At 33.9% G+C, this 142,438-nt stretch overlaps 12 protein-coding genes, 1 long non-coding RNA gene and 1 pseudogene across 20 annotated transcripts; 4 read left to right on the top strand and 10 right to left on the bottom strand.

Moving 5' to 3' along the window:
* Window positions 1-11,965: 11,965 nt before the first annotated feature.
* On the bottom strand, window positions 11,966-14,247 carry LOC144573036 (BI1-like protein). The gene is made up of 4 exons (XM_078322714.1): window positions 13,889-14,247; window positions 13,140-13,253; window positions 12,866-13,023; window positions 11,966-12,394 (listed from the first exon to the last, which is right to left on the bottom strand). Exons 1-4 carry the CDS (start codon window positions 14,169-14,171, stop codon window positions 12,182-12,184), a joined length of 768 nt encoding a protein of 255 aa, XP_078178840.1. The 5' UTR covers window positions 14,172-14,247; the 3' UTR covers window positions 11,966-12,181.
* A 12,664-nt stretch (window positions 14,248-26,911) lies between these two features.
* Window positions 26,912-28,356, bottom strand: LOC144573240 (transcription elongation factor 1 homolog). The gene is made up of 4 exons (XM_078322967.1): window positions 28,229-28,356; window positions 27,646-27,716; window positions 27,319-27,340; window positions 26,912-27,124 (listed from the first exon to the last, which is right to left on the bottom strand). Exons 1-4 carry the CDS (start codon window positions 28,339-28,341, stop codon window positions 27,067-27,069), a joined length of 264 nt encoding a protein of 87 aa, XP_078179093.1. The 5' UTR covers window positions 28,342-28,356; the 3' UTR covers window positions 26,912-27,066.
* Window positions 28,357-31,717: 3,361 nt separating this feature from the next.
* LOC144573029 (peptide methionine sulfoxide reductase B5-like) lies at window positions 31,718-33,637 on the bottom strand. Its single transcript, XM_078322707.1, has 3 exons — window positions 33,237-33,637; window positions 32,480-32,636; window positions 31,718-32,021 (listed from the first exon to the last, which is right to left on the bottom strand). The coding sequence occupies exons 1-3, from the start codon at window positions 33,515-33,517 to the stop codon at window positions 31,860-31,862; spliced, it is 600 nt and encodes a 199-aa protein (XP_078178833.1). The 5' UTR covers window positions 33,518-33,637; the 3' UTR covers window positions 31,718-31,859.
* Window positions 33,638-39,285: 5,648 nt separating this feature from the next.
* Window positions 39,286-42,286, top strand: LOC144573390 (transcription elongation factor 1 homolog). The gene is made up of 5 exons (XM_078323172.1): window positions 39,286-39,416; window positions 40,665-40,805; window positions 41,327-41,397; window positions 41,695-41,716; window positions 42,042-42,286. The coding sequence occupies exons 2-5, from the start codon at window positions 40,693-40,695 to the stop codon at window positions 42,100-42,102; spliced, it is 267 nt and encodes an 88-aa protein (XP_078179298.1). The 5' UTR covers window positions 39,286-39,416; window positions 40,665-40,692; the 3' UTR covers window positions 42,103-42,286.
* Window positions 42,287-46,591: 4,305 nt separating this feature from the next.
* On the top strand, window positions 46,592-50,370 carry LOC144573189 (GDSL-like Lipase/Acylhydrolase superfamily protein). Its single transcript, XM_078322902.1, has 5 exons — window positions 46,592-46,951; window positions 48,091-48,291; window positions 48,637-48,803; window positions 49,270-49,540; window positions 49,988-50,370. The coding sequence occupies exons 1-5, from the start codon at window positions 46,726-46,728 to the stop codon at window positions 50,254-50,256; spliced, it is 1,134 nt and encodes a 377-aa protein (XP_078179028.1). The 5' UTR covers window positions 46,592-46,725; the 3' UTR covers window positions 50,257-50,370.
* Window positions 50,371-50,530: 160 nt separating this feature from the next.
* On the bottom strand, window positions 50,531-52,562 carry TLP18.3 (thylakoid lumen 18.3 kDa protein). The gene is made up of 3 exons (XM_078322903.1): window positions 51,821-52,562; window positions 51,185-51,377; window positions 50,531-50,945 (listed from the first exon to the last, which is right to left on the bottom strand). Exons 1-3 carry the CDS (start codon window positions 52,220-52,222, stop codon window positions 50,698-50,700), a joined length of 843 nt encoding a protein of 280 aa, XP_078179029.1. The 5' UTR covers window positions 52,223-52,562; the 3' UTR covers window positions 50,531-50,697.
* A 450-nt stretch (window positions 52,563-53,012) lies between these two features.
* LOC144573188 (tagatose-6-phosphate ketose/aldose isomerase, putative (Mog1/PsbP/DUF1795-like photosystem II reaction center PsbP family protein)) lies at window positions 53,013-55,226 on the top strand. 2 transcript variants are annotated; one of them, XM_078322901.1, is made up of 7 exons: window positions 53,013-53,421; window positions 53,867-53,946; window positions 54,111-54,171; window positions 54,276-54,333; window positions 54,470-54,527; window positions 54,639-54,711; window positions 54,848-55,226. In XM_078322901.1, exons 1-7 carry the CDS (start codon window positions 53,077-53,079, stop codon window positions 54,938-54,940), a joined length of 768 nt encoding a protein of 255 aa, XP_078179027.1. In that variant the 5' UTR covers window positions 53,013-53,076; the 3' UTR covers window positions 54,941-55,226. The 2 variants fall into 2 exon arrangements, with proteins under 2 accessions (XP_078179027.1, XP_078179026.1); XM_078322900.1 differs by having other exon boundaries at window positions 54,437-54,527.
* An 887-nt stretch (window positions 55,227-56,113) lies between these two features.
* LOC144573187 (uncharacterized) lies at window positions 56,114-57,166 on the bottom strand. The gene is made up of 2 exons (XR_013517898.1): window positions 57,031-57,166; window positions 56,114-56,203 (listed from the first exon to the last, which is right to left on the bottom strand). It is a non-coding gene; the product is annotated as an uncharacterized LOC144573187 (long non-coding RNA).
* Window positions 57,167-65,767: 8,601 nt separating this feature from the next.
* Window positions 65,768-68,222, bottom strand: LOC144573669 (mitogen-activated protein kinase kinase kinase 1-like; annotated as a pseudogene). The gene is made up of 9 exons (XR_013518056.1): window positions 68,167-68,222; window positions 67,997-68,071; window positions 67,637-67,727; window positions 67,469-67,531; window positions 67,222-67,379; window positions 66,927-67,002; window positions 66,743-66,802; window positions 66,291-66,398; window positions 65,768-66,153 (listed from the first exon to the last, which is right to left on the bottom strand). The product of XR_013518056.1 is annotated as a mitogen-activated protein kinase kinase kinase 1-like (transcript).
* Window positions 68,223-71,187: 2,965 nt separating this feature from the next.
* RPH1 (resistance to phytophthora 1) lies at window positions 71,188-74,752 on the bottom strand. The gene is made up of 4 exons (XM_078322899.1): window positions 74,426-74,752; window positions 72,296-72,506; window positions 71,550-71,719; window positions 71,188-71,444 (listed from the first exon to the last, which is right to left on the bottom strand). The coding sequence occupies exons 1-4, from the start codon at window positions 74,672-74,674 to the stop codon at window positions 71,418-71,420; spliced, it is 657 nt and encodes a 218-aa protein (XP_078179025.1). The 5' UTR covers window positions 74,675-74,752; the 3' UTR covers window positions 71,188-71,417.
* A 448-nt stretch (window positions 74,753-75,200) lies between these two features.
* LOC144573515 (methyl-CpG-binding domain-containing protein 4-like) lies at window positions 75,201-77,210 on the bottom strand. The gene is made up of 3 exons (XM_078323298.1): window positions 77,063-77,210; window positions 76,117-76,436; window positions 75,201-75,470 (listed from the first exon to the last, which is right to left on the bottom strand). The coding sequence occupies exons 1-3, from the start codon at window positions 77,150-77,152 to the stop codon at window positions 75,296-75,298; spliced, it is 585 nt and encodes a 194-aa protein (XP_078179424.1). The 5' UTR covers window positions 77,153-77,210; the 3' UTR covers window positions 75,201-75,295.
* A 2,925-nt stretch (window positions 77,211-80,135) lies between these two features.
* On the top strand, window positions 80,136-103,910 carry PPDK (pyruvate orthophosphate dikinase). 2 transcript variants are annotated; one of them, XM_078322897.1, is made up of 20 exons: window positions 80,136-80,485; window positions 80,922-81,205; window positions 95,556-95,612; window positions 96,612-96,845; window positions 96,931-97,068; window positions 99,370-99,532; window positions 99,628-99,992; window positions 100,087-100,266; window positions 100,394-100,531; window positions 100,625-100,789; window positions 101,651-101,812; window positions 101,918-102,007; window positions 102,098-102,236; window positions 102,349-102,526; window positions 102,617-102,746; window positions 102,835-102,963; window positions 103,056-103,193; window positions 103,282-103,359; window positions 103,444-103,535; window positions 103,625-103,910. In XM_078322897.1, the coding sequence occupies exons 2-20, from the start codon at window positions 80,960-80,962 to the stop codon at window positions 103,671-103,673; spliced, it is 2,871 nt and encodes a 956-aa protein (XP_078179023.1). In that variant the 5' UTR covers window positions 80,136-80,485; window positions 80,922-80,959; the 3' UTR covers window positions 103,674-103,910. The 2 variants fall into 2 exon arrangements, with proteins under 2 accessions (XP_078179023.1, XP_078179024.1); XM_078322898.1 differs by lacking the exon at window positions 96,612-96,845 and having other exon boundaries at window positions 80,290-80,485.
* A 14,135-nt stretch (window positions 103,911-118,045) lies between these two features.
* CYP721A1 (cytochrome P450, family 721, subfamily A, polypeptide 1) lies at window positions 118,046-121,999 on the bottom strand. The gene is made up of 4 exons (XM_078322896.1): window positions 121,424-121,999; window positions 119,757-120,001; window positions 118,904-119,258; window positions 118,046-118,693 (listed from the first exon to the last, which is right to left on the bottom strand). The coding sequence occupies exons 1-4, from the start codon at window positions 121,919-121,921 to the stop codon at window positions 118,277-118,279; spliced, it is 1,515 nt and encodes a 504-aa protein (XP_078179022.1). The 5' UTR covers window positions 121,922-121,999; the 3' UTR covers window positions 118,046-118,276.
* A 4,996-nt stretch (window positions 122,000-126,995) lies between these two features.
* LOC144573183 (cyclin-A2-1-like) lies at window positions 126,996-141,873 on the bottom strand. 5 transcript variants are annotated; one of them, XR_013517897.1, is made up of 10 exons: window positions 140,733-141,873; window positions 140,349-140,558; window positions 140,055-140,161; window positions 139,462-139,782; window positions 139,271-139,346; window positions 139,120-139,196; window positions 138,985-139,018; window positions 138,351-138,497; window positions 127,435-127,547; window positions 127,017-127,233 (listed from the first exon to the last, which is right to left on the bottom strand). XR_013517897.1 is itself a non-coding variant. In XM_078322894.1 (9 exons), exons 4-8 carry the CDS (start codon window positions 139,572-139,574, stop codon window positions 138,366-138,368), a joined length of 432 nt encoding a protein of 143 aa, XP_078179020.1. In that variant the 5' UTR covers window positions 139,575-139,782; window positions 140,055-140,161; window positions 140,349-140,558; window positions 140,733-141,873; the 3' UTR covers window positions 126,996-127,547; window positions 138,351-138,365. The 5 variants fall into 5 exon arrangements, 2 of the variants coding, with proteins under 2 accessions (XP_078179020.1, XP_078179019.1); XR_013517895.1 differs by lacking the exons at window positions 127,017-127,233; window positions 127,435-127,547 and adding exons at window positions 130,044-134,868; window positions 137,526-137,616; XR_013517896.1 differs by lacking the exons at window positions 127,017-127,233; window positions 127,435-127,547 and adding exons at window positions 130,066-130,563; window positions 137,526-137,616.
* Window positions 141,874-142,438: the final 565 nt, after the last annotated feature.

Below are 142,438 nucleotides of genomic sequence, written 5' to 3'. Positions count from 1 at the left end.
AAATTATTTCTGTTGAATTTGTTGTTTTCGTTGTATGCAGTAACAGATCTAGCATTTCAAATGAAATCTGGAGGAAAGAGATGATAGAGAGGCGATATGGAGTATTGATCTGTTAATTTTACTGTATTGCCCCGTTAATTTTACAGTATTCATCTTGCCATTTTACAGTATTCATTTTGTGGAAATCTGAAAGAAATATATGATAGAGAGGCGATATGGAGTATTAATTTGTTAATTTTACAGAATTGCCTTGTTAATTTTACAGTATTCATCTTGTCATTTTACAGTATTCATCTTGTGAAAATCTGGAAGAAAGATATGATAGAGAGGCGATATGGAGTATTGATCTGTTAATTTTATAGTATTGCCCCGTTAATTTTACAGTATTCATTTTGTCATTTTACAGTATTAATCTTGTGGAAATCTGGAGGAAAGAGATGATAGAAATGCGATATGGACTATTGATTTGTTAATTTTACAGTATTTATCTTGTAATTTTACAGTATTCATCTTGTAATTTTACAGTATTCATCTTGTGAAAATCTGGAAGAAAGAGATGATAGAGAGGCTTCTTACTCATGCGAACAATATTCAATTGAAAATTCTACTGTATACGAGATTCAATTTTATAGTTCTGCTGATTCAATTTTACAGTATACAAGATTCAACTGTAAATTTTACTGTGTAGAAGATTCAATTTTACAGTATACAAGATTCAATTGAAAATTGTACTGTATACAAGATTCAATTTTACATTATACAAGATTCAATTTTACAGTATACAAGATTCAATTTTACAGTATACAAGATTCAATTTTACAGTATACAAGATTCAACCCAGTGCGGACGCTAATAATTAACTCTAACTGCCAATAACCGCTAATAACTAACTCTAACTGCCAATAACTTCCTATAACTGTAATTTCCGAAAGTACAGTTTGAAAGTACATTTATTTTGTCCTGTTGTGCAAGTTGCAATCTTTTTCTAACTATCTTGGGACCACTTCAAATAGTTGCTGGATGTTGTATGATTAACTGATATATTTTATGGGATATATTGTATAAGTAATTTTACAGTATTCGCGCAAGTCAAAGCTGTGGACAAATGGTGGACAAAAGGCGGTGGACAATTAGACGCTTCCTTTATTTTATATGAAGTTTTCGAACTTTTTAGTCAGAAACATTCATACTAAATTTACCTACACATGCACTTTAGATTCAGAATCATCTGATTTGCATTAAGATTTGTACACACTTGATTAGTACGAGTCTTAAAGTTATACGCACGAGTCTTGATTTGCATTAAGATTCGTGAATCCCTTTTTGGAACGCTCACCAATGTGGCCCTTTGTAGGTGCCACTAGATGTACTTATAACTTCAGCACAACAAGGTAATTAATTTTGACTTTCATACATAAATCTCAACTGTTTCCAGTAAGTCATGGCCAGATTTATTGCCATTAATATGTACTTTAACTTCAGCACAACAAGGTACTTAATTTTGTCTTTCATACATAAATCTCAACTGTTTCAGTAAATCATGGCCAGATTTATTACCATTAATAATTTATATACATATTTATTGCAAGATGCATCTGATAGGTGCGGCAAACATGGGTCACCAAATCTATTTTTGATGTTGTGTACTGTTGCAATTAATTCAGATATATCTATTATCTACTTTATATCAAGATATCAATTTGAATGCTTGCTTTCTTGACGATGGATAACTAGGGTTTAAATGCCTCTCGTTACTTCATGTTTCAATCGTATTCCAACATCTTTATCTTTAATTTTAAAATCCAAACAAAAGATTCAAACTACTCAACATGATATTCATGCTAAAATTTGCTTAGAGATCAAATTTTTTGGATTTTTTTATTATTTTATAAGATAGGTACAAAATTAATATTTTTCAAGAAATTGTGGACCATCCAAAATCAGTGATTTTCTACCTATCTTAAAAAATAGTAAAAAAGTTTCAAAAAATATAAATTTTGATCTTGAAGCACATTTTAACGTGAATATCATGTTGAGCGGTTCGGATCTTTTGTTTGGACTTTGAAATCGAAGATAAAGATGCTGAAATACGATTGGAGCATGAAGTAATGAAACAATTTGAGCCCTCCTCAATTATCAATGATGACATAAAGTCACAAAAAAAAGTAAATTTAAAATATAATTATAAATTTGATAACATTTATATGTCATGCACTCATGTTATGTTACATTAAAAAACAAAAGCTACTCAATCAAAATCTGATCGCTTGAATTAAAATGCAACAGATTAACTATAAGATTTTGAATATATCTGCAAGGGAAACAAATAACTATTGCTAAGAGTAAGACGATAAAAATTATTATTCCAAGAGTATTACTATTACCGACAGACATATCAGTAAAGATATCGATACAATTAAGCATCTTTATCATCACTAATACTTACAAATTCTTTTAGTTAACAATAGTAACAGTAATGTGCTCATTTTAATCTAACATCTTTCCTTTTTATTTAAAAAAAAATAGAGGTTAACCTTTTAAATTTCAATATATTTATAAAGAATCTCTTATTCAAATTTCTAACCACCCAAAATCACCAAAATTAGAAGTTGGTTCTTCTTAACATCTTTCCTTGTGTGCCACATTAATTTGCATGCCACTTGCTTGCGATATTTTAACAACAAAGCAATTAAACTGATAAATAATAGAAGCCTAATTTTGTAACACGGTGTCTAACACAAATGACAAATATACCATTTATGAGATAAAACGAAATAATACATATTGTATTTTTTTTTTCCGTTATATAACAGATGACGACTCCATTAAAAATTAAGAATCAGAATTGAACAATCACACAAGCTTTGATGTCGTAGCTACACAAACAAAATAATAATAATAATAAACGGACACTAAAATAGTTCATTTGGTAGGTTATTAAAAAAGAATTGGAACCTCGGTTTATTTAGCCCAAGAGAAAAAAAAAATGCTCAAGTGCATGCCAAGTTTTCGAGGTAGATGCCACAAAATTTATCCCTCTAGAAATCTATTGGAGCTTGCATGTATATATATATATATATATATATATATTTTTTTTTTTTTTTTTTGCTTTTAACTGAATTGGATTCATTTGTTTTAAATAAAGTTCTTCGATATTTTCAATCAGAAACTGAAACCTATAAAATCAAAACATGTGGATATGATTTCATTCGTAGTTCCTCAACCATTTTTTTTTGGTTAAAGAGGCCAGAATGGATAATCCATAGAGGTTTATAACTGCCCCTTCTCTGCATCGTCATGCCACAATGACGCAATTGCATAGTTCATAGAGAGAATATTTTCTGTGGCACTCATCTATGTGGCCATTTGTAGGTGTCACTAGATAAAAGAGATTTGCAATTTGATTCCCTGTTTAACTAATAAATTTCAAACATCCGATTACAATTTATTATTTTTTTTTGTTGCAAGATACGTATAGTTAAAAAAAAAAAAAAAAAAAAAAACATTACACATATACAGAGTACATGATTTATGAAAAAAATTTCCTGTCTGGTAATTTGGATATACTTATTATTAAGATATCAAATTTGAATGTTTTCTCTTTTAATAATTATAAATTGTTAATGAAGACAACAAGTAAAAAAAAAATTGAAAAATCTCATCATCCAAAAACCGTTAAATTAAATTTGACTGCTTGGATCGAGATGCGGTAACTATAATAGATCTCTTTTTTGTTCTTGTGTTGCAGCTAACCGAAATTTTTAAATATACCATAAAAAAACTAAATAATCACGATTTAGCTAGAATTTCATTTTTGACAAGGCCGTAATGTGAAATTGCGGGCATAAATTGAGTGTCCGTAATTTCACGTTGGGGACAACAATTTTTTTTTCTACTCACATCCATTGTTTCTTAGATTTTGTGGGCCCCCAAATTTTGTAACCAATCAAAACACGTTGAAAACAAGATTTTGGTCAAAATTGTTGGAAAAAAAAAGAGTTGTTGAAGTTGCGGACACTCAATTTTCATCTGTAAATTCACGTTGCGGCTGTGTCAAATTAAAATTAAATTTCCCATATTTTATGGTTATTTAATTTTTTTTAATGGTAAAAATAAAAATTTAATTTCATCTTCATCTAATAATTATAAAAACATTATTTTTTACCACATCAGTAATTTCATTATTTATTCTGCAATAATTTGCGAACCCTCTTCATTTCGTTAATTTATTAACCTTCTAATTTTAACCAATTGATTTTATACTAAACTAATTCGAATATTTAAAAATTTCACATGTAGACGCATCACACGTAAAATAGGAGGGTTCCAACGGTTCGGATTTGTCATTTGAAACCGATTTAATGGGTTTTGGAGTTAAGCTCACCAAACACTTTGGTGAGCTTAAGAACACCCTAGTTCTACTCATAAAAAAAAATTTATCTAAGCACTGTTACATGAAACCGCACTTGAAATACAACTACAGCTTCAATTTTATTAGTCGAGAGATATGCAGATTTTTCAAAGAACAAAGAGGAGACTATGTGAGATTATATTGTTATTTACATAGTGCATTTTTTTAAGTCTATAATTTTATTTATAAACATTGGTAAACCAGATCCCTTAGTTTTGTATTTTGCTAGCACTGTTATATGAAACCGCACTTGAAATACAACTATAGTTTCAATTATGCTAGACGAGAGCTTTGTAAATTTTTCAAAGAACAAAGAGGAGACTATGCGAGATTATATAGTTCTTTACTTAGTACGCTTTTTAATTTATAATTTTATTTATTAACATTGGTAAACTAGATCCCTTGGTCTTGTATTTTGCTAGCACTGTTATATGAAACCGCACTTGAAATATAACTATAGTTTCAATTATGCTAGCTATGTGGATTTTCCAAAGAACAAAGAGGAGACTATACGAAATTATATAGTTCTTTACTTAGTACGCTTTTTAATTTATAATTTTATTTATTAACATTGGTAAACCATACCCTTTAGTCTTGTATTTTTTTTACTAATGCAATCTTTAGTGGGAAATCAGCCACTAATATAATCTTACAAAAAAAAAAAACAACACACTTTGCTCACAATATGCGAACCACACAGCAACAAGAGTATGATATATAAATACAGGAACCCAATTTGGGCACTTGCTAATGATTTGCAACTATATTGAGCAACCCCACAATACAACTGGGCTTATGTTGTCGCTCCTATCCACGTCACATATCCAATATGCGCATGAAAAAAAAAGAAGAAATTAATGGACCGGTATCACCTTCGACGATCATGCATGTAGTTATTGATTCCGTTCCGATACGGTGTTTATTGATGCCTTTGTATTATTGCATTCACACCATAGCAAAAAAAAAAAAAAATGAAAAATCAAATAATTTAAAGAGGCGTGGCTATCTTGGCCACTTTTTTTTTTTTTTATCTTAAGCTTTGGAGTTTGAAACAAACTGAATTTGTTGAAGTGGATCAGTTGGATTATGTGAGGAGGAAGGGCCCCACCTGCAGTACACGTGCATGACTTGGTACCCGCAAATTGTCTTTCAAAATTTTGACGAAATTGATTGCCAATTGTGTGTATAGTACTTTTTTTTTTGTCTAATCTGAATCTAGTTGTCTTATAAAATTCTACAAAATTTATGGTCAATTGTTTGTAGTTGTCTAATTTGAATCTGATTGTTCTACAAAAAATCTACGAAATTGATTGTTAATTGTGTATAGTACTACTCTCTTAAACCTTTTTCTTGTCTGATGTGAATCTAATTTACTTGCAAAAATCATACAAAATCGATTGTTAATTGTGTATAGTACTTTCTTAAACATTTTTTTGTCTGATCTGAATCTAATTTACCTACAATATTCCTATGTTAATTTTGCATAATATTATCTTAAACCTTTTTTTTTGTTTTAATTTGGATTTTACAAAAATGGCAGTAGTATTATTGTTTTCAGTAAATGTCAAATTAAAAATGTGAACGCACAATTGTGTTTGGACCAAACGAATCAATACAATAGTGAGGTTAGAAGCTAAGTCGAGATTCATAACAACCGCTAATCCAACATATCAATGGAATAACAAAATAACGAGTTAATCCGAACTAACCCAATAGTTTGGAACAACTACTTTTTTCATCCAAACACAGAATAACAATTTGCTTTTTGTTATTCCAGAGCTAATCCAATTTTTTTGTTATACCATAATTACTTTTTGCTACTCCGCTACATAATTTCAGATAATATCACTTAAATAAGTGTGATTAAATTTAAAGACAAATTTATAAATTACTTCTATCAAAACTGTGAGGTTGATGTACTTTTCTTGTAAAATCCGGTTTAGACAAAATAAAACTTTGTCGGTTAGATTTTTCTGCATGTGATTGCAATTTGCAACACAAAAGATGAATTTTCTAGAAGAGACTTTTTCTTGATATTAATTACACTATTAAAGATTTGATATTTTTTCCAGATTTGACAATTAAGAGGAGGAAAGAGACACTGGACACACTCCTCTTCTTGAGAAGATCAAAAAGGAGAAATAAATGTGACCCCCAGCCCAAGAATATTCTGTTGTTTTCATGCTATGAGTAAATAATATACCAATTGGGCTGCCTATGTTGCTGCCTATTGGCCCACATAAGCCGGGAGGACCCTACATGTTACCGGATTTTCTGTGACAGGTTCTCTATGACTCAAACTGTTGCAATTCATAGTAATTCTTTTCCAGGATTTTTTATTTTTTTTACAATTTTTGAAAAAAAAAAAGTTAAACATACAAGCCATTTTTTTTTGGAGAAATTCCAAAATTACCAAGTCTGCATATTATAGTTGTGCAACCAACATGTTGGTTTGTGCATCTATATTCTGCTAGACCAATGACCGAGCAATTAAATGCCAGTTGGTTCCTCGTATTATAGATGCGTCACCGGTCTATTGGTTGGGTAGGTATAATCCACGAACCTAGAAATTTTGGAATTTCTCCAAAAAGATTGGCATTTGGGTTTATCTTTTTTTTTTTCAAATATGGTAAAAAAAAAATCGGCACATGCGGCTCTAAGCTTAGTAATTATTTTTCAGCATCTTTCTTAATTCCGAATTTAATAAATCCTTTAAACACCACACTATTTATTTAATATATTAATATCAAGATTTATTTCCATTTACATTATAGATCAACGAACTATTCTCAAGTTTACAATATACACAGAATTATTTATGAATATGAACCTATATATCCATGACAACTTGAAGCACACAATCATGTACACAGAAATTGTTAACAGAGGATATGGATTATGGAATCAGTTCACGGTCTGTAACTGTTAAGTATAAGATCCTTACAAGTTTGTTTTATAATATTACAATATTTTCCTCCTAGTCCTAGATAATCTTGTGATTTCATTTGCAGTGAGCAGTTTGGTTGCACTTGAAGAACTTGGAGTATAATTGTACGGATGGACCGAAACTAAGAGCCAAAGCATCTTTAGAAGAGAAAAAAAAAATTATACCTTGTTGCATTTGGATGCTTTTGCATGTGTCATCTATGTTACATGACATCGGAGCTAAAAGAAAATGTTTAAGTTACAAACTTGCAATAAATAAATTGAAAGTGTCCTTGGGAAATAAGAAAAAGTGTCGAAAGCGATATCTACAAAGATTGAATTGCGAGTTGTAATAAAAAAAAAGTAGAATTTCTTTCTGGATTCCTGATTTTTCTTTCCTTCTTTCTTTCTAATGATGTAATAGAAGTTTGTAGATTTTTTGTTACATACTTTCTAGTAAAAAGTTCTGATTCAATTTTTGCTGACATTTAATTCCGATTATTTATTGTAGAAAATTATACTACCATTTAGTTTATTTTGATGAAATGATTGAGATCAGGTCTATTGATCTAATTACACATCTCTATAGTCAATTAGGTTACTATCTGGTAGGCAAAAATCTCGATCATCTAACCGACAATGGACGGTCTATATTTGTCCTAAAAAATCTTTCAAGATTTTCTTATTTATTGAAGCAGAGTCAAATCTCAAACAAAAACAGCATTATCCTCAGTATAGATAATTGTAAATTCAAAATGCGATTTATATATAAAAAAAAACAGAAGTATGAGCGGTTTCTTTACTAAAATAAAATTGAATTCATAAATCTGACTTTAAACCTGAGCTGACCACAACCTAAGACCAGAAGCAAATTGACTGAACCTGAGAAAATTGTAAGCAACCCATTTGTTTTTTTCTGTAAAATTACAATATCTAACGCACACAAGCCAAATTCAAAATCATTCTAGACACAAATTTACCCAATATAAGCTCAAATCAAATTAAATGGAATCTTGAACTAATAACCTGACATTAAAAAACAACCGAGTGTGATTTAACAGGTCACTTATGTAACATCTCTATTGATCCCTGTCTGGCACTGGTACATTATTTGTCCTTTATATGTTTTAAGTTCAACTATTTATTTCATAACAACAATCTTTAACCACCTTTTGCTTTAGAGCAAAGAAGAATAGATGCCTCTAAACCACCCATGGTTGTAGCCTCTCTTTTTGTGAACAGGCACACAACCATCATTGTACTACCCAAGATACAAATTGGCATTAAATGGCAACAAATTCAACCAAGCCTACATAGGGTAAAGATATTGACAGAGCAGTTTCTACTTCATGCAGCACACAGTCAAACCGAGTCTGAACAGTGCTGCATATGACTTGTGCGCTGTATGAAGCAAAATTTACGCTGTAAATATCGTTACCCCAATTGGTTCAAAATCATCAAAGAATTAGAGAGGGGATACGGTGTAGGGTAGATGGCAAGGACCATTCATGTATGGGGGTTGACAAGTACACAGCACAAATCTATGGCAAATCACCATTGGCTTTTGTAATGTGTGTGCTTTGCAGAAAGGTATTGGAATCGGATACTATTTCTCAGTATCAATCATTTGTAAAGAGCTTAAAGGAAAAAAGGGAAGGGAAGGAGTGCATTGAAATTTCTTAGTCCCCACAAAGCCTTACTTCACCTAGTGCTTTTTTGGGGCTCTTGCACGCTTTAGATTTCAAGAGGGGTAGAATTCTACCTTTTGCTATTGGGACAGTAGGGGCACTCCAAAATCAGCACAAGGAACCTTAGTTAATTATTGGTTTTTTTTTTTTAATTTCATATGGCCAATTTAAAATTTACAATTTGCAAGATAGATTACTATTTCTTTTGCTTGTTTATTTAAAGAGAATTTCTTTTGGTGTGGAGCTGCAGCCACTCAAATTATTTTGTGTTAATACGGTGCAAAATTTTGAGTCTCCCTTCCTGTGTTTTTTTCAAAATAAAAAAGGAAAATTGCAATATATTTTAGTGTCCAAACAATTGATAATGCAACAGTGGTCCTGAATTTGTAATATTTATCCTTGCAAAGAAAATTATTAGTTGCCATTTATGATTTATCCTTACAACAGGAAGTTGACTTAGAAATCACCAATCGCCAGTGCATTGCAGAAAAGATAAAAGTCACTTTCGGAGAAAAATAATTCAAACAAAGTAATAACCAGTAAAACAGAATTCTGAGCTAAGAGACCCAGATTTCTATGCTTCCATTTGGTAGTACAAAAACTAAAACAACTTCATTTAATGAACCTCTTTTTCCTACATTATTTCTTTTTGTAAGAAAAAGCCACAAACAGAATGAAAGGGGGTTCAAAAGAAATGAGGATAATATATAAAGTGAGCTTAGATGAGTGCTGAGTTGATGGCCCCACAAAAAAATAAAGATCCAATGGCAGACAAGAGATTGTCATCCATCCATTCATGCCAATTTCTCAAAAGCTAACACACAGGTATCACTCACTACTCAGTCCCTTGTTGTAGATAGTTGTACGCATCTGCTTTACTATGTTATCATCTTCAAAAGAAAATAATTACAATAAATAAATGAAGGAATGAATAAATAAGTATAATACTTTCTCTTGCTGATATTCCCTGCTGTGCTTTCAAGATATTTACAGTCCTTTAGGGTTCTTTGGAGATGTCACTTTTCCAATGGCTTTGGCCTCTAGTAAATTGTTTTTGCTTCCAAATTTCGTATGCTAATCAAATGGCATCTGTTTCAGTGTCAAAATTCCACAGCTGGAAAACTTCTTGTCCTTCTATTATTGAGACATTTAACAGTATTCATTCAGCATCTGGCATTGTTATATTCACTAGCATCTGATATTTGCCAAAAATCAAGGTAGAATATATTTCTATTCCTTAATTAACCGGAACACTAGATTCTTTAGCTCCCTATTGAAACTGCGAAGGATTAAAATGATGTTCTTCTTTCTTTCAACATCATACCTTGAATAGGCCTGGCCCACTGAACCAGGAATAAAGTATGGCCTGATATTTCCAATTTCATAAGAGCCCAGTTATACTATGGACCATCAGTTGTGCTACCAACGCTCCAACAATTTTAGCGGCTTCTTTTGTAATTATAACTCTGCTCCACTGGAGTAGCTAATGAGTAAATTTTGAACCAGCAGTTGTAATTATGGAAATCCATACACAGGAACAAGTCGAATAAAAAAAACACCAGACACTGGAGCGGGAATCACAATTTTTTGCTTTGATACGCAATGGATTTTTGATTTTTTTTCACATATGTTGAGTGTGCTCTAGATAAATTAAACAGTCGTCAATTCATCATGTTTTAGTTTTACACGCCAATACTTGAATCAAGTACCATGCGTTGCAATTTGCAAACAAGCTGATATTACCCCAATTGCAGTAACTGAAGTTTCTACCTGCCTCAGTTCTGTCATCCAAACACCAATTAAGGACAGTTTGTCAAGATGCATTTCTGTCATTGCTGATACCGCAGGAATAAAATAACTCCCAGTTGGACCAAAATCATTCCGATACCTATTTGAATTATAGAGAGTCTGCTTTGAGATTTGTGCCAGGATGCAAATCTCATTTTACATGGTAGGGTACCACACTGGATCCGTCTCCCCTCAGGCATTGGAGGAGTATAATATCTAAAGGACGATCTGGATTAATCTTAGCTGGACTAAACTCAATCCGGTGCCTATGAAAGATACAGGGAGATTTGTGCTTGGTTAAAAGCAGTGTTGTAAATAACAGTGTGCGTTCGTCGAACGGACAGGGTACCGTCAAACGATTAATCACTATACGGCTGAATAATCTGAATTATGCAGACAATTAATCATTTTCATTAAAATTATGTGTATATATTCATAATTTATTAAAAACAATTTATTTAACTCATCAAACTTATCAAATAAACTTAATTTAACTTAATTCTATTATTATAACATGACACTGCGCTTATTTCTTCTTAACAACACATGCAATTTACATGTGTAAGTAACATATTTATTTAAGAAAATAAATAAAGTTGATAATTTTTTTTTTCAAATACTATTAAATGGAAATAAACAGACGATTAAACGGAATAATGGAAATTATCGATCGATTAATCGAAAAAATTTGTTAACAGACCTCTAATTAGTGTATTCATAACGATTTGTTCACAGTTAATGATTAAACAACCGTTTTTACCGCACTCGTTAAAAGAATGATCCAGATTTACCTTGCAGGATGCAAATTCACCGCACTGGAACTTGATTGTTCCAGCCATCGATTAACAATTAGTTTTGCTTTACATAAAATTATAATTGCAGATAACATTTGAATATTATCCGTCTGAAGTCAATAACGCCCAGACTGCAATTCTGAGACGAAAGGGAAGAACCCATCTGAACATTCTTACAAGGAATATGTGAAATCTTCATCAGCTGCAAAACAGTAAAAGTGATAACTAATAAATAAAATTACAAAACATGCATTTGCTTTAAAGAGAAGTTCAGCATAAGAACAAATTAAAAGAGCAATGACAGACAAGCACTTAGCAGTGAAGCATTAATATAATGCCATAAAACCACAAGTCCATAATATATATCACAATTTCTCATGCTCAACACAAAACTAGACTCAGCAATATCTCCACATAAAATAAGATTCATACAGCAGTTAAACAAAAGGGACACATAAACACATATCCCCTCTCTAAAAACATTTTTACAAAAATATCAAACAAAGAAATATATAATGGACGAAATCACCCATGATTTGGTGACTCGTTTGACTAGATGAACTGAGTCAGTGTATCTAGTTATCAGACTGAACACTGCGCAGGATTTTGAGGATCTCGAGGAAAAGGTTGAGGATGTCGAGGTAAAGCACGACCGAAGCCCAGATGTACTCATCATACGTATAGCGCTTGATCAATGTCTCGGTGTCATAAACAATAAAGCCAGAGAAAATTACAGCCCCTGCTGCACCAGATATTGCCAGCATTGTCGACCCAAGCGGGAAGAACAACTGCACGGGAAACAAAATTACATGAGCAAGGCAAGAACGAGGGACTTTAAATTTGTCCAGGATTGTTCAGGTTTGAGCTATATATGGTTATCAAGTTAGTGCAGTACAAGTTGGCTCTGTTCGGAATTCAGACAGTGGTGCTAGAGTCTAGAATGGTATACCATTTTCATATCCCTTTCTGTGAGCTTATCTAAAGATTTGCAGATAAATTATAATTCCAAACACTATATAAACTATAAAGTCATGTAGAAAGCCAAGCAATATAACTGGTACAATTAGGTACCTGACAGTCTGGTAAGAACCAGCACAAAAGCTAACTGCCACAGTACTGAAGTTCAGGCCAATTCTACTATAGATCATTATTCATAATGACTAACCCTAATTTTCCAAAAAAAAAAAAAAAACTATATACCAGTAAAAGGAAAAAACTTATCATCAATTAATAGAATCATCCCTCAAGCCAAAGTGTACCTGAATCAAACTAGTAACTAGGAGAACATTGAGACCGGAAAGCAGAACAGGACCAGAATAGCTGTAGTCTTTCCCCTTCCTAGCTGCCCAGAACGAGTATCCAGTCAAGGATGACACCACAACCAAAGTCAAAACCAACGCCTCAAGCACAATCTTGCCTACACCAAACAAATTTTAACCACGGTAAGCTTACATATTAACTTTGCATCTAAAATCAGAGATTGCAATGTGCATTGCCAATGTGATGAAATTTTAACAGTTTAGAGTGACAAACCATCGGTATTGGCACAGACCACACCCATGCTCAGGCTCATAAACACAGTAAACAGCCCAAGGAAGACAAAGTTGAGGGGATGCCTCTGCTGATAGATGTAAAGAGGGCACATTACTGAAAAATAAGCATTGACAAAAATCAGTGAATCATTTTTGTTTATAATTCCTCCAGAATAAAATTAAAGAAAGATCGCGAACTTCTCTATTTGTTAATACAAAAAAATGCCAAGTACAATGCAATGGCCATACTAGTAACACCGGACTCTGGTGAAATTTCTCTTTTCTTTGTCAACTAATTTTGAAGAAAGTTTGGTTATTAGTGACTTTCTTATCTGAAAATTAATCCTGCTATAACGACTATTTTTCTTTAAATTCACAAAGGATCTCATATTTTGCATGGCTGGTCCATATAATACAAAAGTTTCACAATGCTAGTTCCTTGTTACTCCAATCAGATGCTGAGAAATGTACTTGTTAGTTGCAATCACCATATTTTATTACTGACCCACTAAAATGTTCTACTCAGCAGATCCTATTGCAGTTTGGTCTTACATGACAGTTACCCTAAGATCATTATCAGTTTCCACATAAAGAAAGGAAACAAGATCTCACAAATCAATAGATAATCTATGAATATAATTCCTATTCAACCAATACCTAATTAGTGCTACCATATTTATATTCTAAAAATAATTAAGTCCAAAGCTCAATTTGAACCAAAATCCCAAATCGAAGGTAAACAAACCGTACAAATGAGAGGAAGGATGATAACACCAAGGGCAGCGGGGCTGTTAAGGAGGAAGCTATTGAGGCCAGGGTAGAAAACGACGGCGGCCGACACGACGGTGGTGAGTAGGAGCTGTGCGCAGAGAATCCCGTACACCTTGCGCACGAATCCCCATCGCAACTCGTTCTCGCCACGCGAGATTCCCGGGTAGAGAAGCGACGACTCTCCCGCCTCCAAATCCACCACCACATCCTCGCTCTTCTCCTTCTCCGTCCGCCTGAACCCCTTCATCTCCGCTCCGTACATCTTTCCTTTCTCTCTCTGTTTATTTTTTTCCCTTGGTCGATATCACGATCTACCTCTCGAAACGGAGGCAATGGGAAGGAAAGCGGAAGTTGCAAATGTGGATCTGGTCGTCAGTCTTTCATCCTCTCCAGCGTTGTAGGATACAATACATATGAACGGATTTTAAAAGATCAAGATTCGTGCTGCCTATAATCCTTTGTCCTAGGAGAATGAACGATGTGGAATCGAACGGTGATAACTCTTTGTATTAAATTTAACCGTTGTAGAGGACGAGGACCTGTTATGAGACGGAGTTCGATTATTTGTTAGGTGCAGTAATGCAGTATCTTCCTTTCTTGAAGGGAAATGTGGAACGTGTATCTGCACAACCGAAACGCATGGGGTCCAATGGTCCATGTTTGGGGAAAGTATAGTTCTCGAATTGGACCCACAAATCAGTAAGAACCTACAGGTTTGATACAAAAGGAGAACCACTGCAAACTAGAATTTTAATGAAACGCGTTAAATGGAGCGCAGTGGTGACCGTTAACCCCGACAATTTTTTAACGCTTCCGATTATTTTTGTTGACTAGTTACGGTCAACTGACAACTATAGTGGGTGAGTAACTCGCCAAAATGTCTATTTGGATTGGATCATAGGAGTCTGATTTGAGATTCGTGTCAGATTAAAAACGAACGATGTAAATCTCATTTTACACGGTTGGGTACCGTGCTGGATCTGAACCCATCAAATTATACAGTGCTGCTTTGAAATTGTCAAGTAATTATAATTACTATAATTAATATAATTATTAAGGTAGAGGTGCTGATATTGACACCAAAATTATTGTTATCAGCACACCAGAATTTAAAATATTCAATTAATAGGCAACTTTATCCTCATCTATTTTACTTATTTCAATTTATTTTGCTTCTTTAATTAGCAAGTTTTTTTTAGAATCTTTTCAAAAAAAAAAAAAGAAACAGCTCACTATAATAAGATAATTTAAAAACTTGTCTGCATTTGTTATTAGCATATAGGAGAAAATTTTCAAACTTATATGTATTTTATTTTAGCATGTTCTTCCATAAAATTAGTAATTATAAACACAAATTCTCTTAAAAAAAAATTATAAACACAAACCACCAACCAGTGTAAAAATTAATGATTAATTTTCTTTTTTCCTTTAATTTCCTTGCAATTAAATAAAAGAAAATTTTAAACAAAATATTTTGTTATTTGATTTTGAAAAAACTTTGTTTTTACAGATGACTTATATATTAGGTTATATAAACATTTGTGTTTTCATTAATAAAAACTGGTAACAGATTGCCACTTATTATAAATAATTATAATATGTAAGATTAATTATAAAAGCCGAAGTGCTGGTAATAATAGTAGCTAAAGTAATAACATGAACACATGGTAATAAGAGGATTATGAAATTGTCCTCCTATATTTGTTTTTTTTTTAATTTGATTTTTGAGTACATAAATACCAAAAATTTTAATAAACCACGAGCTCAAATAAAATAAGTGCTAAAAATATCAGATACTAAGGTCCAACAATAAATTAATTTGTACCAGAATAAATTTATCACTTTATGTCGGGTCAAAAATAAGAAATATATAAAGTTCATTAAATTTCAGATAGTAATGTGGGCTTCTTTTTATGAAATTATTTGTGGCACAAAATATGTGCAACATATTGTACAATGAAAAATGAAATGCATCTGAATTTTAATTTCAATCTTTCTATAAACATTTTGCACAACCTTATACAAGTTCTAAAAATATCAATTTCCCCCAACATCACATGCATTGTAGAAAATATGTTTGTGTTTTTAATTTTTATCATTGTTTACTAAAATGCTAATAATTTTAAAATAATTTTTTGTTCATTTATAATGCATAATTTGTGTTTGTTTACACATCAATATCATGCATGCCTAACGGCTACAACACTAAAAGAATGTGGTGTTTCATCATTTGTTGCAAAATGTGAAATGGAAAAAATGTGATATTGCTGAAGTGTAAATTTAATGTGACAAATCCGATTGTTTTTGTTTGGAAAAATTCAGATTTAAAATTTGATTAGTTAGATTGAATGTTGATTATCTCAACAAATAAGTTTCAGATATGAAATTTGAAAATAAAATAGAATTAAAGTTATCAAACTATTGTATTTTTCTTCGTCAAAATTTTGTTTATATAATTTCAATTAATAATATATCATTGTAAAATCATGTAGTATCTTGTTATTTTTTTTTATTAGAACTTTCTCTATATTATTAATAGTTAGAATATGTCATATATATATATATATATATATATATATATATATATTTATAATAATAACGTAAAAAATATTGAATACGATAATATTTATTTTATAGTTAAATAATTACAGATTAAAAATGTTGTAAATTAACATGATGAATCGATAACCTAAACGATACATATACTTCTCGCGATTCTGAGAAAATACAATTTACTGTGAACGAGAATTTTAATGCTCAACCCGATAGTTGTAAAAGAGCTTGTTGATTGTGTCAGTTGAGTGTAATGCACCAAATATGTAAAATTAAATGTATTATAATTGTTGTTGTTGTTATCTGTTAACTCGTTCACTGAATTTTAACAAAATAGATTTTCAAATTTTTATCCATTTCAAATTGAATTACACACAGATAGTGGATTGATATAAGAAAATGTTAGATCCCTTCAACCATAATAATTTGAATAAAACATTTACAGTATTATATTGTTAACTTTTTCATTGTATCAAATTTGAAAATTTAAAACTTTTGAGGGGTTAAGTTTCTATATAATGCAATTTAATGAAATTCCAGATATGATGTATCGGATTCACGATGCACAAAGAAAAGCTCTTGACCATAGAAAGTCCTTAAGCAAATCCATTTATGAACCAAAGGTAATACACATTTATTTTCAAATTTAGGATTTTATATTTGATAATATTATTTAATAATTTTCATATTATTAATCAGCAGTCATGTGCAAAGAAGGCTGCAAGTGGCCACTGCCAAGGTCCTTCTCCTGTATCTACTGATGAGAGACTAAGATGGAGGCATTGGTGCTAACTGGAGAGATTAAGTACTGTAGAACAATAGAGGAGATTGACATTGCTCTGACAGACCATAATGAGATACTATCAAAAGCAGGAGTACAACATCTTCATTTGGGATTTGATACAGAGTGGAAGCCATATGGAAAAGGTACTATAGTCTTTTAGTTATTTTTTTCTGCCTTGCTGTTTTACCCCAAAGAAAAAGCCGTTTAAACGGTCCAGTTTATTAATTAACCAATTTGACAAGAGAAAACATTGCATGAAGTAAATGGGAATTGTAGACAAAACCGACTTGTTATTTTTTTTTTAATTTGACAAGTTCTAAAAATATCAATTTCCCCCAACATCACATGCATTGTAGAAAATATGTTTGTGTTTTTAATTTTTATCATTGTTTACTAAAATGCTAATAATTTTAAAATAATTTTTTGTTCATTTATAATGCATAATTTGTGTTTGTTTACACATCAATATCATGCATGCCTAACGGCTACAACACTAAAAGAATGTGGTGTTTCATCATTTGTTGCAAAAAGTGAAATGGAAAAAATGTGATATTGCTGAAGTGTAAATTTAATGTGACAAATCCGATTGTTTTTGTTTGGAAAAATTCAGATTTAAAATTTGATTAGTTAGATTGAATGTTGATTATCTCAACAAATAAGTTTCAGATATGAAATTTGAAAATAAAATAGAATTAAAGTTATCAAACTATTGTATTTTTCTTCGTCAAAATTTTGTTTATATAATTTCAATTAATAATATATCATTGTAAAATCATGTAGTATCTTGTTATTTTTTTTATTAGAACTTTCTCTATATTATTAATAGTTAGAATATGTCATATATATATATATATAGAGAGATAGGCTAATGTGCATTCGAATGTATATGGTCCGAAGTGCTTACGGTTCAAATTTGAAATTTCAAAATCCAAACGGTCGATCCGAACCGTTCATCTTGTTCTCCATATTAATATGTGCTTGGAGACCAAATTTTACATTTTTCTGAATTTTTTTACTATTTATTAAGCCACTTTGAAAATCGTTGATCCAACGGTTTTACTGTTTTGTGCAGCCACCGTTGGATCAGCAATTTTCAAAGTGGCTTAATAAATAGTAAAAAAATTCATAAAAATGTAAAATTTGGTCTCCAAGCACATATTAATATGGAGAACAAGATGAACGGTTCGGATCGACCGTTTGGATTTTGAAATTTCAAATTTGGACCGTAAGCATTTCGGACCATATACATTCGAATGCACATTAGCCTATCTATATATATATATATATATATATATTTATAATAATAACGTAAAAAATATTGAATACGATAATATTTATTTTATAGTTAAATAATTACAGATTAAAAATGTTGTAAATTAACATGATGAATCGATAACCTAAACGATACATATACTTCTCGCGATTCCGAGAAAATACAATTTACTGTGAACGAGAATTTTAATGCTCAACCCGATAGTTGTAAAAGAGCTTGTTGATTGTTCAGTTGAGTGTAATGCACCAAATATGTAAAATTAAATGTATTATAATTGTTGTTGTTGTTATCTGTTAACTCGTTCACTGAATTTTAACAAAATAGATTTTCAAATTTTTATCCATTTCAAATTGAATTACACACAGACAGTGGATTGATATAAGAAAATGTTAGATCCCTTCAACCATAATAATTTGAATAAAACATTTACAGTATTATATTGTTAACTTTTTCATTGTATCAAATTTGAAAATTTAAAACTTTTGAGGGGTTAAGTTTCTATATAATGCAATTTAATGAAATTCCAGATATGATGTATCGGATTCACAATGCACAAAGAAAAGCTCTTGACCATAGAAAGTCCTTAAGCAAATCCATTTATGAAACAAAGGTAATACACATTTATTTTCAAATTTAGGATTTTATATTTGATAATATTATTTAATAATTTTCATATTATTGATCAGCAGTCATGTGCAAAGAAGGCTGCAAGTGGCCACTGCCAAGGTCCTTCTCCTGTATCTACTGATGAGAGACTAAGATGGAGGCATTGGTGCTAACTGGAGAGATTAAGTACTGTAGAACAATAGAGGAGATTGACATTGCTCTGACAGACCTTAATGAGATACTATCAAAAGCAGGAGTACAACATCTTCATTTGGGATTTGATACAGAGTGGAAGCCATATGGAAAAGGTACTATAGTCTTTTAGTTATTTTTTTCTGCCTCGCTGTTTTACCCCAAAGAAAAAGCCGTTTAAACGGTTCAGTTTATTAATTAACCAATTTGACAAGAGAAAACATTGCATGAAGTAAATGGGAATTGTAGACAAAACCGACTTGTTATTTTTTTTTTAATTTGACAAGTTCTAAAAATATCAATTTCCTCCAACATCACATGCATTGTAGAAAACATGTTTGTGTTTTTAATTTTTATCATTGTTTACTAAAATGCTAATAATTTTAAAATAATTTTTTGTTCATTTATAATGCATAATTTGTGTTTGTTTACACATCAATATCATGCCTGCCTAACGGCTACAACATTAAAAGAATGTGGTGTTTCATCATTTGTTGCAAAAAGTGAAATGGAAAAAATGTGATATTGCTGAAGTGTAAATTTAATGTGACAAATCCGATTGTTTTTGTTTGGAAAAATTCAGATTTAAAATTTGATTAGTTAGATTGAATGTTGATTATCTCAACAAATAAGTTTCAGATATGAAATTTGAAAATAAAATAGAATTAAAGTTATCAAACTATTGTATTTTTCTTCGTCAAAATTTTGTTTATATAATTTCAATTAATAATATATCATTGTAAAATCATGTAGTATATTGTTATTTTTTTTTACTAGAACTTTCTCTATATTATTAATAGTTAGAATATGTCATTTTTTTTATAATAATAACGTAAACCAATAGCTAAAAAAATATTGAATCCGATAATATTTATTTTATAGGTAAATAATTACAGATTAAAAATGTTGTAAATTAACATGATGAATCAATAACCTAAACGATACATATACTTCTTGCGATTCTGAGAAAATACAATTTACTGTGAACGAGAATTTTAATGCTCAACCCGATAGTTGTAAAAGAGCTTGTTGATTGTTCAGTTGAGTGTAATGCACCAAATATGTAATATTAAATGTATTATAATTGTTGTTGTTGTTATCTGTTAACTCGTTCACTGAATTTTAACAAAATAGATTTTCAAATTTTTATCCATTTCAAATTGAATTACACAAAGACAGTGGATTGATATAAGAAAATGTTAGATCCCTTCAACCATAATAATTTGAATAAAACATTTACAGTATTATATTGTTAACTTCTTCATTGTATCAAATTTTAAAACTTCTGATAAATCAAGTCCGTATTCTAAATATGAAATTTAAATGTCATACATGTGAAGTTAATGACTTTTTACATTAGAAGACTAATTATTTGGCAAATCAAACCATCAAATTAAATCATGCTTGTTATTGGAATTTCAATAAGTATTGGACGGATTTTATTAAAACCGGCACAAATCTGAACAATTTATTTTAGATCGTATGATTTAAATTAATCATGGTAATATATTTGTCTTTACCTGCTAATTTTGTCTGTAACACATAAGGCTAGATCTGAATCGTCCAATCAGATATATATAGAGGAGGGATCAAGTTACAACAAGTTACAACAATTTTTGAGTTAAAACAAGTTATAACAAGCATTTTCTACATTTTGATAGTCCAAATCGTCGATCCAAATCGTTAGATGTGATCTCTACTATAAAATGTGCTTGGAGACCAAATTTTACATTTTTTGGAATTTTTTTACTATTTATTAAGATTGGTACAAAAACTAGTCAAATTGGGCTACGATGAGTTGCGAAGTAAAGCGATAATTTACTTCACGCTCATATTAAATGATTTTGAAGTTCAAAATGTCGATCCAAACCGCTTAACATGATCTCCATATTGAAATGTGCTTGGAGACCAAATTTTACATTTTTTGGAATTTTTTTACTATTTATTAAGTCACTTTGAAAAACGCCGATCCAGCGGTCCAGAAATTTTTACTGTTTTTACTGTTCACCTATATTTTCAAATTTTCAAAATGGCTTAATAAATAGTAAAAAAATTTTAAAAATAAAAAATTTAATTTCCAAGCATATTTTAAGATTAAACATCTAACGGTTTTGATCGGCTATTTGAACTTTGAAAATGAAGATATTGCGTGAAGTAAAAACGTGTTTTACTTCGCAACTCACCGTAGCCTTACTCATATATATATATATATGAGGAGGGATCGAGTTACAACACTTTTGAGTTACAACAAAGTTACAACATCTATTTTTTTCATTTTCAAAGTCCAAATCGTCGATTCAAACCGTTAGATATTCAATCTATATTAAAATGTGCTTGGAGACCAAATTTTATATTTTTTTTGAATTTTTTTGCTATTTATTAAGATGGGTACAAAAATCGTTATTTTTATTAAAATTCTGCACTATTAAAAAACAGCGATTTTGTACCCATCTTAATATGAGGAGGGATCGGATGACACCCTTTTTTGGTGACATCGGATAACACCGTGTATTTTCAAAGTCCAAATGGTCGATCCAAACCATTCAACTTGATAGATATGTTAAAATGTGCTTGAAGATCAAATTTTACATTTTTCTGAATTTTTTTTACTATTTATTAAGATGGGTACAAAAATTCAACGGTCTGAATATAGCGATTTTGTTAAATACTTAATAAATAGTAAAAAAAATTCCAAAAAATATAAAATTTGATCTGCAAGCACATTTTAACATATCCATCAAGTTGAACGGTTTGGATCGACCATTTGGACTTTAAAAACTTTGAAAATGCACGATGTTATTCGATGTCACCAAAAAAGAGTGTCATCCAATCCCTCCTATATATATATATATATTTTAATCTGCTTGAAATCATCAATGAAATTCTTAATTCCTAATGGTGATGATCGATCCGCCAATAGAAACTTGATATTAAATTTTTAGCATGCGACCAATTGGAGCTTCAATTTTAGATGAATATTAGATGGATGTCTCGTACTATTTCGGCAAATGCTTTCAAGGTGGATGGAAAAATGTACATAATGTTTATATATGATAGTTGCATACATCAAATATTATAAAAATGTAAAGGTGGAGTATTTGTATTTAAATATTACAAAAGCTGTACAGATGCAATGTAAATTAATATTGGCCTATGGTCTATGATTGGAGGGATCAGCAGGTGCGGATTCAAGATTTTCATGTGCGTGTGTGTGAGGATAAGAAAATAGAGAATCTCATTTAAATATTTAATTGGATTCAAGTTCATTAGCTAATCAGATACTAGACAAAAAAAAAAAACAATGCTTTAATTTCTAATTTCCTCTTTTTGTTTGCCCTATTCACTTCTGTGGAAACAAAGAGTTGTTTTAGTTTATTTGCAATTGTGTAGTAATGTTTGAATATTTAATTTGGTAATGAAGGAAGGATATATAGTGTGTACATTTTTTTATTGTAATGATAATATGGTATGCAAAATAAAATTTCAAAATTAACATTAAAGACTGTTGGAAATGAAAAATGAATAAAATCTTCAATTGTACAATACTTATTTAATTTTTAAAACATAAACATAAATGGATTGATTACATCTCACTAATTTGTGTTCTTTTTTCTTTTTCTTTTTGAAAAATACTGGTAGCAGCTATCAACAATGCATTAAATACATCTCACTAATTTGTACTAGCAATAAATAATCATATCAAAGATTAGAAACCCCAAAACTATTAGAAATTCAAAATATAAATGATCCTAAGTTTTTTTTTTTTTTTGAAACCTTGACAGTGGCTGCCAAATATAATTTTCATTAATTAAACACAAATTACACTAATCATTCTACATCCAGAACGTCATCCACATCGAACTTCATCAACATCTACATCAACATCTAAACTCAACATCTAACAACTAAAATAACAAAATAAAATAAAATAAATCCTCCCCATCAGTAAGTAGACATCGGTGACTTTTAACATCGACTGACCAATCACCGGAGGAAATGGAGCATCCTTTTTTTTCATTTTTTCCGCTAGGTTCTAGGGTGGGAGAGGCCAACGCGGCCTCGGCCTCCCCTTCCCAATCAAGGTTTTGTGTAGTGAGGGTGTTGGTGGGAGGGTTGGAGGCGCTAGGAGATGAGAGAAATGAAGAGGACGGGAAGGTGTTAGGAGACGAGAGAGCTAGCGGCTAGGGCTATTGTCGCCAACTCTCTTTTCTCCCATAAAAAGTAAAGGATAAGAGGAAGTGCAGAAGTTGCTGCCGATCGCCGTCCTCCGTCTTTCGGACGGAGGACAGAAGGTGAGGTGCTTACGAAGGTGGTGGAAAGACGGAGGACGGAAGGTGAGGTGCTTACGAAGGTGGTGGAGCGGAGGCTGAGAGAAAAACTCAGACTTAGGTTAGATCCGGTCTAGGCCGAGGCTAGTGCTCGGCTAAGAGAGGAAAGGAAGGAAGGCAGAGCGGAGAGAGAGAGATCCGGTGCTAGGATGAGGCTAGCGGCAGATCTGGTCTAGGCGAAGGTGGAGCCGACCAGCGGCGGCCTAGGCGGAGGTTGAGTTGATCGGCTACGGTGACAGAGGTGCAGCAGGGTCGGCGACGGTGAGGCGGCTCCTCTCTGCCTTGGGCGGCTGGTAGAGATAGAGAACAGCTCTGATTTCCACCCTCTCTCTAGTTAAAAAGGCCTATAAATGATCCTAAGTTAGCACCACCATTTTGAGAAATCAATCCAAGTTGTTGATTTTTTAGATCTATATATCACTGAAAGGTTAGAAAGAATAATATGTCGACCAATATCTGATGGGATGCTTAAGAACTTACTATGTGGTGTATCACAGATCAGTGTTGTAAAAAACGTCCGTTTAGGCTGATTAATCGGCGAATTAGTCGTTGGCAGTAACCAAACCGTTATGAATTTTTCCGATTAATCGGTCGATTATTTCCGATTATGACTGATTATTCCGATTAATCGTTTGGTAGTACGTACACTGTTCGTCCGATAGCCACTATTTACAACAGTGCCACAGATAGTAAGTGCTATCTCTGGTGACATTAATCTGCTCCAGCAATCCATCGGTTGAGAACGCTTCATCATCAATGGAGGTTATTTTTTCTATGTAAGATTGCCATCAGAACCCTCGAACTTGATCCATCCTCATTTGTGTTGTCTAGGCCCCCACTTGATTACACTTAATGGATTTAATCTTTTAACACTTTGTTAAAAGGTCAGCCCATTAAAAACTGAAAGAGAAGTTATTTCATTATAATCTTTTAATAAATAAGTATTTGAGGAACTTCACTGGAACATACGGAAATACAGAATTGGAGGCAAATGCAAATTCAAGTTTTAATGGGGCTATGTCGAGTGCATGAATTTAATCCTAAATAATTGAGAAGATATAAGAAACATATAAAAGGCGGATTTCAAAAACCCAGCTTTAGGTTGGATTTATGAAAAAATGGGGCCTGAGTGCCTGAGCCCTGCTTTTACTCGGAAAAGAAAAATAAACATGTAAAAGAATCTGACTTGCACAAGAGAATTGCATATAGTAAAAATAAAAAATAAAAAATAAAAAAAATAATGCTTGACAGCCACTGTCAAGATTTTTTTTTTTTTAAAAAAAAGATTATTAAATGGAAAAGACAATATAACTCACCGTGGCGTGTTAAAAACAGTAGTTTAACAATCAGGAAGTATGCTAATAGACCAAGAGGGTAGATCATAGTGCATTCCATTAAATGCCACTTTGCATAAGAAATTGTGTCATGATTCGCTAGAAAATCCGGACATGCTCCGATGCTTAGGGACTTAGAGCTGAGTAAATTGCTCGTGATTCACTCATAACTCATAACTCGTTCATTAAAAACTCATTAATAACTCATTTATTATCAATTTGTTTAAACTCGGTCATTAACAACTCGCTTATTTACTTAATGAGCCGAGCATGAGCATACTCCAACTCGCTCATTAAGAATTTGCCACATCCAATCCCAAATAAATCAATAAACTAAATTTCTATCTCATTAAATCATCGCCGCCTCATTAAATGCCTGTATCAAATGCCAAAGTCAGCAAACCAAACCAAATCAACAAAACATAAAGCGCTCAATCTTACCAAAACCCTCTCAGCTTTTGGATTTCTATTTTATTTTTGTAAGAAACTTTGTAATATGGTGATGCTATTCTAGTTTCTGGGGAGAAACTTTATGAGAACTGAGAACCTTCTTTTTGTGAAAAACTTTGTAATATGTTAATGCTATTACAGGTTTTTATTGTCCAAAAAAAAAGGTTAAATGAATTATGACAATTTGTTAAATCTTATAACTTGTAACTCATTCATAACTCGCTCATTAAAAACTTATTCATAATCAACTCGCTTAAACTCGCTCATTTACTTAATGAGCCGAGCATGAGCATACCCCAACTAGCTCCTGCTCGCTCATTAATCACCCCTACTGCTACTTGATCGATTCGATATACAGACAACTGTATTGAAGATAAAATAATCATATATTAGTCAGCATAGTTTGATTCCAAGCCTAACTGACTATGTGATTGCTACAAAGTGAAACTGACACGGCATTGGTTTTTCTACATGAAATGATTTGTAAAAGGTAGAACATAAGACATTGTAATTTTTTTATGACAACACTCTTATTTGTTGATTGTGCAAGACAGGTGCGATTGAGGAGGCATTCAAAATTATTGTTGGTACAGAATCGAGGGATGCAACGTGAAGAAAAGAGTGGAAAGAGATAGAAATGATCCAAGTTATGTTATTACCGAATACAAAGAGCATGAGGTGATGTGATTTCTAAAGGGCAACAGTTTCATCTTGTGATGCAAAGCATTTGTATGTAGATGGACTGTCAAGAGGCCTGAAATTGGAAAGGTACCAGGTTTCTATATATTATGATTTTACATATAAACTAACAATCCCTTGTCACTTTTCTTATTAACAGAAACGCGAATGTCCTGATGTCAACAATATCGCTATTCAATGAAATGAAAAAATATTGTTATTAAAAACATCTGTATATACATATCCTGATAGTGAAATGAACATGCACAACAGATTTCTGAAACTAAATTAAGCGTTTATATCAGATTTGATAGTGTATGATTTGCTGCGGAATGACATTGAATAGCTATCTATCTGTTTAATTGAGTATGCAAAGAGAAGAAGAAAAAAAATACTTAAAAGGTACCGATAGAAGGAGAGGGAAACCCACAACCCAAAATCGCGACAATGCTCAATCCAATAGGGCGACCTCACACAAAGCAAAGCAAAGCAGAAGGGAGAGGGGAGTTGGTGAGGATGCAGCGGGAGTGATACCGAAAGAACCAAGATGCTACTTGATTCTCTGGAGGAGGAGACCAAGGATTGGGAACAAGAATGAAGTACAGACTCATCCAAGGATGGGGCGATTTTTGGGCCCCGCAACACATGACGATTGAGAAGACAAGTTAAAAGTTCAGGAAGATCAGAGAAGACGGAGAAAGGGCAATCCAAAGAGAAGCAAAAAGCTGTGGCAATTCCGAGAGAGACGGAGCTGAAAAATGGGACTTGCGTATACCGTAAATGAACAGTACTCTCGGGTCAATTATTAAGTACATAGCATAGATCTATAGATATCAACTGAACACATACACAAATCTGTTACAAATAATAGACTTCTCCCATTACCATTATCTAGCCAGAAAGAACATTCAAACATTATTCTCAACACAATATACATATAAAGACGAAGCATTTTCTTTTCAGTCCTCTTCCTCCAGGTTGTTTACCTTCTCACACTCATCAATCCACTCACTGTAGCTGTAAGGAAAAAAAAAAAAAAAGAGTTAAAAAAGCTTCAAATTATTCAGAAAACAACTTTTCAATTTGATTCAAGTGTTCTAAATTATTCCCAGATCTTCAGTGAGACTCTTTAATCTACCATAATTTTCAGCATTTATTCTAAAGAACAAAATTGAAGAACAATAGTCTAAAAAGTTGGAATGGAAACTTACATGTCAATAGGCTCCGTGAGTGCTGCAAAGTGGCAAAATAAAATAGAGTTAGAAATGAAATTAAATAGGTCCAAACAAAAGACATAACAAAAAAGACACCAAATTAGTTGACCTATTCCAGAACTAGTGAATTAGAAGGATTCATACAATCACTTCTCCTACAATTCAGATGGCCGATTCACATAGTTGAGGTATGGAATCCTATCCTATTGTGCTATTTGTACCGTAAATCGCATGAAACTAATCACACTTATTGGAACCTACTACGTAACAAATAAATACAACTTATGATTCACTCGCTAAAACCATAGAGAAACTAGTACATACCATTGACGGTAGTGCTGAAGTTTTCCTGGCATATATTACAATTCGCCTCGCCAATATTATTTTTCAAATCTCTGAAGATGAAAATGAGGAGACCAATGAATAGTGAATAGGAGAAATAATTAGACATACTAAGCAAGCAAATAAAAAAACCACATCAGCATTTGCTTCAACAGGCATCTCAACCATCAATTTAACATACTGTAACATAAACTGCACCTCCCAATTTTTCAAAAGCTTATACGTCAATTCATGGTGAAAAATTCATTGGTACATACAAAAGTAGGAAATGTGTAAGCCTGACAAAATGTAGTGAAATATGATGCACACCTAGAGAACACGAAAACCCTAAATGTGAAACTCTACATGCAGCATTTGCTCCTACATATTAACACCAACGAGATACAGACACAACAACTGTAGGCATGTTTTGAATAGATTACAAGGGGGACACTGGTGATATTTTCATTGTGTTTTAGGAATATATAGGACCACAGTACTTTGCAGGGCTATGCATGTCTTTTGATTTGAGACGTACATCAGTTGCTATGGATAATAGAAAAGTATGAGATTAAAAGTAGCTTACATCTTGCATTCGACACCGCCTCCATGGTTGCAAAAGGGGCAACAGAATGTAGTGTCCAGCTTGTCCATGCGCTTCTTTGCTGCTGGCTTTGCTCTGGACTTCCTCTTCCCCATTATACGCTTTGATTTCCTTTTCTTTTCACTGAAAAATAAGTTTAGAGAGTTGATACTTGTTTTGGAAATAAGTCAAATAACATAAACAATCTGATACCAGAAAAATATTAACAAGTCTAGTTAGTATTACAAACCTTTTTATCCAACTTTATGGCATTTATAAATCACAAATACACTAACCTATTGTTTGTTTGGGAAGTACCTTACAAGTTATAATTAAAATTAGGACCTTGTACCATATCAACTGGTGCAATTTGCTTTTAGGAGAAATAATACTTGAATTGAAAGAGAGAGTAAAGTGAAATTTAGGATAGTACTTTGTATCAGTTTTTGGATAATATGAATTGCCATATTGGGATACAGTCCCAACACAGTGTATCTAACTATTGCAAGTTTGCAACCACAATTTTTATGTTCTACTCCTAAACATACGTGTAGTGTTTATAACTCTTTATTGGTGAAATTTAGTGTCAAATGTATACATAGTTACAGACTAGTAACTCAAATTATTGAAGCTTTTTTACGATTCTAAAACCAAATTTTTTTTTAAATTATCCTTTTGAAAAGAGGGATAAATTAATAAACCCCTAACTTTAATATTGACAGAAAAATCAACTGATTCGTGCAAATTTTAAAAGAAGACACCAATATATTGTATTTTTAAACCCTTAACTTTTCTTTATTTTGTATCAAGTTTTGGCAAGATGAATTGTCAATCTAACTATTCCAACTACAACTTTCAAGTTCTAATCATAAACATACAAGAAGTGTTTATAAGTCTTTGTTGGTAAAATTTAGTGTCGAATGTGTACTGACAAGTAACTATAGAGAATCAGGGAAGCTTTTTTACAATTCTAAAACCAAAATTTCAAAAACTTTTTTTATCTTTTTGAAAAGAGGGATAAATTAGTAAACTGACTTCAAAATAAATCAACTCTTTCGTGCAAATTATGAAAGAAAGACACCAATTTATTGAATTACTAAAACCCTAACTTTAAAATTGACAGAAAAACCAACTGATTCGTGCAAATTATGAAAGAACGGCACCAATTTATTGAATAACTGAAACCCTAACTTTTTTGTTCTTTCTCGATATTGCATTAAGAGAGAGGCAGAGCGACACAAAGCATTTCTTGTGATTCTCAATTCTAATTTTTATCAAGCAAAGCGACGGAGAGAGAAACTTACGTGCGGGGGTAGAGACCAGACCACGAAGGAGATGAGGCGGCAGCTGATCTCGAACGGTTTCTGTCTCGAGAGAGAGAGCCGAGTTTGGTTTCTAAAAAAGAACAGAGAGATCGATAGCGGAGATGGGCTTATAAACGAGTCCGTGTCCCCCCAGGCGCCGGAGGTACAATCCAACAAAACAGACGGTCCAGATTACTCTCAGCTGATTCAAATTAGATCCGGTGCCTATTGAATCTATGGGGGTATGCTTCGAGATTCGTGCCAGGTAAAAATAACGGTACAGATTTGACACTTGCACCTCAGGTACCTGGGGTGATACGGATTCCTTATAAACTGTCCCGTCAAACAAAAAATATCCTCTACAAATTTAGAAGGGAGCGGAGCGCGTCGGATAGTATCGGACTTAAAAGTCGGTTCGATGACTGTTTCAATGTTCGTGCGGATCTAGTCTACACGAATCCTAAAACAAATTAAACGGTTCCGATCAGATTGATTTGAGTCCAATATCCAACCAACGCGCTCGGCTTCCAAATTGGAAAAGCAAATTCACGTTTTTTTTTTTCCTCTCCTTTCCTCAAATATCTTTTATTGTCTTTCCTCTTTTTCCTTGAATATAATTAAATATACACTGTAACTCTTTCCATAAATACCCTCAAATATATACTATGACCGTAAAAAAGGTTAGGTTTTCAATGATATAAGATATTGATAAATAACAACAACGATTTCTATTAAAAAAACTAAAGAATATTAATTGAATGATAATAATACAACCTATTTTTATGAAATATTATTCGGTTCTCATATTCTTAATGTGTTCAATTTACTTTTATGCAAATTAACTTCTAAAATTAATACTAAAATCTAAATTTAAGAAGCATGTTACGTTATGATCAAATTATAAAATTTCAAGTTTTATAATTTTACAATTGGATATTTAATTTCATTGTTTAACCTTTAACTTGTACACATTTACAATTGAAATATTAAATAGATATAATTTCTTCAGATTTATAACCAAGCAAACATAAGTGTTTTTTTTATTTATGGAAATAGAATATATCCAACTCAACCGGTTCCGTAAAAAAAGCTCAATTATAAAAATAATAATAATAATAATAATAATAATAATAATAATAATAATAATAATAATAATAATAATAATAATAATAATAATAATAATAAGCCCATATGAGAACTTTTGAACTATAAAAATGATATTAGATTCAACATTTTGATTTATGAAAAATTGTACTGATTAAATGAAAGAAAATTCAATTATGAAAATTTAAAGTTTTAATTTTACAAATTTGAATCATTCAATCATTTAATTTCAATTATGAATATATTATGAGAGGACTCAAATGCCCCATTGCTTCATACTCCAATCGTACCCCAAGGGTATTTGTCTTAAGTTGTTAAACATAAAAAGTTTTTTTAAAATGGTTCAACAGAAAATGTAACTTTTTTTGTAGTCATTGTGCATATTCAAGGGGTGTAAAAATATATTTCCGGAGAATGTAATTGAGCCCACGTGAACATTTTGTTAATAAATTTGAAGCAGTGTTATTTTGTTTGATGTTTTTAAAAAGGTGAATGTTTAATAAAATTTCACCCTACGGACAGAGACACTGAAAATAACAGAAGCGCACTAATAAATTAGATTACCTTCCATCAGAGCACACATCTTGACACCAATCCGAGAGTCCTAATTTTAGAGGAAATTCGGAGCGAAAAAAAAAAAAACGGTGCTCGTCATGTAGAAGGTTATATTAAGTAAAAATATATTTGTCATGTAACTAGTAACTTTGAAAATTAATCAGTTTTTCATTAAGCAATTTGAAAATTAACCATGCTGTAATTTTAACTGATGGCCTCATTTTTAAATTCGCAGAAAAATTTATAGACGATCTATTCAAATGATAAAAAACACATCTATAATTCACTTTTAATTTTGAATTTTTTTATCCTTGCAAATTCCACTTTTGAATACTACGTGACACATTAACTAACGACTAAATTTTTTTGGGAAATGCAGCAGCAATCGTACCACCAAAAAGCCAACCAATTTTTATCTTGGAAAAAGATTCTTGACAAATACTTGAATCATCAAATGAAAGCATCACTTCAAATTCAAAAGGTCCAAATAGGTGCTTTTAAATTGCTCTCAAATTTTAAAAGCTGCAACTAAGAATACCAAAAATCCTTTGTTGCGAATATGAGCAGCTTCATACAAAGAATTTAGACAGGAAAGAACTATAGAACTGTATACACACATGAATCATTCCCCTCGACACCTTTACGGTTTACACACACAGCCAAGTACTCAACTAAGAATCAGGCTCAGGATCTGTAACAAATTTGAGCGAAATGCTGTTGACACAGTGGCGCTCGTTAGTTGGAGTTGGAAACCCCTCTCCTTTAAACACGTGGCCTAGATGTCCCCCACAAGCTGCACAGGTGATTTCTATTCTCATCCCATCAGGATCAGGCTGAAATTTTTAGAACATTACCAGCGTAAATATAAAGAAATTTAAGATTTTAACAAGATATAAAGGCAAGAACCTCCATTGTTGATTCATCTTTAAAATTGTAATTTTGCATATATTCCTACAAATGTCAGTCATCACAAACATCTAAGGACACCAGTTATTTTTTATTTATTTATTTATTATTTTTTTGTATTGTTTGAGATAAAACCAGTCACATTAAGCTCAGAGGAATTAATGAACATGTTAATACACTAACACTACATCATACTTCAAAAGTTTGTAAGAATTTAAAGAAACATTTTGAAAATCCAAATATGTTAAAATGAAGCCTTTTCGTGCTCTTGGTAGGAGCTTTACGATCCAGAATTTCCAGTCTCAGTGCCATTATGTTAACTACTGATTTTAAAAGTAAGAACATGCAAATTTTGATCATACAAAAAAAGAACAGAGAGATGTACGGTGCTCCTAATTGCACCAGGAAGTCCCTCGAAGAAGGCCGGCCAGCCACATCCAGAGTTAAACTTTGTAGTGGATTTGTACAGTGGGGTTCCACACCCTGCACACTCATATATGCCTTTGTCAAAGTGCTTATCATACTCCCCTGTTCCAGGATACCTGAAAAAAAAAAGAAGAAGATGAAAATAGGTCCGAAAGATTTACATCAAGGGTCACAGATTGCTTGATGGATAGAAAAAGCTGAGACCACCAGAAAAGGAACTAGAAAATTGAGATTGAATGCCTCCAAATCTAGTGTAATGTAATTTTATTTTGTACCAAAGGCTTTTATATGTGGTTGTGGGGTGTGTGGGTGTGTGTGTGTGTGTGTGTGGGGGGGGGGGGGGGGGGGGGGGGGGGGGGGGGGAATCATTCCTGTGTTCATGTAATCTGAGAAATATACTTATTCAGCACGCATGCTTGAAATATTTCAGTAGAACATTTTACAGATTTTATCTAGAAAATATTCTGACAAAAATTGTCTTTTTGAAGTAAACAGGTATCACATCAGACCCCTACAATTAGTATTGAGCTAGATAATTGTACAGTATGGATGTATTCATTACAAGTCTTAAGGAATTATCATGTCACATCTTTTTGTTCATTCTGCATTGAGAATTCAAATACTGCAACAGCACTACCAGCACAGACCAGTATTCGACCTCAATCAGACAAACCTACACCAATAGATAAAAGAAAAAAGCTGACATGGTATCTTACTCAGTTCCCTTCATTCGAAGGATGCGAAACTGCTCAGGGGAAAGAATAGCTCTCCACTCCTCCTCCGACTTCTTCACGGGGCCCGATGACGCCATGGCCACAGTCACTCTCCTGCTCGGCTGGTTCAAAACCGGACCAAATTGAACCGTCCGTCGAAAACCCGACCTCGCCGGTGGTCTACAAAAGGGACGGTAGACCGAGTGCTGGAACGATTTAATCGGTACACCGGTACGAGGAACGGCGCTGGGGTATAGAGTTCTCAGCAGGTGGTGAGCTCCCATTTTTTGGGACAAATAAGAGAGAGAGAGGGGTTGCGGCACGCAGCAGCATCACAGTCCACAGGCTGGAGAGTTCTATCATTTCTACGACATTCCAGAATCCAGATGCATGCCATTTATTCTGGCAAGGATGTCTTTGGGATTCGTGCAAGATTAAAATAAATGCTTCGGATCTTATTCTATCAGGTCAGTTACCTGACTGGATCGGCCCATGAGCCTTTGCTGGAGAAAGGAAGGCCTGGATGGATTGGGTTGTGTTAAGATTTAAGAAGCAGATGTAAACATTATTTTCAAGCAATCTGAGACGAAATGCTGACAGCTGTTCTATGAAATCTGGACTGGCGTTGATTTAAATTTTGTTAAATCTGAAATTCTGAACAAACAGTTTTTCCTATCATTGTCAATGACCGGTTAATGTTTTAAATCCCCGTATCAATAATCCGTGCTAAAAATGTATATGCAAAAATAAAATAAAATATTATAAATGTTTTAAAAATTTATCATAAATATTAGTTTTTAAACAAAGTGCAGAAAACTGGTAATCATCCGAGATAAAGATTACAAACATCTGATTTTTTTGCTATTCTTTTAGACAATTAGAAAAGAGTGAGTCTATGGTACTATGCATATCACATGTTGCTACCGTGCTACGGCTCTATATTCGAGTTTTCAAATCCTAACGGTCAATCCGAACCGTTCATCTTGTTCTCCATATTAATATGTGTTTGGAAACCAAATTTTACATTTTTTTTAAATTTTTTACTATTTTTTTAGATATTTAGAAAATCACTTGATCTGAAAATTCTGGACCATCCAAAAACAGTGATTTTCAATAAATCTAAAAAAATAGTAAAAAAATTTCAAAAAATGTAAAATTTAGTCTCCAAACACATATTAATATGGAGAACAAGATGAATGGTTCGGATCGACCGTTAGGATTTGAAAACTCGAATATAGAGCCATAGCACGGTAACAAATCGTAATATGCATAGTACCATAGACTCACTCATTAGAAAATCACTAAATCTAAAAATTCTAGACCATTTGAAAGTCGTGATTTTCTACCCAAAGCTGTGATAAAATCACTAGATCTATGAAAAATCACTAAATCTAAAAATCACTAGATCTAAAAACGAACATGCTGTGTTGAAATCAATAATAATATGACCAGGGGCGGAACCAGGGCCTGGGCCAGCCTAGGCCCTGGCCCCCCCCCCCCCCTGGCCCAGAAAATATACATAAATTTTTTTTTGCTTATGGGCCCTTGGCACCCCCTAAATTATTTATGGGCCCTTGGCACCCTCAGCCCGTTGCGCTGGAGATAAAAAATTTCGCTGCTGCATCTTTGCAGTTCGCATCTTGCCATCTTGGCTAATTAAAAAATACTTGACTAAAAAAGTATTTTCCTTTTGTTGAGCCGCTGGGACAAAGGAGTAAAAAAAAAGGCTTCATTTCATTTGGTTGTTTCCACTGGGGTCAGACAGCAAAACAAAAAAAAAAAACCCTCATTCGCTATTTGCCTATTAGGCTTCTTCATTTGGTTGAGCCGGTGGGAGCCTACAATCAAGCTGAAAGTTCGCTTCTTCACTTGAGAAAGAAGCGCCTCATTCCTTTGACTCAACACACGAAGTCGCGAACCAGTAGGCAGCACCGCAGCAGCCCCTTCTCCTCTTCTTTCGTTTTTTTTTTTTTGGTAAGATCTCAATTTCTAGTTGTAATTAATCAATTGAATTAATGTTTGCATAATTCATGTAGAATTGAAATGGTTTGATGAATTATTGCTTGAATTCTTGAATTTCACTCCTTACTCATTTTCTCAATTTCATTCAACTATCTCAAATAATTAGTAATTAGTGGTACGTTTTCTAATTGAAAATTTAAAATCATTATGATTGTGAGATATGAATTCATTATAAGATTGTTTCTTTAATTTTTTCTATGTAGGTTGTTTTGATGTTTTGTTTTGACTTCAAGACATGCAGAACGATTTATCAAATAGGTGCTTTGTTACTTAATCTAATATTTATTTTTGTTAAATATTTTATTTTAAAAGTAAAAAATTATGTCAATCGATAATTGTTGAATTTTTTTTATCATTTAATCGTGTAACATGAAACTAAAATTGATATTCTGAGAGTGAGAGAAACTAGTTAGGCCCCCTAGTTTTCATTCCTGGTTCCGCCACTGAATATGACTAATTTCCTTCGTCTAAAAGTGAGAGTAAGAACAAGATAGAAAGCGTTTCTACTCCGATTTTTTTCATTTATAGCATTTTAAAAGGTAGCACGCCTATGTGAAAGCATCGTAACCTAGCAGAAACACAGTCTGGGTGCGTTTCACTCTAATTTTTTTAGATCGTACATTAATTTGTACAACTAATTAATTATTTTAATCTATATAAATTAATTTTCAGACAAAGATTTAACGAAACAATACAAATGAAAATTCAAACTGTTTGAAAGAAGTTTGATAGGAAATTTTAATTTTTAATTATTTTATTATGATTCCATTTCAAAAAACATGCCGGGCAAAGCCCAAAATTAACGTTTTCGGATCCATAAAGGAACGTCTGAATCTTACAAAATTTAGTTGAAATTTCTTATATTCAGCAATTTGTTTTTATTGCATATGCATATACATATTATTAATCACTAGTACGTAATTTTTTGAATTGCAACAAGAAATAGGACGTAGTTTCTTGAAATTAAAAATTACAAGTAAAAGAAATTCTGAAATGCATTCTGGGGTTCATTCCCCCCTGCGCAAAATGCATCTCTCATCGATGTGTTTTTGCTAGGGGGGTGCTGTGATATCAGAAACAGATCTAAGACTAGTCAAAAGTGATTAAGCCTCTTTTATGATTTTAAAATTTTAATTATATATATTGAAATTTAATTTAATTTTTGTTTGTTTAACGATTTTATATAAATCAGCTCCCTTGTAAAACAATAAATGTGTACTGGTAGTCTAATGGTAAGAGCTCTAGTTGGTGTGTATGAAGTCTTGAGTTTAATTTATAGTAGCCGCATTTTTATTGTATTTTCACATATGATGTATTTTATAATTTAGTCCTATTGTCTTTTCACATATTATGTATTTTAATAATGTAGTTCATTATTCAAATTTTTTAGTTCCATCCTGTGTGATATTTTTCGAATTTATTATTTCAAAATATTATAAATAAAAAAGAACGGCTCTTCTACAGTTTTACCCGAACAATAGCTGTAGAATTATTTCAGGGATATTTTGATGATTAGAAGAAAATTCTCAGCTGTATTTAGCATGCGACCACGACAGCGCAAGAATATCAAAGCGGTTATCGGACCGATTTTAGTCCAACGCCGCGTTCTGCTCCCTTCTAAATCTAATTAAATTTTCATAATTGAAAATTTTGCATTTCGTCGTTTCAATTTTTCACAAATAAAAAAAAGTCGAATCTAATATCATTTTTATAGTTCGGAATTTCTCATATGGACTTTTATTATTTTAATAATTCAATTTTTTTCACAAACTAGTTGATTTAGGTATGAGATATAGTTTGCCGATTTTTTTATTTATTTCCAAAAAATAAATCAAATTACAAAAAATAACCACTTCGGCGTTGAATTTCGAAAACTACCCAATCCGGTTACCCAGTAACCGGATTTTTTTTTCCGGTTACCCAATTCCCGGATTAGTGAAATGGGTCCGGTTATTGGTTAACCGGAAATGAGCAAAATTTTTGGTATGGTATATGTCCGGTTAATGGTGCACCGGTTTTGTTTTTTTTTTTTTCGAAAACAGAAATTTTTATTTTTTGTATTAAAATATTAGAAATGTTGAATATATTTCTTTGAAATTAGATGGAATACAATATAATTTGATTTATTAGAAAGACTGCAACAAATAACCCGGATCAATATTTTTCAGGTTGGATTTTTCGCGACTGTAAGAAAAATTAATATATTTCTTTATGTGTTATTGGAAAAAAAAAATGCTTAGATTCCGAGTTATTGATCCCGGTTCAAAAATCACTTCTAGGTAATCCAGAAAATATTATGATCTTTCTAGTACATTTAATTTATTAAAAGTTATATCTATTTTGAGAATTATTTTTGAATAACAATCATTAAATAAATTAAAGTTTTTGTTTTTTTTCAAAATAGATACAATTTTTAATAAATTAAATGTACTAGAAAGATCATAATATTTTTTGAATTACCTAGAAGTGACTTTTGAATCGGGATCAATAACTCATAATCTAAGCATTTTTATTTTTTTCCAATAACACATAAAGAAATATATTAAATTTTTTTACAACCGCGAAAAATCCGACCTGAAAAATATTGATCCGGATTATTTGTTGCAGTCTTTCTAATAAATCAAATTATACTGTATTCCATCTATTTTCAAAGAAATATATTCAACATTTCTAATATTTTAATACAAAAAAAAATTTATGTTTTTAAAAAAAAACACAAAACACAAAACCGGTGCACCATTAACCGGACATATACCATACCAAAAATTTTGCTCATTTCCGGTTAACCAATAACCGGACCCATTTCATTAATCCGGGAATTGAGTAACCGGAAAAAAAAATGTAAATTAATTTATTTTTTGGATATAAATAAAAAAAATCGGAGATATTTCCATGAAAAGCACATACGCTTGCTCGGTTATAAATATCTGGAAATTACATCTACTTTAAAATTTCAACTGTAAATATGTAGAAGCTAAAAATGAAATAGTGAAATTGAAAGATCCAATTGTAAAATTATAAAAACTTGAAATTTGGTCATATGATCATATCATAACGTGCTTTTTAATTTCGGATTTAGTAATAAACATAGCAGTTAATTTCCATAAAAATAAATTGAAAAAAGTCAAATTATGAATATGAGAACTAAATAAATATTTATTAGAAAAAGGCACTATTATTATACAATTAATCTTTTTTAATCTTTTTTCATCATAGAAATCGTTGTTGTTATTTATTTATATTTTATTTTTATATATTGAAAATGTAACAATTTTTTATAGTGGCCCTATATGTTTGCGGATATTTGGAAAATGAGTTAAATTGTATATTTAAATATTTTTAAGAAAAAAAGAGGAAAGAGAATAAAGGATATTTAAGGAAATGAAAAGGAAACAGAAATAGAATTGTTTCCAAATTGGGAGCTGAGCATATTTGATAGAGTGGAAAAAAAAAGTGCCGTGTCGGCATCTCGTGCTGTGTCGTATCGTGTTGTGATCAAGTTAATTTTTCACGTGTTGTATTGTGCTGTGACTATAGTGACAAGGTACCCGAATTATACTCGAATTATACCCGTTTAATTCTTTTTTGGGTGATGCCGAACTGAACACCGAATTATTCGGTTGACTGAACTTTGACCGAATTAAACCCGAATAATTCCCGAATTTTACGAACTTTTCCCAAATTTTACGAATTATTCACGAATTTTTCCTGAATTTTTCCAAGAACAATTATTTTTTTGGTTTTTTATTTTTTTGCTCCCTTGCAGGACTGAGATTTTTGATCCGGATAATTCCGAATCATTCCCGAATTATACCCGAATTATACCCGAATCACGAATTTTTGATCTCGCCGAACCGAACCCGAATAATTCATTTGTCACTATGGCTGTGACTAAAATATCAAGGGTTGTTCACGACACATGAATGGTCACACCATGCTCAAACGTGCCTCGTATCTGTAATTTGCTTTATGATCCGTGCGTACGGATATTAAAGCGCTCATCAAACCGACTTTGAGTCCGATACCATCTGACGCACCCCGCTCCCTTCTAAAAAAATTGGAGACGACGCTCTCTGCTCCCTTCTAAATTCGGAGAGGATATATTTTGGAAACCCGTCTTCTAGCCTATCTCCGCTCTCGATCTCTCTGTTCTCTCTCTCCGTAAGTCTCTCTCCGTCTCTTTGCTTGATAAAACCTCACAAGAAATCCTTTGTGTTGCTTTGCCTCTCTCTGATTGCAATATCGAGAAAGAAAAAAAAAAGTTAGGGTTCTAGTAATTCTATAAATTAGTGCCTTTCTTTCATAATTTTCACGAATCAGTTGCTTTTTCTGTCAATTTTAAAGTTAGGGTTTTAGTAATTCAATAAATTGGTGTCTTTCTTTCATAATCTGCACGAATCAGTTGATATATCTGTCAATTTTAAAGTTAGGGGTTTATTAATATATCTCTTTTTTCAAAAAGATAAAAAATGTTTTTGAAATTTTGGTTTTAGGACTGTAAAAAAGCTTCACCAATTCGAGATAACTCTTGTCAATAGTTACTTGCCAGTATACATTTGACGCCAAATTTTACCAACAAAGACTTATAAACACTGCTTGTATGTTTATGATTAGAACCTGAAAGTTGCGGTTCGAATAGTTAGATTACCAATTCATCTGTATCCAAAAACTGATACGAAGTAAAGAAAAGTTAGGGTTTACTAATTTAAATTGGTGTCTTTCTTTTAAAATTTGCAAGAATCAGTTGGTTTTCTGTCAATTTTAAAGTTAGGGAATTATTAATTTATCCCTCTTTTCAAAAGGATAAAGAAAGTTTTTGAAATTTTGCTTTTAGAATCGTAAAAAAGCTTCACTAATTTGAGAAACTCTTTGGCTATAGTTACTAGTCTGTATACATTCGACACTAAATTTCACCATTAAAAAGTCATAAATACTGCTTGTATGTTTAGGATTAGAAATTGTAAATTGTGGTTGCATCAGTTAGACAAACTGTGTTGCGACTGTATCCCAATATGACAATTCATATGTATCCAAAAACTGATACAAAGTGCTATCCTATATTTTACTCTACTCTCTCTTTCAATTCAAGTATTCTTTCTCCTAAAAGCAAATTGCACCAGTTGGTTCGGAAAATCTCAAAAAAAGAAAAAAAAAGATTGATAGATTCTCCAAACCATGGTAGCAACAACAGACTATAGCTTGATATGTTACAAGGTCCTAATTTCTATAAGTGAGGTACTTCCCAAATAAACAATAGGATAGTGCATTTGTGATTTAAAGATACCGGAAAGTTGGATACAAAGGTTTGTAATACTAACTAGACTTGTTAATATTTTTCTGGTATCAGATTTTTCATGTTATTTGACTTATTTCTGAAACAAGTATCAACTCTCTATACTTATTTTCCAGTGAAAAGAAAAGGAAATCAAAGCGCATAATGGGGAAGAGGAAGTCCAGAGCAAAGCCAGCAGCAAAGAAGCGCATGGACAAGCTGGACACTACATTCTGTTGCCCCTTTTGCAACCATGGAAGTGGTGTCGAATGCAAGATGTAAGCTACTTTTCATCTCGTACTATAATATTATCCATAGCAACTGATGTATGTCTCAAATCAAAAGACATGCATAGCCCTGCAAAGTACTATGGTCCTATATATTATCATTAAAACACGATGAAAATATCACATGTGCCCCCTTGTAATCTATTCAAACATGCCTACAGTTTTCGGGTCTGTATTTCGTTGGTGTTAATATGTAGGAGCAAATGCTGCAGGTAGAGTTTCACATTTAGGGTTTACGTGTTCTCTAGGTGTGCATCATATTTCACTACATTTTTTCAGGCTTACACATTTCCTACTTTTGTATGTACCGATGGATTTTTCACCCCAAATTGACGTATAATCTTTTGAAAAATTAAAGGATTGGGAGGTGCAGTTTATGTTACAGTATGCTAAACTGATGGTTGAGATGTCTGTTGAAGCAAATGCTGATGTGGCTTTTTTAATTGCTTGCTTAGTATGTCTAATTATTTCTTCTATTCACTATTCATTGTTCTCCTCATTTTCATCTTCAGAGATTTGAAAAATAATATTGGCGAGGCGAATTGTAATATATGCCAGGAAAACTTCAGCACTACCGTCAATGGTATGTACTAGTTTCTCTATGGTTTTAGCAAGTGAAATCATAAGTTGTATTTATTTGTTACGTAGTAGGTTCCAATAAGTGTGATTAGTTTCATGCGATTTACGGTACAAATAACACAATAGGATAGGATTCCATACCTTAACTATGTGAATCGGCCATCTGAATTGTAGGAGAAGTGATTTATGCCACATAGGTCAACTAATTTGGTGCCTTTTTTTGTTATATATATATATATTTTTTTTTTTGTACTTATTCATTTCTATTTCTGACTATTTTTTTTTTGTTACCATCATGCAGCGCTTACCGAACCAATTGACATGTAAGTTGATGTCCATTTCAACTTCTGAGACTATTTCTTTTTGTTATTTAGGTATAAGTGGTTTTTGTTATTTAGGTATAAGTGGTAGCTTAAATTCTACCAGACTTGGTGCATATTCTTGGCTATTTTAAAAATAAATTCACTAATGTATTTTTCAAAGTATCTTAAATTTTGTTCTTAACGTATTGAAATAATGCAAATTATTTTAGAACAGATGCTGAAAATTGTGGTAGATTAAAGAGTCACTGAAGATCTGGGAATAACATGATCTTGTTTTCTGAAAAATTTGGACCTTTTTGACCTTTTTTTTAATCCTTAATAACAGATATAGTGAATGGATAGATGAGTGTGAGAAAGTGAACCATCTCGAGGAAGAGGAGGAATGAAATGAAGATGTAATAGTTTCGTCTTTATATGTATATATTAATGGAGACGGTTTAATTTAGCTTTAGTAGGAACTTGTGTTTTGTTGAATGTTTAAATGTGCTCTGGCTAGATATGGTAATGGGAGTTGTCTACTATTAGTAACAGATTTGTGCTCTCTGTTCATTTGATATACTTGTTTTAGCTATGTTGTGTTCATGAATAGCTGTTTTATAAGTTTTATAGTTTTATTAATATATTTTTTAGATTAGTAGAAAATCATTTGATCTAAAGATCTTAAACTATTCACAAGTAATTTCCTACATATATAAAAAATAATATAAAAAGAGGAGGGTCCAAAAAAGTTCATTGTGTTTTTATTTTTAAAATATTAATAGCTTGAAATTTAATACATAAAGATCAAAATAAATGTGGTCTATGTTATTTTTTCTATATACTTTTACAAAATTATTACATTTCAATTTTGTTTTTATATGAATCAATAAGTTGAAAAATTAGCATTTAAAAATTATCCATATTAGTATATTTTTTTTATTGTCTTGATGACGATCAAAATAAGGTTTAAATATCATAAATTTTTATACATAGATAAAATGATGTAGATCATATTCAACGATTTTATTTTGACTTTTGACTTTTAAATTTTGAATTATACAAATTTTTGAATTAAATTTTGAATTATAAAAATTTTAGAAATGAAGATATGATAGAGGCACGAAAAATAGAGACATTTGATCTCATATAAATATTACAAAAAAAATTAAAATTTAGTCTCCAAATATATTTTTGTAAGAAAATTATGTTGAAATTGTTGAATTTTGAAAACAAAAATATTAAATCATATTATGTATGCATTATGCACAATATCATAACCTTTATGATCAAAATAATCAATGGTTATCATTTTATAAACTTCATCATGCTATGCCAGAGGACATGCAATAGAAAACCCACTCTTTTTCCGAGTCCACATCGTCTGCATTAACTCAAAAGAGCATCTTTTGAGTTAATGTATCTAACCCGTCTGATTGTAAACAGAGTCCATCCGACTTTCACCTATAATATATAAGGTTTTTAATATTAGTGTGGATTTAATTCGCATGAATCTTAAAACTGATCTGATAGCTCATATACATTGATTCAAAATATTCCCTTTTCGAGTTAATGCATGCGAATTCCTCTTTTCCCTCAGTAAACACATGACGTGACCGGTGACCCGATTAACAGCTGTAGAATTATTTCGCTGATATTTGATGAGTAGAAGGAATTTATCTGCTGTATGTTAGTGTGCGTCTGTGCGACCACGATTTAACAGCTCCCCTCTATCTTTAATAGGACGGATAATATAATCCCTACTCTGTATCCTGCACACTATTATTTTTATATTTCTAATTTTTACATCTGCATCTTTTAAGAAGTAATCAGTTCTTAGCGTGTAAAATTTCATGTTTAGATACACATCAAACCAGTAGGCACCACATTTTGCTTTAATCTAATTACATGCAATATGGTTTCCCTCCACTTCTCAAATATTTTAATCGACACGGAAGCAATCTCAATTTACAATCAATAAATTTTTAAAGATATTACAAAGGGGAAATTTAAAGAAATGGATTAGCTTTCCTTCTCTTAAATAAATTAAATATTTTGTAGAATAAGAAAGTAGACTCTCAAATGTGGGAAGTAATTTGAAAGTAATTTTACACTAATTTTTCCATGAGTAGGGGCAGCCTCAATCGTGTCTCATGTCATTATCTCTGTTTCAAAGTTCAAACACTCTATTTGAACGGATCAAATACAAAATGTATTTGGAGACTAAATTTTATATATTTTTAAAAATGTTTTATTATCTTTTTTTTTATATAGGTACAACTTCAATGGTTTTGGATGGTCCAAAATCTTCTGAAAAAACAATATAAAGGTCATATTGAGTAGTTCAGATTGACTGTTTGAACTTTAAAAATAAATATAAAAATATAAAATATAAATTGAGACATGAGACAATTGAACCTACCTACTCTTCTTTAATTCTGGTCATACAAGAAAATATTTGCTGGATATTTTCAATGGTAAAAGTTGATTTCAGTCAATATTGTTCCTATGCATAGAAATTATATTTTTTATCTGATTAAATAGTGACTTTTTTTGGGTCTATTTATAACTGATATAATATGCTGGCAGCATCTTTCTACTTTTTATTTATGTTGATATATTATAACACGGAACAAATTATATTTTATAGATCTGAGATACTTATAAAGATTCCCACATTCTCTAATTTGCATATTTCAAAATAAAATTAACACGTGTTACTTAATATAAGATATTGGTTTATAGTGAATATCCCCATCATTAAGCTTCAAATGTCTATACCTGCAGGAAAGTGCGAATTTCATTTCTAATTGATTTGATATTGTAACTAATAATTCACATCCATGCAAATTAAATGGGTGTTGTATATATTATTTTGAGAAATAATTTATCTCGGCAATTCGCACTTGACTTGTCTACTAATAAACCTTCATCATATCTGTAAATTATGTACGAAATATAAAAAAAATTGTGACAATTAATATACAAAATATAAAAAAAAATTGTGACATTTTATTGTGCGAGTCCGAAATTAAAATTATATGGAGGGTTAAAATGCCATATGTCTTTTATGTTTCATCATGTATCGTAACTTTGATCTATATTTTCAAAATTAAATAGTTAATCCGAATCATTTAATATTTTCATATTAAATGTGCTTAGAGATTAAATTAAATATATTTTTTGAAAACTTTTTACTATGTTTTAAACAAGTACAAAATTATTATTTTTGAATAATTCAAAAATATTAATTTTGTACCTATATAAAAAGAAACAAAAAAAGTTTAAAAAAATATAAAATTTAATCATCAATTATATGTTAATATGAAAATTATGTTAAGATGTTTATATTGACTGTTTGAAATTGAAGATAGAATAAAAAAGAATGTGAATCACCGGTCATTTTAACCCTCGCTTCTTTGAGAGAAAAAAAAGGGGAGTGCTATATTAAGAGCAACAATTCAGATTTTGAGAGCTGTGAAAATATTTTGTTTTTTAAATACCTGTTTTACCCCTGCTCCCTAAATGGATCCCTTGATTAATGAATTGATGGATGAAACTCAAATTAAACTCGCTTGTTACTTCTCTCTGTCTTTGTCAATTTTGCTCTCCCACTCCGGTATAGTACCAATGGAGAAGGTTGAAAGCTCCATACCATTGCCCTCCTGGAACCTGCCGGTTGTGCTCTCTTTGTACTTCTCCATTTTTACCCCTACTTCTGTAATCGCAGCCATTATCGCATTTGCATCTGTACCGCCGACCGCCCTTGCGCCCTCTTCCGTCGCTCTATACGAATCGATTTGAGTTTTCAATTATTGTTGGTCTAAGCTCTATTACATTATGCCAATTTCTTTCAATTAGAATTCTGGTACGTACTGGCTTGCGTTGATTTTTTATCTTTTGTTTTACAAATTTTTATCTAATTTTAGATTATTTTAGATGTGCCGTATTTTGTTATTCTTTTTTAATTGTCAATTTTTCTCCATGAATACCATCCTTTCATCTTGAATGATATATTGAATTGATAATTTTGATATGTGTCTTGTATAATTTTTGTATGGTTAATGTTCTCATTTTGCAGGTATGATGTCAGATCGATGATGAAATCTTGGTTCTGGCTCAATGATGGGTCAATCAGCAGGGTTTCCAATATTTAATTAGGATCCATACTTACAGTTTATTGAATAAGTAATTTTGGATTTAGATTGTTAGTTGATGGAAAGTTACTGTGTAATTGGTCAATGGCTTATGCTGAATAAATAAAAAATACAACACCGTAGCTTACCTTCTAACCTTTTGCTTGAGAATTCATGGATAATAATCGATTTTTTTTTTTAATCAACCTCTCTTGCTTGAGCTTGCTCGAGTATAAAATTTCGATGGATATGAGAATCACACAATTTAATTTCATACTAAGTATCCCACTGATTGATTCTACGATATGATTTATCTTCATTTTTGGACACAAAATGATTTCAAATTAAAAGAAACTTGGACAAAAAAGATACAAGAATTGAATAGAATTTTTGAAACATCACAGAAGGAAAGATTTGGTGTTTTAGAATCACGGAATGGAAGGAAGGATTTTTATTTTTTTGAACGAAGAAACTTTTCTTCATTGGTGTTATTATTAATCGGTTGAGGAGAAAATAGATCCATTAATCAAGCGATCTGTTTAAAGAGCAGGGGTAAAATAAGTATTTAGAAATAAAATATTTTCTTAGCTCTCAAAATCTAAATTGTTGCTGTCAGTATAGCACTCTCCAAAAAAAAATTATGTTATAACTGAACTTTCGTTAACAAGGAAATCTTCTTCGTCCCCTAACGGCTAAATTGGTAAACCACAATTCGTCGCTCTTTATTCAGTAATTGCAATTCCAACTGTCAATAGTCGTGGAGTAGCGTACAAACAACTATAAACAACACAGGCTGGTCCAGATGCTGTCTTTAGTCTTTACCATTTCTCTCCTCTTATATCACCAGCCAAGTGCCACCTTCCTGACCAAATCAAAGTTCAAAATTCCATCGGCCAAATGGCCGTGATTCTTTTCCTCTTCTCCCTTCTATTGGTATCGCCAATGGCGTTGGGCGACATCCATTTCAACTACCCGGCGGTGTTCAATTTCGGGGATTCCAACTCTGACACTGGCGGAAGAGTCGCGTCTGGACTGGAGAGCATCAGTCCTCCTTATGGGGAGACCTTCTTCGGCCGCCCCTCCGGCCGATTCTGCGACGGCCGACTCATCATTGATTTCCTCAGTAATTATTTCTTCTTGATTTCCGTTCTTCTGTGGCGCTTCACTGTGAGGTCGCTGTGTTGCGATTTAGCCATTTAGGTGGAATGAGCTGCTACTTAATTAGAATTTATATTAGTTAGTTGATTAGTTCTCACTGACCTGACTTACACCACACAACATAATGAACTAACCTCTTTTTAGTGAAAAAAAAACGAGGGGCATAATTTCATACATAATTTTGAAATTGGTGTGGACTGTGAATAGAATTCAATTTTTTTTTTTCGAGAAAATTGAAAAAGAGGAAATATTAGCTTGGATTTATTTGATATTAGGTCCAGGATAATACTGCCTTTTGGTAGATTATTGGCTAAATTACATTGCCAATACCTATTTTGAGTGGAAGCTGTTGTCTATCCAACATGTGTTAGGTGGCTTTAGTGTGTGTGTGGGGTGTCAAATTTGTTGCTCTTGATTATCTTTTTCTTTGGATGGATTTGAGAGAGTGCAAGTGTATCTTACTTTTCCCCCAATAAATGGTCCTATTTGCTTTAATTAGTGGTATGGTACTCCTACTTATTTATTTTGCCAATTCTTTTACCTTATTATATGATATATATTGTGTCTGATCAGTAAGGTATTGAGACAAATATTGCACCATGCTGGGCTACACCAAGCATGGTTTTATTGTTTGTTTATATGCCTGCACCTTTGAACTTAAACTTAATGCTCAATTAAGTCTCAGTTATGCATTGATGATGGAATTAAAGACGGCTAGAAAACTAAAAAACAAATATGAGAGAGAGAAAAAAGAGAAAATTGCCAATTGGCTCCCGGTGCTTATACCACTTCTAGGTTGTTATGTTTCATGGTTGACCTGTGCTTTTCGCATCTTAATACAAAGCACTTTGCAAACCGAAAATACAATTTTTAAGACAAGTAAAAAACCAAGGTTTTCCACTTGCATGGTCCTTGAACTTAACAAGAATTTTTGCATTTAACTTTTTTTTTTTTTTTTTTCCTGAGTAAAGGTTGGAGGTCAAGCCACCCAACTATTTAATATCCAACAGGGGATTCCCCCGTTTTTGCATTTAAATTAACCCCAGCAATCAACTTCTGATTTTCTTACATGAATTTTCACTTGATTTTCTTTGATTATTGTAGTGGATGCGATGGATTTGCCATTCCTAAATGCGTATTTGCAATCTGTTGGTGCACCGAGTTTTCACACAGGCACTAACTTTGCTGCTGCTGGATGTTCAATACTTCCTGCAAATCCGACATCTGTCAGCCCCTTCTCTTTTGGGATACAAATTGCTCAGTTTCTCCAATTCAAGAGTGACGTTCTTCAGTTATTAGCTGGAAGTATGTTTTTCAGCTGCATATATCAAGCATGAACCTTATGATAACTCTGTATATTACATATTGCAATGATGTTTACCCCATTATTGAACAACAGAGATTTTAATTATTTTGGGATCAAATGGTCAAAACTAAAAAGTATTGTGTTCATTGTTTCTGCCACGGGGGCTTCAAACCTTGTAACTTGAAAGTCAACCTAGATGTTAAACTGTTTTTAACAATAGAATAGCTATTTTAAAAATGAAGATATGGTGTAGTTATCAGTTATTACTAATCATTTTGAAGTTGCTCTTTTGTAACTGACCATCTGTTCTGACGGCCATCTAACTACTCTTCTTTCAATCTTAGATACTAAATCCAGAAGATACATCCCTCAAGCGGATTTCTTCAGCAAGGGGCTGTACATGTTTGACATAGGTCAGAATGACCTTGCTGGTGCATTTTACTCAAAGACTGAGGACCAAATAGCTGCTTTGATTCCAACCATCTTGTTGGAATTTGAAACTGGCCTCAAGGTCTTTGACCTCTTACCTTAGGCTTTATGTTGTGATACTTTTCTTTCCAACTTGAAGTTTCTATTTATGAGGGGTAATTTTATGGAAACCAGCAAAATACCAAATGTCTTGTCCCCTGCAAAACATGAAAATCATTCTTGCCCCCCAAGACCTTGTAAAAATTAGTGTCTCCTACAAACACCAAGTACAATACTCAATTAACCATCAATTGTCCATGTCTCTGAAAGACGAGGAATGATCAGTTCTCACTGTTTCTACTGAAATTAGAATGAAAGGATAGGTAGTTTTGAATAAATCAGGACAAGAATGTGTTATTTCCATTTTTTTTTTTTTTTGGGTTATGGGGGGGGTTTGCATGAAAGACTTGTTTCTCGGGATTTGCATAGTATTTGGAGGTTTCTCTGAACATGCACGAAAGCTTTCCTTTTGTTAGAATGAACTGACATTCGTGTATTTTCTTTAATAGAAATTGTATGATGAAGGTGCCAGAAACTTCTGGATCCATAACACGGGTCCTCTCGGGTGCATTACTCAAAATATTGCCTTTTTCGGCAAGGATCCATCAAAGCTCGATAGGGATGGATGTGTTGCTGCGCACAACCGGGGGGCTAGGCTTTTCAATCTACAGCTGCATGCTCTCTGTACAAAGCTGAGAGGCCAATTAAGCAATTCAAATATAATTTATGTTGATGTCTACTCTATCAAGTCCGACCTAATAAGTAACTATGCCAAATATGGTATGGAAACAGAAGAGTTTGCTATTTGTAGTTAAAATTTTAGCCATGAATTACCACATCACTGTTAGCGTACAGGTACCGGATAGTTAAATGCAAGGAAAACCCTGACAGGTCTGTTCCTCTTATGTACTGGTTTTGGGATGAATGCCACTGACCTTACCTAGCATATCTGGCCAGAACCCCTATATTCATTCAAGAAGATTAATTAGATAATTGCACAAATTTAAATAATTGGTTGAACTTATTAAATAATTTATAATTAATTAAATATGGAATATTAATTGCTGACAAAAAGCTCCATTCTTGTAGCCTCTTAATTGAAACTGTTGTACTTATTCCCAGACATGTTGGTGCTTTGTGGAAGCCGGTCTTAATTGTTTAATTTCATGGATCATTGAAGAATAAAAAATTTTAAGCTGATTGACATAAGTCTAATACATTTTGTAGGATTTGAGTATCCAGTAACCACATGCTGTGGCTATGGAGGTGGGCAGCTAAATTATGATAGCCGGGTCCCGTGTGGTCACACTAAAATCCTTGATGGGGTGCCAGTAACTGCAACAGGTTGTAATGATACATCAGAGCATGTTAATTGGGATGGTATACATTACACCGAGGCTGCAAATTTTCATGTGGCATCGAGAATTCTTAAAGGAATATATTCTGATCCCCCATTCTCAGACAAGATGCCATTCCTTATTAAGCCAAAATATTAGCAATGTAGTTGTTAATTACATTGATTTTAAAATGCAGTATATGTAACAGCTCCTGTTCAGTTATTCTTTTACTGTCAATAAATCAGGCTATTCTTCGAAAGTTAGGTTTGATTTTATCAGTGCTTCCATTTCATGGTTAGTTAACATCTGTCATTACAAACTCCTAACTAACGGTTCAGTATTTCTCATCAGTATTGGCTTGGCTATTGACCAATTTACGTGTCAAATTTTCATCTTGATTTTGCCTGGACATTTGACAGTGTTAGAATTTCCGTTGTAGCCAAATCACAAGTATTAGTAAATCAACATGCAATTTACCAGTTAACAGTTATCACTATATGCTTATCTTATGAATTAACTCTTATCTTCTCATCTGGTCAATGAGCAGCAATATGCTTTTGTACAAGAAATTCCCCGCAATTAACATAAACTAAAAATCATCTACTTCTTAGAGATGTAGGCATAGTACTGAGCCATGGGAACAACAAAGGCAATCACTAACAATCCCCCAACAACAAGAGAAAATTGTCCCCGTTTTTCATCGGTTTCTTCCTTGGTTTTGAAGTTCGACTCTCTTTTGTTTTCCTTGATTTGCGGTCCACCTGGGTCTGGGAGTCCATCAATGGCCGCCACTAGACGCTTTGCAGTGCTATACATGGCTTCATTGTACTTCTCATCTGTCGCTAAAACTGTAAAGAGACAAGAAAGGAGCACTTCAGCACCATAAGGAATTAATTATGTATGTACAAGTACCAGGTGCCTGTATTATCCACTTTTCAAGTATCTGTTTTACGTTTTTGGGTTTTTCTCCTGGTACTTGATGTTTAAGTTTAACCTTCCATTGCAACATAGCCTCCAGACCAAAACCTGAGCCAAAATTTGATCTACTTGTTTTCAATTTCTCTGAAATTTGAAGCAAAAAGGTGACCTGGGAGGTTCTCTGTGACGGTTGCATCCAGGATGGAATCGCCAACAGCCTGAACGAATGCAGGCCCACCTGTAATAGCGCCTTCTTTCTGACTAGTTACTAGCACTACAATTCCCTTGTTGTTGCCTTCTTCAACTGTGGGGTACCATTTCTCCAACACCTGGTCAGCATATTCGAAAGCATCTGCCTTGCTCTGCCATTTAAACAAACCAAATTTGCATAAAACTTTAGTTTTCATAAGTTTGTGCTATGTGATAATGTCGTTCTTTTTATTGCTCTTAACAAGAGATGTCTTATGCATGATCAGGGCCGGATTCAGTGTGTAAGAATGGGGTCAAAATTGACCCCATAATATTATGGGTATTGTATAATTGACCCCATAATCAGTGTGAAAATTGTATATGACCTCCATTCATTTTCAAAATTTCTGTGCTTATACATTCTTTTGTACATAGTTTAGAGTAAAATGTTATGGGTATTGTATAATTGACCCCCATGATCAACATGGAAATTTTATATGATCGACCCTCCGATGTGTGTTTGATCCCCATAGCTTGAAAATCTAGCTCCATCCCTATCCATGAGCATGACAACCATAACAAAATTGCTAACAAACAAAAGCTTGTATGTAAGTACCGTTAATTTGCGGATAGTAATAAAATTTATATGCAAGTTCTTTCTCGACTCAAGATCTGACAAGAGCCGCTTAAGGTCGGACTTGGTCACACGACTTAGCACTCCCGCATCATCTACAACATACGTTTCTGTGGGTGGGCCCCCATTCAGCACATCAAACTCTGAAGCCAATGCTGGTGACTGTACAGTGGGGACCACCGGGGAGAAGTTTACCGCAAGAGAGATTGCAGCAGCAGCCAGGCCATGTTGTAAGTGTGTTATCCAACTTCTGTTTGGTTTAGAAAGAGTGGCTGTAGTTCTCTTGTTAAGGCTACAAGAGATGGATTTGGGAAGGTGGTGAGAGAGAGATTTTGAGGTTGTGAGCTTGGGGTTGAGTAGTGGGGTTAAGGAGATGGCCTCCATTGAAGGGAATAAGTGGTGGGGCGAGAGGAAGAAAGAGGAGAGGATGGAGGAGCATCTGCTGCTTCTCTCGTATTGTTTGTTTCTCCTGATTTTTGGGAAGAATGTTGATTTGGATTGAATTCTGGATTTTCATTGGGTGGTTGGGTTTGAATTAGGATAAGGGTAACGGATCCTAACGGTAGTTGTCTTTGCACATAGAAATTTTTGTTTATTTTTTTTGTTTTAATGAATGTTTTACACGTTGTATTGTATGTTTTTAGAATTCAATCCTCTCCGGTACCGTAAAAGGGAATATTTTAGAATTAGTGGATCCGGACTGTTTTTTTTACTTTGCACAAATCTCAAAACCCAATAATACTGCCCAGTGCCCCCTGCTGTAGCCCGAATCTCAAAGCATTTGAGAGTAAATCTCAAACCGTAAAGTGCAGGGAATCTTTTACACATATTGGAAAGGATACTTTGTTCATGCTTTCAGGCTGTGTAAATCCAACCATCCAATTAACAAAAAAGAGGAGGGTTCCAACAACAACTGCATTGAAACAGGAAAGCATCTCATGTTAACGAAAAAAGTTAGGAATTAGTCTGGATAATCAAATAATGAAAATAATCCACAATAGGAATACAATCTAGCACCTGTTTAAAAATATCAAACAAGACAGGTACCTTTTTGCAATGATGCATCTTTCTATCGGAAACATGAAAAAAGAGTTGGAGGGTAGATAAACATAATATAATGAAGTTTTGAGGGATAAATAAGAAACTCAGTAAGAGTTGGAGGGTAGATAAGAAATTAACCCATGAAAAAAAAGGAAGATTAGATTACGACAGTTCTTCAGCTTCCCTCCGCCGTTTCCATGGCCGTTGCTCTCCGTCTCCCCCTCCTTTCCCCCCATCTCCTCCCGACTCTACCTCTCTCCCACCAAAACCCTACTTCTGACCGCCAATCTTCCCTCCCCAAGTGGCCTCGACGCTCTTACTCCAGACGAGACGCAATAATACTCACCTCCATTGTTCTCCCTGCCATCTCTCTCGCTCCTCCCAGGAACGCGGCCGCTACAGATTTTCCAGAGAAGGTTAATGGTTCTAACCGAAAGCCGTTTCTTGAGGGGATTGTGAATACGAAGTCTTGGTTCCAGTATTTTGGCGATGGTTTCACTATTCGAGCGCCTCCTCTGTTTGATGACGTCCTGGAGCCTGAGGCGAGTGTCTTGTTTAATCCATGAATTTCAAATTGACTGTACATACCTGTACCAGTACGAGTGCAAAATGTATGTGTCCTCACATTAGAATACCTGTTTGGTACTTCTGTCAATTTTGCAATTAAGCACGCAGTTCATGCTCAGTTTGCAATCAAGTCTCTTTTGCTCCACCAATTCCTGAAATTATCCAACAATGTTGAATTTTAGCCATAATTGCAGTGCAGTTCCATTGCAGTTCTTGGGTGTAATAAGATTAAAACCAAGGCAGTGAAAAGCAACACCCTAAGGCACAAGTTGGTACTTTCACATACTACTGTTGGTATCATGCTGGCAGCTGAGATCCACAAGCTGTCATTCTATATTTTTACAGGATACCCAAAACCTCAAACCTTCGCTTATGTGCTACTTTTTATGAGGATGATAAGCTAATTTTTTTTTTCTTTAGGAGTACAATAGTGAGGTAACTTACTATGGAGACAAGGCGAAACCTAAACCTTTTGCTGCTCGTTTTACATCGCCAGATAGGTAATATCTTCTTCTCTGCTGCTGAATTTTTTTTATTTTCTTCATGTCAATTTATTGATGAATATCTAATGCCAACAGTCCCCATTTGTGGTTCTTAAAAGGGACATTTTATTTTGATAACTATATATTCTTTTAAATGCAGACCATCCTTGTTTGTAATGTAGATCAGAAATTGTAAGTGTGGTAACCAAGCCGTCTAATCAACTCAAGATCACTTTTCTCGAGGTTTGTGAGAAAACTCCTTGTATGAATTATTTTTGCTCTTAACAAGCAACAGCTAGCCAGATACTGAAATTTTTCATTCAATTTATATGAACTTGCATGTACAGGCGAATGATATAACAGATTTGGGTACCCTAAAGGAGGCAGTGAAAATATTTGTCCCTGGTAGTTTCATTAAGCATTTCTTTTTTTTGGCCAATTCTTATTTATAGTTTCCCTTCTTTTAAAACGAGGATATGCAATATGTAAAAGTAGATTTGTCTTACAGGTCTATTTCTGTATTCATTTTTTTTTTTCACAGGTGGGGCAATCTTGTACTATGCTCGAGCTATAAAAGTCAAGGAAGAGGAAAAACTCAAGTAAGAAGCATCATCCCCAAATTTTCCAAAGATATGAAATTTGCTAAGTGCATTTAGTTATTACCTCTATGTTTAAACCAAATGAAAATGAATGCCATTTACTTACTGCAGGACCTATTATTTCTATGAGTTTGGATTCGATAAGCAACATGTCGCTTTAATGGCAGCAGTTAACAGTGGCAAGGTACTTCATCATCTCTGCTCTTATTTAGTTTGAAAATCAGTACCTGATCGGTGTTGGTTTTCTGCATTGAAGGAGTCAGCAATGCACAATTTTTTTGCTTTATTTTGTTTTTTAAATAATTGTTATTATTTGTTAGGCATACATAGCTGCTGCAACTGCTCCAGAAATGAACTGGGAAAATGATGGTGTAAAGCTTCGTTCTGCAGCTATATCTTTGTCGCTTTTCTAAGTTTTTGCAAGCACATAGAGATGGACAGCAAGATAATTAATGTCATTACAGCAACAATTTTGTGATTTTGTGACTGAAATTTCTTAATTATTATTTTTTCCAAAAAGTTGTTGATAGAGAGGAAGCAAGAAAAATAGGTAGAGAGGAGATAAGATGTCCAAAAACTTTTAGATGCATAATTGATTTCTAGTATCTTCGTATAAATTTGTATAGAGATATTTGTCGTAGCAGCTGCCTCAGGCATTAACGGCCATCTTCAAACACATGCAAATCTGTAAGTGCTTAATATCATCTTCATATGGCGATCTGTCATACATTTTTTTTCTCTGATATGTTATATTATGCTATAATATTGACCACTTTTTGAAATCATTAATATTGACCACTTTGCTTTAAAAGATATTGACATCTAGCAATATCAGTTGAACTAATATCATGGTAAGCAGATTTAGGATATATTTGTTAGGTTCTGAGCTCCTGTGAATTGTATTTGTCAGAATGCCTACAAAGAGTTTAGGGTTATTTTATAAATTGAGCCTGACATAACAGTTAAATGCCCAAATACCTTGCATTTCTTTTCTCATATGATATTTTCTGTTGTTCCTAACAAATATATCCTATGGAAATATTGCTGACAACATATGAGATTTATTTAAGGTCACTAACGAATGATAATCCATGTTCCGCTTCAGAGAGGTTTTTACATTCATCAAATTTTAGACAGAATGAGTATTTTTTTTCAAAACGCAAAATGTGTGTACTATGGAAAACACAAGATAAATCACATAGGAATATTGTGCAGATAAATACAGAGTTAAATCAATTTAAGATTTCCTTTGCATCTTACAAAAACCAATTACATTCTCTTAAAAAAAAGTCATCTTTAAATAAAGAGAAATAATTTTTGACTGAAAAACCAAATATCAAACTAATCAAATTCATACTGACAACCGTAAATATCCAATGCTCATCTAATAATCTCCTTTAGGAAAATTGGTCTTTTGTAATGGCCCCCCACGTTTCCTACAAGCCAGACAACAGAAGGATACAATAAAAAGGATGAAAAAAATAATAATTTGCAAGATGCAAAACATAACATCAAATGAATTCAATATCAATTGTATTTTTAATAATAGAATAAGCTGTACAGCAAACATGTAATTACTACACTTACCAGCAGTGCAAGCTCACTCCTCAGAGATCAATCTTTTGTGCTACTACTTCGGTTCCTTTTCGCATTACATGCTTTTAAATTTTGAACCTCTGTAAAAACAAGTATATGTATAAGAAAACACGGTATTCCAAAAAGGGAACCGAAATTGAATAAAAACGAACAGACCTCGCTTAAACAACACAACTCACGGAAGATAACAGTGAGAAATCAGAATTGACAAACATACAAGCGCATGTGCATGTGGACATGCACAATGGAAATATGTTATGCATACCAGTTTGGCAAGACTTCCAGTCTCGGTTAGATTTTATTAGGCATTCCTGAAGATATGATATGATAGAACAAATATGTCAGATAAGTTCCTGAAACAGGAAAAAACACTAATACAGATATAATTATTCAGAGAAATTAAACTGAATACCCCTGGAATCTTTATTATTTGCAATACCTGTCTACTGTGCTAAGAATATAATACTTAAAAGAAGAACTCAAAACCACACTAAATTTAGAGTTTAATAAAACCCTCAACAATGTTTAAGGCTGTAAGATTGGTTTTGTTGTAATTTCATTCCTACAACCTGTCTCTACACACTAAGAGAGTACAGAACTAAATTCAAACTAATAAAACTACCCCAAAATCACAGCAAATTTGGTATTACAAGAAAACCATGCTCCAAATAAATTTAGGTTAATTTTTCTTTTCTCTTCTGTGCCCCATTTAAGGTAAAAAGGAGAGGGCCAATAGGCCAACTTCAATAAATACGCTGTACGCATCTATCCTAGTTTTTGTATCATATACGATCAGACAATAAGCACCAGAAACATAGAGCACCTCTTTGAAACAAGTAGGGACAGTAGGGTTGTTAATGTAAAAACAAAAAATAAAATTTGAGGGGAGGGAGACGGGGAAGAGTGCCTGAAGGGAGAGGTAGATAGCCGAGCACTCCTTGAGCTGCTTCACATTCTCATCTTCTTCGTCGGCGTCATCCTGATGCGGCGGACGCGGTGGAGGAGGCGGTGGCTTCTGCGTCGCGCCTGAACTGTTCGACGAAATGTCCATGTGAGTTCTCTCGCAGTCAAAGGTGATTTATCTACGCCGATCAAATGTTGAGAATACAAGTATCCTTTCAGGGTATTGGACGATGGATCCACTTCATGAGGTGGGTCTGTGTGCACTTGGATCCGGACAGGCCCACGCTTTGGCCGAAGCAGGGAAGGTGGTGGCTCTAAGCCTCTGACCGTTGATTAACGGATCTAAGTATTAATTAACGGGTTCACACTTATACAACCGTTAATATTCTCCAATCTGTTTTATAAACAGATCAACAGTTATAAAATAATAATAATAATAATAATTATTATTATTATTATTTAAATTAAAAATATATATTATTATTATTTGATATGAAGTCCCCTATGTGTCTTTAGCTGTATTACTCCTTGCCAATTGATGGATATCATTGAAATGTCTAATTCATTAAATTAGAAAATATAGATCGAATCTTACACTCCACTATATATAGCAGTGTTGTAAAATGTGGTTTTATTCATGCATGCAAAAGACCACTGCATACTGTATATGCGGCATGCGGGTGCATATGCGAATTTGTATGCGAAAGTACATATGCGGTTTTACTATGCTTTGTTAAAGAAATATAGATAAAATAAAACTAATTTATATCTAAAGACTTGTTTAGTCTGTTATACTTAATGCACCGTTAATCACTCAAAAACTGAAAATAAATGAGATTAAAAGTAAATAGATGAGTTTAGAGAAATTTGACAAGCGGGATGTTAACGAAGTTCGGCAAAACAAAGACTTACGTCTCCGGGGCTTTGTAACCTCTTCTAGGTGCGCATTTCTATTACCCAATACGAAAATATTACAACTTGTAAACCGTTGAGCCCTTACAATCCAAGCGGGAAGTCAATCGGCCAACTAGAGATGAGAACGAAGTATCTAAGTTTAAGCTACTCAAGAGAAACACTCAAAAGATCGCTCTAACCTAATCTAACTCAAGATTAGTGAAGTGGGTTTGAGGTTGTTTGAGGGATTTTGAAGTTCTAAGCTCTCACAACAATGGAGTAACCAAGCTCACAGAAAAACAGTGTTTTTGAAATTTAGGGTCGGCTGAAATCAGTGGGGAAGAGACCTCACAACTCTATTTATAGAGACAGCTCCAGAAAGAGTAATTTGACCTAAAACGTTACCAACGTTTTAGTTCAATTTTGAATTCTAGGTTTTCTTTTCCTGCGAGATTGATCAAATCGTTACCAACGATTGTAAAACATTACGTAACGTTTTGCACTATAAAAACTTAATCAAAGACAGGAATTTTTGAAGGTTGAATTTAATTAAATCGTTACAATGTTTATCAAACGTTACAACGTTGATTTAATTACATCGTTGTAACGGTTGACAAACGTTACCAACATTTGTTATTTTTTTTTAGTTTGATCAAGCTGTTTTCTCAGCGTTTCTTTACAGGCTAAACAACGTTTTATAAACGATACCAACGTTTGATTCCTGTTAAAACAACATCAAACACATTTTACCAAGTTTAAAATATTACAATTAAAATTTTTGATATATGTATTCATGATTTCTTCAGTTCAAGCAATCCTTATTGCAATTCTAATTTGCTTGAACCTGCATAACTCCAAAAATATAAGAAATCGTAAAATTCAATAATTGTATGTTTTTACAAATTAGTCAAATAGAAAAAATTATTGCTATAACAACATAGTCTAGTGGCTTGTACTCTTTACCACATTATAAAGGTTATAGATTATAATCTTCTCCATTGCAAAATAATTTTTAGGTTTTTTTCAAGTCCGTATGGACCGTATATGTGCCTGTATATTTAAAACTGCATGAACTTGACTGCATGAAATTTTGTATACAGAATACTACTGCATAAGCATATATAGCCACATATGCAGGTCATGTGGCTGCATTTTAAAACACTGATATATACCATACAACCAGACTAAATAAGGTCTGCTCTGAGAAGTTCTTAATCAACGAACTTACAGTTGACACAATGCTCAATTTCAAAGATTAGTCTCATATTATTTAGACTGCCCGTTATAGACCTGATGTCAGATAGAAATTTACTCCAGTCCACACTGGTCAATTTAGTTTTTAAAATAATGAAATAGAAGATTAAATAATTAAAAGGAATAAAATAAATAATGGTAAATTTTGTGGAGATATAGGGAAATTGACTACTTTAAAAGTTTATATAGGTATACTAGAAAATTTCCCAATTTTTCATATAATAAAAACAATAATCACAAACTAAGTTGACACTAATAAATCAATAAATACTAAATAAAATAGAATTGGGGATAACTTTGGAAATCTAATTTCTAGAACCCATTGGTTGTGCATATCTTCATCTCATACCTGCCGAGATTTTTATTTTTACTCAAAAAATAAATAATTTTATTATAAATAACCACGTTTTTCGAAAAATTATATTTATACCCAAACCGCCAATATTCCCGGCGGTCCGAATTTTTAATTGGAACCGCCTAGAATATATGCAGGCCGAATTACCAATTCAAACCGGCCGAATTACCAATTCAAACCGCTAGGAATATATGCGGTCCGACTTAAATATTCAGAAATACGGTGCGTGAATTAAAATTTCCCAAGTACCGTCTTCTTCTTCTCCTCTCTGTCTCCGCCAGAAAAAAGAAAGCCAGAAAAAAGAAAAAAGAAAAGAAAAAAGGAAAAACAGCACCTCCGCCCCACAGGGCCGCCCCACCGCGCCGCCTGTCCGCCCGTCCGCTCCTCCGCCTCTTCACTCGCCGCCACCACCCTCTCCCGCTGCAACTCTTCCCTCTCTTTTGCCTATCTGTTGAGGAGAAGTACAAGAAGGGAGGGAGGATCCGGTGCTTCAACCGTATGAATTGAGGTATGAATTGAAATTTAATTAAGGTGCGGACTGGTACTAGAACCGTAACCAAATTGTTTGTTGTGAGAATTTGAGTGGTATAGGAATTGATTTGGTGCCAGTTGGGTATGAATTGATTTTGTTAGTGATATTTTTCTAGTTTAATTTAAATTTGGTACCGGTTGGGTGCTTGCTGTTACTGTTCTGGCACTGGTACCAGTCAGTACCAGTGTTGTTACGGTTCTAGTACCAGTTAGTTAGAATTGAAAAATATGTCATCTAGGAAGTCAGTACCAGTGTTTGCTGTTACTGTTCTGGCACTGGTACCAGTCAGTACCAGTGCTGTTACGGTTCTAGTACCAGTGTTGTTACTGTTATGTCACATTAGTCAGAAGAATGTAAATCTTCCTTGTACCAGTAACATTTTTTTCTTTTGTTTGTTTATAAGCTCGAATTGTGCGTATACCATCTTAGGTAGTCTTGTGGGATTTCAAATAACTATAAAATTAAAGATTGAAGTTTCATCATCCCCATGTATATTGTATTGACGGGCTTGATTGCCGAATTTTGCTTGTTTATTTTTTATCCGAACCAACTATCAAGCTCCTCCAATAACGAAGCATATGACCATTTGCATCTTTCTAACTATAATGTGCTGTGATTCATTATGTTTTGTAGTTTGAACTATGTTATATTTGATACTGTACCTTGATTGGCACTGCTATGTACCTTAAAAATTTATAAGGGTGTCCTTCCTATATTGGGAATTTTTTTTATGTTGGTGCATATATATAATTTAGAACTGATGTGCAATTGTGGTGTCTATTGTTGCTAATTTTTTTTGGAAATCTATTGACTGACAATGATCATATTTATTGTGTGATATTAGAAAATCATTTTGTTTTTGTAATTTTTGCATTTGTAGTAAGCGGATTGCTGTAATTGGATTTTTGTTGTACCGGTTATAATTAGACATTTTGAGAGAGAGAGAGAGAGAGAGAGTTCCTGTGCTATAAGATGGGACCATATATAATAAGTGAGGCATGTCAATTATTGCTCAAAAAAGATAATCAAAGCAATTATTTCAAGCCACATAGCTTCCTTTTTACATAAACAATAAAATATTTAAGCTAATTGTAGCATGTTTATTTATTTTTTTAACGTAGGATGGCTAGGGGACGGCCTAGGAAACCACCCGCAGCCGACCCAGTTGATGAGCCCATTCCCACTGACAGCAATGATCATTTCAGTCCTTTATTATGGATGCCTCACGATGAGCACCGAGTCTCAGAGGCATCTCGAGAGGTACTTGATTACTTTTTCTTGTTTTTTTAAGTTTAAATGTTGTTGAGTTTTCGTATTTTTAAGTTTTCATGTTGTTTACTTTTTTCAACGCAGAGTGAGACAATTATAACTGTCAGGAGTCGGCACTATGACATGCAGTACTACTCGCTGATGGAGCCGTATCTGCAAAATTTGGGGGTGCAACATTTAGTCGATATTCTAGAGTCGGAGAGTAAGTCCATTAACGCGTCCCTCATTGCAGGACTAGTGGAGCGATGGCGCCCCGAGACGCACACGTTCCACTTACCTTTTGGAGAGATGACAGTGACTCTCCAGGATGTCAGTGCTCTATGGGGTCTGCCTATCTAGGGCGTGCCCGTTGGTGGCATATCTGACCCCACAGATTCAGAGGACATCACGATTAATTACATGCTCATAGAGTTGTTGGGAGCGGAGCCCAACATACGCAGCAATGGGGGGAAGTCCAAGTACTGTCTGGACAAGACAAAGCTGCGAGCTATGTTTGCGAGAGGTCTGGGTATGCATTCCACTCAGCTCGAGATTGAGAGGTACTCATACAAGCTATTCGAATTACATTTATTTTGTATTATGTTTCATGCGAAAAAAATGAGTTGCCCTGTAATTTTAATATTACAGATACACACGCGGATTCGTGATGGACCTATTTGGTTCTGTCATGTTTGCTGATTCAAACGGTGATACCATTCCGATTATGTATCTAGAGCTGCTGCGAGACCTTCAGCCGTTGAGCAGATACAACTTGGGTGGGGCTGTCCTAGCACATCTCTACTCCAACCTGTGCCACGGGTGCAAGGTCAGTATATTTTTCTGTCTTATTTAAATTATCTAACTTGTCATGCACTTGCTGTCTTATTTTAATTATTTAACTTATCCCTGACGGCTAGTATTCTTCAAATTATAGCGGAAAATCAAGGCTATATACGGGCCGATGCTACTACTGCAGCATTGGTCTTGGTCACGGCTACCAATGGGGGTGCCTGAGCTGAACGAGGATCCATGGGGAGAGCCCGATAGTGGAAATCGACTGGCATTTGCCATGAAATGGTACGGACATCACTTGTACAAGGACAACCCTCACGGAAAGCCAATAGGTATCAGGGTGGTCCGGAGTTAGATTCAGAGTCTGGGTGAGACGCAGGTGATCTGGACTCCGTACCGTGAGTTTTACACTGAGGGGAGGCTGCCACAGATTGTAGCGGATGATCATGCGATGTGGCTCCACAGGGGTCCGTTGGTGTGCTTCTGGATAGTGGAGCACCACTATCCAGACCGGGTGCTCCGTCAGTTTGATCTTCCTGCAGTCATCCCCGCAGATCCAGACATCCCGAGATCTGTGATCATGGGTCTACACAGGTAATTTTCTGCGCTCGAAGATCTTCGAGGATGATGGTTATACTCCCACTGGCAAAAAACTTGCTCGCGATGTAAGTAATGCACCTAAAACATCTCATTTTGGTTACCTTTTTAACATTTTTCCCTGATGTTTTTTTTTTGTTGTCTAACATTGTTTTTTTTTTTTTTTTTTTTTTTGTAGCTGCTACTAGCGATTAAAGGTGCAGCTCATGCAATTGTTTGTCTTGGAACGCCTGGCTTTAGGGCTTTTGGACACACAATGTTGAACTACTTTGCGCCTTGCATTGAGGGCCACGGCCACGAGGCCAAGCTAATCACGATGCTCAGAGATGCCGGAGAGAACATCGATTGGCGCAAAGTACAGAGGGATGAGCCCGGCGCGCCACCTGTTATGGTTGCTGAGATGCCACCAGAGCCCGCAGAGCAGCCAGAGTGGGACTTCCATCGTTGGGTTCTGAGCATGTCCAGTTGGTATGCCTATTTTGACGAGTATGGACTTCCGTGTCTTCTCCAGGTATGACATTCTTTATTTTATGTCAGGTTAGTTAAAATTTCCTCCTTCGGTACATTTGTAGTGTTAAAATTTATTGAATTATTGGTATCCTTACAGGGTCCTGCCTGCATGCCGACATCGCCTGAGCATCAGGGTGGATCTCCGGAGATCCACCCTACGCATGATGAGGGCTTGTCTTTCAGCCTGACAGATCTAGTTGGCGGGGATCAGTGGGATACAGCCGCCTCTCCGCCACCACGTAAGCCGTATCCAGCCAGGGCTCATGATTGGGAGGCCTCTGGTAGTGGGACTCAGCATGACTTATCATTGTTTCATACCCCCCCCCCCCGCCAGCTACCCACACCGCCGAGGATCCATGGGGTACAACACTCACGATGAGCAGAGAGGTTGAGCCCGAAGTGGAGATCACACCAGCTCGCGTGGCGCAGGAAGGACAAGTACAGTGGAATAACTGGCATCGGGTTTTCAGCAGAGAGAACAGAGGTAGACCAGCTGACCGATATTCCGATTCGCGGTATCATTGATAGAGAGTTTTTTTTTATAGTTTTATATTTTTATATTTTACTATAGTGTTTTTTGTTTTATTATGTTGTATGTACTCTGTTTAGCTTATTATGATTTACGTTTTATTATGTTTTAGGTTTAGTTTTGAGTTGAGCTGAGTTTTATGGTAGTATTTATACAACAGAAAAACACTAAAAAAATAAGAACAAAAAAACACTACAAAAATAACACTAAAATAAAACACTAAATAAAATAACAACAACAAAAATAAGAACAAAAAAACACTAATTAATCCCATACATTCTGTACCCGTGAGTTTTCACTTTTTCAAAAGTGAATTCTCATTCCCATTCCGTAATCCCGTGACATCCGAACACGCCCTACTTGTGCAATTTTATAGAATCTCTCCATCCCCGGATTCAAATTAGTTGAAATCCAAGATTCATGAACAATATTTCTGAAATTTCTTAAATTTTGAATTCATCCGTTCAACTTTTTCTGTGAATGCATCTCGGAACTGCTGGTTTTTCTATGTACGCATCTCGAAACAGTTCAACAGTTGGATTCGGAATTCCAGAGATTTCAAAGTACTGTTGATGATCTCGGATTTCAGCTGATTTAAATCCCTCCATCCCCTTCACCATGGCGATGATCTTTTGTTTGAATTTTGCATCTCAAGGCTAGCCCAATGAATACTTATAAAATGTAAAATTCAGAACAGACACCTAAATTGTATAGTGAAAAGGAAACAGATGTCTAAATTATCCCAAAACTGTACCATACAGTCACTTACTCCAAAAGAAAAAGATAAATTATTAATTCGGCCCGCCACTTTTCTCTCAGAACAGAACAAGTCAGTAAAGGTAATGCTTATGATATAGTCAGTTTGCCCCGCTAATATTCCTGGCGGTCCGAATATTTAATTCGGCCCGCATATATTCCTGGCGGTTTGAATTAAAAATTCGGACCGCCAGGAATATTAGCGGTTTGGGCATAAATATAATTTTTCAAAAAACATGGTCATTTATAATAAAATTATTTATTTTTTGGATAAAAATAAAAATATCGGTCATACCTGCATTGTTTGTTTAGCAAACAAATAATAAGAGTTAGACAATCACTTTGTAACTACTATTTTTTTTTTTAATTCAGAAGCTGATAGAAGCAATACAAATTATATGCGAATTCATATCTATTTAAAATTTGAGGATTTAAATGCATATCCATATTCATATTGTAGCGGATTTCGAATCGAATTTGGATCGTATTGAATGTTTTAGTTAAAATGTTAAAATTATAAGATAAATGCCTAACACAAGTGAATATAATTATTATATATTACAAAATACATATTAAAATAACAACAATTGACCCAATAGATATAAAAATTTAAGATTTATATGCAAATTTAATTAATTATCGATTACATTTTTAAAATTTTATATACAAATTTGTTTATGTAGATTTAAATCGAATTATGCATTGACATGCCGAATTCGAATGCTATCTAGAGGGACGTAAAGTCCATCCGTTAATCCGTGGCTGCCTTTTTTAGGCCATGGGCGAGGGAATTCTTTATTTTATTTTTGATAGCTTAGTAGAGTTCGGTCTCCAATTGGGAATTGCATGGACACATGAATTGAACTAAAAAGTACTGTTCCAATTGAATTTTTTTTTTTTGGATAGCTTAGTAGAGTTCAATTGAATTTTTTTTTTTTCCACAGAACAGTAACGTGGCCGAACAGGACCTACATAAGTACATGGGCGAGAAAATTCATATCGCCTAAAGTACCTCAAATTTCAAGTTTAGATTTGAATCCTTAGATTTGTTTTGGCACGAATATTACAAAAACTCCGTGCATTTCACTTCGGATCAGTTTAGTCCGGATTCTGATCAGACAGGATCGATCTGAACCCAAAATTTGAGTTACTTCTAAGGATCCGGACTTGTGGGCGAGGTGCTCCTGGTTTAGACTTTGGACTTGAACTAGTCGCCGGCTTTATCAACGCCTAGAATATATATCAATTATTTTTTTCTCTTTCTTGTACCATGATAAAAGAACATGTGCGTGTATAGTCATATAAAATGTTCCCAGATGCCATCAAAGAAATTTAGAAAAAACAAGAAAGAAGGAAAAAAAAAAAAAAAAGCCTAGGTTCTAAAAGAAGCGCTTGCCCTTTCTAAAAGCCTCTATCAGACTTTCAAAAAATAAAAAAAGGTTCAGGGATCAATTTGAGAAGGAGAGGACTGAGAGGCTGGAGGAGAACAGCGGAGCAGCAGAGGTGCCTTTACAAATGGGTGCTCTAACAGCTCTACTGCCGATGGGCGGTTAACAGGGTTCACTCTGACACATTGCGTGATGAAATCCTGTGCTTCTCTTGACAGATAGTTTGGTATCGGCGGTTGCTCTCCCCTTCCTATCTTGAAGAGAGCATGCATCTACGCATGTAAATATTACTAGCAAGTTAATGTCTGTTCAGTAGCAGTACTGTGAATTACTTCAAGAAAAAAAGAACACAACAAAAAAAAAAAAAACAGAGAGTGAATGAGAGAGTGTGCAAAATGATTATTCTTACCCATTCAATATTAGGATAAGGAATCTGACGGGTTAACATTTCAAGTACAGTGCAACCCAAGCTTCAGATGTCTGCTTTTAGCCCGTAAGCTTTTTTAGGGTTTACAACCTGAAAATAAAAAAATAAAAAAAAACGAAGAAAGAGAACTCAATTACAGAAACAATTATCTGCATCAGTTCTGACATCTGTTTTTATTAATTCAACAAAAATTCAAAGAACTACAAGATAATTAACAACTACAAAGTCACATTCCACTACTTCACGTGAAACAATAACACAACAATTAACAAACAAATCACAAACATCAACACACAAATTACAATTAATACTACTAGTTGTTTCTTGAGAATCGAAGTGATTTCTGCTTAATATGCCTGAAACAAAAAGATTTTGCAGAACAGACCCTTCAAATATTTCCCAACTTAATTTTGAACTCAAAAGGTAAAACTTACCTCCGGAGCCATCCAATATACACTTCCTTTGGTTGACTTCAGGATAGTAATCTTGGTAATCTGATTTTGAATAATTATAATAAAATAATCATGTACTTAATCAACATTATTTATATTTAGCAATCAATAGTTCAATACAGATAATCGATCGGCAACATGATGTAAATATAGTGTGTCCACAAACCTTTTTTGCTAACCCAAAATCGGCGAGCTTCACCGATCCATTTGCATGAACCAATATATTAGCACATTTTATATCCCTAAAAACCAAACAAGAAATATTGTTCATAACATTCTATACAGATCCAAGAGAAATAATGTTCTCCTGGGACTTGCAGTTCATATAGAGTAATGATTTACTATGGTGAGCGACCACTGCTCAAAATTAAAAGCCCCTACCCAAGAGAAGATCAAGTTAAAGATATAGAATATAAATCAAATTTTTAAAATTGTAACAATAATTTTAATTTTTTTTTTACCTGTGCACTATGTCCCTTTCATGAAGATACACCAACCCATATAGTATTTGCCTTGTGTACTCTGATACGTGCGTATCTTGTAGATGGTATTTTTGGTACAATGATGCAAGAGAGCCTTGTGTCATTAGTTCTAGAAAGATGTACAATTTTGTTTCCTCTTGGTATAATATTATACCGGTTAATTTAAAAAATTCCTGGAACTTTGCACATTGTAGAACATACAAAATAGAAACTATCTAAAATTTACCTTGTCGGTTCCATAGTACTGAACTATATTCTCATGCTCAAACCGACTCAAAAGAGCAATTTCCTGAAATTAGAAAAGCACAGCACATCTCAGGCTTGCAAATTGAGAATATATAAAAGGTCAATTACATATTGTATTTCCATTTGAAATTCAAAATTTTATACTGACCTGTTCCAATTGTATGATACTTTCCTGAATGTTGGTCCCTTGATCAATCAACACCTCTTTAACCGCAAAGAAAAATCCTTCACTGTATAGACTATAGAGTGATAAAATACAGTGTAACAAACACAATTAGTGATTGAGTCTCTAGTCCACACTGAAAAATTCCTTTTCTACCAAGCCTAATATTATCAGCAAAGTAATTTTCACAATTAGTTCAGCATTAATTGGTGTGGAGTTGGTAATGACCCCTATCAGTATTGCGCTAGGACATACTTTCCCAAGCCTGACCAGGATGATGTAAATATAGAAATAGAAGCAACTTTTTTATATAATCTAAAGAAGAAAATTCAAATGCAGACTTACTTGCTAATCGCCTCGTAAACTGTGCCAAAGGCTCCACTTCCAAGTTGTTGGCCCCTAACCCAAGCCTTGACTGACCTATAAGTACAAAGTATTAAGTTAGTTATTCATTCAGCACATTCTTTGCATCATACACAATTCTCTCCAGCTCCTCCAACCAGAGCTTGACTGACCTTTTCTGATCTCCCTCTGTGTTACATCCAGCGTGACCTTCACCAATTTCTTCAATTCAGCCTTAATTTGGTGGTTTTGATCTACTGCAAGAGATGATGAGGAAGTAGACAGAGCTTGTGCAGATGCCATGACAGCTAGCGGCAATTCGTTGCCCAAAGATTTATTAGTGGAAAGACATGCCATCGATCTAAAATTATGAAGTCTCTTCTCTTCTGTTGGGTTGATGTGAAACCATGCAGGGATCTGACCATGGCAGTAGAGCTGGCAACGGATGAAGAAGATTACCAGAAGGAATACCAGGAGGGTTTTTTTAAGATTATCCAGGAGCATTTTGGGGCTGGCAACCTCCTAAGTCCAATGTTTGTAAGAGACTTGGATGAAGAAGATTATATGGATTGGAGTCAGCTTTGAGTGCTTTGTTTGTTAGGTTTTGATCTGGTGCTTATGTATTTGTTTGAACTTTTGTGTAGTTGGTACTAGGGTACAAGCATATGTATTTTGCAGGTGTAGATGGCAAATTTAGATACCATTTTGTATGTGAACTTATGTTTTGTAATACCGGCTATGTTTAGGTACCTGTTTTGGGTACATATTCAGAGAGAAGGTAGAAAAACTAATTATTGGGGGAAGGGCTGCAAACGAATTGAACCGAATCAAATTTATTCTAGTTGAGTTTGATTTGAATTAATTTTAAACTAAGTTTAATTTAAATTAATTTCGAATTAATTTTTTTACGAATTCAATTTCAAATCTTTTACGAACTTTTTTACGATAAGGAAGAGTGATCATAGTCGCCGAAAGCGAGAGGTGAAAGTCGTTTAGAATTTTAGAACTGAGAACGAGGATTACGACTTACGAGTTATGACTTATGACTGGGCGGCCTTATGTTTTAATTTTTAAGTCATGAACGAACATAAGTCATTAGCAGAAATCAACGGTTCACGTAACTTTGAATTTTGAAATATAAAGTTTACGAATCTATTTTGAACGAACCAAGTCCATTTTGAATTTGATTTGAATTAATTTCGAACTATTTCGAATCAAATTTTTTACGAATTTTTTCGAATCAAACTCGAATCGAATCACAAAGTACGATTGATAAGCCAAAATTGTATTTATTTAAACCTAGGGTTAGGTATGTAAATTAAGCCAAGTTTTGGTTAAATTAGTTTAAATTATGTTTAATTAGGTTAGAAATGTCCAAAAGTTCAAGTTACTGCCCTAGTTATGTTTGTTTTACAGGTAATCAAGTGTTTGGACCTTAACGAAGCAAAACGGGTGAGTTAGCACGAAGAAATGAGCTTCTGCCAACATTTATTGCGGCCCGAAATGGAGTTATTGCGGCCCGCAACCAAACAAGTCAGAGCCTCTTCATTTACAGCACAGTTATTGCGGCCCGCAATGCACTGTAGCAGTCAGCCAAAAATAGAGTCTGAACTTAAAACGGCCATAACTTTTGACTCGTAACTCCGATTTAGGCTTGTGACCACTTTTTGGAAAGCTAACGAGAAGATCTACAACCTGAGAATATAAAAGGAATGTATTGCGACCCGCAAGGACTTTTATTGCGGCCCGAAAGGACTTTTATTGCGGCCCGCAAGGACCTCTTCAGAATTTTTCTGTTCAGTCTGTTAACTGCTACAGTACATTGCGGCCCGCAATTAGGTCGGTTCAGAGCCCGAATTTGCTATTTTTGGTTGGTTATTTCTAGGTTTTAGAGGGGGGGTATAAATAGGAACTTGTAGAACATATTAGGGACGTTTTTAGGCAGAATTTCTAGGTTTTGAACAAGGAAAAGCAAGGAAAAGCAAGGAAGAGAGAAGAAGGAAGAAGGGAGCAAAATCGATCAACCGGTTTTATCATTTTCTTTCCTTTGGAACTCTTTTATTCTTTTGATTTCATTTGTGCTTTAGCCATGACTGGCTAAAGGCTTTTCTAGGGTTGATTAGGGTTGTACTTGAAACTTTTGTTATGATTTAATTGGTTTTATTCTATATATTCTTGTTCTTTGTTATGATCTATTCTTTATTTTAATTGATTGTGAGGACTTAATCGAAATCACATGAAACCCTAGGATTTGGTATTTGCAATTGAGAAATTGAATATTAGGTCCAGATCATAAGGAATAGGGTATTTGATAAGCTAAGTACCGAGAGGTGACGCGTGTCTTATACGGGCTTTACCTAATAGTTTAGAGAATTGTGCCAAGTACCGAGAGGTGAAAGATAGTTTTCTAGATTTATTGGGACAGTAAGAACTTAATGACTTTAGATTAGAGTAGCCAAGTACCGAGAGGTGACGTTTATTCTAATCGAAAGATGGCATTAATATAGAGATATCTCTTTGTACCTACAACACCCAACTGTGCCTTCATAAATAAAAGAACAAATTTAATAAACCAATTAGTCGTAACACTAGTGGATAGGAACCCTAAGAAACCCTAATTTCTCATTCTTGTTAAAAACCGAATTTCGCCTTAAGACTTTAGTTTAATTTAATTTAATCGCAATCAAACCAACCAATTGAACAAACAAAAACCTCTTTACTTTCTTTTACTTTCTTTTACTACATTAAATTGTTAGGTTAGAGTTAATATTCCGACTTGTCCCTGTGGAAACGATCCCTAAGTACTCTTCGATAAGGTTGTACACTTGCAACCAAATTGAGTGCAATTTAGGATTTATTACTTGTATTGTAATAATTCACATCAACGATTTTTTTGTGCAGCCCTAATTGGGGTGGTTGACGGGGAGTCAACTCATTAAATAAATGGATTGTTATATTTTTTTTTTTTATAAGACAGATGTCCGTCTTCAGCCACAGATACTTGGAGGGTAAATTTGTCACACATCTTATTCAGCTCTAGAAAAGGTCTCCAGCCACAGATACATAAATCAGACGTAACAATGATGCTTTATCACACATCCTTGCAGGATTTTCTGGTCATCAATACCAGAAATCGATCAAATGATACCTAATAAACTAGTGGCTTACTATTTCATGATGCAGCAACAAAAATATGAACTAACATAGCTTCTTAAAGCATACTATAAAAAAAATCCTCTTTTATACAAATGCTTTATCCTATGTTGTTCTCCATCTTGACCATAAGCTTTTGTTTCAGCAAAAAATGCTATTACCTATAACATTGTTTTATTTGCATGTACTACTTCACTGACGACAATTACTAGCCCAATTTAACTTGGTCAAACTATGAATGCCTAAATGCTCCATTTGCCATAGAAACTCTTCACTCTGTCCTCTGCAACCACCCAAGCTGTGCACATAAAGTGACAATTAGAGTTATAATAAGTGCAAACAGTTAAAAAAAAAAAAACATATCTAAAAGGAGACAGAAAGGACTTGATGAAAAATAATATACCTTCCATGCATACATTGCCAAGAAAGCAACGGTATCAGCCGACCATACAACAGCAAAAGACTTGATGAAAAAAGGGATCAGCACATTTATAAGAGGGATGAGAATGAATAGATAGTTGAGAGCCTCTTTCTCTTTGTTAGAACAATCTCGTGCCCTGAGTGAAGGTATTGCTGTGACAATTAAAAATTATAATCTGATCAGAGTTAATTCATCAAATACATGTTGAATTTTCTTTAAAAATCCAGGTTGAAAACACAAAGACGTGGAAAAAATACTCTTGATGAAAATTACGACCCAGAAGTGTAGCAACTTTGGAGCTTTGAGAGTGAACAGAACTTGAAAATATAAATAAATTTTGACATTAATTCCTCCATATGGCTTTACTAAATTGGACATAAAACTTTTACAGAATTTACTACAGCTGCTCACAAGTACTTGTAACTCCTGTAGGCTGATAAGAAATTTGTACAAGTAGTGTTGGTAGTGTCTAAAACCTTGGAATCGACCTCAATTCTTCCAGGAGCAAATTTGATAATTTTAAATTGTCGTAGGGTCTGACTGAGGCCACCCACTAGATGTACCAAATAATCTCAACTTTGCATAATCACATTACAATTTTCTTTTATGAAATAGTTCTTGTCAGGAAAAAATATAATTCATTGCAACCATGTAAAGCAGAATGATCCTCAGTTCGTAATTTTAAAAATGAAAAAAGACAAAGATAAAGGATTGAAAAAATTGCTTACTGAACATCCAAATGGACCACATCCCCATTAGTCTCCATATGTCGGGTTCATTTGAAGGGAATATAAGATTGAAGGAGAGAGCTCCACCAAGTAGAATTGATGCATAGCCCTGCACCTCGAAAACTGTGTAAAGAGTAGATCCCGGCACGGCAGGGTTTTTTGTGGCAGTGGAAGCCCTTGGTGCAAATGTTGCTGCGGTCTTCTGAACTACCTGTTTTTGATTAAAAAGAAATGAGTCGGCTATTGGATTTGCCATGCATCTTTTAGGAAAGAGGAATGTTTCGCTGGTCTCTGAACTATTGCACTCGTTCAATTAGACTGATTCATTCAACATCCTGAGCTAATATACATTATTAAATTAAATTTTGGATTAATTCCAACGGATGATGTGGCACAATGTAAAATGAACACCAGAGTCCAGACAATCCTCCAAGTGTGACATCACTGCCTTGTCAACACAGTTAAGTGCTCACTGAAGGATAGGTTGGATGGAAGCCTAGTTCACCAGCTCAGGCCAATTGGACCAAAAAAAAAATTAAAAGAACACAAAGACCTAACCAGAGCAAATGTAATAGTTCACAAACTATTAGGCAATACAATGGACATGTCCATTTTACCATACCACAGGAGAAACAAAGCAACACAAAGAATCAAGAAGAAAGGCGCAGGAAACAGAATAACAGCTAACCAAGCTGTTAGAACTAGAGTTAGGATTACAGCTAGTATAACCATGTATACATAGTACATAGTTAGAAACAATTACCTTTCTTAATATAGCAGCAATCATGTACATTGTAACAATCAATATATATGTAATACAACAAAATAATTCTAGTATTCAAATTTTCTTCTCAATTTTATGATATCAGAGCGTACCATGGCAAATGCTGAAAATCATTCCCCAATTACTCGGATCCAATCTCCAAAACCAAATCGATACAATTATCTCAATCAATCAACCAATTTCCACTAAATTAACCCAAACAAACTTCCTCACCTGGAAGGCGCAGATTCTTCCAATCATCAATGGATACAATCTTGTCAGATACATAGATTCCTCACCACCATGTCTTGATTGACAATATATACATTATTTCACCACTCTCTCCTCAATTTTCAGCTCTTGCACAAAATTCATCTCATCAACTTCAAGAGCCCACTTCTCCTACACGGCCCATATCTCCTCATTTCACCACAATCCCTTCATTCACCAACTATTGTACAGCCCTTATCTCCAATAAATGTGCAGCCCACTGTTTTAAATCCCTCCCCTGCACACTCACAGAACCCCTCCAACCGATCCCCTCCAAGATTGGAAGATTGGCAATGTATTGTCGTACTCATGTGATTCTTTTGGGTGGTAAGTCTATGTATCTGACAATATTGTATCCATTGATGATTGGAAGAACCTGTGCCTTCCAGGTGGGAAGTTTGTTTGGGTTAATTTGGTGGAAATTGGTTGATTGATTGAGATAACTGCATCGATTTGTTTTTGGAGATTGAGTTGAGATTGGATCTGAGTAATTGGGAAATGATTTTCAGTGTTTGCCATGGTATGCTCTGACACCATAAAATTGGGAAGAGAATTTGAATACTAGAATTCTTTCATTGTATCTTGTATATTGATTGTTACAATGTACAGGATTGCTGCTATATATAGAAAAGGAATTGTTTCTGACTATGTATTAACTATTCATGGTTATACTGGCCGTATTCCTAACTCTAGTTCTAACAGCTTGCTTAGCTGTCATTCTGTTTCATGTGTGTTTCTTCTTGGTTCTTTGTGTTGCTTTGTTCTCCAGTGGTATGGTAAAATGGACATGTCCATTGTATTGCCTAATAGAATTTTACGGACCATACATAAAATTTTCAAAGTTTCATTGAACCAACAAAATTGACAATTTGGCTCCTACAAACTTTGATAGCTCAGTAAACGAATGTATCAGCTTGGCCTGGACTTTCAGACATCACTAGCATGTTGGTTCAGGCGAAACTGTGTACTATCTACCTAAATAAGATAACGAACAACTCAACAGTTGATCCTATAACAAAGCAAGTACACCATTAAATTTTAAAAAAAAAATGTAATGGAGAAAAACAGAAAACCAATTAAAAGTAGTCACTAAAAACCTTTTTAAGCTCCTTATCAACAGTAGGAGAAACAACAGATGGCTTCTTAGAAGAAACGACATCACCTTGCTCCTCCTTTTCCTCTGCGCTTACTTCAATGGCAGAAGTATCTGTAGCATCGGAACGAACCACAGTTCGAAATCTTCTTCTGGACAGTGCACTGGAGCGGTGAGGAGAGATGGTTGCAGCTGGGATTGGAACCGGGTAGAATCTTGAAATTGTAGAGTAGATAGGGGTTGGGGAGTGCATTTTGCGAGAGAGGGAAGAGGGGGTTTCACTTCTGAGAAGTGAATGATGGGAAACGGATGGTCATAATTCATAAACGCGGCTCTAATTCATCATTGCTGATTTTCTGATAACTGATGTATTGATTTTTCTTTTCTCACATTGGTTGAGAGAGAAAAAAAGTATATTATGGGCTATGTTTGGGCCTGGTGTAATATTTTGGGCCCGGACATTATTATTTTATCCAAAGGAACAAAAAAGTTCAACCGAGACGAAATTTTTTATGTGCAACAGTATACTATCATTTTCACCCAGTTTTTTAAATTGTCCGAAATTTCTACATGATCCAGATACTAGAAGGAGAAGCAGTATAATAACATGCGATGAAACCAAAGTTGGTACTGATGTTTATATAATCTGAATTCTCAATCCAATTATTAAGAAATCAGTAGCAAGTTCTCTCTATTATAGCACATACTTCCCCAGGTTATTCACCCATACACAGAAACTTACTAAGAATTAAGAGTTCATTTTCTTTTATTACGACAGATATTAAAAGCAACATCTTATTAGTTTGCTGGTCACTTACAGAGAAAGGTTTGATATGCTTATTAGTTATTACAAGCCATTATGTCTAAAACCTATTCAGCCTGAATTTTCCTTCTTTTGCTTTTTATTTCTCAGTACAACTCTCCATTCAGAATCTTGCGCGACAGTCTCCTCTGCAACCTTTGGACTAACAAAACAGAACTTGGAAATCGACATTCTCTTCTTATACTGTGGATGCGAGTGCAGAAACTTTGCCACATCATTTGTTCCCCTGTAAACATTAAAAAACATTATTTAAAAAAATGTAAAAACATATAGTACAAGCGTATATAGGCCCTTTTTAAGCAATTGAAACAGCATAGAAGGATGTCAATTTGACATGTTATGATACATATTTCTTATATAGTTGCCACTGAAGAGAACTAAACTTTGTCCGTCACTTGCTCAACAATGAACATGCTTTTATTAGATTTATGAAAAAAAATAACATCTATATATGAATTAACAAGATCAAATATTCATGTGCCTTGTGTACAATTCAGAAAAACTTCTGACACCAATTATTTTAAATGGTAACCGGTAAATACCTGTACATTCTTGATGCAAATTAATGTGCTTGGAATAAGCTAAGTTTGAGTCTAGGTTCAAAATCTATGCTAGCTTTTAGTTAAAATTTTCAATTAATACAAATAAACGGTGAATAAATCAAATTGAATCAGACAGATCTTGTTTCGTCCTATACAGATCTGATCCTGAATGTCGCTGAAAATAATCCTGACCATGGTCAACTGTTGATGGCTAAATTTGTATTCCCCACCTTATCGATACTCTATTTTTCTCCTCTTAACTTAAACCCTAAGTGTAAACATGTAAAACCCTAGGTAGTGGTGCATACATCTAACTCAAAAGGCACATACCTGACTTTTTTGCCATTAGGCATGACATAATAGATATCCATTTTAGACAAATTATGCCTCATCATAACTAATCTCTCGGTGTTAGGCGGTGCTTTGGGTATGTTGGGCCTATCTATGACCCAAATTCGAGTTGTGTCATACTCTATGTCTGCCGGCTCGTCACAGGAATTATTAGGCATTTTCTCACAATGCCATGGATCTTCTGTGAATCGCTCCCTTATGGCCTCAAACTCTTCTTTTGTGGGTATCAGCCGCCACTTAAAGCACCTAAAACATTGCACTGCATATGCGCCAATTGAATCTTTCCCATTTGGGGCTTTCTGTTCAAGTTAATAAAGAGGATGTTATATACACGCTGCATAATAAATATACTGGGTGTGAAGCTGTGTTCCTTGTTCTGTTTATCAAAGAAAAATGCAATGTAGTTGAATTAACTTTATCAAAGCTCGCATTTAAGCGCTTTAATTATTTCAATTTCAGAGTATCAAAGGGCAGTACAGTTCTGCAGAGCAATGTAAAAACAACAAAAACTGTACTTAATGGTCTACAAGTCTGATACAATTAGAAACAAAAATGAAAATTAACCAAGCGAACTAATTTCTTAAATCGGTTATTGAGCAGGCTATTAAGCTGAACTAATTATTTATAAGCAATTACTCAGCTCAAAGGCAATTCCATATCAATCTTGTAAAGAAATCAACATTGGAAACCGAATCTTTCGCCAAACAAGGAGAAATCTCACAAAACCTCAAATCCCAGAATTTGAATTCTAAGCTATCGCTAAGAAACTCGCAACAACATATACAAATTGCGCTGCTGATCCGACAAAAAGTTAGAAGCTGACAACTCGAGTACAGATAATCAGACAAGTAAACCCGTAGTATCCACCGACTGATTAACTGTACAAGGTACAAGCTAAAGCAAGATGAAAGGGGGAAAAACTAACCTCCATGGGGCTTTTCCTTTTCAAGTAATCGACCGCTGTTTTAGATTTACCGTACGGAGTTTGCATTATCTGATGAAATAAATAGGTCATTAGTTATTACCTCTAATTATTGGGCCTGAGGCATGATTCGGGCTTTCACTGTTTCAATGGGCTGGTAATAGGCCCAATTAAATTAGGTTCCTCTCCAGCTTCATTGAATCAAGTGAATATTCTCAAGCAGGAACCAACCTTCAGATTATTATGGACGAACCGGATTAATACCTTCCTTTATTATGAAAATCCAACAGGGGAGCAGGTAATCGACAGATGTCTGTCGGATCGAAAATGAACGGACAGATTTAAAGCTGATCTGCCAAGAATTATCTAGGGAATCAGTATAATTGGAGAAGATCCGGAAGGATCTTTTCTTTTGTCTGCGGATAAGACAGGATTCCGCGTGTGTGAACGAAAGAACTCCACTTGTCAAGCTCACGATAAAACTGTAGGAATCTCATATTTTTATATTTTCAATTTATAAATGAAATAATAAAATGATATCTGAATTTAAATCTATTTTAATTGGATCTTGAATAGCATGGAAAAAAGCGCCGTGCCGTGACTAACACGTCGTGACTTTGATCTCGTGCCGTGCTGTGCCGTGATCAAGTAAACTGATCCGTGCCGTGCCATGACCAAAATGTCAAGGGTTGGTCACGGCGTGACTCGCGTGCCGTGTCCAAACGTGACTGATTATGTTTCTCACGTTTAACTTTTTTTCATAATTTAAGTTAGTTTATTCATGATTCACCATTTGATGGTTCTAATTATACGTGACTCGCGTGATTACGTGCCGTGTCGTGACCAAAATGTCAATGGGTGGTCACAGCACACGACACGCGAATCACGGCACAGAACAGTAACACATGCCATGCCGGCTCCGTTGTGCTATTTTTCCCACACTGATCTTGAATGAATCAGGAAATCGAATTTTAGAGATAAGAAATAAATCATGAGTAAAACCTTTCTTTGTATTTTTCGTCGTAATAATTGTGGATGCTTGAGAATTTGTCTTTAGTCTACTGACAAAGGCACATGATTTTTATGTAAGAAGTCGTGAATTCAAAATTCGAATAAAAAAAATTATTTATTATAATAACAATAATATTAAATAGTTGAGTAGGCTAACTTCTAATTTTTATTCAAAAAAAATAATTGTGGATGCTTCATGCATCGATTTTATGACAATCAACATCAAATTTTCTCATTGATATATATGTCATGCGTCAAAGTTCATTTTCAACTATGACCATTCCTTTTTATTTTTCTTTTAAAAAGAAGTTTCCTTATTCTGACAACCACAAATATAAATCACATTATATAAAGAGGAGGGATCAAGTTACATCAAGTTACAACAAACATTTTTTATATTTTCAAAATTCAAATCGTCAATCCAAACCGTTAGATGTGATCTCTACAATAAAATGTGCTTGGAGACCAAATTGTACATTTTTTCTGAATTTTTTTACTATTTATTAAAATGGGTACAAAATTCAATGGTATGAATTTGACTAGTTTTTGTACCCATCTTAATAAATAGTAAAAAAAAATTCAAAAAATGTAAAATTTGGTCTCCAGGCACATTTTATTGTAGAGATCATATCTAACGGTTTGGATCGACGATTTGGACTTTGAAAATGTAGAAAATGCTTGTTGTAACTTATTGTAACTCAAAAATTGTTGTAACTTGATCCCTCCTCTTATATAAATGTCAAAATTTCGGATTATTATTGAATCAAATTCATATCCGAACAAAAAGAAATTATTAATGTTTTGAAATGAGTTTGAGATATTTTGAAGTGTCACTTATGACTTATCCTCTGAATCACGAGTCAATTACCCAAACAGCTTATAGTTAAAATTACATTAAATTTATCCAACAACATATTTTAGCAGAAGAAATGTAATTTTGATTTCACAAGGATCCAATTTGTATTTATAAAATTTGAAAGGTCTAAGATAAAAAAAGATAATATAATTCATAGAGGGGTCCCTTTCTTCCTTTTTCTAATTTGGAACATTTCCACGTGTTACTTTCCTAGATCCCTAACGGACGGGACCCTTCTGGATAACACCCTATCTAATTTAATATAATACCTTTTAATATAAAAAAAATATATTAATAAGTTGAGTCAAATTAACGGGTCATGATCAGACCTGACCCGCATCACATCAGATCAGACAACCATCAACTGTAAATTAAACTCATTTCGGATAAAAACGAAGGTCATGTTTGGTTGTGGTGTAGCTTTAATTCCGAGTAAATTGCTTACTTCAAGTTAAGGTGGAGTAAGTTAAACCATCTCTCTAAGTGGAATAAACTAAACCGGATTAATTCAAATCTTACTCCCACTTACTCCATCAATTTTACTCCTTATTTGATGAATTAAGTGTGGAGTAAGGAGTTTAATTCACCCCTTACTCCACAACCAAACATGATCAAATCGAATAGGTCAGGTTAAAAATAGAATATGTATTCCTCATATAATATGGAATATGTATGTTAGAAATCAAATTTAGAACAGAAGTCAGAGCATTAAAAGAATTTGAATTTCTTGACAAAATACTCTCAGAGTATATAATGTGATTTTAAAAAAAAAAGTATCAAAATAATAAAAACTGATAAACATTAGCTCTTTAATAACAATATCAACAAATACTTTCAAAGAAAAAAACACACCATGCATATATATATATATATATATATATATATATATATATATATGAGATCATACAACATAATGTCATATTATCTAAATGAGGTCTTATTTCAAGAAGTTTTACATTTCTTTAATTTTGAGAAAGATTAAAGGTGAAGTTTTTAAATTAATATTTACAAGAGATCTTCTATTCAAATATCAAACATATGACTTCTTACACAAAAATATTGTCTCAATCACTAGATGATTCCCAAAACTATATGTACATTATATATATAATATAATTTGTTGTATATTTGTGGATCTGAGGTTAGCTTCCTTTACAAGCCTCAAATAAGAATCACAGAAAGTTCAGAAATCAGTAGTATCAGTGGCGCCAAAAAAATTTATTGAACATTTATTTTCTTGGCTACAAGTACTGAAGCTTCCTCCTATCATCCTATGACCATGAATCCGTCTGAAAACGAAGTGTCGGAGTATCTGTAACTTCTCCAAACTTCAGGGGCAAATTAGTGAAAGTGAGGATAATATTTAACACATTTCCAATTATCTTGCACCAAGTATTTTGGTTGGTCCTTGTTTTCGGGGCTGGAGGCCTTTGGCCTTCATGCTAGTGCTGAGATCAACGAAAGACTAAAAAGAGAGAACAAAAAAAATTTTCAAATTTTCAAATTTTCAAATTTTCATAGATTTGGAGCTTCCTTCCTTGCTTCTTGATCCTTGAAAGGTACGGTTTCTGCATTCCACATAAAAGAATTTCTTCAAATGATCTTTAACTAGATGAAAAAATTTATATGAAATATATATTTTTTTGTTTGTTTGAACAAGATGCATTCGGTATACCGTGATCTTGTATTGATTAGGGAATTAATCAAATTTGTTGTAAGTTTAAAGAGGGGAGCTGGTGTAAATTAGAAAAGAGAGATCATCTGTTGTTCAATAATACGATCAGTGTAACAATTATATTTTTTCTTTCTTTCTATAACTACTTAATTATTCTATAGAACTACTATTAATACTAAGTACAGGGACAATAGTAGTAATTCAGTCGTATCATAATTGATTGTTCTTATATCGGTATTATGGTAAAACGTATAAGATCGATTGATGATAATAATATGTTCAAAAAAGCCGATATAAGTATGAACATTGAATGTGTTTAGGAGGAACAAAGAGGGGAAAAATTAAATCACAAGCAGCGATGGAGCAAGTATGCATGCGTGCTATGCATGGCGTCTACAAGAAAACAATCGTGACGAAAGAGATCAATCCATATTTGGAGGAAAACATTAGGCTTCGAAGAAAGAAAGGGCGCCTATTTCGGTGTCTTGGCTCATGTCGAGTTCGAGCAATGAGGCATGATCAGAGTGGATTCGAGACTTCCCAAAGCCGAAGCAGCTCTGCTCTTAAAGCTGTTGCTACACCAATGCCAGTAACCACCAAAAAGGTACATGAGAAATTCTCCTTGGCAGTTATTTCTAGCAAGTTTTGTTTGCTCTTTCTTTTCCCACATTTGAGTAAAACAGAGAGGAAATATCATAACCACAGAGTTGGATATGTGAATATATAATGTGTGCAAAACATAGGAACAATAAAGTAAATAATCACTTAACAAGCTTTGAGGTAAATATTTTAACAGTGTAGTTTTGGCTTCGTGCAGCTTACGGACTATAGAATTAAAACAGTGATGCAAATGATTTGTGCTCTGCATGAAGTTTAAACTGCTCTGTTAAAATATTTACTTCAAGCTTTGCTAGTACCAGTAGCCCCTGCCCTTCTGGACCGTTCGATTCCTTTTCTCCGCCGTTGTGTTTTGTACAAAAAGGCCCATGGGCTAGATATACACTTTTTATTGGGCTTAGAATGGTTAGGCCTAAACGAATATGTGCGTATTTGCTCCAACTTAGAGGTGACGGTCAATACGGTACGATACGGGTTCGATAGAGATACTTCCGTATACACTATACACAGTATATTCATTATAAATTATAGATTTATCCACATTTTATTTTAATCATTCGTCTTATTCAAATTCTATCATAACATGTTAACGTTAAAAAAAGGTTGAATATTATATAATTATTAAATAAAATTATAATTTATATCATGTAACTCAAATAATATGTAAATATATATTATTTTAAATAGAACATATATAAAATATCATAAAGTACCAAGGTTTTAAATAGCGATTATCGCGTCATAGCGGAAAGGCTAAAAAAAAGCTATTGTGAATAGTGTAGCTATAGCGAAAGCCATCATACAAAGTATTTTTTGTTTAAAAAATTATATTTTATATTTCTACAAATTATCAACATTATCTAAAGTCTCATAGAGCAATAAGTAACACACAATTGATTAAGGAATTATAATATTTATATTGAACCAGTACAAAGTCTAAATTACTATTCAAAATATATCTAATAATATCATAAATTATCTATCTTTTTTCCATTCAAAATAATTTAAGTATCATGGCATAAAATATGTTTTTTTTTCTAGTAAAAAAAAATTAGGCATCATGGAATAAACTATATATATATATATATATATATATATTTTTTTTTTTTTATTTAAAAACAAAATCAATCTGGACCTTGAAAAAATTGATCTATAAAATTAGCTTTCAGTTTGGGCATTTATATAGAAGCCTAGGTAGCATAGCGTGTAGCGCAGATAGCGGACAACTATTATCGCTATAGCGGTCGTAGCTGAAATAACGCTCTTTTATCCCATAGCGTAGCATTCAAGGTCCAAAAATGCTATAGGGCCGCTATTGCGTCGCTATAGCGCGCTATTTATAACACTGTAAAGTACAATAAAAAAATATTTATTCCTTGATTTTGTTATTTAAAATACATATAAATTATTAATTAATTAAATAAAAATACATAAATATTGCTTAAATCATCTCTTCGTAATTGTAAATATTATACAATTAAATAAATTATTAAACATTATTATATATTTTTTATATTTATTTATTTAGTATTTACATGGTAAGAATATTAAATAGCTCTTATTCAATAAACCAACTAATTCTTTACCCATAATTATATCCATTATAATAATGTAAAAATATATTTTTTCCGTCCACACCGTATTAAAATACGGTGCAAATTGTATAAACGGATTTTGTTGACATACCTACTCCAAATTTTCTTAAACGTTTTGCTTCAAGAAAAGTAGGAGACATGGATCAAAAAATTGATTTCCAATGCACTTACTTGAAAAATCTAATTACAACATTATTCTATTTTTCATGTATTTTGTGTTATTCATCATAATATTATTCATAAAAATCAGTGTTCTAAATAGCGCGCTACAACGACGCAATAGCGGCGCTATAGCGTTTTAGGATCTTAAACGCTGAGCTATAGGATAAAAGTGTGTTATTTCAGCTACGACCGCTATAGCGGTAATAGCAGTCCGCTATTTGCGCTACACGTTACATTATATAGCGTACGCTATGCTACATAGGTTTTTATTTAAAGGTTTAAACTGAAAAATTATTTTAAAGATTAATTTTCAAGGTCCAGATTAATTTTGCTTTTAAAAGAAAAAAATAGATAATATATTCCATGATGCTTGTGTTTTTTTTAATAATAAAAAATAGAATTTATGCCATGATGCTTTGAATGAAAAATGATAAATAGTTTATGATATTATTAGGAATATTTTAAATAGCAATTTGGATTTTGTACTTGTTCAATATGAATATTATAATTTCTTAATTAGTTTTGTGTTACTTATTGATTTATGAGACTTTAGATAATGTTGATAATTAGTAGAAATATAAAATATAATTAAAAAAACAACACTATGTATGATAGCTTTCGTTATAATTACGCTATTTGCAATAGTTTTTTTTTAGTCTTTCCACTATAACGCGATAATCGCTAGTTAGAACCTTGATAAAAATAAAAAATGCAATTTGAATCACTGCCAAACATGCAATCATTGAGTTATACGTGGTGATGTTTACAAATCAACCACAAAGCAAACCTAACCAAACATCCAACTTTTTTTAATTTTCAAGTGCGTGTTAAAAAAATTATGATCTCGTTTTCATTGGCAAACAAGATAAGCCAAATCTTAAGTGGTATTGCATGAAAACAATGTGTCCCAAGTTTGAAAGGAATCAATGATAGAATCTCAATCATAGAAAGCGACGAGATAATTTGAAATTAGCTAGTATCTGCCTTAATTCTAGATTTGGGGGACAAATACAGAGAATCAACTGCAAATGGGTAGGCTTGTTGTGAGGCAAATTGTAAAGTAACAACTTGATTTGTCACGGGAAACCTTTTTTACTATATATATAGGAATAATTGGTATAGTCGTGCTCATGTGATTCTTTTTTATTTTTCTTTTTACTTCTGTATTGTTTCTAGACAGAGAATGAAAAATTTAATGTGATTAAAATTTATTTTTATGTAATATATTGCAATTAAAATAATAGAAGGCAGTCATATCCGTAACCCGTGAATAGTCGCGTTATGTGTGGTTACGTTGTTATCACACATAACATGATAAAATGTGACGTGACTGATTGAGCAAATTATTGTTTTCAAATTTTCACTTAGTTTAAGGAAAATAAAAACAAAACATACTAAACAACTATTACAAAATAAATAATAATTAAAAAATAATGTTGAAAAAATTGATTATGTAACATGTGACATGACGTGACCGAATTAATTTACAAGACATGACGTGACGTGACTAAAATAGTGGAGCACTGTCACGTCACGCGACATGCAAGTCATGTCACTAGAAACTAGAACTTATTTTGTAACCGTAAAGAATCTGAATTTAATTTCCACCCATTACATATTCTGTATTTTAAAATTTTAGCCTCTGTTATTAATATTTTCTAATTTTATTTCTACATATCTTGTAATCGACACATATGACGTGATATAACATGACTAATTTTTTTCATTAAAAAAGTGAGAGAGAGAGAGAGAAAGAGTCGGAAATATCATGATCCTCTGGAAGTTACTAGGTTAATTCAAGATTTAGTCCATTGCGTATTTGTAATGTTTTTACTAATTAATTACATGTGCTCTGTAAGTGGACCAATAATTTATAATCACATAGGTGAGAAAAACATTTTCCACAAAATGACTACAATGACTATAACACATTTAATGGCCTTTTTAATCCGTTTCTAAAAAGATAAAAAGTTTTATATATGTGATGTCAGTTCAATGCACTTTAAAAGCAATGCCAAGTTTTATACATCTTGACAAAGATAAGACTTTAAGCATATTTCACTGGAAAAAGAGTGTTTTCTATACCTTATTTCTGAAGTTTTAGTTGAGATATGAGAAATGCCTTTTCCTATCATTAATTAATAAGAATAATTATAATCATCATCACACCTCTATGCCTCCATTTATCCCCTCACTTTCATTAAAGAAAAATTATACAATGGTCATCACTAATTATATGGTTCTCCTTTTCCAGTTGACACACTCGTCTTGATATGACCACTCCTTTTCTAGCCCTCAATGGTTCCCGCATCAACCTTCATCAAATGAAATAGTGGGGACCCCGCATCAACAATCGTCCATGCGTTAACATTTCTCTAACCAAAATAGTTGACCACATAGGTATAAATACTCCAGTGCATAAGTATAAATATTTGTAATACTTGATATTAATACTTTCATATGTCAGTCAATGTCATATGTAAAAAGTACTTGCAAGTATAGGTATAAATACTTGCACGACGAGATATAAATACGTAGAAGACGTTCGTAATTTTAGATTCACAAAATTCCTCATAGATTGTTAGAAATGTGGACGAGATTGAATGAAGAAAAAAAATCACACCTCTAAAAACGTGTATAGCCACCTCATGTAGTTTGAGATTTGGTTAGAGAGACAATTATTTATGTAAAAAATATCCACCTTAATAAGTATAAATATTTTCGTACACAGAGATTAATACTTTAAAGAAAAATGGACATTTAGTTTTTCAAATTTTAATATTTATAACAAACTTCTTATTAGAATTTTGAACATGTGACATTCTACACTAATATTAGCGTCTTTTGCTCACTAAATTAAAGACTGGTTTTTATAGCTATTATGGCTACATTAATTATTGCCCTTTTTCGTAGTTTTTTTTTATAGGTAATAGGTATAACATTGCCATTGATTTCAATAAGATTCAATAAGATACCATAACCACTTAACAAATGGACCTAAATAAATCCAAAAAATTAATATGACACTAGGAAAAGTAATTGCATATTGCTCCACTTATACTTTTACTTGTACAAAGTAATTGAGTGTTAGTTGACAAAAAATATTGTGACAATTTGAGGAATCAAAATAGCAACATGTTATTATGTTATTTTGGATTATGTCAGCAATAAAGTAGAAACTTAAAAACAAAAGAGAGTTCTATAGTTTAATTAACTTAATGCTTTTTGTCTGTACAAATGAAAATCTCAAGAAAAGTGCCATTAGCATTTCTTAGAATAAAATAAAAAAGAATAGTTGGCTTGAGTATCTACCACTCACTTATTCAGTGTACTTAAAAAATGAAGAGAAAAAAGTTTATACAGAAAGCCCAATGATTAAAATACCGTTATTTTTTTTTTCTGGAAGATTACATGTTGGAAATTCAGTATTAGAAATAATTTAAGAACTTGAGTTCTCAAATCATACTCAAAGAAAAAAAATAGTTTATATTTGTTCAAATTTATATCAGTTTTTTTTTTCTTTTTTCTTATGACAAATGAACATTTACATTCCGAACAACAATTTTTTTTCTAATTGTGTTATTAATTAAGATCTCCTAGTATGGAACTTAGTTTGGTAAAACAGATGTTTCTTTACTGATCTTAGCTAATACTTTAACACTAGGGGAATTAGAAAATTAAGATTGTTGATAAATTACTATAGAGTAATATTATTTTATAAGAAAGGCTAAAAAGTATAAATACTTATTTATAAAAAAAATAAATAAATAAAGAATGTAAGTGTTAATTTTTAATTGAGGTGCATTATCTTCCCTATTTACTCAATCCCTTGCTTTTGCATGGTCTTTTTTTTTGTCTGACAAATGGATAATATATATATATTCCATAGTCTGTTTAGTGAATAATTTATTTTTTGTAAATATTGGAAGTCAAAGTCAAATTATTCAATTATTTAATATTTTTATTGTTATAATAAAATTTTTTTTTATCTAGATTTCAAATTCATGACTTCTTACATCAGAAACTATGTGTCTTTGTCATTAGATCAAATATTAGTTCTTATTCAGGGAACAACTTTTACTACTCAAAACTGAGTGTCTCTGTTCATTTTTTCATCTCATCTTAAGAACCGTTATAAAAAATAATTTAGTCCAAGCATTTTTATTATTATCTTAATCAAGGACAGAGGTAGTAACACCAAATGGGGGTCAATTGACCCTATTTATTTTCAAAATTTATGTATGTATATGTGATTTTATAAATTATTTAAATCAAAATGTTACGAATACAGTAAAACTGACATCTATTTACAGTATAAAAATTTTATATGATTGATTCTCATTCACGTATGACCTCATAGTTAAAAAATTTGACTCTGCACATGATCTTAATCATAATATCACACAAATCATCTTATAATTAAATTCTACGCCTAAAATTTCATCCTTACAATACCACGGCTGCAAAACGGAAAGCCCTGGTAAGGTAGGAATTTATTTATTTTTTCTGTGCCCGTGATGTTTTTTTCTTTCTCAGAAGTAACATACAACACATGCCTAGTTCAAAATTGACGACAAAAAGTACTCTAAATTTGTACATGTAGAGGCACACGACATGACATGTAACCAGATACGGCCATGAGAACCACATGCAACCCAATACTAAACAAACTTTTGCCATTTAGATGCTCTGTATTTCTGAAATAGTTTAAATTTTAAGCTTGTCCAAAATCAAATTAATTGTAAGAATCGGACAAATTTAAAAAGTCACTGGACATATTAATAGATAGCGAATAATTTTGAGATTCGTAACGGCTGATTTGAATTCTTCACAGTCAAACTCAAAATGGCTCATAATAGTATTAAGAAAATATAGTTTTGTACTTTCAAAATTATTAACCTCTAATAAAACTATATATTTTTATATAAAGAATTATAATGAGGATGATTAACTACGATTTAGTTTATAATATATTTTGTGTCATTCTAATAGTATTCACACTTCGTCCATATACATGGTATGCATTAACTCAAAAATGAATCTTTTGAGTCAATGAATCTCAATCGTCTGATTTTAAACAGAGTCAATCCGATCACTGCTTATGATATATAGAGCCCTTTAATAGTAGTGAGGATTTAGTCTGCACAAATCTTAGAGCAGATAGAATGATCAATATTCATTAACTCAAAAGATTTCCTTTTGAGTTAATGCAGAGGATAGAAATTCCATATACATGTAGGTGTTGCGAATCAAAAGTTTCATAGGATGGATAATATAAAGAACATGTAATTTCTTAATAAGTAGGTGCTATTTGCAATTATATTATTTTGCTCTAGTCATTGCCAAAAGAATATTTAAGTAGCAATCTACCACAAGCTTGACATTTTTTTTTTGTCCTAGGCTTATCATTCTTAATCAATAATTACATATAGGTCTGCCATTAATGGTTATTTTTGTAGTAAACCATCCAAATGCAATTGGCTCGTTTTCTTGAGATTCTCTCTTGGGACGTGTGGAATAAAATACTTGATACTTGTATTGGGCACTTGAGATGGATATTTTCTTGTTTATCCTCACCTTTTTGTGCTATAACATATATAACCCTGTTTTCAAAGGATAGCAAATTATTATTTGTTTCTAAAAATATGCGTTCAGAAGTACTGTTTGGATGCACTTTTCTAAGCGTTATCTCTTGAATGCAATAGCATCGGAGAAAAACTAGGGTGTGATGTGCTCACCAAGAGGGATTGGAGAGCACATCTCCAAAATGACTATCGGATTGACTCCGAACTACGAATCTAAATCGTTGAAATCCAAGTACTTCGTGAGTGATGCATGTACATGCAAAAATTTTAAAGTTTTGAATTCATTTAACACATGATCAAGCGGTCAAAACAATAAATATTTTATAAATTGTTTTTTAAAATGTTTTATGTATTGATTTTTCATCATTGTTTTGACCGCTTGACTATGTACTTAATGAATTCGAAACTTTAAAATATTTTATGTACATGCATCTCTCACGAAGTACTTGGATTTCAACGGTTTGGATTTGTAGTTCGGAATCAATCTGATAGCCATTTGAAGGTGTGCTCACCAATCTCTCTTGGTGAGCACATCACACTCTAGTTTTGCTCATAGCATCGAAATAGTTTTGTAATTAAAAAAAAAGAGATATATATGTATGTTTTTTTTTATCAAAAAAAAGTTCTTTGAGATGGAAATTTATTGCAAGGAAATGACCATTATAAAGTTACATGTTGGATCTTGCCTCCAAGTTGGTCATGCTGAAAAGCTCCATTTAATTAATTATTATATCTTATTTAAGAGTAAAAAAAAGGAGACGAAATCATTTTTCCTTCTAGAGTTTGTCTAATAGTATAAAATACTTTAATAGAGGGACCTTGTGTTAAAATGTCACTATCAAAGATGAGCCGGGCCATTAAATCCGGTGAAAGTTGGTGTTATATAGATGTTATTTTTTATTGAGTAGAAGTAGGGTGTTCTTAAGCTCACCAAAGTAATTGGTGAGCTTAACTTTAAAATTCATCAAATCGGTTTTAAATTATAAATCCGAATCGTTGGAATTCGTCTATCTTATGAATGATGCATCTACATGTGAAAATTTTAAATATTCGAATTAATTTAGTATAAAGTCAATCAGTCAAAATTAGAAGGTTAATAAATTAATTTTAGCGCATTCATTTTTTGAACTTTTTTTGACCGCTTGACTTTATACTAAATTAATTCGAATGTTTAAAATTTTCACATGTAGAAGCATCACTCGTAAGATAGGCGGGTTTCAACGATTCGAATTCGTCATTTGAAACCAATTTAATGAGTTTTGGAGTTAAGTTCACCAAACACTTTGGTGAGCTTAAGAAGACCCTAGTTTTACTCTTCTTTTTTTTAATTTTATGGTTGTGTCTGCCTAGATACTCTAGGATCAGGTTTAATAAAAATTGTCACCTCCATGGTAATTACTAAATTATCGGTGTCACTTTCTAATTTTTAATCTGAGTTACAGAATAATTTTTAATTTAATAATTTTTCGCTCCATTTGCTTATTAAGAAATCAATTGCTATTTATTTCTATTGGTTGTTCGAAGCCATGCAAGATTTTCTTTCTTTCTTTGATTGATTGGTAACTAGAGCGAAATTAAAATTGAATCAATACAAGCATGGAGTCCAAAGCATTTCTAAGAAATTAAAATTGAATCAATACAAGACAGCTGTATACAATTTGCTTTGAATTTCACGGATGTAGATGCTCTTATATTTAATATTTCATAAACAATTCAATAGTTTTTCTTTCAAAATTTTTATTACTTTCTCAAAGTTGTGAATCAAATACTATGTAAAAAGCTGATTTTTTTTTTTTACCAAGCATTTAATAGTGTTTTGACTTGTATATTTTATGTTTAGATTTTTGATAAAACATTAAATATGAAATGAGACTCAAATTATATCAAATACCCAAGCTATTTATGAAACAATTTTTTTTTATAAATTTTTTTAGAACTAATAATAAATATTATCGAAATTGTCACATTAAATTAAATGAATCACAAGTTTATTTTTCTATTCTCATTCATCTGAAGATGAATAAACGGCCATATAATGACAAGAATAATTTACTTGCCAGAGCCGTTTCTTGAATAGAATAATATTTTTCTTCACGCAATGTGGGTCCAAAAGTCAATAGCTCAGACTCAGAGCACCAAAGAGTTAATTACTTAATTTACTTTGGAACTATAGTAACATAATTTAAAAAATAATATTTACATTATTTATTTTCAGATCTCTACAAGCAAATAAAATAATTTGAATAATATTCAAAATAATTTTATCCAATATTGACATTATTTGCAGATTTTACGAATATTAATGAAAGTTGTGATTTATATCTGTATTCCACGCTTAAATTTTTGAACCTTATTCATTTTATTTGATAACATCACTGAGTATTTGTTTGATAAATTATATCTATATATATGGTACATGCATCACAAAATATTAAACCTCTAAAAATAATTTTCAATATTCAAATATTAATGGTCGTATTTTAGTAGCGGATCCGGGTTATGAGTTACCGACGCCGTCTCTGGCTTTAACGCCGTTAGGAAAAGACGGAAAACTGGTGGGAGACGAACAGCACGCAGTTTTGAAGATAGGTCCAAAAGAGTGTGGGGCCCATATAAGGATAAAATCAAGCTGATCCCAGCGTAGTTGCGACAACTGTCCGTCTGACTCATGTTGCCTCCTTCCTACGTGTCGCTCCATCTCCATCCATCCCATAATTCCAAATTAAGGGGGAATTTCATCTATACCCTTCAAAAATTTCGAAATTAAGAATTACCGCCCTAAAGTTCATAATATCATATTTACCCTTATAAATTTCAAAAACTCACAAACTTACCAATTTTATTGCCTTTTCAATTAAAAATCACTTTTAAATTTATAATAATCATTTACTCCTTATTAAAATATAAAAAAAACGTACCAAATTAAAAAAATATTAGTGTTCTAATTGGTTGGTTTCTGGATTGTTTATCTAGAATTTTTTTTTATAAACCATAATTAGAAAAAAGATTTTTATGAAACCAATATGATTACTTTTTTTTTTGTTTACAAAAATCATAAGGATTGAACTGAAATGGCATTTCGGTCCCGCATATTTTTACAACTTTTCATCGTGTTTTTCGAAATCTGTGAAAACAGCTGGGAACAAAATGTCATTTCGGTCCAAAAAAAATGGAGACCGAAATGGCATTTCGGTTCTTATGATTTTTGTAAAAAAAAAAAATAATCATGTTGGTTTCATAAAAATCTTTTTTTTTTTTAATTATGGTTTATAAAAAAATTTTGTTTTAGTTCTAACGCACACATGTATACTCAAATGTCACTGTGTATACATTAAAAGTAGACAAATTAACCATTTGCTCTTGAAAATCGACTAATTAGAAGACTAACATTTTTCTTAAATAAACTATATTTTTTTTATAAATGGTACAATGAGTATTTTATAAATTTATGATGAGTTTTAATTGGAAAGACAATAAAATGAGTTAATATGTGAATTATTGAAATTTAGAAGGTTAAATTTGATATTATAAAACTTTAGAGGAAAAGCTATGTAATTTTAAGTTTTTGAGGAGTATACGTGAAATTCCAGCCAAAAATTAAAGTCCGCAATGACTACTTTCACAGGCTCATAGTTATTTTCAAAGAAAATAGATTGTTATTTTTAAATGTTAAAGATATTTTCACAAGCTCATGGTTGGCTGCCGACAATAAGTAGCTCTGGAATTATTGAGAAGGAACACAGAAAGTTGTGTTAATTTTAAGAATTTAATTATATTTTGGACATATCAATTATATTTACTAAATGAGAAAAAATATAGAAACAAGATCAAATGATTTTTTTTTTTATTTCCTCTCTCGTTCAAGTGGACTTCTCAAAAGCTACCAAAACTCATTTATTGCCAGGAGATTCAAGAAATTAATTTTGCATTAATTTATATCCAGACAATATATATTGAAGTGGACTCTTTAGCAAGCTAATTCCAGAGTTTTATTTACTACCAAGAGCTTCTAATTAAATTTCATTAATATAACTGTCTAAAAACTGTATATATATACTTGTATTCCTTTTTATACAAATTTGATAACATGTTAATTAGCTCCTGCAATATTTCCCCTTAATACAGAATGAATTCCGTAATTCATTGGCATTTTTGCAATATAATTTTATAATCAGATTATGAGGTTAATTGTTAAATTTTTCCCCTTTCGGAGATTACTAATAAGTGATAGCTCATGTCATATAGATTATCTATCAATTTTCATTTGTTTATAAAGCACAGAAATTTCATTTGTTTTCCTAATTATGTTTAATTATAATCTCTGTTTTAGTTGCAAAAATGAGTTAGACAGTGATATACAACATGTATTCATACATATATATATACACAAGAGTTAGGCTGGGGTGCTATGGATAGCATAGTGGCCTCTATGCTACGGCTCAATATTCGAGTTTTCAAAATTCAAACAGTCGATCCGAACCGTTCATCTTATTCTCCATATTAATATCTGCTTGGAGACCAAATTTTACATTTTTCGGAATTGTTTTACTATTTATTAAGTATTTTACAAAATTGTTGATCCAACGGTGGCTGCACAAAACAGTAAAACTGTTGGATTAGCGATTTTCAAAGTGGCTTAATAAATAGTAAAAAAATTCAGAAAATTATAAAATTTGGTCTCCAAGCAGATATTAATATGGAGAATAAGATGAATGGTTCGGATCGACCGTTTGGATTTTGAAAACTCGAATATTGAGCCGTAGCATAGAGGTCACTATGCTATCCATAGCACCCCAGCCTAACTCTATACACAAATAGGACTAGGAGGGATCACTTGACAATCATTATTTTAACAAATTTGATGATTTTTTTTATGAAAATTCAAATAAAATAGAATATAATTTTTTTTGTATATGTATGGTTAAATTGGTAATGGGCATACAAATAGTCTAATAAATTTCATACAATTTTTTTCTTCTAAAAAACTAGGTTGGAACAACTTAATACAATTTAGTATTGTTTGATGATACATCAACGCCCATTCAACTTGGATCACAATTTCAAGTCACTTGATATATAATAAAACATGCATCAAATCTCATTATTTTTGTCGATATAATAATAAGTGAATAATAAAGATAAGTTTATAATATTGGATTTATAATTTAAACTAAAAGTTTGAAGATGGTGAAGGTTAATAAAATACAGTAGGTCAAATAATCTCTTTTTATACTACATGCATGTAGTGGCGGATTGAAGTTAAGTGAATGGGGTCAACTGACCCTCATTTATTTCAATTTTTTTTATAATTATACTTAATTTTTTATATAATTTGGAATAAAATACTAAGGGTAGTGCAAAATTGACTCCCATACACAACATAAAAATTTTATATGATTGACTTTTATTCACATCTGACTCTCATAGTTTGAAAGTCTGACTCCGTCCCTGCATACATGTACAAATATTAGATATATGACTTAAATATGCACATAAGGGAAGCACAATTATACACATAATTATTCGGATGGTCTATATCCGGGTAACTATGAAAAATATTGAACTAGATAATTTTTTTATAAACATATATCTGTATAATTATTACACGAATAATACAAAAATAGTCGGTCTAGATTTTTTTGAAAAAAAGAACAGCTGGATAAGACCCAATAGCCCGGTATGACTGCGGTAGTGCGATCCAATCAAATCCGCAGCTGCTGCTGTTTTCACCCCGTCTACGTCTTCTGTCTTCCTAAGAAGCGAACAAATAATCACTCCCCTCTTCTCCATTTCTAAAATATTCCAAACGAAATTATTAAGTACGAATTAAGAAACAAGATAAAAAGGACTGGAGAGGAGTACTAATGAAACGGTAAACAAGAATTAGAATAAAAAGTACAATTTTCTTTCAATTTACCTTCTCTGCCACTGATCTAGAATTTATAGTGCCAACTGCCAAAGCAGAAAGCGCAAAATGGAAAATTTAGATTTAAAACATAATTGAATCAAATTATTTCGAATGAGTGTTAATAAATTAAATTTACACGGGATGGCTATTATTTTTAAAAAAAAAAACCCTTAATTATATATTGATATTCACAAAAAAGTAATCTAAAATTTCAAAACTAAAATCACGAATGAAAATATTAATTATAATATTAAATTACAATAACTCTTTCTATATTAAAAATAACCATACCATTAGCAAGTTTAATATTTTTCTCTCTATTTAGAAGAGCTAACTATACAAACCGAGAACGGAGTATGTCCGATGGACTCTAGAATCGTCCGATCCACTTTAAATCCGTATATCTACTACATACCTGTTCATACAAATATTAACACAAATACATATAAATATTAAAGCGGAGACACACAAATCTTAATTAAAACAGATGAGATAATAGCTCATCCAATCTAAAAATAAATCCCATATCCATCACAATTACACCGCAGGCCTACAAAACCTGATTAACATCTATTAAACGGTCTGACGACAGTTCAGCGAATCCAGGTACCTGAGTGACGCGGATTCAGAAATTAATACTAGGTAGCGGCACTAGCAGAACCAAAAAAAAAAACAGAGCATCGTATCAAAGTGACCAAACAACACATCACGTGCAAGTGCGTGTGCACCAGAGTTTTATCCTGATCATATCGTAAACCTCGCCACGTCTTAGCCTACGGCCTACGCTCTCCCCTTCTTGACTTGATCAACCTTTTCTTTTTTTCTTTATAATTTTTTAACAGCGACTTCTCCTATATGTATCCTCCCCTAGCTATAAATACACAAACCCTGAGCTCTAACTGCACTCAACATCCATCAATTACCTCCTTACCTTTTAGAGTGAGAGAGAGAGAGAGAGAGAGAGAGTGGGAGATTACAAATTAAGAGTCGTTTTATGCTTTAAAGAGTTGGCTTCGTTTTAATTGATTGTAAAGAGCAAGCAAGATAGCACTAATGGCTCCTCCTGCTCCTGTTGTTGGCTTACAGAGGGTCTTCACCTTTGGCAAGAACAAGACCGAGGGCAACAAAGCCATGAAGGAACTGGTATGTTAATTTCATTGATCTCTACCTTTCTTTTTTCTTTCAATTTTTTTATTTATTTTTTTATTATCATATAGATGTTAGTTCAATTATGTGATCAATTCAAAATTCTCCATGCATGCATGTTATTATTGGTGATCATCTCCTAAAAAGAAAAAAAAAGTATCGGTGATCATGTTAATTGGCATGCATGCAGGTGGTTTTTGTTCTGTTTTATGTGTATATTTGTTGGTTGATTTTCGTCAGCGAACTTCAAAAAAAGAAATTAGTTGCTCAAATTTGGTACTGTATATTGATTGAGAGAATTTCTCGGCTTGACCCAATACTATATATAGATTTATATAGAGTATTAGTTGTCATCTTGTGATGTTTAATCAGTACATATGCAACATTTTTTTTTTATAAAGAGCTACTAAAACCAAATTCAGATGGTAATAAATCAGTGCTGAATTTAATTAGAATTTTTTTAAAAGAAGTTGGTATTGTGATGGCATCTCATTAGAGAACAGAGAGTACCTCTAGTCTTTTTTGGTAGAGTTTTGACTTTTGAACAAAAATTGTGCAAAACGATTCTTTTCATGTAAGGAAAAGTGTAACTTCCCTTAAATAAAGGCCGTTACCTCTCCTTTTGGACCAAATAATGACAAAAACAAACAAAATAAAGTGCATGAGGATGTTTATTGTACGAACCATCAATTTTGTTTGCTTCCTCGGTAGGTATTAATCACCTCCCAATTTTTTTTCCTTATTGTAAAAGTGAATTAGTCTCAAATTCAGGCCAAAACAACAATATTGGTTTGTTTTTGTTTTTTGTTTCCAAATTTTTAGGTCAGCACATGAGACCTGTACCTAGGACCCTTCAATAATTCCAATTTTAACATGACTAACTTGCACAGTATATGTTAAGTCTAAATTTAATTGGTGCACCGGAGATATGTAATAATAGTATTAATTTGCAAAGTTAGCGAATTGAACAAATTAATATTGAAAATATATATTCAGCTTGGAGGCAAGGGTGCAAACCTAGCAGAGATGTCAAGCATTGGCCTGTCAGTTCCACCGGGCTTTACTGTGTCAACCGAGGCATGCCAGCAGTACCAGGAAAGCGGTCACAAGATGCCATCAGGCCTCTGGGATGAAATAATGGAAGGCCTTGACTGGGTACAGAAGGATATGGGGGCATGTCTCGGGGATCCCGAGAAGCCCCTGCTTGTCTCTGTTCGATCTGGTGCTGCGGTACAGTACTTCTAAAACCCCAACTAAAATCACCACTTTCTAATATATATAGGTTATTTGGTCTCAATTTTAATAATTAATACAGGTGTCAATGCCCGGAATGATGGACACCGTGCTAAATTTGGGGCTGAATGACGAAGTGGTGGCTGGCCTCGCTAAAAAGAGCGGTGAACGCTTCGCTTATGACTCCTACCGCCGCTTCATTGACATGTTTGGCAACGTGGTTAGTTTTTTTTTTTCTTTGTTAATGCCAATTTGACTCTAATTAATTAGGAGTAAGGAGTACGTGTGTCTGTGTCTACTAAAATTGTTTCGGTGCTGCTTCATTCCTAATTATTAGTTATTTTAAGTGGGACAAATTTAACATTTGACTCTAAATACTCCAAGAGGCCGGCATGTGCTTTTCCACATAAGAACAAAGTTTAGAGGACACAATTATATGAATTGTTTTGTGAGTTGCTCAATGGCCACCACACGCCTAGTGTTCTTAATTATATAATGCTAAACCTGTTGCGGGGATGTCATTTGAGAGTTAATGGGCTCTGCATCTAGCATTTCTATTTTTTTTTTCCTCTTTTTGCAAACAATCTGTTGCGCCATAAATAGGTATGATTTTCTTGACAGTGACATGCATATATTTCAAATTATGGGATTGTGTCATTGTGTAATTTCTTGTTCCACTTTCTATAATTGAGATAACAAAACAACTAGATATGTAGGGACCAACAAGTTGTTCCATATGGTTATCTTTAGCTGACGTGGTCACAAATAAAGATATGTTTCAATATTAGTTGCATATATTTTAAGGCTCTTAATATTTTTTTTTCTGCTAGCAAGGCCAGTCAAAACAAACTAACTCTTCTAGCTTAATTAGTGGCAATAACAGTATAATTTTTTTTTTTTTTTGAAATCTTGACTGAAGATGAACAACAAGATAATTGGATCTGTTTATACAACCCAGTCATGGTTAATTGGCTGTTAATTTGTTCTATATTTACCTATGAGAAGTTGCAAGAGTCGAGCATAGTCCAACTGAGGTTTGGTAAAAAAAAAAAATATGGATTTGAATTAAATTTTACATAATTTGAAATTAATTATTGTGGCGCTCTTTCAGCCAGCTATGGTTAAAACAAATTACAAAAAAAAAAAAAAGATACATAGAAGTATAAAACGGTACCCTTGGCTTATTAGCTTTCAAATTCTCCAAGAAAAACCGGAAAATATGTAAAATTCATAAAATCTTTAATGAATAAGAAAATCTGTCATAGAAGGAAAAACATATCTTATTTTAATTCATTAAAAAAATCTTGTTGCTCAACAAAAATAATTTAAAAGAAATACACAAATAATTCGTTAAGATTATGAAATTTGTTTTTCTCACTAGGGATGCTGAAATTAATTTGAGGATGAATTTTAGTCTACTGTTTGTCTATAAGGCACCAAGATACATACCAAATACTATTTTTTTCTACTAAAAATCACTATTTTTTTTTTATTCTCATCTACGAATTTCAAAATTCACTATTCTAATTATTCTAGCTCCCATCCAAATATATACCCTTATAATGGGAGCTGTGAGAAAGAGGCCCTATTTTTCTCTTTTTTTCGTTTGTACTGTTCGATCTAGGCTGTAAATGAGCCGAATTTGAGCGAGTTATCCCCAACTCGAACTCAACCGAATTTGAGCGAGTTACCCCCAACTCGAACTCGGCTCATTTAATAAACGAGCGAGTCAACTCGAGTTGGGATGGTAATAATGAGCTGTAGAGCAACTCGAGTTAGACTCGCAACTCATTTAACCAGTCAAGTTCTTAGTATTGTTATATACTAATATGTGTTTATCTATATACAAACAATTGAAATGACCTAGTAATAGTTTATTTAAATACAAACAATTTAACACACAAATAATAGGTCAACTCAAAGCAAACAATAACTTAGAATCTAACAATTTTTCATACAACTTAATATACAAGTTGAGTTATAAATGAGCGAGTTGGACTCAGTTCAAACTTAACTTATTTATTAAATGAGTCAGCCAACTCGAGTTGTAAATGAGCGAGTTAAAGCGAGCCATTAACGAGCGAGTTATGAGCGATTTGCGAGTTCGAGCAATTTTGTACAGCCGTACCAATAAATGAACTCTCCACATGTTGAAATTCTAAAGGTTCAGGGATTTTCAAATTGTTCGTGCAATTGGAGAGGAGCCGGGTTGATCTTGACCTGACCCAATATTTGGTTCATGCGGATGCGGCCTTATGGGTCGGATCCAATTTTTATTTCCTCCGTTTCTGCGCCAGTTACTCTTTTCCCTCCGTCTTCTCGCTCGGATCAATGGCGGCCTTGAACTGGAAAGGACCAGCTCGGGCGGCTCCGATGGTCCGAGAATGGCGTGTGGTGAACCAGCCCCGGCCAAGGATAGTTTTGCAAAGTATCATCCGATTCGAAGCTACTACAATTAGATTTGTAGACTATAAAAGAACTAGAACATCTTTGAGAAACGGAGCTCTTGATTCTGGCACAGGTGATGGGAATTCCTCATGAGCATTTTGGTGACAAGCTAGAAGAAATGAAGGCGATCAAAGGAGTGAAGAACGACACCGACCTGACAGCTGACGACCTCAAGGAGCTGGTGGTTCAGTACAAGGAGGTCTATGCCAAGGCCAAAGGCGAACCCTTCCCTACTGGTAATTTCACATTTCCCTTCAATCCAAGAAACATTTTAATTTAATTATTACAATTTATGAATATGTTTACTATGAAATTGATTTTGTATTCACAGACCTAAAGAAGCAGCTGAGCCTTGCTGTGCTGGCGGTGTTTGATTCATGGGACAGCCCCAGAGCAAACAAGTACAGAAGCATAAACAAGATCACGGGTCTAAAGGGCACTGCGGTAAATGTGCAGTGTATGGTGTTTGGCAACATGGGCAACACCTCGGGAACTGGTGTGCTCTTCACCCGTAATCCAAGCACCGGTGAAAAGAAGCTCTATGGTGAGTTCCTCGTAAATGCTCAGGGCGAGGATGTGGTTGCCGGCATTAGGACCCCACAGGAACTTGACACCATGAACGATTACTTTCCTCAGGCTTACCAAGAGCTTGTTGAAAATTGCAAGATTCTAGAGAGCCACTACAAGGACATGATGGTATATAATATGGCCTTCCAATTTTTTTTCTCCTTGTTTGTATTTTCTATTCTATAAAATTGCTTCAGTGGTTTTTTATTTCTTGTGATTGTAGGATATTGAATTCACTGTGCAAGAGAACAGACTCTGGATGCTTCAGTGCAGAACGGGGAAGCGTACCGGCAAAGCGGCTGTCAAGATAGCGGTAGATTTGGTCTCAGAGGGCATCGTTGATACCCGTACTGCTATCAAGATGGTTGATCCTGGACATTTGGACCAACTTCTCCATCCCCAGGTATAATTAAATTAATATTTGCCTTTTTAGTTTAAGCATTCATTTGGAGTGTATGAATTTGTTCAACTTCTAAAAAAGTATTTGTTTATACTGACTATGCTTTTTCCTGATTACTTGATTACTTCAGTTTGAAAGCCCAAAGGCATACAAGGACAAGGTGGTTGCCACTGGCTTGCCTGCTTCTCCTGGAGCTGCAGTCGGTCAAGTTGTGTTCACTGCTGAGGATGCCGAGACATGGCATGCACAAGGAAAGACTGTCATTTTGGTGAGTTTACTGCAGAGAAAAAATAGGCTAAGTAAAAACAAATTAAAATATGCAATTTAACCAAATTGTTTGTTGCGTTTTCTTTCAACTTAGGTAAGGACTGAGACCAGCCCAGAGGATGTTGGTGGCATGCACGCCGCTGCTGGTATTCTGACGGCAAGAGGTGGCATGACCTCTCATGCTGCTGTTGTGGCACGTGGGTGGGGCAAGTGCTGTGTCGCTGGCTGCTCCGATATCCTTGTTAATGATGCCGAAAAGGTTATTTGAGTGGCTTTATATAATTGATCACTTGATTTGATCGGCTGGTTAGGTGTTAAAGTGTTAAACTTGCAGATGTTTTGGATGAATCAGGATTGACTTGCTACCGGTGTTTTAAATGCAGCCTATGCGGTCGCATAGGCGTTTGCAGTCAGCTGCCGCATAAAAAATTCCTATCCGGACTGCATATGCGGGTCCATTTTGAAAACGGATTCAAAAATATTCAAAATCCATTACCAGACCCAAAAATATAAAGAATTCATTATCTGAGTCCGTGGACCCAAATCCAGAACCCATTATCTGAGTCCCTTACCGGTCCAGTCAAATCCACAGCCGCCTCAGCTTTTTTTATAGGCGATGAGCTCTGGGGATTGGGATTCGAATTGATTGGCGCTGGGTATTCGAATTAATTCTACAGGAAAAAACTATGGGCTTCTTGTTGGGCCTTTAGATGTATCAAATATTAATCAAATATTAACCAGGGCTGCTTGTTGGGCTACTCGTGAAAATGTATCAAATATTAAACGTATCAAATATTAAACAAACTGACGTGAATAATAATACAGATTATATCTACTGGTTATCAGGCTAAAAATATTAAACTGTTTTATCTAATCCTCACAAAAACCTTAGATATATCAAATATTAAACTGTTTTATTTTAATATGCATATAAAATGTTAAATATTTAATGAAAAAATCCGCATATATAAGTCCTCATTAAAATCCGCATATGTGGCTACATGCTACATATGCGGTATGCAGTGGCCTTCCGGATACCACATCAAAACTGCATTTAAAAGCATCAAGAATTCGTTTCTGTATTTTGTTTGTTTAATTATTTTGAATTTTGATATTTCAGGTAGTGATAATTGGGGACAAGATAATCCATGAAGCTGAATGGATCTCACTTAATGGTTCAACTGGAGAAGTCATCCTGGGCAAGCAACCGCTAGCTCCACCCGCTCTTAGCGGTGACTTGAGCACATTCATGCCTTGGGTTGATGAAGTTAGGCAAATTAAGGTCAAATCTCTCACAAATGCTTTGCTAATAGAAAGAGATTTAACAAAGTTTGAACTCTTTAGGGTGTCACTTCACATCTAACTTGCGTACTTTTGGCATTATTAGGTGATGGCTAATGCGGACACTCCAGAGGATGCATTGGCTGCAAGAAACAATGGTGCTGAAGGAATTGGTCTTTGCAGGACAGAACACATGGTAATTTTTTTTTTTTTTTTTTAAATTTACTAGAAGAGGGAAAGAAGGACAATGTGGTAATTGTTTCTCTAACACATGGTTGCATCTCAGTTCTTTGCATCTGACGAGAGGATTAAGGCTGTGAGACAGATGATCATGTCTTCAACTGTAGAACAGAGGCAAAAGGCCCTTGACCGTCTCTTGCCGTACCAGAGATCGGACTTCGAAGGCATTTTCCGTGCTATGGACGGTACCTGCTCTCCCTTTTTCTCAGTTCATTATTGACTCTTTTAACTTATCAAAATGTAATTTGAAGAAAAAAAAGTTGATGATATGTTTTTCTTTTGTTCTTTTGTGTTTAGGCCTTCCTGTTACAATTAGGTTGCTCGACCCACCGCTGCATGAGTTCTTGCCAGAAGGCAACATTGAGGATATAGTCCGTGACATGGCTTCCGAAACAGGCGCAGCTGAGGAGGAAGTCTTTGCCAGAGTTGAGAAGCTTTCTGAAGTGAACCCTATGCTTGGTTTCCGTGGCTGCCGGTCAGAATTACATCAATTTTCTTTGTTCTTTTATTTGGAACTAGTACAAGTTATGTGGTTCTCATACTTCTTACAATGATATAATTACAGGCTTGGAATTTCATACCCCGAGTTGACTGAAATGCAAGCACGTGCAATCTTTGAGGCGGCAATTGCCATGAGCAACCAAGGTGTTAAGGTGTTCCCAGAAATCATGGTGCCTCTTGTTGGTACACCTCAGGCATGTCCCGTTCACAACTTCTATCAAAATCCTATCTTCACAATTTGCAATATTTCCATTCTGACTGAGATTTTCCTACTAATAATAGGAACTGGGACACCAAGTGACTCTGATACGAAAGGTGGCCGAGAAGGTGTTCAGTGCTTCAGGCACTTCGGTCGCCTACAAGGTGGGGACCATGATTGAAATTCCTAGGGCTGCCCTTGTTGCTGATGAGGTTAGAAAGAACACTAATGAAATATATATTTATGTTAAATTCTAATCCTTAAGTGGTTTTTGTTCTTATTTACTTTGTGCTCCTCTTGACAGATAGCAGAGCATGCAGAGTTCTTCTCCTTTGGGACAAATGATCTTACTCAGATGACATTCGGTTACAGTAGAGATGATGCCGGCAAATTCCTTCCAATCTACATTGCACAAGGAATTCTCCAAAATGATCCCTTTGAGGTATAACTTCTATCTTGTTAATTTCTTTTTTTTATAATTGATTATCAGTTCCCATAATAATAATTTCTCCTGTCCTGAATAAAAACAGGTGCTAGATCAGAAGGGTGTTGGTGAGCTGGTGAAAATTGCCATCGAAAGGGGCCGCAAGACTAGGCCTGATTTAAAGGTTTGTTATAATTTAGCATTCTAATCAAGTCATAACTATTATTGTTACTATCTTTATTTATTATAACTTATTTCGTTTTGCCAGATTGGTATTTGCGGAGAGCATGGTGGTGAGCCTTCCTCGGTTGCATTTTTCGCCAAGTCTGGATTGAACTATGTTTCATGCTCTCCTTTCAGGTTAGCCTCTCTTAGATTCTGAATGCATATTGAAATTTTGAGAGTGATTCTGCGTTCAATCTAATTGAATTTACAATTTTTCTTTTCAGAGTTCCAATTGCTAGGCTTGCTGCTGCTCAAGTGGTGGTTCAAAAATGATTGCTCAGGTTAGAGCATGATTTAGCATGCCAGTGGAAGGAAGATTAGCAGTAAAATAATTACTCTTCTGGTTTCATAAGTCTCGTGTTATGTGAGAGAAATATTGCACTCTTCCTGTATGTAATTGACGGTTTCGTGTCTTGTTCAACTTTCTGCTGGCATTCCATGAGAAAGCCGCTTCGCTATGTATAATAAAGACATGAGTTTGTGAATTGTGCTGGTTTTGTTGCTTGGTTCTGATTGCTGTTTGCTTGATTTCATTTGACCAAAGGTTTCGAATCTGATTTGGAACAATCGGAGAGTCCATGTACATTTGGAATAAGATTCGATGGCTTGGATTGTGTTTGATCTGAAAGTGTTTATCATTGGAAAATTGATTGACACTTAAATTAGTGTTTGGGACTCTCCAATTGATTCTATACCATTGGTGAGTCACTCCTTTGAACAAAACGTTATAAATTGACTTACAAGAGACAATTCTATAACTAAGACTTCAAATTCATACTAAAAAAAAAAAAAAAACTGGGACCTATTTTAAGGAGTTGACACTTGGGACCCAGTCACACAGCTGAGTCAACTATTTTTGCACACCTCGTTGTATTTTATTGTTCTGTGGAATAAAATAAAAATAGCATGGCCTATGTTAAGACAAAGGATCAGAAGATGGACCCAAAAGGCCCAAACTATGTATTTGATCCTGTGGAGTTTGAGATTGAGACCAGCATATGGGCCATAGCGTAAAAGTTAATTGGAGCCTGAACTTATGGAAATAAATCTAACAGGTTCATGTTATTCTGATCTCAACTATTCAAAGTTTTCCATACGAGAATGTCAACAAAGTTGAATGATTGGAATCAGAATAACAGTAGATTAAATTCCTAAACTTATTAACAAAGGTTTGCATGCTTAACCTTTGTTAATAATTTGTCGCATCAATTCGAACGGCAAATTCAACCGTTGGTTTTTATCTATTTGACAGGTATGTTTATATGCAAAACTTTTAGTTATCGATTTATTTTGTATAAGATCATTGAAAGCTATTAAAAAGTGATTATAAATATAAGAGTTCGACTGAATTGTATTTGTTAAATGTAGATGATACACAACCTCTTCAACATTTATTTAGATGTCACGAATGACATTTTCCTATTAAATATTTAGGACTGCCCTTACACTATAAAAAATTGCAAGTAGTTGACTGATCTTTTCTGGTAAATAAGGTAGAAAGTAAGCTGGAACAATGGCAAGGAAGCTTGGTATCCATAGGAGGTAGTTTAACCTTAATAAACTCAGTCCTTATAGTTGTCCCTTTATATGCACTCTCAGTCTATATGATTCCTCTTACGGTAATTAAACAAATAGATAAGATTAGAAGACGCTTCTTATGGCAAGGTAATTCTAAAAAGAAAAAAAATATATTCTCATAGACTGGTACACCTCAAATTTAGCTAAACAGGTTGGTGATTTAGGAATTATCGATCTAAGACAAATGAACATATCTCTTCTACTCAAATGGTGGTGGAAATTGAAAAATTCTGAATACAATGGACTTTGAAAAACCCTTCTAATACATAAGTATGTGCCCAATCACCATCCATTAAATTCTGCCTTTTGGACTGCTATGTTGAAAGTTAATCATGTAGGGGAAATGAGGGTATCTTATGAACCAGGGGTAAATTCGCAAATTAGGTTCTGGGTTGACCAATGGTATCAAAATTGCACACTAGCTACTAGGTACTACACTTTGTTTACTCAATGTACAAACCCAAACATACTCTTAGCTGATGTGGTACACTCTCAAGGGCGATTAGTAAAATTTAGAACTTCATTAGTAGGAATAGATTTTCAGGAATGGACAGAATTACTACATCTAATCAGCTCCACTTCATTCACTTACTCACACGACAAAATTGAGTGGAAATGAGAAGCCTCAGGGAAGTTTTCAACTCATTCGATTTATAAAATTCTTAACTTTGGTGGATATCAATCAAAACATGCAATGATATGGTGGAACTTGCCGGTACCACCAAAAATTAGAGTATTCATGTGGCTAGTTTCACATAATACCATCTTAACCAAAGACAATTTATCCATTAAAAGGTGGGTTGGAGACCCCAAATGTCAGTTCTGTTTACACAATGAATCGATTGACCATCTCTTTATCACTTGTATATTAGCTCAACAAATTTGGTTTTGGTTAGGAAAAAGTCAATTTATAATGCAATCATGGACAACTTGGGATATTATACTTGCATTTGCTTATTCTCTCGATGTCATAGATAGAACATGTTTCTTAATTATACTTAGTGCAGTTAGTTGGAGTTTGTGGAAACATAGGAATGAGGTTTGTTTCAATGCTTGTGCTATTAAAAGTGCTAGAAATCTGATTTTACTAATTAAATCTTTTTGTTCTTATTGGGCAGGAAACATGAGCAAGAAAGTCAAGAATGTTGTTGGCGAGTGGCTACCGGTCATAGAAGATGCCATTCCATTGAACAAGTACATGCCAATGGAGCTAGTGCCTTTCCATTCGGGTGTGGAGGTCTCTGGACAGCAAGGGTTTGCTGCTGCCGATGTGTTACCGTAGTGGAAAATGAAAATGCTTCACCAATTTTGTCGTATAGTTATACTTAGCCTTAGCCCAATATTTTGTGGCTTAGTTTTAGCAAATTTAGCGTATTTTTTGTGTCTTGCTAATAGCAAGCTTTGGTGGTTATATTACCTGATACTAAATTTTTGGTTTGTAAGAAGGGATAATGAATTCATTAGGCTGGATAGAAAAAAACTGATTTTTGTAATTATTATATTTCAGCAATGAAATGGACATTTTTGTCTTTTTAAAAAAAATATATATTAGAGTTCGAACGGCAAATTTAACAGTAGGTTTTTATCTATTTGACGGGTGCGTTTATATGCAAAACTTTTAGTTATCGAATTTATTTTGTATAAGATCATTGAAAACCATTAAAAAGTGACTATAAATATAAGAGTGGCGGGTGATCCCTTGACGATCGATTAGTTTGAAAATCTTGACATGCCTTCTCAAATTATGTCAAATCTTTTTGAAAAATAGGAAGAAGATAATAGACGTGTTATCTTTCTTATAGATTGGTCGTCGTATATCAATTTTTTTATCAAATTTAAGTACCATTTGATGGTCCTTCAAATATCGTTAAATAAGAATCGCTGTAAATTAATTGTATGTCCTTTGATAATTAAACAACTGAACCTGCATTTAATTTGATTATTTTTGTGTATATATGTTTGTATAAAATTTTATAACATTATATACCTCAGATTTTAAAATAAAACTTAATGTTTCTCAAGATTCTCAAGCTAATTAGTTGTCAATGGATTTTCATCCTAAAAGTAATTTGCGTTTAACCTCTCGTTCTTATACAATTTGAGCTCAAAATAAAAAGTTTAATGCATAAATGTCTTTTCTAATCAAGTAGATTAAAATTAATAATTTAAATTCTTCGTTCAAAGGGCAAGCCGACAGTTTTAAGATTAAGCTCATAAATTTTCTTCGACCCCATTTCTTGTAGGAATTGATAACTCTCTATAAATCATAAAGGATAACTCTTATCTCTTATGAAAAATGAAAAAAAAAATCATTTTAAAAATCAATCTCTATATCAAATAGTCTTGGTGAATAACTTACAAATCGTATTAATTAGCTGAACAAGACTTGAGCGTGCTATACCTATAGACGTACTATAGTACTATAGTGACATGATGTGTTATCTCTTTAACAATCTATTGGATACACTTTAATGATGAATCAAAATCGTCGACACCGATCTACATTCAGAGTGATGCATTTACAAACAAAGATTATATATATATTTTTAATTTATTTAGTATAAAGTCAAGCGATAAAAAAATAATGATTTATAAGTTAATTTTAATTCATTCATTTTTCATTATTTTTTTAGCACTTCACTTTTTTCTAAAGGAATACAAAAACTTATAAAAAAATTATGTAAATGCATCACTCGTGAAGTAGATTAGTTTTAACAGTTTAAATTCGTCGTTTGAAGTATATTAAATAGATTTTTAAAGGAGTACCACAACATATGATTATGCTACAGGTAGCACACTAGCCTTTCCCTAATTTTATTACGTCTTAATTCGTGATTATACATGAAATTAGTATAATTATTCCTTCCACGCGCGCATAGTTGAATAAAAAGTAGAGTCATGCGATGAACATTGAACGATTTGAAGTTTTGAACAGACTGATCGAAGACACCGTACGTCCTTTAAAAATATCGCTTTGTATATACCCCTATCTGACTATCTAAGTGTGTCTACATTTCATTGGACGGTCACATTTAGATAATCACGATGTTTTGTGACAATATTGTGAAATATTTTGTAGTTTACAGGCCAAAAGCATATATCATTTTAGAAAAGAGTGAGTTTGAATGATGAACTGGGAATTAATCGTGTTCGCAAAATGCCTAATTAAGCCGTTAAAGAGAAATTGCGTACTGACAAACTGTTCTCTGTATTGTTGCTGTAAAGTTTAGAAACTGAAGCACGTTAGTTGTGTAGATAATGAATATGAATTATCTTTTGAATTAATTAAGCGATGATAATCCATTATTATTTCCAGCTACACATGATAATAAATCCTATTCAACTGGAGGCAAGGCAACCCTCTTTTCCATGTTAAATTGGCTTGCTCACAGCAGAAGGAACCCTCTGGATTTTCTGTGGTGAAAATTATAAAGGTGGCCTAGGCAATCAAATAGAAATTATATATGTTTGACATTTTGACTACCATTATTTATTTTATTTTGTGGATGCATGATCATTGATCAGTGTTTAATTTGTTGATTAAAATTGTCCAACATCGTGCTTATTATTATTTTTTTCCTTGTATGATATTACCTTGAAAATGTATCTAGCTAGCAATTTTTTTTCTCTTTTAGGTATTAAATACAAACTTAAAATTAATAAGCATAATATGTACAAAAAAAGAAGTTAGTAAGGACATGCTTGTTACAAAAAAAAGGAAAATCAATAATTATTCAAAATTACTATATTCTTATATAGTTTATACATATTATCGGTGTAATAATATTCCTAATGATTATGTATATTACATTATTACTAAATCATTTTAAAATTAAAGGAACTAATTTATTGCTACATCAATTTAAGATGCGCTGAAAAAGACGAGTTTAAATGTTATGTATGCACTCAGCATACTTTCATTAATAACTTACCACGTGACGCGACAATTATTGAATAATTTTGTTCTTTAATTAGCGTATCAACATATCTTCGACATATATTAATTTACTGCCAAGATTTGTTGACCGAGCTAGTGGTTTTTTATTACCAGCAATAACGAAATCAATTCATTTCTTGCTAGATCGCCTCTAAAAGCATTTGATATGTTTGCTAAAAATCATATACACTAATACACCCGTAAATTTATGTCCGCTCGTCGATAAAAATCAAACGGTTACAATCTAGTATGATTTTTAGAGCAGAATCATACTCAGAATTTCTTCATGAAAATTACCAATGCCACATTAAATCTTAATTACAATGAAAAAAAAGGCCTCAAACTCCACTTGAAAGAGAGAATGGTTCCAACTTGAGAGTCCATTTACCACTTTACTACCAAGTAAATCTCTTTCTCAGAGAATACTATAAATATCCCCACACTCCACACCCCTATTGCCACATCTCTGGAAACACTCATCTCTTTCACTATGGCCTTCCTCCTAATTTTCCATCAATTCCATCACCATTTCAATTAAAAAAAATTAAGACACTAAAACTCCATTCCTCATCTAGCTACACACCCCAATCAAAGCCATGTTAGTCATCCGAAAATGCCTCTTCGGCTCCTCCATTAATGGTGCCGGAGATGAGAAGCATAAGTACTATGATATCCCTTCCTTCCCTGACAAAGACTTTCCTCTGATCTCCACTGATCCCCTGCATGCACCTCCTGAAGAAGCACACCTTCAACCAATTTCAGAGGCAGAAAATGGAGAAGAGTCAGAGATAGAGTCTCATACTGAAGAAACCCTAGCTGAGGAACCTCTGCCTGGTGAAACCCAAGTTGAGGAGCCTCCATCTGATGAAACCATAGTGGAGGAACCCCAGCCGGATGAAACCCCAAAGGCGCCTCAGCCTGAAGAAACCCTAGTTGATGAGGAGCCAGAGCTACAAGATCTAAGTCCTTTGTTTGGGTTGTGTGAACCTGATCGCAGCAGTCTATACACATGCACTGAGATTCTTGGATCGGAAACATGTGATAACATGGTGAAGGACATGAGTGAGGCCGTGACAGAATGGAGTTGGAGTCGCAAGCGTCAGAAACAGAAGGCCATTGATGCTGAGTTGCTGGTTAACAGGGGGTTCCCTCCTCCAATTCCTCGGTATATCGGGAGGCCATGTCAATTCATGAACATCGAGAGATCCAACGGGAGGATAACAATGTCCTTGGTGCAGATGGATCGCCAGCCAGAGCTGATGCAGATTGAGAGAGAAGACGATGGACAGGTCAAAATGCAGTTGATGACGTATGTCGGATATGCTAGGAATGATGATTCTGAGGCTTCGACATCGGCATCTACATCTACATTGCAGCAGATGGTGGAGACTTGTGATGAGGAGACAACCAGTGAGGAGGAGGAATTAGCGACTGACAAGTGTGACGGCGGCGGCAAGCCGCAAAAGAAATGCTTGGCACTAGCTGCCTAAGATGATGAGTTAATGTTTGGAGATCAGTCTGGTTTAGGGTTAGTGTGGCATTTTATGAATTATGAGTTGTGCTGACAGAATTAGATAGTGGGATAACACTATTTGCACTCGGTCTATATTTTGAGAACAGCTGATGCGCGCGCATCAATTTGTGAGAGCTTCTTGAGGAAATATTTTGTTAGATCTTATAATTATAGACCGGGTCCTTGCATCTGTGTGCTATTAATATATTTTTGGCAATGAAGGCATTTATTTGAGAAAAATACTATGAACTTTTTTTTTTCTAGCTAAGAGCATATGATAAAGATGATGAATAATCAAATTAAGCAAACTAAAATTGACAATAAAAATAATGAAAATAAAAGTGTACAATGCTTCCTAATTCTCAAAACAAAATCACCAAATTAATGCAATGTATATCACTTTTTGCACAGAATGTAAGAGACTATGATCATGGACTATATTTTCATGAGGATCAACGCGGTACAAAATGCACAATAATTGTCCACATAAGTATTTTTTTTGGCAAATCATGTACGTGTCAATCAAATTTGAGTAAAAACATTGCAATGTTATACAAACATACATATAAAATTTCGACATAAATCATGTTTATATTGACAATTAATATTTAAGTAGTGTATGAAGGGGGCTATCTTTTTGGAGGATTAAATCCTTCTTGTAAGAATGGTTCATGTTTACTTCAAACGTCAAATTAAGTTAAGGTAAGCGTTTACAACAAAACTTAATTTACTTAGATGTATATTTCTGTGATTTTGTAAAAGGCTTCTTATATATTTAGGGGTGTCAATGGGTAGGATACGGGTAGCTAGGGTAGAAGCATTTTCATATACCCATACCCACTAAGAAAGATCTTACCCATATCCTACCCGTACCCATTAAGATTTGACTTTACCCTACTCTACTCTTACCCATTAAAATTATCGGATAATGAAATGGTAGCGGATAAAAAACGAACAATACTACTATAATAATTAGTTTTATTATATTTTACAAATAGAACATCAAAATTCATTTATTTCACACATATGCAATGATATTACTAATAAAAAAAAATGTACAATCAATTTCAACTAAATTGTATTTTTTATAAAACAAGAGATTTCAAAAGCAAAAATATATCTTCTGACAAATTTAATTATTTAATTAAAGAACAAGACATACAAATAAAAAATAATATGTTTAATATTTTTCTTACAACACAAACAATACACTAAATAACAAAAGTACTCATTAATTATTGCTCAAACATTATCATATTGTTATATTTTATATAATTACCTACAGGGTAACGAGTACGAAATAGCCTTTACCCATACCCTTACCCATTTAGCTAATGAAAAAAAATCCTTATCCATACTCATACCCAATAAGCTAACAAAAAAAAAAAAACTTATCTATACCCACCTTATCGAATACAATACGGGTCAGATAAACAGCTAAAAGGGTATCATTGACACTCCTATATATATTGATACCAATTAACTTAATTAATTTAATTTGAATAAAAGCGTCCCAAAGACTAGTATTAATAATTTCTTGGCAATTAACTATTTTAACAATCTTGAGAATCTAGAAAAATAAAGCTTTGATTTGAAATGCAACATTATAGGCATAATATATATATATATATATAGACTAATGTGCATTCGTATGCATATGGCCCAATATGCATACGGTTCAAATTTGAAATTTCAAAATTCAAAACGTCGATTCGAAACATTCATCTTGTTCTCCATATTAATATGTGCCTGGAGACCAAATTTTACACTTTTCTGAATTTTTTTACTATTTATTAAGCCACTTTGAAAATTGTTGATCCAACGGTGGCTTAACAAAACAGTAAAATCAGCAGCCACCGTTGGATCAATAATTTTCAAAGTGGCTTAATAAATAGTAAAAAAATTCAGAAAAATGTAAAATTTGGTCTCCAAGCACATATTAATATGGAAAACAAGATGAACGGTTCAGATTGATGTTTTGGATTTTAAAATTTTAAATTTGGACTGTATGCATATCGGGCCATATGCATACGAATACACATTAGTCACTAGCTCTCTCTCTCTCTCTCTCTCTCTATATATATATATATATCAATGTTTTAATATTCGGTATTCGGAAAGACACCGAATACCGCATATACAGTATGCGGCCGAATATTCAAATTTTTATTCGGATTTTCAAATGAAAAATCATAGGCATTAACTCTAATAAACATAGATAAACATTACAAATAAACATAAATAAAACATAACACAAGTTAGAACAAGTTAACAACCCACAGTATAAATTACAAAACTACAAATAAGTATAAATAAAACATAAGTTCAAACTTATAAATGAAATTATAACTTATTCGGTTCTTATTCAGATTCTTATTCTCTATTCGGAAATATTCGGTTCATATTCGGAAATATTTGGTTCATATTCAGAAATATTCGGTTCTTATTCGGATTCTTATTCTCTATTTGGAAATATTCGGCCGAATAGATAATATGCGGAAAAATATATTCGGCCGAATATTCAAAACCAAATACTCATTTCCTATTCAGTTTCCAATCGAATACGAATATTCGACCGAATAAACCGAATACTAAAACACTGATATATATAGAGTTGGGCTATGGTGCATTGCAATATTGTATAGCCTCTTTTGTACATTGAATTATAAATCACCGGATTTAAAGTCCAAATAACCGATCCAAACCGTTCATCTTGTTCTCCATATTAATATGTGTTTGGAGACCAAATTTTATATTTTTTGGAAATTTTTTACTATTTTTTTAGATTTATTGAAAATTATTGTTTTCAGATAAATCTGGACCATAAGAAAAAGTGATTTTCAATAAATCTAAAAAAATAATAAAAAATTTCCAAAAAAATGTAAAATTTGGTCTTCAAATACATATTAAAATGAAGAACAAGATTAACGGTTTGGATCGGTTATTTGGACTTTGAATCCGGTGATTTATAGTCCAATGTACAAAAGAGGCTATACATTGCAATGCATCATAGCCCAACTATATATATATATATATAGAGAGAGAGAGAGAGAGAGAGAGGGGCTAATATCAAAATGTTTGCACCATGCCTCCCGTGCAACTAAGTCGTTTTCTGACTTTTAAAGTCCAAATGATCGATCCAAACCATTAGATGTGATCTCCATATTAAAATGTGCTTGGAGACCAAATTTAACATTTTTTGGAATTTTTTTCCTATTTATTAAGCCACTTTGAAAATCGCTGATCCAACGGTGGCTTAACCAAACAGTAAAATCAGAAGCTACCATTGGATCAGTGATTTTCAAAGTGGCTTAATAAATAGTAAAAAAATTCCAAAAAATGTAAAATTTGGTCTCCAAGCACATTTTAATATGGAGATCACATCTAATGGTTTGGATCGATCATTTGGATTTTAAAAATCGAAAAATAATTTAGTTGCACGGGAGGCATAGTGCAAACGTTTTGATATTAGCCCCTCTCTCTCTCTCTATATATATATAATGCATATATCAGGATGCACAAAATGATAAGATTTAGTCTATGTTTCGTTGTATATCAAGTGACATAAAATTTAGCTATCTAAAATTAATTGTCCTTAATACCACAATAAAAAAAAATTTAAAATACAAAAAAATTGATCATTATATATGACTATCTATATGTCCAACAACATACATAGTCAATTCAAACCGTTCCACATGATAGATATATTAAAATGTGCATGCAGATCAAATTTTACAATTTTTAATATTTATTAAGATGGATACAAAAATTCAATGGTCTGAATAAGACGATTTTGTTAAATACTTAATAAATAGTAAAAAAAATTAGAAAAAAATGTAAAATTTGATATGCAAACATATTTTAATTTATTCATTATGTTGAATGGTTTGGATCGATTATTTGAATTTTAAAAACTTAAAAAATAGAGAGTATAATTCAGTGTCACCAAAAATGATTAATTGAATTCCTTCTTTAGATAAAATTACACTCTTCAAATTATAAGAATTCATGCAATAAAAGCTCTTTTCGAGTTCATTAATGAATCTCTATATATATATGATGTGTTGTGTAAAAAGGCTCACATGCAAGTATGCAACAGGTGCGCTTAACGTGGCATCACCCTTTCGGGAAACAAAAATCTGCTGTGATTTTTTTAGAATCACAGGGTCCTGTTATTCCACATCCATCTCTTCATATGTTTTGTGATTTGTGTATAAAAAATAACTGTCTTTGAGATTGGTGCACTCCAAAAACTAGAGGGCTAGATTTGGAATAACAGGACCCTGTGATTCTAAAAAAATCACAGCAGATTTATTTCCATGCATAGCACGTAGTTAAACTTATTCGGCGAATCAGCCTTTTCCAGGATGCCCTCCCAAAACTGTTGGTATTTAGGCTGGGCCTGAATAATCCAAACACCGGTTCACAATCTAGTACGAATTGCGGGATATTCGGAGCCTCCACGTGGGGCCTGTCAATCTGACGTCAAAGCCTTTTTTTTTTTGAGTAAATCTGACGTCAAAGCTTTTTTTTTTTTTGAGTAAATCTGACGTCAAAGCTAACTCTAGCCCAAACTGTTTCAATTTCTCGCATACATGTTGGTGCTGACCAGACCTTGAATTCCGATCTATCTTCCTGCTAAAAATTTCGAAATCTATACTACATGTCTATATATCTTAATCTTTGATAGAGACAATACTGTTAACAGTCTATACTAACTGACAGGTCGGTCCCACCTTTCAGCGACACAGCTTGCTCCAATTTTTTTCGCCTTCTTTTCTCTGGATATTTCTACGCGCCTCGTTTTTAGTTATAACATTCGATGTATTGAAAATTCATATCATACATTTATTTTTATAAAAATTTTAAATATATCTGGCTTGTTAAATAATCTAACCGGTCTTGCTAAATAATCCAACCGGTCAGACCCGGATTATTTAGTAAACTAGTTTGTGGGTCCGGATCTCTAAGTAATTCAATTTTTGGATTTTGGATTGGAATGTTCAATTCGAATATGTCGCTCGAGATTGTTTCGTGATTTGAATTTATTTCTCAAAACGTGTGCGCTCTACTTCGGATAAATTATCGCAAATTCGAATCGAACGGTTCCGATTTAAAACTCAAAGATTGAGTTAACTTCACTGGATCTGAAATCCTAGTTTGGCTTTGTAGTGAAAGAATTGGATATATAAATGGTATGCTAGATAATTCAGCAACCCAAACCAAATTCGACCCGCTGAATTATTTAGCGGATCGAGTATATTTAAAATTCTTACAAAAATATTTGTATAATTTGAATTTTTAATGAACTGGATGTTACACAAAATTTTTGGAGAAAACCACCTCCCGCATCCACGTAGAATTCTTGTCGAGGTTTATTTTTGTTTAGATCTAGACCGTCCAATCAGGATCAACATAAATATTAAAGAGATTGTGCATTGAACTTGGGGTCGGATTAGCTCGGATTTTGATCAGCCGGTTCAGATCTAAACAGAAATATATATTGTTACTTCAGAGGATTGGACTCATCTAGAGTGGAAAAACGTATCGTGTGACTAACATACCGTGACTTTAGTCTTGTGCCGTGCTGTGACTAAGTTAATTTTTTATGTACTGTGCCGTGGTCAAAATATTAAGGGGTGGTCACGAAATGCGAATGGTAATGCCGTGTCCCAAATGTGCCTCGTGTGACTCACGTGATCATAATTTAATTAAGTTAGTATATTCAAGATTCACCATTTGATCAATATCTAATAGTCTTAATTACGCGTGATCACATGTTATGCCGTGATTAGATCTTTCACGTGAAGTGTTGTGTCATGTCAAAGTTTTAAAAGATAGTCACGGTACATGAATGATCACGACACGAAACAAGCGAGTCACAACATGTAACTGACATGCATACCGTGTCGTTCCGTGACGGAGCTGGCTCCGCCGTGCCATTTTTTCCACTCTAGACTCATCCACATATCCATTCAGACTCGAATCAAACCAATGATTATCCATTTCTGATAAGAAAAGCCAGATGGCTCCTATTAGGCTTCGGTGGGATTAAAAATTTGGAAAGAAAGTGTTCGTAATTTGAGAAAACTGATTGTACCAAGTAGGCATCGAATGTTCTAAAGCTGTTTGTAATTTTTGCATCCTAAGGTTTCCGTCGACAGTTTTACATTTTCATATATCAATTTATTTGAGCCTAGCATGCTCTCTTAAATGTTTAAATTTTTTTAAGTGGACGAAAATACCCTTGAAACAGTGCCATTTGAGAATCTAATTTCAGAGGTTCAGATTATTTGAAAAAGAAAAAAGAAAAAAGAAAAAAAAAAGTTTTTTGGTGTTCTTGTAAACCTTATATGATCTCACGTTTCTGTGAGAATGACAAAAAAAGCTTAATTTTGATTACTTTGGTGCTAAGTACGAAACTTGTAAATAAACTTTCTTTTCAATAGATTTGTTGCCGACAATTGTCGACAACCTTCAAAAAAAAAAAATTTTGATCATAAATAAATTTAGCTAAAATACCAGACCATGGTCATCGACAATCACAAAAATATCCCTATATCGAACAACTCATTGTAAATCATATAGATTATATACAATATCAGGCCAAGAATTTAAACAGAGGCATAAATTCAGGTATTCTACTGTACATTTTCTCATAAGAGCCTTCAAACCTTGTAACTGACATTGGTTCCCATAATGATGGCCAGTCAAATAAACAGCACCCATTAACACTGCAAATTTCAACCTCCGATCAATAACATTTGCCTCAATTAAACCTCAATTTTCCAATTTTAAGCTTCAGTTTAGCCTTATTCAGTTTGTGATCGCCATTGAACACAAGAAAAGACAGCAATCCAAAGGAAGGAAAGGGACAAGAGTCCTGAAGTTGCATCAATTTCGAGACATCCATTCATCCCTACTTCTCCAAGTCAAAGCTGCCAAGTGGCACGACGGATATTTTCCTCAAGTGAAAAAAAGAAAGTACTTTTGGGACTCTCATTCAACTCCTTTTGGACAAATCAGTTCAAATCAAATGATAATCTGAACATGGTACACTATAAAGAGTTATAATTTGAAAAATGAAATATATGGTTAGAAATTATTAAATTCATACATACAGAATACCTCGTTTCCAACAAATATAAAAAGATTTGACTCAATGAGTCCGGTCCAAATATATGGATCGAACTCAATGGTTCAGATCCATCGATATATATATTGAACTGTTGAAAGGGAGGAATGCAAGTGCCACATTTCATCAGATCCTAAGTGGATCAGCCTCAATGATGAATATTTAAATAATTTTTTTTTTTAAATTTGGTAGAAAAGAAGAATCGGTAGCTATCACATTTAATCAATTCAGAATTGAATCTTTATCATTGAAGCTGATCCATTTCTAACTTGATTTTTTGTGGCATCTATATTCTAGATTTTTCCATCAACGTCTTTTTTATTTAAATAAAATATATCAATGGATCTAAACCATTAAATCCAATTCATATATTTGAATCGGACTCATTGAGTCAGATTTTTCTATATTTGTTGCAAACAAAAGACTCTTTCTATTTCCGTACGTGTGATTTCAATAATTTCTATAGATAAAAAATTTCCTATGGAAAACACAGAGGTTGTTTACTGGTTCTCAGACATTGTTATGACATGGGGGAAACACCATGGAATATACATTGTATGGTTCGCCTTTTCAAAGTTATACAGTATTTACATCAACTTTATATACCACTCCAGTAAATGCACAAAATGGAAATGAGAAATTATTTCCTTATAATTAATATCCAACATGTAGCTACATACATACAGGGCTCTTCCACTAATCCATCTGATTCAAATCTTGCGAAAGAGAACTTGAGCGCCATATTGTGGCTGAAGTGTCATGGACAGCATCGGGGCATGCAGGTAAGAAGGTGAGACCTCAAACTCAAACCTCTGCAATACCATCGCAAGCGCCACCTTTGCCTCCACAATTGCAAGGTTCTGGCCGACACAGATAGCGGGTCCCGCACCGAAAGGGAGGTACGCGCCTAGGTGGTGGCTAGTGCCTTCTGCAAATCGTTCTGGGTTGAACTTGTGTGCATCTGGGCCCCATATTTCAATGTCATGGTGAATGTATATGAGAGCAAATTGCAATTGGGTGTTCTTGGGGATATCGTATTTGCCAAGCTTGGTGTCTTTGGTGGCTAGTCGGTTGATGAAAACTGCCGGAGGGTAGAGACGGAGAGTTTCTTTCAAAATTAAGCTTACCTATATTAAAAAAATAAAAGTAAGAGGATAATGATACATTCATCTTTTGAGGGCAATGATGCAAGTTTGTACAAGAAATCTGTAGGTAACAAACAAAAAAGAAGAAAAACAAAACACTGCTATGTTTTGACTATATACACGAGGTCCCATATTAATCAGTTCCTATAATAACTAATAAAAGTTATATATACTTTTATTATAAGAACTTACAATTTTCAAATTGGCCAAATCATCTGCCCTAGGGTACCGATCCTTCCCACAAGCAGCCATGACCTCCTCCCGGGCCTTGCATTGCCACTCCCCATGCACCGCTAAGAGAAACACTGCCCACGTTAACAAGTTAGTGGTTGTTTCTTTCCCAGCAAAGTAAAATGTTTTGCACTCATCGATTATCTCTTCGATTCCCAGCTCCTGCCCATCAGCCTTGCTAGCTGCCAACATTAGCCCAAGAAGATTTTTCGAATCCTCACACTTGCCTCGATTTGTTTCGATTAGTTTGCGAAGGGAGTCTCGGATTTCTTTGTTTATCCTCCACCTCCTTTGGTTTTTCTTAGTAGGTATGAACCTGTGCAGCAGGATTTTGAGCTGGTAAATAATGCCCACACCAAATGCTATACTGTTTTTGCAATACACTTGAACATTTCTCATGCTTGCAACTCATTAACCAACAATTTGTATTTAAGGTGCAAATATCACGCAACCTTTCTACTGTCAACAGTAATGATAGTCAATCAAATGACTGCAATGCCACTGAAGCTCTTTTTTTGTATAAAACAGAATCTATTCTTGATGGTTCAAATAACTTAAAGCATAACAATTAAACAGTAATTTTTCGAATGCTTAGTTAAATGTAGGGCTCAATATCTTTCTTCACACTGTCTACATTTGATTGTATGTACTTGCAACCATCTCTAAGAATGTTACAACTTTCAAGCTCTAGAAATGCTGGATGTTATTTAAATTACAGTCAAACAAGCAGTTTGCAAAACACTTTTTTTTTTCTTCAAAAGAGGAGAACCAAACTATAACAAAACAATCATGTCACCTATAAATAAAAAATCACCTGAATCCTGGGAAATAAAGTGATCTTAGAGCAATTAAGACGAGACGGGCTTGCTCGTCCTGCAATTCAAACACCCGTTTTGCTTCCTTATAGCTGCTACCAAATGCCACACAAGAGATGACATCAGCAGTAAATATCTCGAATTCCCTGTGCACTTCTATCTCAAACTCCATGCGCGTGCCTCCCTGTGCCTCCCATTTGTCCAACATAGAAGAAACGATTGTTGCAATTTCGGGAATCCAAGCCTGAACATAAATTAAAATAATTCTTGTCATTGAGGGACATCACGGTGATGGGACCATTTAGGACCAAAACCATTTTCATACTATTATGCAGTATACAGCGCTATGTTGTTCAAGATGAGTACTGGCAGGCACGTAGAGGTACCACACTTTACCTGTTACATGCATGTGTTATCAGAACTTCATCAAAGTTCTTTTCAAGTTTATCTGTTGTCAACGAATCCCAACCTATTCAAAGATGGGAGACTCTTGTCAACCCTCAGTCCTCACCTCCCAAATACCCTCCAACTACTTTTGGCCAACTTCCATAAGAAAAAAAATGAATAAGTCAAGTATGCATTCTGCAATTATCAAGTATGTATTATAGCCAAGTGTATATTTTGGGGATGAACAATAAAATGAGCATAGATGTTCAAACTTATGCATGCAACAACAAGAAGAAGATACCTTGTTGGCAAATAATGTAGTAATTAGTGAAAATGGCACCAGTGCCCAGCATTTATGTCAACCAAACCATTTCATGGAACTTGGTTGGCAAAGACCATTTTCGAGGGCTTTATTGAAGATACCTTGTTTTGTTATTGGGAGTTAACATGCAAGTTGAAATAATATTTGCTGTTAGGTTTTATAGTATACTACTGTCAACAGAATATCATAATCAGGTTAGTATTTTTTATCAGCAACTAGTTTGCAATTGAATTTGAAATAAGCCCACTTCATATAGTATTTTAGATCTTTGCCAAATAGACCAACAAATTTGGATAGCCGTTGGTAGATCAATGTTCTATTGTTCTTCATCCGCATATGCAGACTAAGCCATCAAAGCCGAGCCAATGGAAACTTCAATATAAAAAGAGAGTACATTTTTTTTTTTTCATATATCGTAAGACAACATGGAACAATTGTCTACGTGTCTGTGTGAAACTATATAAAAAATAAGGCAACTTTTGACCATTGCCCTCCCACTGGGTAGCTACATAACATTATAACTATGATAAAAAAAATTGAAATCAACTTATTTTATCTCTCTTATCTTTCTACAATTTCATTCATGTACAATATGGAAAAAAAATCTAACCATTATATTAATTATTTGTAATTTATTTATCGGTGTGATTAGCCTTTCTGTCCCTCAAATTAGACCACATTATCACAATAGGAGTAAGTGGCAATTAAGTTTACTAAACAACCAATTTAGTACATGAGCTTGATTTTCATAAGATTTGACCATGTGTACTGTAACTATTAACTGAAAAATGCCACTTTTGAAAAGTTTGGTTATTATGGAGTCATATCGTAATTTTGAGTTCCTGAGAGATACAAATGCAATTTTGAACTTCTGAAGGGTATGGAAATTTCCAAAAATAAATATTATAAGTTTATAACACAGAGTGTGCCAGGAAGAATGTTGACTTGAGCACTAACCTTGACCCGCTCCATGTTAAACGCCGGAGCAATAATTCTCCGGTGGTGGGCCCACTTAGAGCCATCAAGGCCGGGCAGCCCCTCGCCAATCAGCTGCCTCGCTAATGGGTTGTTCCCGCCTTGCCTTTTCTCAAACAACCCGGTGGTATCCAGCAAAACAGTCTTAACAAGAATCGGATCCGTTATCACGAACCGGGGCCGCGACCCGAACCAGTAGACAAATGGGCGCCCGAACTGCGCAGTCCACTGAGAGAAGAAAGGCGCCACCCGATCGACCACGTCATGATGGATGCAAGGGAGAGGCGTGGATTGGGCCTTGGATATGACGGCCCGGTAATCGGGCGCATTACCTGATATGATGCGCCGGGTGGGCCCGGTGATGCCCTGACGGCTGAAGAGGAGGGAGGCGAGGTAGGGGTAGTAGAGGTGGTTGTAGAGAAAGCGCGAGAGGAGAGAGAAGAACAGTAACAGGAGAATTGTGGAGCAGAGAGGTGACATCGGGGAGAGAGAGATTGGGGGAGTGTGAAGTGAGCTCAAGCGGGAGGGGAAATAATAAAATATGAAAGAAGAGAGGAGCTTTCTTCCCACCTGTGAGAAACCATGGGCCAAGCGGAAATGCTATCCTCCGCGGAGGTTTTACCTGCGGAGCTGTGCGGTGGTTTTGATCTGATCCGTTCGTTTCAGATCGGACGGGCTGAATTAAGAATTCACCAAATTTTGAATTTTTTTAAAATTCGGATAAGATCTGATCTGATCCGTCCGATTCAAAACGAACGGACCAGATCAAAACCACCGCACAGCTCCGCAGGTAAAACCTCCGCAGAAGATACGCTTCCGGGCCAAGCGAACACACATTTTTTTCGGCAGGAAGGCCATGGGCCAAGAGAACATATTTTTACTACTAAAACAATGATAATTTTATTTGTATTACATTTAGAAATAAAAAGAAAAAGAAACAATGCATGAGGACACCAACAAATGTGATAAAAACAGTACAATATACTTGGAAACTTTCATTTGCACGATAAGCATGACTTTTTGATGTTCATTTGCACGATATGACAGATAACTTCTATTTCAATATGGGCAGCTTAGATGCCGTTACAGTTGTTATTGCACCTTTTAATGACTTATTACAAATTAACAAAGAAAGATATGTTGATTATTCACATGAAATGGCACACGTTAAATCCAATTTGCTAGCACAATAGAATAAAGAAAAATGTGTGATTTGCAACAATACAATTAATTGATAATTACTGTGACAACTAACCATGAGTTTCAAGATGCAACAACCCAGATTTACTTGGAGGCTAAATGCCTCATCATCCAAGGCTATCACATCTAAGCCACATGATTCCATACATAACGCAAGAAATAAAACAAAAACGTGTGGAGACAGAGATGGGGAAGGATTGAAATTCGGACAAACAAAACGAGTTTAATTTGAATTCGTTTAGACCCGTTAATCAAGCGGTTGAATGAAAATTCAGAATCAAATGGCATAGACTACCCATCAAACTGAGTTTGGTCCGATGGGCAATTATGTTTATACCCCTCTTCCTCTATCAAGACCTTGGTACAATTATGTTTATACATCTTACAGATGGCTTGATAAATAAAACAAACATTTGTTTCGCCAATCAGATGGCTCGATAAAACACAAACAAAAAAGAAAGAAAAATTCTACTGACAGAAATCAGAACATGATCACTTCTGATCAAATTGAATTTCCTAACATAAACCAATGGAAGCAAGATATATAGAAAAAAAAAAAAACTAAAACTTTTGAGAGAATTTACAGGCGGTATGCATCTACCACCCGCTAGCAGAATAAGTAGACAGGTAACTCAGGTGACGTGAGGAACGCCACAGAGGAAAATTCACATAACATATTAGGCTTTGGTGGGACTAGGAATTTGCAAAGAACTGTTCGTGATTTGAGAAATCTTTTCGTACCAACTGGTACTACAACTTTTGAGATACCACTTCCCAACTGGTATTACAACCAAGTAGACATCGAATGATCTAAAGCTGTTTGAAATTTGCATCCTAAGATTTGACACCGTCAGTGACCCTTCAATGGACCAAGTCAACAACAAGGGTCCTATCAATCTTCTCTGGACCAAGACAAGTCTAGTTTATGCTCAAGATGATCCTGGCCCGAGTCATAACTAAGCCCGTTCCTTGATAGCTTGCTGGACAGAAAAACAGGTTTTAGTGTTTGGGCCATATCTCCTTCATACGAGGTCCAATTAAGGTGATTCAAAATTCTGTGGAAAGATAAGAGAATATTCTACAACTTTCATGTTGGGACTTATCCCAGAAAAATAAATTATCTTGGTCTAAAGGGCGTGTTAAGTCAACTGATCTGGTTGGAGTCTGTGAGAGTTATAATTTGTTTTCTGTTTTCAAGTTTTATTTTGTGGGATTTTAGAAGTGTCTTTTGATTCTCTAGGAGTTTATTAATTGTATTTTGGTATTAGAAAAAAGTGGTTGAATGTTGTATTAATTGTTAGGAAGTATCTAGAGATGGAATATGGCTATATAAGAGTCCAAAGTCAGATTGTACTGGAACCATTTGAAATATTACGAATTTATCAATTTGAGTTGAGTTTTATCTCCTCTTTTCCTCTGTGAGTTGAGCTTGCTCCTCTTGAGTGATTATTAGTTGTGATAGTTGTGTCCTTGTGCATCTCTCATTGGCCGGGCCGGTGTCAAGATTTACCTCAACAGTTTTACAATTTATATATATATATTAATTTGAGCCTAGATAGCTCTCTTAAGTATTTAAGTTTTGTTAAGTGGACAAAAATACCCTTGAAACAGTGCCTGTTGAGAAACTAATTTCAGAGGTTGAGATTATGAAAAGAATTAATACGGTCAATCTAATCGACATGATGTATCATGACATGCTGACAAAATACGGATTGAACAAATTTACCAAGCACTTGTACATCTTACAGATGGATTGATAAATATAACAAACATTCGTTTCGCCAATCAGATGGCTTGATAACACAGAAAAAGAAAAAAGAAAAAAGAAAAATAAACATACTGACAGAAATCAGAACATGATCGATTCTCATAAAATTGAATTTACTAACACAGACCAATAGAAGCAAGATATAGAAAATAAACAAAAGCTTTTTCAGAGTCAATTTTGGAGATCGTACGAATCAACCACCCTCCAGCAGAATAAGTTGTCAGGTAGCTCAGGTGATACGAGGAATGCCACAGGAAAACTGTACATAAAAAAAAAAGAGGAAAAATTATGAAAATATCACTCCAAAACCTTCAAAATGTCCGCCTGGAGACACGCTCTCCCCTTCTCCTTTTTTCCCAGCATTTCTTCCCTTGGAGCTTCCGCCTGGAGACACGCTCCTCCGCCTCAGCCAGTTGTTTCACCTCCATCTCCGCCTAGTAATTTACCAGCACCTATTTTGATTTCGATGGGCATTATCACCGTTTGATTTCAATTTGAAATCCTTCTCTTGATTAACAAAGCGGTCAAGCTATATCCTTATTGAAGCAGAAGAGAAGACGAGAGAATACCTATTTCCATCTCCTCACGCTTATGCTTTCCCCGTAAGAACGCTGCGTCGACTCCCACGTCCTCTCTGCTCGCTCCCGTGACTCTACTTGCTCTCGCACTTCTCTCTGCGGATTTGGCCTCCTCCCCTCCCCCTCCGTCCTCAAAATCGAAGGTGAAATTGTTGGCACTCGGGTTCTTGCTATCTCTATTTAAGTTTTGAATATTTACAAATTTTGCTATAAATCTTTCCAATTAATTGGAAATTAGTTACTTTATTGTAACATTATGGTTTTTTATTTATTGATTTGTTGGAAATTAGTTAATTGGGGTGCACTGGTGTGCATTCTGTCTTCAATTTTTTTTTTTTTTTTTTGGTATCTGCTCTGTCTTCAATTGAACCATAAAACAGGTGGTAGACAGCTTCGGCTCAATTTATCTTGGCATATATGGTCTCAAATTTGTTGAATCACCTGTAAAGGCAAAATGTGCTCCAAAATTTCAGTTTCATTCTAGTAAATTTCAGTCCCATACATATATAGAAGTGATAGAGTACGCATATTCCAAATCTTTATAAAATTATGAATTATTGCAACTCTGGTACCAGTATGACACCAACATAGACCAAAACATTTGAATTTGATGTACCTTCCCTCATCTTTGGAATGTCAAGTAAATATTAGACCTGTAAAATATTATTGAAAAGGCATTATAATGCAACTATTTTTTTCTAAAGAATGATCCTTGTCAAATGTCATATGTTGCTTGACATAAATCTTCATTTCAAAATTATAATTTTTTTATAGAAGATGAGAATTGAAGCATTATTGTTGAACTCCATGTTCATGATGATTTTGCACTTCTTTCTATTAGATTTTTTTTTTTTCAAAGTCCAAATCATGATCAAATGAGAAAAATGTGATTAACAGAGTCGATGACTCTATAACAGAAATTATAAATAATATCACAAACAATATTGTGTTACTATGAAGATAGCTCAAGTGCTCAGAGGAAGGAAAAAAAAAAGAAAATGTTGTAGTATTATTTGTCTATTGAAGGTTAATTTTACAACTTTATATTTAGCAAGAGTAATTTTTTTCTATTTTCTTGTAGGGCTGCTAACATTGCTACTGCACGACCAAAGAAGAGAGCATACCTGCCAACTATTTCCAAGCTTCTCGAAGAAGAAAATATAATGGCTTTTATCTAGTTTCTTGCCAACATATTGTGATGTTTATTTCCAAATGATAGTAGTCATTTTGTAATATTGAATGCTAGTGGTTTATTTGCAAATGATAAATGGTTTATACATTTTGCCAATATATTGTGAGGTTTCATCTTAATGTTCATGATACTTGTCTTTATGTAATATATTGGTGATCAATTTGTTAATTCTTACAAATGATAAATAGTTTATATTTTTTGCCAATATATTGGTGATCAGTTTGTTAATGCTCAACAGGGACATTTTGGTCTTATGTGCATATTATTATGTAATATCCAACAAGAGACGGTGATAATACATTGTTCCTTTTTACTTGATAATTATGTATTATCTGAGGAAGATAAATGATAATAAGGCATAAAAGAGAAAAAATAATAATATACAAAATATTTATGAATGTTGTTTCATTTGATATGTGTTGTTACAAAAGGAGAAAAAACAATAATCTGTGTTTTATGTTCTAGTTAACTTTTAGTTGACGTTTCCTTTATTTTTTTCAGATATAGATTAGTTTGATTATATCTCTTAATTTGTTACTTGTAAAAATCTGCTAAAATGAAAAATATTTACATCTAAATGTTTTCTATATGTTGTATGGATATCAAGATCAGAGTCAAAAGGAATAGAGAATTATAATTTTTTTTTTGTATGAAGGACAATAATGTCCTTGAACTGAGGAATAAAGAATTATCAAAATCTGCAAGTATGGATGCATTGTCACTAGTGTGAACTTTAATATGGACTTTAATTTGCAAGTATGAATACATATTTATTGCTCACAACTTGTTTACATTATATACACATATTTTCAGAAAGCTGCAAACAAAATAAAAAGGGAAATCTTACAAAAACTAATCATTTACAAATCATATCCTTCTAGTTAATTATCTACCCAAACTTGAAATTTTCATATAAATCTTCAGCAATAGTATCACTGACACCAGCATAGCAGTATTAGTAATCTCCTCTAATACTTCTTTGTGGATTACTTGAACAAATAGCAAACTCTATCTTGAGGCATAAATTGAGCATTCCAAGTCTTCCAATATGTACCTAATATATTAATTCAAGAGTAAACAGTACAAATATTATGAGGCCATTCATCCTCTTATAATGAATTCAGATGCGGAAGTGTCTCCCAAGTTACATAAACCAAGAAATATTATACCAGTCAAGTGGTCTATCTATAGGTACCCTTTATATAAATTATTGGTTGAAGTTGAAACTAATAACAAGCAGGCACCAGATGGATACCTGCTCAATGTCCGTTATTTCAAAGCCCGGTACCCGAGTTCTTCAATTACTAAAAGAAACTCCTTCAAAGTCATAACTTGTGGCTCTGACGAGTCATAAGCCATATGTGTACCCTACAAAATAATTGAAAAGGGATGTGAACATATATGCTTTAAGATAAGGAGACATGAAAATGCGAAGTATTGTTTTCTTGTGTTAGTGTGCATTTATGCTCAACAATCAGAAGTGGGCCTGATAACTGCAATGGAAGGTTTTGAGCAATCCAGTAAAAGATATAAATGTATTTGTGAGCATATTCACAAGGACAAATGGTCCACAGTTCAGTTGGTTGATTGCTTGATTACACAAAATCCTGATTGCATTTAGCAATTTCTATTCACAAGGAATAGTCACATACATACCAAATAAGTCTTCTTTCTGAGGCAGCATATGGAATAGTCACATACATACCAGATCACACCATGAATAGCTACTCAGTTGTGTTGTATATTAATACTGAGGTCTGAGCATATTGGACAAAACTGAGACTCTATTGAGTAAAGCTGGTAAGCATTCACTACTGGGCTATGATGACGAAGAAGTAATTGGCAACAACGTATACACACCAACACTGACAAGCAAGGTTTGCCTCTCCCTTGTTAATAAATACTGACACTCACACTATCAAGAGCTATCAAGAGCTACATGGTTTGCCTCCCCCTTGACCTTGAGGATTGAAGGGATACCAAATGATTTCACAGAAGCGATTTTACACATAACAGAAGGGAGAGATGCACAACAGATAACAACGATATGCAACATGATATGGTGCATATGGAAGGGGCGAAATGAAGTCATATTCACGGACAAAACACCAACACCAAGGGATATCCTCAGGCAGGTAAGCCGGTTACAATCACCGCAAAGGGGGGAGCAGACAACTGACTCAGGTATGGAAAAAAGAAAAGAAAAGTTAGTGGTACCGCCAAGAACAGTGATAATGATGATAGATGGTTCATGGGAACAAAATAAGAAAGCAGGTTGGGGAGCATTGTTATACGATGAAGGGGGAAAATTAAATTGGGGGGCATATGAGCATACGGAAGCAGCTGATCCACTCCATGCAGAAGCTATTGCACTCATGATTCGTTTATTGCTTTATTCTTAATAAATGTTTGGTTTTGGTATTGCAGATTCAATTCTTCTGTTTCTTCATCCTCAATAAACATTTAGTATTATGGAAATTCTTTTAAAGGAATATTGCAAAGATGTCAGGAGGGAGGGAATCTGGGAGGGTGGCAGAGAATGGAAATACTCACAGACAGTAGAGTGTTGGCTAGAGCAGTCAATGGTGGGGGGATTCTAAATTTACCATCATGGGGAGCAACGGAGACGGTAGCAATGTGCATAAAACTGATAGGAAGTATGAGGGATGCAGTAACAGTCAAGCATGTAGGAAGGGAATTACTAAAAGGTCCTCACAACCTGGCAAATCATGCAAGAACAACAGGAAGAACGGAACAATCAAACATAGCATGTCAAGGATCATTTGAGGTATGGCAACACTCGATTGAAGTCATTTGGAGGCAAGAATGGTACCAACTGGACTGGGATACATTCCAACTAGATACTGGTATGCAAGTGCACCAACCAGATTCACATATCTGATGAAGCAACAAGATGGAGAAGGCGGCAAAAAGTTTATTTCAGTTTTTAGCCTTATTAATGTAATCCTAGGATTTAAATTTTAAACATGTAGGGTAAGGTAATTTACAATCAGAGCAATCATTCACATGGGGTAATTATTTGCCTTCTAGCCAATAAGGCCATGTGAAGCAGTAGTTAGATTTATGTGTTTTTATGTAACAGTACTTCCATTTCAATAAATATAACCTACGGGTTTTGAATCAAAAAAAAAAAACACTGACAAGCAAGGGACATAAACAAAAAAATTAAGTGTTTTATCTGTGGAGCTGTATGAACAGGTTATGAACTGAGAGAGAAGGCAATACTCTAAATTTTTGGTGAAATACATCAACCGCAACATTTACATTGTGAGTATCAGACAATGTCAAACCCTTGTTAATCAATTTTTTACCTGATATTCTCTTTTCTACTCTCCTCTCTGTCGTATCAGACCGTCTATGGAGGCTTTATCGTCATCGTCGTTGCCGCCCTCTCTTCATCCAAAATTGCTCGCCCCACTCGCTCTCCTCCTACTGTCACCCTAAGCCTCAGTCTTCTTTGCCGTCGCATTTGAGAGATCTGTGATTTGGAGGGGCGCGGAGGGGTGCTAGGACGCACGGAGAAGCGCCGAAAGGGGACCACGGGTCGGGAGGCACTGGGAAGGAAAAGAGCTATACAGAGTGAGAAAGAGTAAACGGGAGGTGCCGGGAATCGCCTGGTTGAAGAGGTTCGCACAAAGGAGATTTGAAGAGGAAGCGATTTTGAACTGGTGGAGGCATGCGGTGGCAAACAACAAATTAATTATACAAGGTTATAATTGAAAATATAGAAATATGTATATCAAAACAATATTTTTCAGTTAATTTTTAATAAAAATAGTATAATAATACATAATAAATGACAAATTTATAAATTAATTAAGTTTAGAGTGACATTTTCTCAATTTCAAAGTTTAGACTTTTTTTCAATTTCAAGGTTTTAGAGTGGTATTTTCACAAATTTTTCAAAAAAAAAAAATGAAAGTCGATTAATTAATTATTTTACGCAACACCACTTAATTTACTAGTAGAACTTTGATGCATGTGCACCTACCTTATCCTGCCAGTACTTGTATAATATTCCTCTTCGAGTGCAATTTTTGGTGTTAACTTGGGAATCTCTTGAATTTTTTTTCCGAATTTTTACTTTTTTTTTTTGGATTGAATAGGCTATTTGATTTTTAGTTTTTTTTTTTCCAATTTTCACACCAAACGGTGTGGTCATCCGTGTAGAACCTAAAAAATCATGGACTGAAATGCCAATTCGGTACCCAATATTTTTTCAGACAATTCGGTCCCATAATTTTTTTGTATATATAAATATTCTTCTTCTTCTCTCTCCCTCCAACACAGCCACTATCTCCACCATTTTTTCCCTTCCAGCGGAAAATGAAGCTCCAGATCCGAGCGTTAGGAAGTCTGTTATCTACAAATCGGCATTTGCATTGTGCTTTTAACTTTCATCGAAACATTGTAGTAAGTTTTTTTTTTCAATTACGATCATATGTTAGCTTGTAAAATTAAAAATAATATCGACAATTGACTGTGAAATTCTTTTTGTTCAGATAATGTCTCAAGTAATAATAAATGTTTATTATAGACGCACCGACTTGCACATTTCTTGTTACTAACTTAACGAGTTTTGATGAGCTAAGAAAACATATATATGTTAGCAATCAGTTGCTCCCTAGCCAGTTTGATCTGACAATCATGACTCATTTGAACGCGGCACCACCTGACTTAGTAGAAAAATACCAGTTATTTAGCAAAGACCACGAAATGATATGACACATGGTGCTTGGACATGCCACTCCGGTACTGGATTTTAAACTTCTTGAATTAGTGGTTGAGTCAGTACCAGTTGTTAGTCAGACCAATTATGAACCATATCCGGGTAGTGTACCTGGAAGTAGCAGAGACACACCGGTGTCTGATTCACCCATATATTTTGATGACCCATCGAAATAACGATTGTGGATGATATGGTAAATTGTTTTCACGAGCTGAATAATGATACTATCTCAGACACAAACTCTGATCTTGGTGATCCAGTTGTCGGGGAAAATGATATGGCTGAAATAGAGGATCAAATTAGAATACAACATGTAATGAAGGAGTGAGAAGCGTATATTCCCTTTATTAATCGAGGATTGCAGCATCCTTGTCCGGCATTTAATGACTATGTGCCGATGTCGTACAAGGATGAAACACTTTTTGATTATCCACCCAGAATTGATGGTTAATTTTCAGTGGGACAGATGTTCGAATCCAAAGTCGATCTTAAATCTCAATTTAGTGGATTTTCCCTATATCATAACTTAGAATTGCAACAAATCCATAGCAATCATACTGGCTATGTAGTTATATGTAGAGCAGAGGGGTGTCCATGGAGATTATACGCAAAACCACTGAGACGAGAAATTGGACAATTGCAACAAACCCATACGAGCACAATTGTTACAGTATTGCTTGTACAGTAGACAGTTGTCAGATGACTACCATGATTGTTTGCAAATATAGTCAAACCTGATCTAATGAAGGACCTGGAGATGTCAATTAAAGCATGTCGATTTGCAGTTAGAAATATATACAAAATGGTTAAGCCTTAATACAATAAGATTTGGAGAGGAGGGAGTTAGCTATTAGTGATTTATTTGGTTCTTGGGAAAAAGCCTACGAACTGCTACCTTTTCTGCTCGGTGCAATCCAGAGGTCTATTCTAGGTACAAAATACATAATTGAGCACGAAGCATCTACACGTATGGGCGTCCATATTTTCACCCGTGTGGCATGGGCTTTCGGTCCATGAATTGAATCCTGGCCATATCTCCAATCAGTTATGTGTTGCTGGACACCTATCCGGTAGGTATAAAGAAAAATTATTCATGGCATGCGCTTATGATGCAGAACAACAATTACTGTCAATTGTGTTAGAAATTGCGGATGAGGAGAGTTCTTCCAATTAGATCCTTTTTATACAATTTGTACGTGAAAATGTTGTCGGTCCTGGTCGAATATGCGTTATATCAGACCAGCATGCTGCAATTCGTTTAGTGTTTGATAGACCTGATTTAGGGTGGTGTGAGAAAAGAGATGAAGCAATTCATCGATTATGTTTTCAACATATTGCATCAAATGTTTACAAGTTGTGCTAGGACCAAATTATCAAAACAAAATTCAAGAAATTTGTGGGTAAGATGAAACCTTGGAGGTTTAATGAGGGTATGGATTTAATAAAAGGTCGGAGTATAACTACTCATCAGTATATCATGTGGTGTGGTAAACGGTAGCAAAATCTCGAAGAAGAGCCTTTGCAACAACATAAATGAGCACAATGTCATGACGGAGACATGAATATGTGAGGTATAGTGACTACAAAAAGATCAGAATTTTTGAACAACGTATTTCGAGTGGCTCGTCAATTGCCTGTAACAGCAATAGTTGAGCGCACATTTTACAAAATTGTGGATTGGTATGTCAAAAGAGGTAAGGTTGCTCAACGTAAGTTTGAAGAGGAATGAGATTATCAGAAAACATATTATCAGTTTTAGAATATCGGACTAAAAAACAAAGGAGCATCGAGTGATACCAATGAGGTCCTAGTTCAACATTTATGAGGTCATAGTTCATGATGGAGTCATCAGAACGGTATGTCAGTTGTTTACTTAAATTATCAGTTTAAATTTATAAATGATAACATTTAATTATTTTGATTTATTGATTGTAGGGAGTGAATAGAGATATGAAGTATGAAATTAGATTTCCATAAGGCATTGGGGGAATGCCTACTTGTGAGTGTCAAAACGTAATTTACTGGCATTCCTTGCGATCACAACCTAGCAGTGTGTTGTCTGAGACGTCTAAATTCGAGGACCTATGTAAGTCACTATTATAGCATTGAAAATTATGTCATCACATGGAGAGGTCATTTTTCCAGCTTTGGTAATGCCCACAATTGGCCATTTGACGCGGGAGCACCTATAATCAGGCTGGACCCAAATAAAATAAATAAGGGTAGGAGAAAGTACAACATAATTCCTAATTTTATGGATGATATGGAAGTTCGAATTAGGCTACGCAATGAAGTACAACGTCCAAAGGATCTAATAGAACAAGAATTTCAGGTTGGAAATTACAGAGTGAATAAGTTAATATTTTAATTATTTGACACACTTAATTATTTTTTTGTCAATATTCTAAAGGAGCAACTAGTGGAAGACGAAAAAACGTATCTGGTCTATGTCTAGAGGCACCTGCTATGTATGCAGAGCAACTGCTACACAATGTTCACGAAGAGGCGTATCCGGTAGCCGTCCAGAGGCATCTGCTATGTATGCAGAGGCAACTGCTACACAAGGTTTACGAAGAATCGTATCTGGTAGCCGTCAAGAGGCATCTGCTATATATACAGAGGCAACTGACACACAAGGTTCACGAAGCAGCGTATCTGGTAGCCAGCTTATAGCTGGTCATCTGATGAGTAGAATATTCAGACTTGAAGACTGTTCTTTTTAACTAGAAGACTTATGTTTTTTCCTCAAAAAACTGCTTTTTGAGCACCTGTTTCGGCCAAGGATCTCCTGTTTCGGCTAAGTCTGAAGGTGGCTGTTTTTTTGCGTCTGTTTCGGCCCCTGTTTTGGCTAGGGACCTCCTGTTTTGGCTTTTCCTGAAGGTGGCTGTTTTTGTTGCCTCTGTTTCGGCCTTATTTCAGTCAAGGACCTCCTGTTTCGGCCAGGAACAGCCCATGTTTTTGCTATTTTTGTGCCTCTGTTTTGGTCAGAAATACCCTGTTTCGGCCAGGAAGTACACTTGATAAATATTATGTTTGGTCACCGCTAACGATTAATCGGCCTAAACGGACATTTTTTACAACACTAATAAATATTATGTTTTTCCATATAAGTTTGTGTTGATTCAATATGTTATTGTCATGTGTTTACCACTTGGGCACATCGCAATTTCGGAGTCAGATTGAGCGTAGGCCAGTGTTATCAATTGGAGATCGTACGTGAGTTACCAAATCAATCTACCTTGGCACGGGATAAAATTACGGGCTTGATAATTTTATGGAGTGTATAGAACTATGGGGTTCTAACAATAATTTCATCAAGTGTACTTCCTAGACAAAACATGGTGTTTCTGGCCAAAATAGGGCCATAACAGAGGCACAAGAATAGCAGAAACAGAGACTGTTCCTGGCCGAAACAGGAGGTCCCTGACTGAAATAAGACCGAAACAGAGGCAACAAAAACAACCACCTTCAAGAAAAGCCAAAACAGGTCCCTGGCCAAAACAGGGGCCGAAACAGACACAAAAAAAACCACCTTCAGACTTAGCCAAAACAGGAGATCCTTGGCCGAAACAGATGCATAGAAAGCAGTTTTTTGAGGAAAAAAATCATAAGTCTTGTTAAAAAAAAAAAAGTCTTCTAGTAAAGAAAACATAGTTGGCTACCAGCTGAATATTCCAATTAAGAAAACACAGCGCACAATTGTTCAGCGTTCTTTACGTCTGAATATTATACTCATCAGACGACCAGCTCTATGCCGGCTATCAGATACGTTGCTTCGTGAACCTTGTGTGTCAGTTGCCTCTGCATATATAGCAGATGCCTCTGGACGGCTACCGGATACGATTTTTCATGAACCTTGTGTAGCAGTTGCCTCTGTATACATAGCAGAGGCCTCTGGACGTGGACCAGATACGTTTCTTCGTCTTCCACCAGTTGCTCCTTTTAAATAATGACAAAAAAATGATTAGGTGTGTCAAATAATTAAAATATTAACTTATTCACTCTATAATTTTCAACCTAAAATTCTTGTAATATTAGATCCTCTGGACGTTGTACTACATTGCGTGACCTAATTCGAGCTTCCATATCATCCATGGAATTATGAATTATCTTGTGCTTATTCCTATCCTTATTAATTTTATTTGGGTCCGACCTGATTATAGGTGCTCCCGCATCAAATGACCAATTGTGGGCGTTACTAAAGTCGGAAAAATAACCTCCATGTGTTGACATAATTTTCAAACGCTATAACAGTGACTTACATAGTTTTCCTCGAATTTAAACGTCTTAGACAACACACCGCTAAGATGTGGTCGCAAGGAATGACAATAAATTACGATTTTTGACACTCACCTGGAAATCTGATTTCATACTTCATATCTCTATTCACTCCCTACAATCAATAATTCAAAATAATTAAATGTTACCATTTATAAATTTAAACTAATAATTTAAGGAAACAGCTGATATACCGTTCTGACGACTCTATCATGAACTATGACCTCATAAATGTTGAACTCAGACTCCATTGGTATCACTCGATACTCCTTTGCTTTTTTAGTCCGATATTCTAAAACTGATAATATATTTTCTGATAATCACATTCCTCTTTGAACCTATTGTTGAGCAACATTAACTCTTTAAAATGTGCGCTCAACTATTGTTGTTACAAGCAGTTGGCGAGCCACTCGAAATAACGTTGCTCAAGAATTCTAATCTGTTTGTTGTCATTATACCCCACTTATTCATGCCTCCGTCATGACATTGTGCCAATTTATGGAGTTACAAAGACTTTTCTTCGAGATTTTGCAACTGTTTACTCCGATCTTTTATCAAATCCATACCCTCGTTAAACCTCCAAGGTTTCATCTTATTCACAAATTTCTTAAATTTTTTTTGATAATTTGGTCCTTGCACAACTTGTCAACATTTGACACAATATATTGAGAACATAATCGATGAACTGCTTCACATATTTCCTCACACCACCCTAAATTAGGTCTATCAAACACTGAACAAATTGCAACATGCTGGTCTGATATAACGCATATCCGATCAGGACCGACAATATTTTCACGTACAAATTGCATAAACCAGCACCAATTGGATGAACTCTCCTCATTCACAATCTCCAACGCAATTGGCAATAATTGTTATTCTACATCATAGCGCATGCCATGAATAATTTTCCTTTATACCTGCTGGATAGGTGTTCAGCATCTACACTTATAATTGGTCGAAGATATGGTCAGAATTCAATAAATTGACCGAAAGCCCATGCCACACAGGTGAAAATATGGACGCCCATACGTGTAGATGCTTCGTGCTGAATTAAGCATTTTGTGCATAGGGTAGACCTATGGATTGCACCGAGTAGAGAAGGTAGCAATTCGTAGGAATTTTCCAAAAACCAAATAAATCAGCAATAATCAACTTCCTCCCTCTCCAAATCTTATTGTATAAAAGTTGAACTATTTTGTATCTATTTCTAACTGCAAATCGACATGTTTTAATTGACATCTCCAAGTCGTCATTCATTAGACCAGGTTTGATTATATCTACAATCATCCTGACAGTCATCTGACGACTATCTACTGTACAAGTAATATTGTAACAATTGTGCTCGTATGGGTTTATTGAAATTGTCCAATTTTCTGTCTCAGTGGTTTTACGTATAATCTTCATGGACACCCCTCTGCTCTACATATAACTACATAACCAGTACGATTGCTATGGATTTGTTGTAATTCTAAGTTATGATCTAGGACAAATTCACTCAACTGAGATTTAAGATTGGCTTTGAATTCGAATATCTGTCCAACTAAAAATTAACTATCAACTCTGGATAGATAATAAAAAAATGTTTCATCCTTGTACGGCATCGACATATCATCATTAAATGCCGGACAATGATGCTGCAATCCTCGATTAATAAAGGAAATAGACGATTCTCACTCCTTCATTACATCTTGCATTCTAATTTGCTCCTCTATTTCAGCCATATCTTCCCCGACAACTGGATCACCAAGGTTAGAGTTTGTGTCTGAGATGGTATCATTAGTCAACTCGTGAAAACGATTTATCAAATCAACCACTATCGTTATTTGGAAGGGTCATCAAAATATATGGGTGAATCAGACACCGGTGTGTCTCTGCTACTTCCAGGTACACCACCCGAATATGGGTCATAATTGATTTGACTAACAACTAGTACTGACTCAACCACTAATTCAAAAAGTTTAAAATTCAGTACCGGAGTGGCATGTCCAAGCACCATGTGCCATATTATTTCGTGATCTAAGCTAAATAACTGGTATTTTTCTGAGTCAGGTGGTGGCGTGTTCAAACGAATCCTAATTGTCAGATCGAACTAGCTATGAAGCAAATGATTGCCAACATATATGTTTTCTTAGCTCATCAAGACTCATTAAGTTAGTAACAGTAAATGTGTAGATCGATGCGTCTGAAATTTCGCATCTATGATAAACAATTATTATTACTTGCGACATTATCTGAATAAAAAAAATTCACAATCCATCGTTGATATCATTTTTAATTCAACCTAAAATATGATCGTAGATGAAAAAAAATCTTACTATAATTTTTAGATGAAAGCTAAAAGCACGATGCAGGCCGATCTGTAGATAACAAACTTCCTAACGCTTGAATCTAGAGCTTCGTTTTCAGCTGGAAGAGAAAAAAAAATAGTGAAAATGGTGACTGTGTTGAAGGGAGGGAGAAGATGAGTATTTATATAAAAAAATGAAATTGTGTTGAAGGGAGGGAGAAGATGGTAATTTCCTGGAGTTTAGTGATTCATAATTTGCAAAAATGAAAAAAATAGAAGGAAGCTTGTTGGAAATATGTAGATTAAAGGGTCAAATTTGTATTTACAAAGGTACACCGGACGTTTAGTGCTCAGTGCATGTACAAGAAATGCAGAGTATTATTTGCAGTAACACAGTAAAGAAAAACAATCTTTAGATTGCCAAGTGAAAATATCTTCGAGAATTAAATTTATTAACAAGGTAAATTTATTTTAAAACTTACTCCCTCACATGAAAACGGCACATGTGAGGGAGAGCCAGCTGGACTACCACAAGAATCCCACCCATCGAACCCTCCTATATCTGTAAGCCTGTCCAAACCCATCGAACCCTCCTATATCTGTACACCTGTTCCCCCCCTCCCCCATTGAACCCTTTACACCTGTCCCCACTCGTCGAACCATAAGTATAGAGGACAAAAAGGTGAGCACAAAAAGAGAAAAAAACAACAACAAATTGCAGCCTTGTATGGGGGAGATTGGCAAAATTCAAGCACATAAAGAAGAGAAGAAAATGCAAACAAGAGGCTATAAATTTGTAAAGAAAAAAAGTTTGGAGAGAGAGCGAGAGGGGCGAGGAAGCGAAGGAAATTACCCAGGGATGAATAGACTAGTCAAGGGTCCATTGAGCAAGAAAAACGGCACCTAAGGCAATCACTGATGGCAAGAACTTGAGGAAGCAGTACTCTAGCAGTGCCAACTCAGCCAGATAGTTCGTCAGATGCATCAGCGCAAGGTGCACCTGACATTATTTAACACATGTATTAGGAAAAAGAAAATAAAAGTGTGTATCAAGGGATTATGTATAACACCCACTAGTTTATCAATATCTCTTCTAAGAGACAACCACGTGGTTTTGTTTTTTATTCTTTTGGATGTCCCCAGATGTCAACCAAATAATAGTTTTTTGTTCTTTACATCAACATGTTTGAGGCAAATTAGTCAGTTTATATGCAATTTAAAAAAGTAGGATTACAAAGATAACCAATGTTGGATAATGGTCACAAACACAATTAGTAGGCATCAATGCAAAAACAATAATGCTATGATATGTAATTTGCAAAACTAATACTTTGCATATATATTATGTACAGCAAGGGATATAAATGACAGGGCTGAACAATATATTATTATGGCCACACTAGTATACGTACAAAGTAGTACTGGTTTAAACTCGATGAAGCAACCAAAAGCAGACAACATTTTCAGAAATTGACAGACTGTAATACCTTGGAAGAGGCTAGCGCTGCTCGAAGAAATCTCCTGAAATTATAAATTCAGTGCAAGTAATAGTCAGTACAATGATTTGACAAGTTAAAAGCAGCACTTAAAATGAAAATAAGCAGCACTGGGTTATAAATAACCTGAGAAAGGTTTTTATTGTTGGGACAGAGATATTATGACCCACCAATGACAGCACTTGCCTCTCCATTTTTAGTACCTGATGCAATAGCAAGAATCCGTTAATATTGGAAAGAGGAAATTATCTCTGTTTGCGTAATCGACTGTCGGTACCTCATTCTTTCTATATGAATTGTCAGTGATGAAACAGAGCTCCTGCACACAAGGAGCGCACATCTCTTCATATTTACTGAAAAAGAACAAGTTATATTTAGCAAATTATAATTCCATTCATGGATATACATACAGCTATCAGTAATTATTTATGAAGATGCTCATTCAATTTGTGAGATACATTGACTTACGAGGCAATCAATAGGCACGTTATTCCAAGAAGCTGAAGCCGTTGCCTCTCAATTTTGTTCATAGAGAGATATCGATCAATAAGATAAACCGTGAGATAGAGAGTATCAGACATGTGCCAAATCCATTAATTAACCGTAATTAAGAAATATCATTACTTCCAATAAAGAAAGACACAAAATAAATTGGGAATAAACAAACTATCGTTACTTAAAGGGCAAAAAAAATCAACACAAACCTCAACAAGCCAATTGATTAAGACTGCACGCGTATTCTGTGAAACATCAACCTGCAATCTCTCCAGAAAATCAGAAGTAGGCCTTCTGATAAGCCGGTAAGAATTTTTAAAATATAAAAAACAAGTGTAAGAAGAATGATTGAATAATATATCTTAGCATGTCGAGGATAAAGTACAATTTCTATCGTAGCACTTGAGCCGTTGCAATATATCATTAGTATTTGATGAAAATTACTTCAGGACCAGAGTTCTAAAACACCAAACATGACATTTCAAAGCTAACGGAACAGATATAAAGAAGAAGAAAAAAATTAAACAAAAGGGTACACAAAGTTTTATAAAATTCAGTCTTATTACCTCATTAGCACGGAAGTTACTGTAGATGTCAGATGCATAGATGGAGCACATTCGAATGTTCAACTTCTCACAATCAACATTTGCAATTCCAGAGCTAGATGTATCTCCTACATGTGCAAAAAGTCAGTTCAATATAATATTAAATATTTTCTAAAGTTTATAAAGGCATGTGTGCCCCCAAAAAATAAGAGATATTGTTCCAGAAGCCCTTCTTAACACATATGTTATGCAAATGCAATTTGCAGCGGTTGCACAATATTTTCATTGTGAAGAGGCATGCAATATGCAACTTACCATTTATTGTGTTAGCATCAAAAGCACGAGATCCAAAGCTACTTTCTTCTAGAAAGATCTTTTCAATGCTATCTCCATCCTCTTTGATCCCTTTCTATTCAGATTTAGGTCATCGACATATTTGAACTCAGGTATTTTATGCCCAGCAGGAGACTTAGCCTCTTTTCTAGACTTGCAGATAACCAGATTGCCCTCACGAAAGACCTTGGTCTGAAACATAAAACATAAATCAATACAGGAAAAATATACTACCAATAGTGGAAAAGTAACATGTTCACTGGTATAGGAAAATATTACAGTTTATACATGCTGGATGTGGCATGTACCAGGCAAACTGTTACACTTTCAAATTGAAAACCGTAATCCCAGAAATGAACACTCTACCTGTGCTTTTGGTACTTCTCGCAATGTCGCGCGCTTCTTAAGTGGTACCAGCTGCATTGTGGGTACCTACATCACAAGCAGGTCTTTTTCTCCTCCCTTTCTTGGTATCCGCACACAAATCAGTCTTCTTTAGATTCATTGTCGTTCCTATACGGCAATTTAAATCTTTTAAACCGGTCTCTTTTTCAGTGGGACCAGAGGAGGGGCTCCGCCATTTGCATGGGCAGTGACGGAACGGGACCGCATGATGGGGCCAATGTTCTGTTAAATGCCGGCATCAGAAGAATTCTCCTTAGCTTCCATGTCTCAGTAGCACATAGAGGTTGTTGCTTACAAAATGAACACCCGCAAGAGAAAGGGATAAAAGAAAATAAATATGTGCTTAAATTAAGAGAACAAAATACTATCAATAAAAGAACAATTTATTAGTTTGCTACATTCTATATATTTAAATAAAAAAAAAGATTCTTAGAAAACCCTAAATGCAGTGCACATGTAGAAGTTTCAAAATCAGGTAACAAATCAAAGACAGAGATGCACTGCTTGGATCCCAAATACCACAACCGTATAATTGTCCAAAGACTTACTACCTCCCTATAAATCAATTGAGAGATGCACTAAAGTGAAAAGATCTGGTGGTTTAAACCCTAAGTACCCATCATGTCCAAAGAATGAACGGATCTTAAGCAGCAATAAAATACAGAGAAAATTCTCTCAAAAAAGAATGTAACATATAGAAGGGGTTTATGCAAAAACCTAATTATATATAAAATCGTTGAAACTGCAACCAAAGATGATAATAAACTAAGAACCCTCACCCAAAGAAGAAGGAATTGAAGCGAATTTTGAAAAAAAATGGAAATTCTCTTACGGGTCTTGAGAATATCCATATCGAATCAATTTTTACAGAAATCCCTGTTGGCTAATTTATTGTGAGCCCCAAAACCAAGTAAAATATGGTAGGAGTACAGGAAAAACGACATAAAACAAGAAAAAGATTTCAAGAAAGAGAAATCGTAAATCCCTATGTGCAAAGATCCGCCGATTTTTCTTACGTCGAACTAGCAAGTTCATCTAGGTCATCATCGAAACCAAATCGAAAACCAAGAAGCTAAAAGATTAGAGCTAGGGTTGCGTAATTAAAAGAAATCGGAAAACCTCACCTGATGTTTGCCGAAAGCAAACGTCGTCTCCGATGAAAGCCCCGATCAGAGAGAGAAGATCGATCGAGAGAGAGATGGAGGTATCGGAGCAAGATATGAGAGCAAGAGAGAGTTGTAGAGAAAGAAGAACAGTGACAGGAGAGTCGTGGCCTCGTGGGGAAGAAAGGAGACATTGTAGAGATAGAAAGAGAGTTGGGAGTGTGAAGTGACTAGTGAAGTGAACTCAAGCAGGAAGGGAAATATGAAAGAAACGAAGACCTCTTTGCACAGCTGGCCATCTGCCCTGTTGAAAATTTTCAGTCATTTGATTGGAGGCTTGGAGCAATCAATGGGCCGGGCTCACATAATGAAGAAGAATGAATGCTAAGAAATGGAGCTCCTGTTTTTTCCTCTCTTTTTTCTAATTTACTGCGAGAAAAGTCTGGTTCGTTTTCTCATCGGAAACAAACCAATGTGCTTTAAGATTCGTACATTTTGTTTTAAATTTTGTGAATACGAATTTTAAAGTATCACCGGACGGCTCGGATTTCTATCATACCTAAA

The sequence above is a fragment of the Carex rostrata genome, chromosome 21 (assembly GCF_964058835.1).
Source record: "Carex rostrata chromosome 21, lpCarRost1.2, whole genome shotgun sequence".
NCBI classification, from domain to species: Eukaryota; Viridiplantae; Streptophyta; class Magnoliopsida; order Poales; family Cyperaceae; genus Carex; species Carex rostrata.
The sequence above is the reverse complement of the archived record's forward strand: the minus strand, read 5'-3'. Positions and strand labels throughout refer to the sequence as shown.

What these genes read in the sequence shown, in the direction of transcription:
- LOC144573188 (XM_078322900.1), top strand. Translation starts at nt 53,077, where the DNA reads ATGGCCGTTGCTCTCCGTCTCCCCCTCCTTTCCCCCCATCTCCTCCCG. An exon ending in AGTGAAAATATTTGTCCCTG is followed by an intron (nt 54,334 to 54,436) that starts GTAGTTTCATTA and finishes TTTGTCTTACAG; the next exon opens with GTCTATTTCTGTATTCATTT. An exon ending in CAGCAGTTAACAGTGGCAAG is followed by an intron (nt 54,712 to 54,847) that starts GTACTTCATCAT and finishes ATTATTTGTTAG; the next exon opens with GCATACATAGCTGCTGCAAC.
- LOC144573240 (XM_078322967.1), bottom strand. Translation starts at nt 28,341, where the DNA reads ATGGGGAAGAGGAAGTCCAGAGCAAAGCCAGCAGCAAAGAAGCGCATG. An exon ending in GGCGGTGTCGAATGCAAGAT is followed by an intron (nt 27,717 to 28,228) that starts GTAAGCTACTTT and finishes TTTCATCTTCAG; the next exon opens with AGATTTGAAAAATAATATTG. An exon ending in CTCACGGAGCCTATTGACAT is followed by an intron (nt 27,125 to 27,318) that starts GTAAGTTTCCAT and finishes TTTTCCTTACAG; the next exon opens with CTACAGTGAGTGGATTGATG.
- LOC144573390 (XM_078323172.1), top strand. Translation starts at nt 40,693, where the DNA reads ATGGGGAAGAGGAAGTCCAGAGCAAAGCCAGCAGCAAAGAAGCGCATG. An exon ending in CTTCAGCACTACCGTCAATG is followed by an intron (nt 41,398 to 41,694) that starts GTATGTACTAGT and finishes ACCATCATGCAG; the next exon opens with CGCTTACCGAACCAATTGAC. An exon ending in CTTACCGAACCAATTGACAT is followed by an intron (nt 41,717 to 42,041) that starts GTAAGTTGATGT and finishes CCTTAATAACAG; the next exon opens with ATATAGTGAATGGATAGATG.
- LOC144573189 (XM_078322902.1), top strand. Translation starts at nt 46,726, where the DNA reads ATGGCCGTGATTCTTTTCCTCTTCTCCCTTCTATTGGTATCGCCAATG. An exon ending in TCTTCAGTTATTAGCTGGAA is followed by an intron (nt 48,292 to 48,636) that starts GTATGTTTTTCA and finishes TTTCAATCTTAG; the next exon opens with ATACTAAATCCAGAAGATAC. An exon ending in AATTTGAAACTGGCCTCAAG is followed by an intron (nt 48,804 to 49,269) that starts GTCTTTGACCTC and finishes TTTCTTTAATAG; the next exon opens with AAATTGTATGATGAAGGTGC.
- TLP18.3 (XM_078322903.1), bottom strand. Translation starts at nt 52,222, where the DNA reads ATGGAGGCCATCTCCTTAACCCCACTACTCAACCCCAAGCTCACAACC. An exon ending in TTACTATCCGCAAATTAACG is followed by an intron (nt 51,378 to 51,820) that starts GTACTTACATAC and finishes TTTAAATGGCAG; the next exon opens with AGCAAGGCAGATGCTTTCGA. An exon ending in CGTCACAGAGAACCTCCCAG is followed by an intron (nt 50,946 to 51,184) that starts GTCACCTTTTTG and finishes GTCTCTTTACAG; the next exon opens with TTTTAGCGACAGATGAGAAG.
- LOC144573183 (XM_078322894.1), bottom strand. Translation starts at nt 139,574, where the DNA reads ATGTCTGATACTCTCTATCTCACGGTTTATCTTATTGATCGATATCTC. An exon ending in ACAATAAAAACCTTTCTCAG is followed by an intron (nt 139,019 to 139,119) that starts GTTATTTATAAC and finishes TTATAATTTCAG; the next exon opens with GAGATTTCTTCGAGCAGCGC. An exon ending in CAGCGCTAGCCTCTTCCAAG is followed by an intron (nt 138,498 to 138,984) that starts GTATTACAGTCT and finishes AAATAATGTCAG; the next exon opens with GTGCACCTTGCGCTGATGCA.
- PPDK (XM_078322897.1), top strand. Translation starts at nt 80,960, where the DNA reads ATGGAGCAAGTATGCATGCGTGCTATGCATGGCGTCTACAAGAAAACA. An exon ending in GCCACTACAAGGACATGATG is followed by an intron (nt 99,993 to 100,086) that starts GTATATAATATG and finishes TTGTGATTGTAG; the next exon opens with GATATTGAATTCACTGTGCA. An exon ending in ATGAAGTTAGGCAAATTAAG is followed by an intron (nt 101,813 to 101,917) that starts GTCAAATCTCTC and finishes TGGCATTATTAG; the next exon opens with GTGATGGCTAATGCGGACAC.
- LOC144573036 (XM_078322714.1), bottom strand. Translation starts at nt 14,171, where the DNA reads ATGTACGGAGCGGAGATGAAGGGGTTCAGGCGGACGGAGAAGGAGAAG. An exon ending in TATCATCCTTCCTCTCATTT is followed by an intron (nt 13,254 to 13,888) that starts GTACGGTTTGTT and finishes CTTATTTTTCAG; the next exon opens with TAATGTGCCCTCTTTACATC. An exon ending in GGTCTGTGCCAATACCGATG is followed by an intron (nt 13,024 to 13,139) that starts GTTTGTCACTCT and finishes TGTTTGGTGTAG; the next exon opens with GCAAGATTGTGCTTGAGGCG.
- LOC144573515 (XM_078323298.1), bottom strand. Translation starts at nt 77,152, where the DNA reads ATGACCTATTTATTTCATCAGATAATGCAAACTCCGTACGGTAAATCT. An exon ending in AAAGGAAAAGCCCCATGGAG is followed by an intron (nt 76,437 to 77,062) that starts GTTAGTTTTTCC and finishes TAACTTGAACAG; the next exon opens with AAAGCCCCAAATGGGAAAGA. An exon ending in CCTAATGGCAAAAAAGTCAG is followed by an intron (nt 75,471 to 76,116) that starts GTATGTGCCTTT and finishes TAATGTTTACAG; the next exon opens with GGGAACAAATGATGTGGCAA.
- CYP721A1 (XM_078322896.1), bottom strand. Translation starts at nt 121,921, where the DNA reads ATGTCACCTCTCTGCTCCACAATTCTCCTGTTACTGTTCTTCTCTCTC. An exon ending in CTTTATTTCCCAGGATTCAG is followed by an intron (nt 119,259 to 119,756) that starts GTGATTTTTTAT and finishes CCTGCTGCACAG; the next exon opens with GTTCATACCTACTAAGAAAA. An exon ending in ATTTGGCCAATTTGAAAATT is followed by an intron (nt 118,694 to 118,903) that starts GTAAGTTCTTAT and finishes TTTTTAATATAG; the next exon opens with GTAAGCTTAATTTTGAAAGA.
- LOC144573029 (XM_078322707.1), bottom strand. Translation starts at nt 33,517, where the DNA reads ATGGGAGCTCACCACCTGCTGAGAACTCTATACCCCAGCGCCGTTCCT. An exon ending in CTTCGAATGAAGGGAACTGA is followed by an intron (nt 32,637 to 33,236) that starts GTAAGATACCAT and finishes TTTTTTTTTCAG; the next exon opens with GTATCCTGGAACAGGGGAGT. An exon ending in CTGGTGCAATTAGGAGCACC is followed by an intron (nt 32,022 to 32,479) that starts GTACATCTCTCT and finishes TAAAAATTTCAG; the next exon opens with CCTGATCCTGATGGGATGAG.
- RPH1 (XM_078322899.1), bottom strand. Translation starts at nt 74,674, where the DNA reads ATGCACTCCCCAACCCCTATCTACTCTACAATTTCAAGATTCTACCCG. An exon ending in TTGATAAGGAGCTTAAAAAG is followed by an intron (nt 72,507 to 74,425) that starts GTTTTTAGTGAC and finishes AATCAAAAACAG; the next exon opens with GTAGTTCAGAAGACCGCAGC. An exon ending in GTGGTCCATTTGGATGTTCA is followed by an intron (nt 71,720 to 72,295) that starts GTAAGCAATTTT and finishes TAATTGTCACAG; the next exon opens with CAATACCTTCACTCAGGGCA.